We start from the raw sequence: 144,179 nt of genomic DNA, 5'->3' as shown, positions 1-144,179 counted from the left end.
GGTATTGGTGATAACGGTACCGGCACAGTATCTTCTACATCACTATCGAACAGATATCTGGAAAAAACAAGACGATTCGAAGATACCACTGGAAAACAGGGATGTCCTTCTAATTTACGTAGTAGAGAACGGTTGCAGGTAGTACACCACAAAATAGTTTTGTTCACTAATACGGCAAGCCACTCTTTCACTCTTTGTTTTAAAGCTTCAGCAATCTCATCTTCATCCTTCCTCTGAATGAATTCACACGAACATTTGTGATAGGGAAATCCTGTTCTCCCATCCGTAAACTTTTTTCTTTCCACTATCTCCTTCAACGTCTCGCAGGAATGATGGACTGCTTCTCCCGATCTATTGAACAGGTAACATTCGCACCATGGAGCTTCACGTAGTGCTACGTACATAAACGGGAAATGTTTCAACACTCGCTGTACAGCCTCACGATCGGTATCGACATCGCCGCAGGATTCTATAACTTCCCAAAACTCCTCGTACCTTATCTCGTAGAAATTCAGAGCTTTCTCCGGGAACGTTATGCAATACTCTTCCATTGTGACACACTCTTGTTCTTTTATACCGTCTACATATATGTATACCCTTCTTCCTATTACGTCATTTTCCTTAAACATGTCCAAATAAACAATTTTTGTATTCTTAAATTAATACAACGATCTTTGAATCAAATGAGTCAGCAACATTTTCCCGGCTTCTCAAAGACAGGTTGTCGACCTCTATACTGAATAAGTCATTAAGTTCGAAAACCTAAATCAACCTCTGTACCGAAAAACAAACATAATAAATAAAATAAAAAACAACAGTAAAACATTCCCCATCCATTATCTATAACCTTTTAACCTCTATCTCGAACTCCACACATTTTTGGAACCCTGCCAAATAATAACAATGTCTGCTTGTTCACTCGAAAATTAACCAGAGCCGGGAATTTCCGATCACGAGACTTTCACGTGATTTTGGCGGGAAATTCTTAGAATCGACCCGAATCAGTAATTTCCTATCACGTGATTTTCACGTGATTCACACAGCATTTTCTAAACCTCAACCTTTTATCTATAACCTTTCACCTTTCTCAGACAACACTTTATTCATCATTCAACTGACTCAGTAATTTCCTGTCGAAATCAAGTTCGGGAATTTCCCGTTACGGGGTCAAAAAACTCTTCAACCAATCAAAACACAAAACACCTATGACGTCATCATCTCCTCATCCAAACAACCAATCAAAACTCTCACCCATATCTCAAACTCCGCCCATTTCTGGCCGTCCTCCAAATCCAAACAATGCTTGCTTGTTCACTGCCCTTTATCATCAATTGATCTTTCATCGATCTTTTCCAATCAATTGATTTATCGGCCTATATCCGGGACCATAACTACTACAGTGTTGACCCTTTAAAAAACACCACATGAATTTGAAATTATCCCATTCCTGCATCCCCATTATAATAAGTAATGTAAATTATTATGACTGAAATAAAATTATACGTGTGAAAATGTACTTCTAGGTTGACATTCGTTTTCTAAGGGGGGGATGTGGCCATCCTTGACCCCCTTCCAGACGTCCATGTCCCTATATTATATTATATTATATATTATTATATTTTCACCAATAAATTTAGGATAGAGAAACCTTATCGCCGTTATTAAACGATATTATACTCTTAAAGAAAATGAAGTCTATTTAAGCCGATGAAAGTTCAAAGCAACTACGGTGAAGGGGATGATGTGGCGCAACCACAGGGGAGGGCTTGCCATGAACCTTGGACGGAAATCAATTTTAGGGGGGCAAACATGGAAGTAAAGGAAAGCAAGACCAGCAGAATCTAAGAGCAGCAGGACAAAAGGATACTCAACATGGAATTAGTTTTCACGTCTCTCTTGCAAAATTTCTTCCAGACGGCCAAGAGCACCTGCAGGGGGAGGGGGGGGCCACAGAGCTGCAATTGCCCTCTCGATTTCAAATTTTAGACAAGGAAAAATACATGTCGTAACATTTTCTTGCTCGCTTCGCTTGCAATATCTGCTCTTCTTGCAGTATTGTCAAGTTCAGTGCTGTAGCTAGGGAGCGGCGGGAGTTGGCCCTGGACGCCGAAAATTTAAATTAAAAAAAAAATGTAAAACAAAATGCCATGCAGCTCCATGAACATTTTTGCGCCATATTAAATCAATATTGTTTTCATTTTGCAAAAATTTGGATCTGAAAATTTTCTTGCTCGCTTCACTCGCAATTTCTTGTGCATCGTAAATTACCAGGGAGAGAATTACTGCTGCTAAACGGTTTTCTCTTAAATGCATGAACAATTGTTTGGAGGAAAAGGAGCGCGCACATTTGAGAGACAATTTATATGATATTTGCTGTTGGTTTGTTATGGGGTAGATCAATTGATTATGTATGTATAATAGCCTCTATATATATATATATATATATATATATATATATATATATATATATATATATATATATATATTGCCCGGGGAACCAAACTCGACCACACGGCATCCCGATTTAGTAGAGGCAAATCCTTATATATGTAAAAAAGACTAAATAAATAACACATGATTAAGTTCAGTTACTACATTTTTGTTATGAAGCCATACCGCAAATCTTGACGTTTGGCATGATGGCACGTGCGGTAATTGTGCTGCAATAGCGGTTCTAAGACGATTTGATTGATGTGTACAGTTTGAAGAAAGAAAAACGTAAAATAACTTTGTGTTGAGTCAACAGTTACTGCTGGGGCATCAAATGAACTTTTCAATTTAATTTTTCTAATATTTCTGAAACTTACTATTGTACCGTAACTTTTTTAAAGTAATACGAGTATTCTATCAATAAAAAATTAATGTGATGCAAAATGCAATAATCGTACTGTTTTGCTTCTTTTAAAACTGACAACCAATATGCTAATTAATATTTGTTTACTTAAGCGAGGAAATTTAACATTTTCAAATCTAAAAGGCCTAAAACGCAGTGTTTTTAAGTTGTTGTTTTTTTTATTTCCGGGGGAAGGCTTCCGAACCCCTTATAAATTAGGGGATATTCAATAACCCTCAGGTACACTCGAAATCTAAGGAAACGCCCCCCCTTACGGTTATGCAACCCAGGATTTTATATCATCTAGTTTCGCCAGGAAGAGCAGCTCGCGAGAAGCGTAGTGTTTCCAACTCTTGATTCTAGCCACAGATTCACGCGACCGGGTGGAGATCTTGCTTTCCTCTTGATTTGATTTCAACGGACAACAAGTTTATATTGAGAATGTCTCTGGTAATAATAGCAAGTGTTATTAACATTTATGCTTGAGTTTTTTTATTATTCTTTTACCACTTCCGAAGGAATATGTGAAGAAAGGAGGTATCACGGATATCGTTATCGCTCGGATACTTGACACCTCCCATGAGAGAGTCCTGCAGACGAAAAGATAGCATTATGACTAATTCTGTTATCTATTTCAGAAAAAAAAGTCCCTTCCGATAGCCTAAAGTCGCCTTGTAATCAAGAGGTCCTAGATACAATTCCCACTGGTGACCCACCACTCTAGATCATAAGTTCCGTTTCCATTAATGTATCTGTGCATAAATTGAAAACTAAAATTTTCTTAAAGGTTTACGTGTGCTCGGAACAACCTTTGAAAGGCAAAAGTAAAATGACGTGGAAGTTGTGATCACTGGCGATAATGCGAACCCCCGAACTCCATTGTTACAGTTATTCTTTTCGAGATTTTTCTCGTTGGTCCTGAAACCATAGGTAAGTCCAAAGAGAGGATTCTGACCCCCCATAACCACCCCCTCCCCGTTCAGTGCGCTTCTGCTTTTTCCACTGTATCCTATTTCCACCCATTACACATTTTTTTCATTTTGCAATAACGCTTTCGGCTTTTTTCTTCAGAGTTATTATTTTTGTTTTTAAATGTTTGGCGACATCTGTTTTGGAAAAAGTTCCACGAAGTTTGTTTTAAGTGTAAATGTATCTGGACATACAGTGTGGAGTGGGATTGGAACAACAAATATGAGGTTCCGTCGCGAAACGAACAAGCGCTCCTTTGATTATGATTTCTTTCCACGTTTATTAAAATTTGCTTCCTTCAGGCTACTTCCGATTGTCCTATATTTCAATTCGTATCAGTTCTTTTCCTTTTTTTTTCATTTGTATTGTTCGAGCCGTGATAACTTTCTCTCTTAATCTGGTTATTCGAACACTTTTATACTTTTTTTTCTCGATTTTCCCTTCGCACTCATTACAGATTTCGGTATCGCGCTTTTCCATATTTTCACTAATTTAATTCCCTTGTCTATAATTCCTTTGACTATTTTTAATTTGCCCTTAGTCCGAATCAAGAAAATATGTTAGGAAATGTTTCCCGTGTAAATCTTATTGTATGGTGGTGTAAAATTGATGCCAGCTTTTTCTTGCGATAAGGGTATTGAAAGTGCAAGGGTCTCATTTCGAGCAACACTGCAACAGCGAGTCGCTGTAAATGATTTCATCGTCTGTGCTGGGTGAAACCGGTTCTTGGTGCTCCTATACTTTTCCGATACATTTCTGCCAGCATTTTTAGCGAAGCGAAGTCATATGTTCCAGATTCGAACTCTGGTCAGGCATGAATGTATCGCTGAGTTTGTCCCGTCACAATTTTATAAATTGATAATTCATCCGTATTATCGCGATTAACTCAAGAGGCAGAAGAGTGATGTAAAATAACCAAAATAGAAATTGATGCATTTGTGCCTGGTGCTAGTGTAACGACGAAGTTAACTCTTTATAAATGATGAAATAGGTAGCCCCTTGCGCTCAAATACACTTATAAATTGGCAAAAATAATAATAATAATAATAATCCAACTTATCGCTGATCTCTTACTACATTTGGAATACAGCCAAGAGCGATGTAAAGCAATGCAATTACATTGTGAATGTTTCACATCCTATGGTCTTTCTTTTTCTCGTAGCGGGAGCGGGGTTCATTCATTACAAATATCTAGGAAAGGATTTAGCAGCAATCCGTGATATACTTAAATATCATAACATGTTGCGTAGCCAGGGTTCTTGTGTCCTAGCCTCTGATAATTTTGAGTTTTTCTTTTTCGTTGTTTCTTCAATCTTCATCAATTTCCCTGAAGCATCATCCATCCTCTGTCGCCATTGCCTATATATAAAAGTTGACATAAAATGAGTAAAATTTGAAAAGAAAACACAAGGATCTACTTTTCTCATAGCTCGCCAAACATGCACATTTCCGTATTTTATGCTTTCAGCGCTATCATTATTCTTGGCAGGCAATGGAATTGAAGCAACTCTCACAACTAACGTAAACTACATGTCACTCAGGCATGACAATTCTCGCGGGCAAAGTGGATTTTTTTTTTGTATTGGCACATGGTAGCACAATAACTATCTTCTGGCCTCCTAGATTTAAATTCGTACTCTTTATTCCAGTTGAGTGATTGACTCACAATTTTGCCATTGAAGGTTTGGGTTGTATTTGGGTTATATATTGTGTTTTTGGTGCGCTAGGAAAAAGCAATCCCAAAGGTTCGCACTGAACAGAAAATTGTGTGCTTTCCCTCTCTCTCTTCCAACTCCGTCCCTATCTCTCACCCCACGTCCCCACTATTTAGGTAAACTGTTGTTAGAAACATATTTTCCGAAGACTATCCACATTGAAAATAATATTCCCCAATTGTTTTGATAGGGCATTTCTATTGCTCCGAACGAATTATCTCCGTAAGAGGACTAGGGCCTCCCCGATGGCGCAGTCGTAGTGTCGTCACATTTCAATCAAGGGGTCCCGGGTTCGATACCCGGTGGAGGCACATAGTAGTTCGGAACCCACTATAAACTGTAGGTCCAGTCCCAATTAGCCTTTCTGTGCACAAGTGGACTTAAAAAACAACAATTCAATTCAATCATCTTATCAATATTTTTAAATCTGCATGCACCTGCTTAATTTAATAGATTATACATTTATATTCATTGCGGACAGAAATGTGAGAGAAAACAATGCATTTTTTTCAGGGAATGCATGAGTCAATAATAATGTATATTTTGCGGTATATACTCTTTATATTGCATTGATTCAATAGTATCCTTATTTGCTAAAAACGTGAGTTTCTTTGCACACACCACGCAGGCCCTGCTTTGACTTAAACCTCAGATGCAGTAACTTCACGGTTGCCTTTTGCCACCACGCTTTGGCTTTAATTCGAGCCCCGATGGGTGCTTCGTTCGAGATCCTGCAGCAGTTTTACTCGTATGCCTTGAGCATGTCACTTGCAACGGAACCAATAAAATGAAACTTTCTGCACCGGAATGGGCTTGAAACTCTACATGCACCAGTGATAAGATGTTTTCAAGAGGTATGTGCCACGTGCAGCATGTCCCTTCGGTCCGAATGTTCCTTTACGATATCATTTCATCATGCCTTACACCAGCGGCGTATACTCGGGGTCATCTAGGTAATCGCAGATGACCCGGCTGTATTTTTTTTTTTTTTTTTTTAAAAAAAAAAAAGTATACATTTCTTCGCAATATTCTTCCAAACCAATTTCGATGCATACATTTCTTTGCTTCCAGCGCGCGAATGCTTCCAACCGTTTGCCGCTGAATGTCCGGGAACCTTTCTCCAGCCGGTGGAATGACTTCAGGGAATCTCCCTGGCGAGGAGGGAGGAGAGAGGAAAGAGGGGGAGGAAACACTGCTTCTCAGGCGCGGTGATTCCGTGCCCAGGGTAACCTCCTTCTTGTGAGAGTCCACCGGTCGCACTCTCAACCTTCAGAGCCTTTACCGTTCCCTCCGCTGAATAGGGAAAACATACCCGGTAGAGTGCGAAGAACAGGAAAATTGAATAACATGGGCAAAACCAATTCTACGCTAATTTTCACTTTACATTTGCTTCTGTCTTGCTGATTTCTGTTACTTGAACATGAATGTATCAAAAGGAAAAAGCTTAAATATTGAAGATGAAGCAAACTAAATTAAAATTCAAAGCTTAAGCAATTAAAGCACCTATATGCTGACTCCCCCCATCCTTGTATTTACAAAAATAGTAATTGCTTCTCCTCTCTAATCTTCAAAAGCAGCGAGAATACTTCCTTCACGAAACTGAATATTTTTTAAAGGGAAAGATATCAAAAATAAATTATATATATATATATTACTTAATTTATGTTGCTATATTCCGCCTCTTTAGATTAATAGTGATGAAGATGAATGAATTAAACATAAAACGAAAAAAACACATCAGGCACGTAGCCTGGTGGAGGACTCGGGGGGCTGAAACCCCCCTCCCCGAAATCTTACAAATATCTAATTTAAAAAGTGTATAGTGGTAATTAATTTTACTTCATTAGCAGGATTAAACACCTTGCATAATACGTTGTAATAATCTGAGATTCATCTTCAGGACTTCTAACCCCACTGTTTCAACTTTATGTGGCGGCTGCTAATAAGGAATGATCCCCATCCCGAAATAAAATTCTGGCTCTGGCCTGCAATGATTCGAACTTTTAAAACCTGTCATTTCGAGCTCGGAAAGGGATATTTTTTTATCATTCATAGGGAATTTCATTCTGAGCCAGGAACACAACAACAGAAGTTTGGCGCGTGAAACTGAATGCGTGTAGTCGTTGGCTTCGTGCTGTGCTTCGTGTTTATTATTTATTTAGGTGAAAGTGTTTGTCATGATAGTGCTGTGTTAAATTGTAATGGATGTGATACAAGATTTGCTGGTGTAACCTTTTGGAACAAGATCTTTTCAGGAGAAGTTGCAAATTGTTAATACAGGTAGGCCAGTGTCATCGCTTGAACTTATTTCTACACACAGACAAAAATCGGGAATATGTGAGGCATTTTCTCAAGCAAATTATGACAAAACAATGCTATGATTATAATCATATATAATATGGTTGACAGGAAGTATAAGTGTTAATAAGCTTTGCTTTTTTATTGGCCGTGCTTACTTTTCGGGGCTGAAAAGAATGTATGGACGCGTGGTGGATACTGTAATATTTGCAACGCTTGTGCCAAACATGAAAAATCCAAAAGTCACATAACTTCCTTTGTTAAGCTGCAATCTTTCGCACAGACACGTATTGACGTGCAACTGGACAAACAGCGTGCTTTGGATGTGGTACGGCACAAGTAATCGGGTCCTGGAGTAAGCTGAATTTTGCACTTAAATTAATATTGCGGGTTTGTATTTCACTAGTGCACGTCTTTCATTTTATATTTCACTGGTTGTTTTTTATAGCTTTATAATACTGTCTTGTTTTATTATTTGAAATTCTACACGTATATTAAACTGCAATAACGAGAATTAATTGATTGTGGTCGTGGCAATAAGACAAACATTCCGACACAATATTCCTAAATCCAATATGGATCCTGACATAAATTGCACGGAAACTTTTGGAGTTTGAGGATCAAGGGTCGGAGATTACCCACTCGTTAGAACCAGCATACGCCACTGCCTTACACTTCGGAATTTCCAAGAGAGAAGATAGTCCGCATGTTCTTGTGGGGCGGATCTGCTTTCAAGAATAGATTGGCCAGCGAAGTCTCCCAATCGAAAACATTTGGGCGTTGATGGTGAGAGAGTGGGAACCTAGACAACTGAGAACAATGGAAGCTCTACTGGCTCACGTGTTTGATGTTTGGGAGAGTTTAAGGAGAAGACCAAACGTCTGCTCGTGGAATCCTTGCCTCGTCGACTAGATGCGGTGCTTGAATCCAACGGCGGGTGGACACAGTATTGAAACTCCGCACGGTTTAACCGATGTTCTTCGCTACATCCCAGAACAAAACTAATAATTACACACATCTCCATAAAAAAAAAAAAAGGTAAAGTGTTCCCCTGTGCATAGCACCACGCCATGAAGGCGTATAGGAGGTGTGGGGGTAACGCCCCACACTTTCTTCATCCGGTCGTGAGTGGGGGTGATGTGATCAGCATCACGCCCCTGACCGCCTTTACCCCCCAGGGTTTCCCCCAGGTACCCATGTTATTCGACGCTGGGTGGGCGCCGGGGCCGCTTCCACCGTTAGAAAAGTTCCCGGATTTGAACCGGCCGGGGATCGAACCCGGGACCTTGAGCATGGTAGTCAGACGCGTTACCGACTGAGCCACCGCGGCCACTACACATCTCCATATGCAACTTATATTTCCAATTCTTTCTTATTGATACCTTGGTGCTCATGGTTACTTTTTCGGACACCTGCACCATTATATTATATTCTATAATATTAATATTCACATTATTGACAGATTTGATTCACATGAAATTCAAATGCGCAGCACACATGCACCCATTCCTAACACTTAACTGTTAGTTACATTACACCTATCACGTTGTCACAGTTCTAAATCAGGGGTGCCCAGGAAATTTGACTGAGTAAACAGGGCACAAGTTGAATTACGTCATCAATTACCAATTGCTGTTATACAAATAGTCATTTGTAGATTGTCAGGGGAATTCTTACGGGTAATAAGTAATATTGGTGGGGAGGCGATATCCAACTCTTACATATTAGGCCTTAGATTGATAGGGAAATTATGGTGGGCGATTAATAAAGTTAGTGGGATTTTCAGGTAGCGAGATTGATAATTATTTTGGGGGCAGGGAATCCTAACTCTTGTGTGTTACAATTATGTCTTAGATTGCTTTTTTGGAGGGAGCAATATCAATAGAAAGTCTAAAATTGGCATGAAAATTTTGTTGGGAAGGTGGAGGGGAAGGGAATGAAGTTTTGAAAAAGTGTTATGTCTTAGATTATGAAGGGATTTCTGACGATTAAGAAATTGACAAAGATCCGGACGGGACTCGAACCCGGAACATTCGGTGTCTGGATCGTTAGTCCACCACTAACCGCGCTTGGCCGCAGAGCCGGTTCTCTTTGGTGGCCAAGCGCGTTAAGTGGTCCACTTCCGATACCACGAAATTTCCGGGTTCGAGCCACGGCTTCAGTATTGGTATCATGGTATCATGGTATAAATTTAATTCAATCGCCACTCATCCTCATTAGCCGAAAGTGACAGAAGAGCGACTTAACATAACAAAAGATACAAAAAACAACTTTAACGTTCTAGTAATTTCTGATCAATAGATGCGTATTAGCTTTGATTGTTGACTCTTTAATGATAAGCTTACGATTATTATTGTTAATATGAATTGACATCCATTAACAGAAGGACGGACCAATCGATCATTTAATTCATGTCGTTTTTTTTGGTATTTGTTGTCCCTTCGGATCAGCTTCGAAACCTAAGGAAATTATTAGATGTTTGTCTGAAGTTAGTGACAATGGTTCTTTAAATTCCTGTAGCTCTTTCAGCCGGCGCGGGAACCACCTTTATGGCAGTGATTCTCTGTTGCCGCGTTTACCTACGAATGAACTCGTGGTCAATCAACTAATTAGGCCTACCGCTTGGGCAAGAAATGATAACTTCACATAACCCTCTTCTCCGAAGCAGCCAGCGGGGAAACAGAATTTTGTCAAAATAACCCTTCTGCTCTGTGAATTAACACCGGTTCTAACAACGTTTCTACTTAATTGGACATTATCCATTGTTTTTCCTTTTGATTGACCATATATTCTATCTATATATTTCGAGACATTTCAAGAGATCACCTCTTCTCTCATCTTCAGGCGAACAATTTTTCTATGTCTGTAGTGTGATTGAAACTATGACAGTCCGTGATTTTGCTCCAAATCCGGTCCGCTAAGCAACCAGTCTTAGATGCCCATTCGAAATCGACAACTATAGAGCAAAATATGTTTGAAGTGAAGAGTCTTATTGAATGAAACATAGCTCGACTCACCCTCACATTTGAATTTTTTTAGATAACTTGCGTGCACTTCGTATAGAAGGCACCACGAGAATGAAAATTCACACTATTTGGCATGGCAAATAGACCTTATTCCAGCTTCGCTGAACGTTCGATGTATATAATAAGTGTCAGTCATTAAGTTCAACGCCCTCTGCGCGTGTGTTGTGATGGGTTACCGTGTTCCAATTTTGTTTTACTTCCATTTCATGCTCAGAAAGGCTACCCGAGGTGGGACCTACAGTTGAAAGTGGGATCCGAACCACTAGGCAGTTGTGTCTCCACCAGGAATCGAACCTGGGACGCCGTGATTATTGGGGTTTAACGCGTTCATGGCTTTACAGTTTCGTGAATTGAAGGAAGCCAAGGTGAGAAAAATGTGAAGAAATGTCTTCTACACGGAACTAACTATGTGTGTGTATGTATGTAAAACTTTCTAGCACATCCATTTTCCTACCTTCATTTTATCATCATTACGTTGAATTTTGCACCAGTGATTTTTCACTACGTTCTAGGTCACGTCACTTTGAGTCGTAAAGTATTGTCTGTAATTCAGTTTTAGTATAGTTTGTAGCCTCTCGCCCAAGAATTTTTAAGGTGGGAGAAGGGAGCTGGGGCTCAACTTCTGGAAAAAATATTGCGAGTTCAATTGAGAATACGAAAATGGAGCGGAATGATTATATTGCTACAATATCTTCAGGAAAGTAAAGCGTAAAATTGAATTCTGCCTCTGAGTGAGTCCATGATATTGTTTATGTTTGAAGGTAATATATTAAACATGACTATCAGCATAACCGAACGCATATAATGAAATTATTTATTAGTGTTACCAGGCTAAAGGTGTGGAGTGCGGCCTGTTGCCTCTTTCATTACGGAATTCCACATGTAAAAATTGATCAGCTCTTATTGCGAGTAACCATTATAGGCTTAGACCAAATTCTGGCGTTTATATTTCAATTCACTTCTGCAACAAATCCTTTCTCGATTGACTAGATTTTAAGCGGAGCGTCATTCAGTTGTCTGTGAGTGTTCTTCTTTGCAGAAGCAACAGCAGCTCGCTCGCACCCACAGTGCCCCGCCCACTCGACGAGACGCGTTGTCTGTGCAGTGCAGAACAGTGACAGTGTTGCCTCTCTATTCGATCTTTGTATTCTCCTTTGCCTGCCACTACACACACATTTCAGACAATTCTTCCCACGCAACAAATGGAAAAGCAATCAGGCAACTGTTAAATGGCTCTTTCCTGGATTTTGTATTAACACTTTCCACGGTCAAGATACGTATGTTAACTTGGTTCTGTTTCGTATTCCCACAATTTGGCTTCGTGCAGTAGGGGTTTATATTGCAAGCTTAAAAAAAACAAAAACGTAGGCAGGTATTTTAACATTCTAATTTTCATCCGTTTCATGATTGTATGAAAGAATATGGTGGAAAAATACACTACTTAAGACAATATCACTAATAATAATTGGCCGCCGCTGTGCCCGAGCGTGGTAAGCCGTCGGCTTTTGATCTCGCTGCCGAAATTCCCGGGTTCGAGTCCCGGCCTGGGTATGATTGTTTATGAGTGTTCCTTCATGAATTTTATCATACACTAATCCTCATCGTTGCGATTAACCAAAAGTAAAGTAAAAAAAAGAAAGATAATAATAGTAAAAATAATAATATGAATCTAGCCCCCATGGTTTCTTTATGACTGTCCTCTTATCAATTTCATCGAGTCACCATTCATCCTCATTGTTGCGATTAGCCAATAAATGGTAGAGAAGCTGCGAAAAATAAGATGTAAAATAATAACAGAATTTTATCCGCAGAAGGAAAAATAAATGCTCCAGAAAACATTCAATAAAGGAAAAGAGTGTCCTGTAATGTGAGTCTGTAAACCAAATGTAACTCACGAATGAAGAAGTTTACGTGAAGGTTTCGTCTTCTACGAAGCATTACAGGCTTGGATGGCGCAGTGGTAGCGTCGTCGCCTTGTAATCAAGAGGTCCCGGTGGAGGCACAAAGGGGTTCGGATCCCACTTTAAACTGTAGGTCCAGTCCCGATTAGTCATACTGTGCATTGTGGACTTAAAACACCAAATCAACAACCAACCAACCAATACAGGGTTGGAAACACTACAGTTATAGGTTTGGAAGCACTGCTCTTCTCGGGAACTACTCTACCAGGCGAAACTAGATGATATAAAGTTACGGGTTGCATAACCGTAAGGGGGGGGCGTTTCTTTCGAATTCCTGTGTACTTCATATGCTACTCCCAGAGTCTGGCCCCCCCAAAACAAATCTCTAACTCTGCCCACGTGTAATAGCCCTCGAAATGCCAAGGCCTGCCAAGGAAGCTTTTCCATTGGGTGATGCATGTTCAGCGCATCGGGTGCCATTGTTGCTTCACCGGCAGCGGCAATCGAACCTGGGACGGCTCCCACCAAATGCGAGAGTCCCTGTGCGAATTATATATATATATATATATATATATATATATATATATATGTGAAAAGTGAAAATATCTATATCGTCCGTTTTTCGTAAAATTCTACGCTAAAGCAAACATGATTATTAGTATTATGTAATATAGAAGTGCACAGACCCTCTGATTAGGGTGGGGGGAGGAGCCTGATGGAAGTTCAGTCGGGGAAGAAAAACCTCATTCGATGTCACTGTTTTATATGTGTCATATCATACCCCCAATCTTAATATATAAAAATGTATGTATGTATGTGTGTATGTATGTTTGTTCCGGCATAACTCTCGAACGCCTGGAGCGATTTCTACCAAACTTGGTACGCGTATCACTTGCAAACCTGGAAAGATATACCATGAGAGTAAGACACCTCTGGCACCCCTGGAGGTGGGGGCTGTAAGTGGGGTGAAATGCAAAAATAATCGAAAACTACCCATATTATTGTGGAATCCATAGTTTTCAGGGTCGCTAAGATCAATGGTGACAGTCCCAATGCCGTTCAACTCCGATACACCCCTGGCACCCCTGGGGGTGGGGGTGGGAAGGATTGACATGTAAAAATAATTAAAATGTAATTATGTAAATGTAAATAATGACATATTAGTGTGGAATCCATAGTTTTCGGGATCGCTAAGATGAATGGTGACACTCCCAATGCCGTTCAACTCCAAGACACCCATGGCACCCCTGGGGGTCGAGGGAAGGGGTCACATGTAAAAAATAATCGAAAACGACCGTTATTAGTGCGGAATCCATAGTTTTTGGGGACGCTAGGATAAATAGTGACACTCCCAATGCCGTTCAACTCCAAGACACCTCTGGCACCCAAAAGGGGGTAACATGTAAAAATAATCGAAAACGACCGATTTTAGTGTGGAATCCATAGTTTCCGGGGTCGCTAAGATGAATAATGACACAACCAATGCCATTCAACTCCAAGACACCCCTGTCACCCCTACGGTTGGAGTGGAAAGGGGGTGACATGCAAAAATGAAATAAAACGACCGATATTTGTGTGGAATCCATAGTTTTCGGGGTCGCTAAGATGAATAGTGACAGTCCCAATGCCGTTCAACTCGAAGACTCTCCTGGCAGCCCTAGAGGTGAGGGTGGAAAGGCGTGACATGTAAAAATAATTGAAAACAACCAATATTAGTGTGGAATCCATAGTTTTCGGGGTCGCTAAGATGAATAGTGACAGTCCCAATGCCATTCATATCCCAGACTTCTCTGGCACCCTGAGGGGTGGAGGTGGGAAAGGGGTGATATGTAAAACGACCGATATTAACCCTTAGTTTGCCGCCGTAACACATATGTTACAAAAAAAGTATGTCCCTTGTAGCCGCTGTAACACATATGTTACAAACAGCTTTAGATACAATTATCGAGGGTTTGCCACACTTATATTTGTATATTGAGGTTGAAACACTGACAGTTCGTTCGGGAACATGTTTTGCAATCATGTTTCGAAAATTCCAAATCCCCCCACCCCCTCCTTTCTCGGAATATGTCACGTGTTTGGGCTCACCCAAACACGTGTTCGCTCTTCAGTTGACAGACACAATAAATGCTTGGTATTTACGATGCTGTTTTCCTCCAAGCTTCCAACGCTGTGACTTAGTACTGATAAGGCACACATTCTTCTTTGTGTTTAGACCTGGTGATCGAGCTGAAGTAGTGGCGGGGATTAGGGGGTAGGGGAAGGAGAGAGGGGATTGGATGAGGTTTGGCATTGTCAGCTTTCTGTCGCCTCTATGTTAGAAATGCAATGAAGCTTGACGATAGCCAGAGGCCAAAAGCATGAGTCTAAAGCGTGCGTCTATCCAGAAGTATAGACAAAAGAAAGGATTGCAAAGGCTCCGTCCCTCCTCTGTTAGGACTAACAAACGCCTCACCATAAACACTTCGTATCATATAACAGCTCATCGATTTCCCTAACGCACAAACGTTTCCTTCCGGACATATTTCCACAAAGAGCCGAGTCAAAAGGGAGAAATAGATTCACAGTAGCTACACAAGATGCAAGTGCGAACGAAAAAAGCAAAAGTTCGGGTTTTCTCCCCAAAGCAGCTGGAGAAGAGGGGGCAAACTCCACATTTTTATGATTTTTTCATTGAAATTCGGGGGATGCAGCCCCCGCCCGTAACCCCCCCCCCCACGGTTGGGGCATCCAAATTTTACATGGTTGCATGCACTGATGTTCTGCCTGCAAAACAAAAGTTATCCGAAGTAGATTGGTCCCATTGTGTCAATTATAACAATTTTATGAATAATATGCAAATTGGCTAAAATTCGCTAGAGTTTTACGTTTTGCCTTATTATTCAAATTGTATTGCACCCACGAACATGAATCAAGTTTCATTCTGTTGTGGAAGGTCCATTCTTTTAAAAAAAAGCAAAAGTTCCGGTTTTCTCCCCAAAATAGCTGGAGAAGAGGGGGGCAAACTCCATATTTTTATGATTTTTTCATTGAAATTGGGGGGATGCAGCCCCCGCCCGTAACCCCTCCCCCCCACGGTTGGGGCATCCAAATTTTACATGGTTGCATGCACTGATGTTCTGCCTGCAAAACAAAAGTTATCCGAAGTAGATTGGTCCCATTGTGTCAATTATAACAATTTTATGAATAATATGCAAATCGGCTAAAATTCGCTAGAGTTTTACGTTTTGCCTTATTATTCAAATTGTATTGCACCCACGAACATAAATCAAGTTTCATTCTGTTGTGGAAGGTCCATTCTTTTAAAAAAAGCAAAAGTTCCGGTTTTGTCCCCAAAATAGCTGGAGAAGAGGGGGCAAACTCCATATTTTTATGATTTTTTCATTGAAATTGGGGGGATGCAGCCCCCGCCCGTAACCCCCCCCCCCCACGGTTGGGGCATCCAAATTTTACATGGTTGCATGCACTGATGTTCTGCCTGCAAAACAAAAGTTATCCGAAGTAGATTGGTCCCATTGTGTCAATTATAACAATTTTATGAATAATATGCAAATCGGCTAAAATTCGCTAGAGTTTTACGTTTTGCCTTATTATTCAAATTGTATTGCACCCACGAACATGAATCAAGTTTCATTCTGTTGTGGAAGGTCCATTCTTTTAAAAAAAATCAAAAGTTCCGGTTTTGTCCCCAAGATAGCTGGAGAAGAGGGGGCAAACTCCATATTTTTATGATTTTTTCATTGAAATTGGGGGGATGCAGCCCCCGCCCGTAAGCCCCCCGCGGTTGGGGCATCCAAATTTTACATGGTTGCATGCACTGATGTTCTGCCTGCAAAACAAAAGTTATCCGAAGTAGATTGGTCCCATAGTGTCAGTTATAACAATTTTATGAATAATATGCAAATTGGCTAAAATTCGCTAGAGTTTTACGTTTTGCCTTATTATTCAAATTGTATTGCACCCACGAACATGAATCAAGTTTCATTCTGTTGCGGAAGGTCCATTCTTTGAAAAAAAAGCAAAAGTTTCGGTTTTCTCCCCAAAGTAGCTGGAGAAGAGGGGGCAAACTCCAATTTTTTTTTTCATTGAAATTCGGGGGATGCAGTCCCCGCCCGTAACCCCCCCACGGTTGGGGCATCCAAATTTTACATGGTTGCATGCACCGATGTATTGCCTGCAAAACAAAAGTTATCCGAAGTAGATTGGTCCCATAGTGCCAGAGTTGTTACGATTTTTCTCCATTATGTATACGAATTCAAATTTCCCGCTCAAAGCCTCGGCGACACTGGGCTTCCTTTCGTCAGACCGTGCGGCGTACTAAGGGTTAATATGGAATCTATAGTTTTCGGTGTTCCTAAGATGAAAAGTAACAATCTCAATGCCGTCCAACTCCAATACACACCTGGCACCCCTAGTGGTGTGGGAAGGGGGTGACATGTAAAACGACCGATATTTGTGTTGAATCCATAGTTTTAGGGGTCGCAAGGATGGATAATGACACTCTAAATACCGTTCAACTCCCAAGACACTCCAGTAATCCTTAGGGGTGGGAAAGGGGTGCCATAAAATGACCGATATTAGTGTGGAATTAATAGTTTTCGGGGTCGCTAAGATGACACTCCCAATGACATTCAACTCCAAGATATCTCTGCCACCCCTAGGAGTGGGAGTGGGAAGCGGGTGGTATATTAAACAACCGATATTCGTGTAGAAACCATAGTTTTCGGGGCTGCTAAGATGAATAGCGACACACACAATGCCGTCCAACTCCAAGTTCATTTTACACTATAGTTAGTATTCATTATTTTCCTGTCTTTAATGGAAGATTGGGATAAATAAATCCCCGGGCAACTCTGGGCAATCAGTAATCAAAAACTAACCATATTAGTGTGGAATCCATAGTTTTCGGGGTCGCTAAGATGAATAGTGGCAATCCCAATGCCTTTCGACTCCAAGTTCGTCACCTATCGGCATGAGGGGTGAGAGGAGGTGAAAAATAAAATGTCAAAAATGACCTACATTAGTGTGGAATCCATAGTTTTATGAGTCGCTAAGCTAATTGGTGACATTCACGATGAAACAAAATTAAACCGCTCGTCAAGTCAACCTTGCAGCAGGTTTTCGCATATGTAGATCCAAACGTGCGCGCAAGAACATAGTTCCACTGAGACGGGTTCTATTCCGACACAAATGCATACTTGCAAGAAAACAGTTATTTAATTTGTAATATACAGACAAAATAGTACATCCATTAGCAGGTATGGACTTAATTGATTGCAATCACTGTGCAGACGAACTTAGAACCGTAGATTCGCCAACTGCAATGTGTATTGCGTTGAAGAGACACTGAAACTTTAGAGCGAGTCGAGAGAGACTGAATGCGTTGCAGAACGCGTGGAATCGGTGATACCAGTGTTGCACATCACACTATTTTAACCCTATGTTTATTGTAGAGCGGCGAGAATGGCTGAATCTACTGTTCAGCGCGCGGTTTTACCCGAATGTTATTTTGGACTTCGTCCGAAGGGAAATGCTCTTCAAAGACAAGCAAGTTGTTTTGAATGCATAATCCTCCTTGCGGCAACAAGATCAAAGTAAAACAGGGCGTGAGGTGATTTGCAGTCAATGTGCGCACGAATTGTATCACGGGTGTTGAATGATTTGCTGTTTGAGTTTAGCAAGAAGAAACGATTGTTTGTGTTTTGACGACAAAAGAATCTCCGCGGTATTAAAAGATATCGCAGCGAGAAGAAACATGTTTATTATTTGGACGAGACGTCCTTCAACTCGGTGGGTGGGGGAAGGGGGAATAAAACATGGAAGGATACCACCATGCAAAACCACCGCCAGGGCTGAAGAAACCAACGATGAGGGTAGGGGGAGGCTTATTGTTTCACCCACTGGCGGCAATGAAAGCTTTGTTGCAGGCGCATATTTACTGTTCCGCGCAAAGAAAGGGAAGGATGATTATCCGCAAGAAATGGACAGACCAAGATTTGAATCCTGGTTTAGTGAAGTGATTCATAAATTGAAACCAGAGTAATAGCGACAGACAATGCACGTGATTGTATATATCACCAATAACAAATCATGCTTTTTTGGTGGTATAACTTGAATTGCGTGTGTCTTACAGGAACGGATGTATTGCGGACGAAGCAACCACGTTTTACATAAATCTATTTCTTTCTAAACCAAAAACAATAATTTGTCATTAAATTCAAGAGGGGCCTATCGTTGTTTACTTTTATCTTTGTTTATTTTTATTTTTGCGTGCTCGAAATACACACACATGCTCTCGTGTTTAGAAGTTATTTCGCTTTTATATTAATGACACATTTATTAAATAATCTATGCACAGAAAGCACTTTAAAAATTTTATGTTTCAGGAGACAAAGAGAAGCAAAAATACATTCCACTTGACATGCATGCGGGTTTTGATGTGTTGTGCGGTTGGCAATACTGTGGATTTTCTCAGTGTCTCCGATGTAAGCAGCTCGACGGTTGAGGAAAGACTGGCACGGAAGATTCTGAGCTCAGTTCTCGCGCGGATTGATACATAAAACCTGCTGCAAACTTAGCCTGACGCGCGGCTTAGTTACATTTTACACCATAATTAGAATTCATAATTTTCCTGTCTAATAGAAGAGTGGGATAAATAAATACTCAGGCACTCATATTTATTTTATAAAGAAAAGCCCAATGTATACAAATTTAAACGTGGTCTGATGCCTTGCCTAGGTTAAGAGAATTCTCATAATGCATACACAGCACTAGGATAATTTGTATAGGCACATAATCTGCTGTCTTTTACTCATGTTTTCACACTACAATTTCAAAATTTGAATTATATTAAGATTTTCGTGATATCTCAGTGGGGAAGTGCGTCCTCCCCCCGTCACCTCTGCGGGAGTCCTTGGTGTATGAGAATATTTCTTCAATAGCTGCTATCAAATTTTTACGGAATGATTTTATCAGTGGCGATGCTACATAAAGGGCAGAGGCGAAGATATAGTACAAGCAATGCAAGCACTGCTTGCATTATTCGAATATCATTTAATGTACTTAATATTTTAGCCTTATTTCGTTTCCATCGCACTCGATTTCGCGAAAAATTACGGCCGCAAACTCCCTCAGCAGCTCTGTAGCAAGCACCAGCCTCAATGCTTGCGGCTGCTCTGCGGGAAAATAACGCACCCGAAGGAGTCACATGGCGAAGCGTGAAATTCGAGTGGAACCCGTCCACAACGCTTATACCAAAAGCTCTGCTTGCTGAGCTTGCGTGATTCCCGAAAATAGCCGAGCTCAACCGAAAGCAGAAGGATATATTACCACCAAAAACTACGAGTAAAGAATTTGTGTCTTCATGAACACGTAAACAAGATCGCGAATATAAAAATAATTCTTAGTCATAAAATAAGTAAAATAAGTTATTATCATTGTTCTAAATTCCATATATATATCATTTTATATTACAATTTACTTTAGATTTCGCGAATTGTAAAACGCGTAAAAAAATGGATATTGGGAGTTCGGGCGAGATGGTAAAGGGCGGGGGTTTGTGTTTCCAGTAAGTGAAATGTCTGCACCCCCGTGAAGAGTTTCCCCAGGGAGGGAGGGAAGATTCGACGGACCTTGGTCTGCACCCTGTGTCCAGCTCGGTCCAGCTCAAATTACGTCAAAAGTGTTGACCGCACCAGTGTTTGCAACTGCCAAGTTATTTACACCTAATTCAAGTGAGCTGTTTCACAAATTTTACAACCACATTCAATAAATTGACTGCTTTTGAATAAAACTTGGGGTGAAAATAAAGCTATTTAAAAAGAACTCTCTACTGATATTTACACAGCACAATTAAATCGTATACATTGTACATATTATGAACACAGGAACATGTTTTAAGTTTTATTATTATGACACAAGTGGTGCTCCCAGGATTTTTTGTAGTAGTCTCCTCATTTTGTCATCTTTTCCTGACTTTGACTTTCCTTTTCTTAGGAATACTGGGCCAAAGGGGGGGCAACCCTCCCCCGGCCCCGGCCCCGCCTCTGTATGACACTTTATTACTTAAATATTATGTATATACTCTTTCTGCTGTAATGATTCTGATCCCACCGCTTAATTTCTATCTCCATACTGATATATCTTTCCTTCCCATGAGGGATAAAATTAAGGAAATAGGTTGGTATCACTTTCGGTCGTTTCAGAGATTTCCAAAGTGATCTTGCGTGGATGCTTTCCAGTTGTGGAAAGAGCGTGGGAGTGTCTTCACGTTTTGAGAACCTTGAGGCCCTAAGATTTGTTGAATTGTTCGATAGCGGGAAATTTCCTATATATGCAAAGGAGTTTGGAATTTATTGTGGTGAGTACATCGTCTATGCATGTGTTTCTTTGGTTTGAAATGAAATTTTTAAAGTTTGTGTTTAACTTTTTATTTTAATGTTTGACTCCGAATGCGATTTTTAGGGTGCCCACAAATCCTAAATTACAATCATGCAGTGTAAATTAAATAAATGAGTTATTTTACCTTAATCCGTTTGTTCACCGTTTGCCCACATTAAAAAATAATGAACGAATGAAAGTACTAATAAATGATTAAGAAATTACGTACCCCTTTAGTCGTATGCGGAAAGTTTGCATATGTAAGACGTTTACTACCATACGAATAACGTTACCTGGAATTTCGAAAGTAAATGTGATGTTTGAGGATCATATGGTTTATTTTTAGAACCGTCACTTTATTATGATATTTTGACAAATACATTGACCGGGCCAATGAGGCTATAAACCTTTAATCCCCCTCTTGGCGTGCCATTGTACTACATGTTTTGTTGTACTGAAACATTGCTTGCCTTACTCGTAAGACTACGCTTCGCTACTGATAAAGGGCAACTAGGGCACTGCCCCACAACAATTTTAACATAAAAAGTTCATCTGAAGAGACGATCGGTATATACGCGTAACTAATTTTTTTGTTTTTTCCCTCAACCCCTACGTTGCTGCAACCAGACTTACAGGGTATGCACCCTGTGTGAGGTTAATATATTTCTCCGTCCTGTTGGAGAGAGTTCAATCTCAGCTCTGCCCGGAGACGTGACGTCACTGACTGATCCAAACATTTACAGCATAGGCAAGGGACCCAAGGGACGGTCCCCTCACAATGGAAAAGCTCAAAATTCGTAGCCGTTTCTGGGCAGTGAACGAGGTGCCCTGCCCATTCATGCTTGCCTCGTTCACCGTTCAGTGTTTCCAACGCTTGGCAGGCAGTTTATTCGTTCTTCCAGCCTGCAGCGATAACAGAAAAAAAAACACTCGAATGCTTTTCTTCGCGCTTGTTCCGGCGACCTGAAAAGTTAACAACACTTTTTATTGCACAAACTAGTCCCTCGTATTTTCAAAAAGATCCTCCTTTCTTCCCATTGTAATACGGATTTGGACTTGGATTTGAGTTAGTGTGTGAGTTTGCGTTGCGTTCCGTCTGTGCGTATTGGTAGCTTATGAAATAATTAGTTTTTCGCGATTTTATAGTTACTGTACGTGTTTATTTATGTGTGTAATTGTGTCTGTGTTCCAGCAACTTGACATGCAGAATATCTTCGTAAGTATAAACGAACTTTTTGGGGGTACATGGCCAATGTAAAATGTTGTAACTGAACATAACGCTGCATCATCTTCCTAGTTAGTCATTGATATTAGTGGATACTTGGTGAATATGACATTGAATCATGTAGAAACTTTAATATCTATCCTTTCAATTCATTGACAATGGAAGAGAAACTGCAGTGTAACATTTTCCTAATCATTCCAGTATCTACCTAAAGTTTAGTTACTGCAAGCGTATAGGGTTCTGACGTCAGTATTCGAGTTTTTTTATTCATGTAATTTGTTCCATATGTTGCCGATTTTTCGTATTCCTACGTAGTGAGTATTTAATGCTCTTTGGAGAGATATCTTGATCAGAATGTTAATTTTATTCCAAATTGTTCGAACAATTTACTTCCTCCATATCAAGGAACTCCCCTCAAAAACCTTAAAGAGGAATATAGAGGTTAACTGCCCTCCCTCCCCTACCCAAAAGAAAAATGTGCACTGCCTGACGAAAAAGGCACGCGCCGCCCCTGGATTTTATGACTGTCACAGCATCGGCACGGCAAGTCCATCTTGTTAAAGATATGCATGGACCTTTCGGAAGGAACAAGGGGGGGACACGGCCCCCCTTGAAAATGAAAGTCAACCAAAGATTATATATATTTCATACATATAATTTCATTTAATTTATAGTTATACGTATATTATAATTATTGCAAGGACGTTCCAGGTACATAACTTCACAGTAAAGCAACGTTATTTGAAGAGACAACATTATTAAGGGGGAAAATGTGCCTCGTTTGCCCACCGCTCCGAAAAAATACGCTGATTGCTCCTTCCTGAAAAAAAAACATGCTGGCATTCATGCTAATAGGGACTTTAAAGAAAGGAGTTTCTGTACTCTTTCTTTTGAAATTATTTCTAAGATATCATGTGCAGTTGATATTTGAAGCTATATATGTTATTATATATATATATATATATATATATATATATATATATATATATATATATATATATATATATATATGTGTGTGTGTGTGTGTGTGTGTGTGTGTGTGTGTGTGTATATATATATATATATATATATATATATATATATATATATATTGCGAAAAAAAGTGGGAAAAAATCTAAGTTGAAGTATTAGTTGAAGCAACTGCCTCTCCGTGCGCATGCCTATGTTATGTAATTCAGGACTGAAAGTGGTAAACGTTGTAAGTAACAAAAGCGAAATTGTTGGGAAATCGCATCGTTCCGCACATCAGCCCGTAAGAACGTGCACACTAGTGACCTCTTTACACGCCCTTTGAAGTACTTAGAGGGCTACCAGCCACATTTCACATTTACCACATTATAAAGCATGGCACATTTCACAATATAACGTGGAAAACGGTGTTTAAATTAATGTGGCACTTACATAGGGCTACCATACGTCCTGGTTTTCCCGGACATGTCCTCTTTTCGGACCCTGAAATTTGCGTCTGGGCGGGTTTTTACTTTGTGTTAAAATTACTTTTATCCAATCATCATAGGTAAGAGATCACGAAGTTACAACTTTTCGAATCATTAAACGTCTGAAGTTAGCAGTACTGGACGATGCGCTAAGCGTTAGTCGTTTGTTGTTACAGTTTCAAGTTCCGGTCGATGTGATTTCCGCGTCATTCGTTTGTTCGTGTTTCGAAGTGGAAGTTAGAGTTTGTGTAAGCTAAATATGCCTAACAGAAAGTGCAAGTTTATTAATGAGTTACAAGAAAAGAATATTTTATTTAATTGTGATAAATTGTGTGATTTATGTAATGTTTTCGTGTTTGTGAATAAATTGATGGTGTGCGTGGCTTTCGAAGAAAATGTCCTCTTTTTAGCATTTCAAAATATGGTAGCCCTAACTTACAGCGTTTACCAATTTTAGTCTTCAATTATTATCTATTCAGCCACAGGCTGAACTTCGGCCATGAATATAGAATTTATAATTATTATACCCACTCGCGTGATCGTAGTATCCTTTTTTACCACCAATGAAAACTAAAATTTGACATCTTGTAGAGGAAGGTGACATCAAGGCAAACAACTTTTCTTAGTGACTTTTGCTGATTGAGACCTTGATTGAGACCCTGTATGTTTGCAGCCATGTACTGCAAATTTATTCTTTAAAACCGACGGTCACTCACCTGAGTCTAGAAGCAGAAGCAGAAATAATCTATTACCTGGTGGAGAAGATGAAATCACTCGTCCTCGCAATTTGTTCCAACAATGCCACCTGGCTCACAGAAGAGCTAAATTTAAGAACACTACCGCCACTGACACTCACGGCTGCGACTGTATTACGAACAACAACACTAACACTAAACCTGGGCCTCCGCGATGGCGCAGTACTAGCGTTGTCGCCTTGTAATCAAGGGGTCTCGGGTTCGATACCCGGTGGCACACATTGGTTCAGATCCCACTTTAAACTGTATGTCCAGTCCCGATTAGCCTTACTGTGCATAAAGTGGACTTAAAACAACAAATCAATCAATCAACTAACACTAAACCCAAGGGTTTCGCCATTATTTCCGTTTATCGATTGTGGCGGAATTTGAAGCAAAAGGTAGTATTTAGAGGTAGTAACAAATCTTCCGAAGACACTCCTCTGATTTTTTTAAAAACGCGCCTCCCCTTATTTCCTCTTTAATAGCCTTTTGGAATCCTGATTCGAATTTACGAAATTTGTTCTCTTTCCTAGACATTTCATTTCTAAACACCCGCACACACTACTGTCTCAAACAAGAATGACAAACAAGGTAGAGGATGACTTTATTAATTTGAAACTTCTTGGCACAGTTGTAGAATCTGGCATAATCTGCAAACGTCCCTTCCCTGAGAGGGTTTGTGAGAAAATAAAAAGTAAAATATCTCCAGATCTTTATTTCTATTCATCTGCGGGGGAATATGCCGACCCAATGGCATTTGACCTGCTCACCGCCTGCCTTGAGAGGTCTGTTTATGAAGACCCGTTTTGGGAATGAATAGATCAGAGGGATGAAAGGTCGCCGTAGAAAACACAGGGCATGCCTGCATAGAAAGTGAAACAGGGCCGTAGCCAGGCAGGGGCCAGCGGAACTCAGTTCCCCCTCCCGGCATTGCCATCAGCCCCCTTTGAAATTTGGTAAAACTACTTTATAAGATTTGTTTGCAGCGACGAGTGAAAATGCAGACAGCAGATATAGTTTTGCTTAAAACTTGATAAAGGTTAAATTCGCAGAATACAAAGAACAGATATACATTCTTTCATCTGATTTACGAGCCGAAGTCAAAGTAGCGGGAAGCAATTAGAATATTCTCTCGGCTTCAGCTATGAGTGGGGGCAAGCGGTGTGTGCAAGATATTGAAAATAAACTGTATGTACTTGAACGATATTTCTACATTTTCTGTGTCCTATATTAACTTAATTAACGCCCCCCGCCACACACACATAATTTACCCAGTGGCGAAGCGTGGTGTCGCTGGGAGGGTAGGCACAGGCGTGTGAGTTCGTGTTGTTATAGGTGCAACTTTTTTAAAATATAAAAAATATAACCTTTAAAGTTATTTTTGAAAATGTAGCAACATATTCTTGCATCAATCAACGTACCTGAATAGTAACGCTTGATGTGTGCTAACTCGTAAATCGTATTTCTTGATTTTATTCTAAATTGATGCTTTAGATGTCATTCGAGTGGCAGTCCTCAATGTTCCGATGCCTTTTCTTTCTTCCTATGCCCGGTAATAGGCTTTTATGCTTGTTTCCAGAGAATACAGTCATTATTCCTCTTGCTCACTTCACGCTCACAACAATGAAATCCGACCCCCTGGCGGAGTGGTTAGCACATCGCGCTACGGCGTCAGGGGTCCTGGGTTCGAATCTCGGCCTGCGCATGGGTATTTCTGGTCAATTTCATCATATCAACACTCTCCCCCCCTCTTCGCAAATTAGCCAAAAGTGGCACAAAAAGCGAGGTAAAAAAATCAAAGAAAAATAAAATATAAATGAGCGAAAAGAAAAAAACAAGATAAAATATAACAAAAAAAACAACAACGCAACAGGAGAAAATCGAGAAACTTGCGAAAACGCAGAACACTGGGATAGAAACATTTTTCGCCCTCGGAACAAGTTGTCTTTGCCATTCTACCCTCACCTTCCCTTTCCCATCGTCGGACACCCCGCGCTGGACAAGAAACAGATGTGAAGTCCAGTTTGTACCGTGTCCAGCGTTGCCAACCTCCCAATCAGGATAAGTGTGCTGATTAAACTCTCAAATTTTGCTAAATGCAACTAAATTATCCTCGGATGACTTACGTCTTAAGTTCATTTTATGCATCTATTTTGGGGGCAGTTGTGATGTGAACATGCGTTGTTGATTAGTTAAACAATGTTGGTAATTTCCTCCATTAAATTAGTTACAATGGTTTAACCAATATAATTAGTTCAATATAACGCTTGAAAAAGTTTGAGAATATTCGACGACTACAAAAGGCGGCGGCTTGTTTTATCTGTGACCCCAACTTTCTAGCAATTTCCTTCAATAAAATGTTCCTCGTGAGGTAAGTAAGGAAAGATAAAGAATATATGAAAAGAAGACGGTGGACCAGATGTAGCTGGATCGGCATGCTACTTTTGTTTGAAACAAATAAGATTTGCGATTTTATTTAAATTTATTTTTTCAAAATATATTCCTCTGAATTCAATTTATCTGTCTCCCAGGGGCGCATGTTTATAGATGATGCTATATTTTACCATTATTCCAAACACAGGGTGCTAGGTGCCAATGAAGTTCAAATTGTACTACGTTTAGCATTATTATGCTAGAGTTGGCATCACTGCGTGAGGCCGGACTCCCTGTGTCCATTTCAGGCGAACGTGCCCCTGAAATTATGCTTTCCCGCATCAATCACATAGAATGTTATCAGCTGAGGCCCTCGGAGAAGTGGCTCAACATGCGACCATATAATCTCTGTCAGGGATGGAAATTTGTGGAAATTATCGTAAGGCCTAGAATTTCAGTTTTCTTGTATTAAGGCGTCGTTTAATGAAATTATAAGTAATAAAATAATCCGTAATAGCCAATTATATTAGGGTAGGCCCGGCCTCCCAGCCTCTTATGACGCTTCGCCACTGAATTTACCTTCATATAATACGGTTATACTTTTTAAAATGGGTTTGGTTTATAAAGTCCCCGCTGATGACTAGTGTTGCCCACAGGACGAGACGGGACAGGCTTTTAAAAATTCGAGACGAGACGAGATTGACCATGTGTCATAAGACAAACGAATATTTTCGAGACGAGACAGCATTTCCACGAGGCTCCACGAGACGAGACAGGCCAAACACTACTGATGACACGTGTCCCTCCCCCCTGGAGATCAATTCTGTCTACGGGCTTGAAATGAAATATGCTTGTGTATTTTTTTTTATTATGTTCGATTGTTTCTTCTGTTGAAACTGCTAAAATATAATTTTAAGAATCTCATATTTATTTTCCATGTTTCCTTTCGACAAGAGGTAGCGAAAAGTTATTGAAAAGGCAAATTTGAGGCAGCTGTAAGTATATAAAAAAACAAATGCTTGTAAATTTGCCCTTCATTTTTTCACGAGATTGCTACGAGCGCTATTTAAAAACTGAAGTGCTTGGAATATCACCCGTAATTAGGGACTAAAACACCCATCCTGTGTTGCGAACTGTTCACCTCAAAAGCCCCAATCGAAAACACAATGAAAGCATTTCTTGTAAACTGAGTACTGGAGGCACAATAGAGTCAAATGAATGATTGTGCCAGCAATACGACTGTTGTGAAACGTATGTTTATTCCTGCTTTTCTAATTTTGTGTCACTTTTCTGCCTCCTTTGGCAAATTTTAACAGGGGAAAAAATTGTGTTCTATATAATATGGGAGAGTGAGAATAATTAATTTTGGGGGAAATTTTCGTGAGATAGTTTCTAATTATAATCTAATTTAATATAATGCATGTTATGTAATAATAAGAACCTCTCTATATAATTTAAATTAAATTTGGGATTTATTAAATATATGACATATTTATTTATCAGCACGAATGATGGTTAGATGCCAGGATTTGAACCCGGAATTTTCGATGGGGTTGACCGCTCAACCACTTTGACCACTAAGGAGGGTCCATGTCTTAAAATCACAATCACTTACTTCCTTACCAGAGAGCTCAATGAAAATGTCCTACATAAACTTTCCCTTTAAACTTTGTGGGATAGAGAATTTTCATTTTTAAAAAGAGAGAGAGAAATTGAGAGGAAGTTAAGCACACAAATCACCTCATGCCACGAGCATTGTAAACAGACAAAGTCATGTATGATTTACAACCACTGTATTAACCAATTTAATGTGTAGATGATGGCCTTCTCTCTTCCTCTACTAGACAGATTATTCTAAAAAAAAGCGAGAGCATCTTTTGAGAACTCTATATTTGAAACGTAGGAATAAAAGCTTGGGTGATATTAATGATGCAAAAGCACCGTAATTTCCAAGATCTTCACATTAATGCTGCTACAAACAACTCCAGCCCTCTGAGGGCCAGGCCGTGCCAAGCAACTTTTCTTTGGGTGACCCTTGGTTTCTGGCTTCTCTTCAGGTAGCTCCTCAATTGTCCTCACGATGCTGAGTCAAGCTGAAATTTTGGGGATTCCATGGGGCCAGGACTGTTCGCTCCAAAGCTAGAGCGCTAACCACTACACTTCACGGGAGCCCTCTTCACAGTAATAGGTATGATTGAATTTAAGTTTTTTTTTTGTTTTTTTTTTTATCTAAAGTAACTTTTTCTCATTTCATCTACCGTCGTCGTCACCATCAGCCCAAAGAACAGAAAAGTGCATATTTTTATCCTTGTCGAGAGTGATAACCACTTGGATACGAGGGAGCCCAACATATGTATAATTGCATCCAGCACCCTTTACTGCAAAGCGAACGCGTTAACCACTATTCTATGGGGCAGACCCCGAGTCTTTTGTGGCATCGGATTGCATACATTGGAGAATGATGGCGATATACACGCATTGCACTGAAAAAAAAAGAAAAAAAAAGTGCCATTTTAAAATTATACCAGGGCAGAAGGTTTGTCTCTTTCTCTTTACTTGATTCTGTGTGTGTTTTCCTATATCTATTATTTATTTCATAATTGACATTTTGTTTTTCTTATGAATGAAATACTTTTAAGAAGGTTTCTCTCTTTACAAAGGAAAAAAGATATGTTCCGCATGTTAGATTCTCCATAAAAACGCTCTGGAGACTACTAATTTTAATTCATGAAAATTACTTTATTCTCAAATATTTCTATGTATTTGTTTTCTGGAGATATTTAAATATTTATACATATTTTACGTTCTTTGTCAGCAGTTTCAGATTCAGATTTTCTTTATTAAACTTAGCATATGAAAATAATCATTTGGCCTCATCAATGCATTCTCTGTTGCTAGGATGCCTGTGAATTTTTTTTATCTCTAGTGAGTAAGTTAGTTTCATTGTAAACAAGGCATTAAGAAATATGCATGCTGTGTCAAACTGATCATCCTTCCTTTCCTCTCGCTTATGTAAACCTTCACAGTGAAGTTCCTCCCAGGACTTCGAAGGAAAATATCAACATTCATATATTCCATACAGGAAGCATTTACAGGTTTTCATTAATCGTAATCTTACTGCCTGGGCATAATGTATTACAACTTTCCGAATAATTAAATAGGTGAGTTTCCTGTGACATCAGGACGTGTACAGCTGCCATGTTTGCAGCGTATTTTATTTGTCGTCTGCAAGGAAATATTCTGAAATAATGTGTGCTTCTGTTTGAAACCCCAAATACTGGATCGTAAATAAGGTTCAAATCTCCTACCTTCCAGCTTGAATCCCGTGTGTTTACAAGAACTGGCCTGCATTATGGCTGCTCAAAGCCACAATTCAGCAGTTTGTGATGTAAGTGAAACACACCTATTGTCAATTATCCCTTTAGTTTAAGATAATCAAATTTTGCCTAACTTATTAATAAAACATTAATTTTGCATTGCAATTTCGAAAACTCACCCACTCTCTTATACTGTATATGAAACATATTCTTACATGTGGTTAGAGCCAAGAAGAAAGGTGCAGAGAGGCAAGTGAGTATCCATGTGGATGTCTTGTCAAAGCTTTTGTTCATGCATGGACAGGCTCTATGAGACTGTTCCTGTAGTTGAAAGTAGGATCTAAATTACTGGAAATAGGAAATGAAGCCAGGACCTCTTGATTACAAGGTGGTAGCAACCTGTCACAAATTGTTTCCATCTGGTAATTTTATTCATCTGAAATGATGTTTCCTAATTGATATATTACTATGGATATTGCAAAAGTTTGAGACCACTAAATAGATGGAAGAACTACTTTAATGATATTTTAAATGTTCATGTAGGAGATAAATCAGAAGTAAATGAAGTCCACACAGCAGAACCTAACTTGACTGAAGAAAAAGATGCTATTAAAAGGCTAAAGAATAACAAAGCACCTGGCATTGATTTAATACCAGCTGAGTTAATTAAATATGGTGGAAATTCGTTAATATGTCAAATTCAAAAATTAATTTGTTTAATATGGAATAAAGAAGAAATCCCTCAACAGTGGAAAGAATCCATAATTGTTCCTGTGTTTAAAAAAGGTGATAAAATGAACTGCAATAATTACCGTGGAAATTATCTACTCTCAACAACATATAAAATATTATCTAACATTATTTTAACAAGACTAACCCCATCAGTGGCGCAGGAACGTTTTTCATTTGGGGGGGTACAAAATTCAGCCTCCCATATATATATGTCCAATCAAGTGTCGCAATAATAATAATTAGGATAATTATATTTAATTAAATTAATATATTAATTAATTAAATATGTACATTAATTAATATTGTATTGTTATTATTACATGAATAGGTAAAAGATAATAAAAGAATAGAAATATAACAGCAAGTATTCATTATCTAGCTTACGTGTAGTTAAGATCGCCAAGATTTGCACAAAAACAACTGCCCTGGAAAGGAATTTAATGTCAGATAGAAAAAGAATTGAATATTTATTGAATAACAAAAAAGGAGTTAGATCCAATTAACGAAAAGTAAAGTTCCTGATTAATATTTTATGGATATTATCATTAGTAGTGTGCATAAATCTTGGAATCCTTCAATTCGTATGAGCCAAATTCCTTGCCTTCCAATAATTTCAGCGGAGAAAACCATCGAGTATACAGGGTGCAGCAGAAATAACTCCCGGATTTCATTCGTGAATAACAAAGCAACGATAGATGTTATGCAAAATTTTATTTCACAGTTGGAAAGAACAAGGATTACCGTTTTGTTTCCCATATGTACCGAGACAACTCCATGAACGCCCCTACTTTTTTGAGGAAGACAGCATGCAGTTAATGTAACGTCTGACCGTTATGTATGATTGTTACGCAACTTCCTGCAGCCGCAATCGAACGAACGTGGCAAATTGGCTGTGTGGTTCCAACAGGATGGTGCCACAGCTCGCGTATCGATGAACGTGCTACGTGAAATGTTTCCAGGGCGTCTGATCTCACTTTTAAGTCACCTTCCATGGCCAACTCGTTCCCCCGAGCTCGCACCCTGCGACTTCTTTCTGTGGGAGTACCTGAAGGCTAAAGTTTACCAAGGAAGACCGAGGACAGCCAATGATCTGAAAGATGGTATCAGACAGGAAAGAGCGGCAATACCGACCAGACATGACTAGGAGGGTAATATAGAACTTCAGGGCGAGACTTCAGAAATGCGTACACCGTGCAGATCGGCATTTGGACGATATCATTTTAAAACAAAGTCAACTATGTCACCCAAAATGGCGACTTGTGGCAATTTTGTAAAAAATAATTGGAACATTTTGTTCTTTGCAAATGTGCAATAAAATGTAAACCTTGTTCTTTCCAACTGTGCAATAAAGTTTTGCATAACATCTATCGTTGCTTTGTTATTCACAAATGAAATCCGGGAGATATTTCTGCCGCACCCTAACTTTTAATTATTACGCTGTTCAAGCATGGTATTGGCATTGATGAAAATTGAGTATAACAAATGCTAAACAATTATATTTTGATTATTTACTTTTACTACTTGGTAAGTCTTTCGGGGGGAAGGGGTCCGGACCCCCTGGACCCCCACAAAAACGTCCTTGATACCTAGGTATAATGTGAAGCCATGAGAAATATTCTCTTTTAGAACAGCACACACGAATGTCCTGTCATTTAATGCAAAATATGCATAAATATTTTTCATTGTTTTTGTTAGAATTTAAGTTAAAAAACAAACAAAAAAACAGATTTTAAAATCAGATAACAATTCTGAAACATATAAGGCTAAGCTCTGGACCTCATTCTGGGCTTATTTGGATTTCACGGAACAGAAAATCAGGAGTGAGGGGGATCTTGAGCCACCCCAACCAGGAATAATCATCTCCCACCCACTGGATATAGAAACTACATTATATAGAGTTCCACTTCAGTTCCGTTCTTTCTAATTTTAAAAGTCCCATAGCTACGCATAAAAATATCTTTAAACAATTTATGGCAGGTGTGTACTATATCCAATGCCTTTTAGAAGCCATGTATTTGGTATTTTCTCAGACATCTATAGGGTGTTGTATTAAAAAAGAAAAAAATGAGTTCAGAAAGTTCTCAATCAACTCGTAAGAAGTCTAACTTTGAAATATTTGTGAAAAATATGACAAATCATTTATTTGTAATATAATTAGTTGTACCTAATGACGCTCTTCAAGTACTGAAAGTAATATCATTCGGTTCATTTACAAAACCGAAATCCTTCAGCTCTCAGAAGTAGCAAGGAAAGCCATACGCTCCAAAGTTTATTCTTTCTTTTCAATTTTTGGTGGACAATGTGAAGAACCGGCCAAGGTTTATTTTCGTATGTAGTGGTATTAAATGCAGATACATTCGAGGGTTTTAGGATGACATGTCAATTTCTCGTTTATGTGAAAATGTAAACTTTAATGTAAGCAGAAGCATGTGCGCGTCACAGTTAAAGATTTTCGCATCTACAAAGAAAATCCAAAACACATTCCCACCTCGCCGTACTCCGTGGCGGAGGGGTTAGCATAGCGCGCTATGACGCTTGAGGTCCCAGGTTTGAATCCTGGCCTGCACATGGGTGTTATTTTTGAGTGTCCATCAATTTCATCATATCATCATCACTCATCCTCATCTTCGCGATTAGCCAAAAGTGGCAGAAATGCGAAGTAAAATAAACCAAATCAATCAATCAAATATTCCCATCTTACTCCCAGAGACCTTGTAAATCCAATCCAAAATCTACCAATAGAACCTGCAGTGAGTCTCATTTATCTCGTGCATTCATCTGACTAATGTAATTTTCTTACAATTTGACTTTAGAGTTTAACATAAAATGGCGTTGTGTTTGTGTTGCATTCGATATCACAATTAGATTTTAAGCAATTTATGTCCAATTATATACATAGGTAAAAAATAGTCCCCCCTCTGATAAAATCGCAAATTGCACCCTGTTTAAATGTCTAGGAAAGATTTCATTTCACCTAGGAATGGTATCGCGATGCGATGAGTCGAGAATTGTCACAGCCTCATCTTGTATCCTGTGTGGTGAGGTCCTTCTCGTTCTTGTTTGTGCTTATTTTTCTTTCGGTTTCCACTCTGAAGTTATGAAAACTTATTCCAAATTTACCTCATTCTCAGATAGGCTAATCGGCACTCTATTTTTTTAAAAAAAATATATCTTAATATATAGGTTTAAGTATAGTTTTCCCAACACCATCTTACAAATTTATGAAAAATATGGGTGAGGTACAGGAGTGCATTGTAACCCCCCCGAAGTTGGTCTGTCGTGTCTCGTCTCGTTCGGGTAAGTTTTTCGTTTCGGAAAATTCTATTTTAAATATTGAAAAGAAAATGGGGTCAGTCATATACTCTTCAGATGAAGATTTGTATCTTATCTTCGAATCGACGCAACCACTGCTTTAGAAATGTGTACCCCCCCCCTTACGCAAAGCAGCAATCGTCTGCAGCGTGATTTTCTGAGAGTCAATCTGATTCCATCGTTCCACACACATTTTAAACAATTTTCATCTCGTTAAAGAGGTTTCCAAGAACTTAGGTCAATGAACTAACTAGTAGCAAGCACAATGTAGTATAATAAGTTTACAATTAAATGTTTTGAATTTCTGTGGTAAGGACTATAATGCTTAAAATTTATAAACAATAATACATTTTTTATTGGGCGGGCGAATTGATAATAGGTAATTTTAACAGTAGCACCTTCCGTCTGCTGTCAAATTACCAAAGGGGGGTACAGGGGGTACAACTCGATTTACGGATTTTGGGGGGTACAGTACCCCCCTTCAAAAATTTGCGGGGGTACAATGTACCCCTGTACCCCCCCGTTCCTGCGCCACTGAACCCCATATGCTAATGAAATTATAGGTGATTATCAATGTAGATTTAAACGTAACAGATCAACTACAGATGAAATTTTTCACATTAGACAGACACTTGAAAAAAAAAGTGGGAATATAATCAAAATGTCTATCAGCTATTCATTGATTTCAAAAAAGCATATGATTCGGTCAAAAAAGATAAATTATATAATATATTAGTAGAGTTTGGAATACCTAAGAAGCTTGTTAGTATGATAAAAGTATGCACCAGTGAAACAGAAAGTAAAATTTGTGTGGGTATTAATGTGTCTGACAAATTTACAATTCATGATGGGTTAAAACAAGGAGATGCATTATCTCCATTGCTCTTTAATTTTACCTTAGAATATGCTGTTAGGAAGGTGAAAGAAACTAAAGGACTAAAATTAAATGGTGTGACTCAGTTGTTAGCATATGCAGATGATGTAGACTTATTAGGGGATGATATAAATACAATTGAGAGATAGGTTTGGAAGTTAACAAAGACAAAACTAAATATATGCTTACAGGCTGAAACCAAGTGTTAGGTAATAATCAAAATCTAATTATTGATAACAACTCGTTTGAACCAGTTTCCAAATTCAAATACTTAGGTAAAAAAAAGGTAAAGTGCTCCCCTGTGCATAGCACCATGCCATGAAGGCATGTAGGGGGTGTGGGGGTCAGTGGCGAAGCGTAGAGTTGCTAGCAGGGTAGGCACAAAAGTGCGATAATATCCATTACTTGCTTAAATCTCTAAAAAGAAAGGGAGGGGGGCTATGTCATGGAGAGTGGTTCAATGTCTCTCCAGGCGCTTCTTTACTTGCCAGTGGCGTGACGTTTTCAAAAGTGTTGTTACCGACCATCAGTACGATAATTATGTCTTAGGCGTTCTCCTCCCGCCCACCAAATGCCATCGATCTAGATTTTTGTTAATTTCGTTTTTGTTTTTTTTCAACCCCTGATTTATGCACGCACCTCCATAAAGAACTACCAATCATGAGACATCGCGGAAATCCAACGAATAGTGCTCGAGCCCTGTTGTCAATTCTTCATCACTTTTTTCTAAATTTATTTGTTTATTTTGCAATGAGGTGAAAAGGGCTAGAATAACCCCATAATTTTCGGGTCAGTATGACGTTTGTTTTCACCGTGAGCAGATGACAGAATTCCACACTTTCAGCGACTGTCAGTTTGGTACATTCTACTGTTGCCAACTTAGTTATTTTTTAGCAAGACTTCCTTGCACCAAGGAAAACACCATTGTTATCTGTTGTCTAACTAAAGGAATGGTTGTAATTAATTCCAGTCTTGGCTTTCTAGATAAATGAATTTCTGACACCTGTATGTGCAAGTAAACATAATTTAAATTTTGGATATTTTCGTCTCAGTTGTTCTGCTCTATGTTAATCGTGACGATGAGAATATATGGAGAATGAAATCAAGAGGATCAGGAAACATTGACATGACCACAATTAGGTCACCTGCCTTCGTAAAGTGTTAGGATGACCACTTTCAAGAACAAACATACGTAAAGGTGACCTATCTCATTCAGTGTGAATACTTCGCATCCTAGTTTGTTCTATCCACCTTTACGTCATAATAGAACATAGTATCCTTGTTTGGGACCCTTCTATGATGGCAACACGAAAGGTTACTATGTAACATATAAACAGGTTATAATAAATGTAGTTGCTTGAGAGAATAGAATCCCAATTTTTAGGCCCAATTTAGCTCTTTTCTGCCAATCCAAAGTGACAACATTGGCCTGTTCCGCCAGACCTGAAACACACCCCGCGATAACCCCACAACACTCTTTGTCCTGAACACAAAAAAAGACTTCCCTTGCATTGTATTCTCATTCACCACCCTCTTCTCTTGTTATCCCTCCAGGGTAAACGAAACTGCCTACCTCTTCGCTTGTATCGGCTGCATAAAAAAACGTCTGCTTGTAATATCTATTCGACGACAGTGTTAACGCATTAATTAATGTTTCAACAACTTTTATTTTTTGCCACTGCTACTTGCAAAGGAAAATAGAGTTGAAAACATTTTAGAAGTTATTCTTATAAGAAGGAAACATGAAAGACCAAAAGTGGGTCCTACCTTACCGATGATTACATCTTCACTCAATTAAGAACTCGATTGTTCTTGCATTTTAGTCCACACTTCCTTGCATAAATCTGATCTCTGCACACGACACGAATCACAAACGAAGCTCTACCGCCACGAACTTCGTGTTCCGAGCCACGCTCCCTTGTAGCATCCTGAGCAGGAGGCAAGTTTTCACAGAGAGGGAAGAAGAGAGGGAATCCCCGTTCACGATAAAAATAAATTATTCTATTTCCAGTGAAAGTAAAACTACTTTGTAAATATAAGGCGTAACTAGCATTTTAATTTACATAATTTGGTATGAAGACTTACTTTACAAATATAAGTTCTTTAGACTTTCTGTTGTGTGAATCGACAAGACCATCAGCACTCTGACCAGAAAACGAAGTCAGAACTACAGTACTCCGTAATTTTCAATTTCGCTTACTCTTGTCGATGAAAGGAAGGAAAAACCTAAGTTTCGTACAAAATATGGAGAATGTACAATGAAATAGAAATCTCTCTGCACGAACACAGGCTAATGTTTATAAAAAATGCTGGTACGCCACAAATTTCCAACCCTGGCGGAAATGCAGTGTTGCTGACATTCTGTTCGTTCTAGTGGGTAACACCGCGAGGCCGGCCTCAGGAGCACGTTATAAGCATACGTACAGTACTCGTAAGATTAGGCTTCCCGCATATACGACCGTACGACAGAATGTGAAGAGAAGAGGCCCCAGCAAATGTGCCTCACTCCGTGGAAAGTTCATATACTAGACAGGGTTAGAATTTTTTTGTAATCATCATAAATGAAAATTCCAAACTTCTGCATTTCATTGCATATGTTTTGACGAAATAAGTAAATACAACTTTAAAAGAATAATGGTGTGGGTAGGCCCGGCCTCCTGGCCTCATAGGACGCTTCGCCACTGGTGGGGGTAAAGCCCCACACTTTCTTGATCCGGTCGTGAGTGGGGGTGATGTGATCAGCATCACGCCCTGACCACCTTTACCCCCCAGGGTTTCCTCCAGGTACCCATGTTATTCGGCGCTGGGTGGGCGCCGGGGCCGCTTCCATCGTTAGAAAAGTTCCCGGATTTGAACCGGCCGGGGATCGAACCCGGGACCTTTAGCATGGTAGTCAGATGCGTTACCGACTGAGCCACCGCAGCCAAATACTTAGGACTAATATTAATAAGTGAAAATTATATTAAAGAGGAAATACAAAATAGGCTTAATTCAGGAAATGCATGTTACTTCTCTCTTCATAAACTTCTGTCTTCTCGTTTCATATCTAAGAAACTAAAAGTTAAAATATACAAAACAGAAATTTTGCCTGTAGTATTATATGGGTGTGAAACTTGGTCCCTTACATTGAAAGAGGAACATAAATTGAGAGTATTTGAAAATAAGATCCTTAGGAAAATCTTTGGACCTAAAAGGGATGAGGAGACAGACGAGTGGAGAAGGTTACATAATTTAGAACTACATAATTTGTATTCATGTCCAGATATTATTAGAATAATTAAATCAAGAAGACTTAGGTGGGCAGGCCATGTGGCACGAATGGGAGAGGAAAGAGGAGTTTACAGGATTCTTGTTGGGAAACCTGATGGTACGAGACCTGCAGGAAGGCCAAGACGAAGATGAAGGGACAAGGTTGAGATAGACCTAAAGGAAATCGGTAGGGATGGGGACAGATGGAAGGCCTGTGTTGCTGTAACCATGAAACTTCAGGTTTAAGAAGGCTAGAGAGTTAGTTAGAGACCACTGAAGCAAGAGGACAACTCATTTTAAAAAAATGTCTACAAGCAGGAGTTCATGAAGGCTTTGTCAAAATGCATATATATATATATATATATATATATATATAAAAAGAAATGGTGGTTTTTATAGAATAAGAGTGAGTCAGTGGCATAGCGGCCGCCCCCGCAATGTTCTCTCTCTGTGCGCTCCTGAAATTGTACATAATCGAAAAAATTCAACACATAGTGTCGCTTATTAAAAAAAAATATTTGCGAATCAGAAATCTGGTTCCCATTAACATATCATATGATGACGTCGGCAATAGTATGCAGTGGCATATTGTCTCAGCCAGAGGGGCCCGAGCAACTTGACATATGGGTGTCATCCAAAATGCAGAATTAACTTACTTCCTCACAGATGGCAATAGATAGGAAATTCTCTCATCTCATACCGTTATAGCTACGCAGTTTGTCGTAAACATGGTGTAGTGTAGGACAGTTATGAATCCAGTAGATTGTTTGCTCAACCAGTCTATGCCTTATTGCTACACAATACGTAAACAAACAAACTTGATAATTCATGACCTTTTTTTACCAGTAATATTAGTTTTACACATGATATTTAAAACGTAACTTCCCACCAAATATTTCAAAGGGGCCCCAAGCCTCAATATGAAATTGAAATAAGATCCGAGATAAATTTCCAACATTGTCCATGCCTGTTTTACTTCCAAGGGGCCCAAAACCTCAGGAGGTGGAGCCCAGGGACAATATTATCCCTTTGCCCTTATGTCCAGTAGTCCCTACTTCACCACGCAGTGTATACACCAGATACAGTTCTCGAAGTGAAAATTCCTAGCAGCGAATTTCCTTGTTCGAGTTACGGGAAGAGGATGCTTATGAGTCATTCCATGCCAAATCAACACAGATATGTGCAATTTTTAACCTGACCATCTCCGATTTTCATGAAATTTGGGGAGTTGAAACTATGCATAGAACTTAGTAACTATGAAAATTTTTAGTCTCGTGCGTCTTGTAATTGTTAAATTATTCAAGGTCAAAGTTTGCAGAAATTGCCTTTTTTGAGCCCGCTTAGCTATGCTAAATGTGCTGTAACTCCGCCACTATTTTGCCTAGGAAGCTCAAATAAAGCTTATTGTACAGGGAATTGAATAAGGTTTCCAGTGATATATAACAAGCCTACCTTTGGATAAAAATATAATTTTGTCACGTGACCTTGACTTTTGACCTTGAATATCTCAAAACATGTCATCACCAAAAATCGTGAAAAAAATATATTTGGTCCCTCATACCATACTCTAAAACATACCAAAAAATCATCCTGGGACTGCAATGGGATCAGAAGATACAAAATAATATGTGTAACAATGTGACTGATAAAAGCCCCATTACATGAACTATGAAGAGTCAAATGTCCCTTAACACCCCCTACAAAATGTGAAGGAGTTAGCCTGGGTATAATTGGTCATAAAAGAAATAGGTAAGGCACAGGGAGATCCCTACCCGTGTGTGTCAAGCGCAGATCCGGCATATTGTTGACCGCCATATTGAATTCAACGCAAAAATTTTAAAGGAAAGGGGGTGATGTGATATATCAAATCAGGCTAGAATTTCACGAGAAATGAAGTGACAAAGGTTTATCCAATATATATTTAACCAGCAAAAATTTATTACTGCATGCTTGTAACCATTTTCTCCTTTTCGAGGTGTTAAAAACAAAGCATTGGAATGATCCTAACGTGTTAGGGACTCATCGAGTTCACGCTGACATCTTGGTAGAGAAAGAAGTATACGCACCATTGCATATTATTTTAATCAGCTACATTCACCAAATAGTTGAATAGTGAAGAATATTGGGAAAAGTATCTCAAAAAATTACGTGACACTTTCTTTGGAATGAAAAATTCTTCAGTGACAAGGCTAATTTTTATGTTCACGGTGAAGTTAATAAAAATAATATGCAATACCTGTGATTTGCTCAGTCGAATGGTTGTTGCTGGTGAGCTAATTATGTGGTATAATGTATGGCGAACGGAAATGGTTGGTCCATATTCAACAACGGAACCTTCAATGGTAAGGGCTTCTTGGATTTGTTAAGTGAACAGGTTTTTTCACCCTTGCTTACGGGATATGGCACTTTTCGAGAGTTTTGAAACAGGACAGAGTGTGACCACACTATGTGGACATTTTTGCAATTTCTTCATGGTAATTTTCTAGGTAGATTGATGGGCACACAGGGATCTATTAAAAGGCCTGCACATTCCCCAGATCTAACATCTTAGGAGAACTTTTACCTTCAGAAACACTTGAAGAGAATGGTGCATGCACTAAAAGTCCCTGATATTGACCATCTGAGAGAAGGCATAGTTGCTGCTTGCGATGTTGTTGCACATGCTACATTGCCAAATGTTCTATGCGAGTGTGAGAGACGTCAACGAGTGTGCTCACAGGAACATTGACAACATTATAATGTGCATATATCGTAAGTGAAAGATATGTGTATAACTTTTTGCTGGCGTAAGATACGTTGGAAAATCCTTCGTCACTTCATTTCTCGTGAAATTCTAGCCTCATTTGATATATCACATCACCCCCTTTCCTTTGAAATTTTTGCGTTGAATTCAATATGGCGGTCAACAATATGCCGGACCTGCGCTTGACACACACGGCTAGGGATCTCCCTGTGCCTAACCTATTTCTTTTATGACCAATTATACCCAGGATAACTCCTTCACATTTTGTAGGGAGTGTTAAGGGACATTTGACTCTTCATAGTTCATGCAATGGGGCTTTTATCAGTCACATAGTTACACATATTATTTTGTATCTTCTGATCCCATTGCAGTCCCAGAATGATTTTTTGATATGTTTTATAGTATGGAATGAGGGACCAAATATATTTTTTTCACGATTTTTGGTGATGACATGTTTTGAGATATTCAAGGTCAAAAGTCAAGGTCACGTGACAAAATTATATTTTTATTCAAAGGTAGGCTTGTTATATATCAGTGGAAAGCTTATTCAATTCCCTGTACAATAAGCTTTATTTGAGCTTCCTAGGCAAAATAGTGGCGGAGTTACAGCAGATTTAGTATAGCTAAGCGGGCTCAAAAAGGGCAATTTATGCTAACTTTGACCTTGAATAATTTAACAATTACAAGATGCACGAAACTAAAAATTTTTATACTTACTAAGTTCCATGCATAGTTTCAACTCCCCAAATTTCATGAAAATCGGAGATGGTCAGGTCAAAGGCTGTGTTGATTTCGCATGGAATGACTCCCATGCAAATTATTCACATGGGGGGATGCTTCACGAATTTTTTCTTAGCTGGGGGAATAGCACCCCTCCCCATGTCCCTTATACTCCCCCCGCCACCTCACACACTCTTCGAGCACTGATGATCTATTAACAAAATGGTTCTTGTTTCATGAAAAGTCTTTAATAAATAATATGTGTTAATTGTTTTCAAAAATTCTGGTGTGTAGAGTGTCTTTTTCAGCACTTGCTGACTGCAGAAATACCAAGGACAGTACCTAATTGAGAGGAAGATGCTGGATTGAAAATGAAGATGAAATCTTCAATCTAGTGATAGAAGAATTCATAAAAGAGAGTTAATAATAAATACAATAATAATAATAATGCTGTAAAATTCACGGACCGCCCCTGCCACACATCATATACACACCACCAAATAAAAACATGTAAATGGTCAGCATGTTCACCCACCAGTATAAACATTGATTCCCAAGATATGCTAATACTAAATTCTATTGTTGCATCACGCTACTACAACTGTTGTCCAGATGGAAGCACCAGTCCTGAAAATTCATATCTAAATAAATTCATACTTATACTTTCTGTAATTTAGAATATTTTTAAGAAAAATAATACACAGAAGTAAGTGATCAAAATTTTTGTGTAAACTAAGATTTTTAAACTATCATATTTTCGAACTTAAAGTAGTTTGATTGATTTGGTTTATTTTGCTTCACTTTTCTGCCACCTCTGGCTAATTGCGAATATGTGATATGATGAAGGGGCTCTCACAAACACCACCTGTGCCCAGGCCAGGATTTGAACCCAATAGCACTGGTGTCATAGTGCAGTGTGCAAACCACTCTGCCACATCGAACTTGAAGTCTAATTACACCAATTATAAGTGTAATTCATGTTTGATAGTTACAAAAGATTTTTAAAAAATATATTCATCTCACTGGTACAATTTTTCTTTTGCTGTACACAGTGTATAGGCATCTCAATTTTTCTACAAAAAAACCTGAAGTTATCTTGTTAATCACAGTATAATTTGAATGAAATTAAGCTATGATTTATTATGTACCTTACCATCAACGGAACTGAAGATGCCCACTATGAAGTAACACATCTATGAAATTTCACAATTTTTTCACACCCAAACACCCATGCTCAGGCTGGGATTCGAACCTGACCCCCCTGGTGTCGTAGTGTGATGTGCTAACCACTCTGCCACGGGTGCTGGCTGACGCCACAAGGAAAGTGGCATTTGTGTATGTGCAGTGTGTTTTGTCCAAACCCATCATCATAAGGTGACTCAAGTCAAATGTTTCAATCTGGTGTGCAGTTGCCCATAAATGACTACGGTAAAATCTTCCCTGACATGGTTTGCAACAAGGATGAATTGCCAAATGTGTCGTGTCAGATACTGGATACAGCTAGTCTAAGTAACCACTGAAGAAAAACTGCCGAGCAATAGATTCATTTATGCATCGAAAAAATGGAAAAATGTCCAAGATCATCTGCATATGAAAACACAAATATAACTGACAAGGAAAAAAAATGTTTTATTCCACCTTACAAAATTCCTGGTTACCGTATTTACGCATGTATAGTGAGCGTGCGTGTATAATGCGCACTCTGGTTTTGGATGGGTAAAAGTGACAAAAAATTATATCTCGTATATAATGTGCAGTACAATCCAGTTTCAAGAAATAGCTTTCTTAGTTGTAGGTTGTAAATCTTTTGCTATGCTGATTGAGAGTGAATGACGTCATACTTATTCAATTGCTCATTCCTTCTTTTTCAAAATATATACTTTCTCTTTCCGTCACTAATGTAACATTTATACGAGGCACATTCAGGACCTTCCAAATAGCAGTTAGCAATAGGGATGGCCAAACGGATCCAAAAGTTCCGGATCCCAGAGTTTCGTATCTCAATCCCATTATAATATTACCACACCTTAAAAGGTATTATGATCTTCGTTACAAAGAAATTTTTCATTAGTTAGTCCTACAATAATTTTTTTCAAGTGTTGTTCCTAAAATACTTTGCTACGCATCGGCTAACACACTCGTGCACAAAAATAACCTTACTTCTTTAACATAAAATGTCAGAGGTGATTTTGTAAATGCCATTGAAACGAATATGTATTCATTCGAAGGTACTGGAAATGGAAACACACATAAATGTGAGACATTCCATTCCAGGATGAAACCTGTAACACATATAACAAGATAGAAATTATACAATTTTTATAGATACAGTTTTACAAATTAAAATAAAACATTATAATATATGCAGTGTCATATAATTACAAAGTGTAAGACTAACAAGGGAGGTCATCTAAGTGTCCCCCTCCGATTTCCATGAAACTTGGCAGGTGTATTGTGGGGCCAAAAAGAAAAAATACGTGTTGTTTTGTTTCAGCTAAAAAACCGTTTTACCTGGCAAAACCCACTCAAATGTCAAGATGAGGACAAATCATGAAACTTGGCAGGTGTGTGTATAAACGGGCCTAAAGGAAGAAATACATGTTTTTTTTGTTTCGGCTAAAAATCTGTTCTAGGGGGCAATCCCCCTCAAATGTCAATATGAGGACAAATTTAAGTGGGCATTTGACCTCTGTCCCATCCTCCGATTTCCATGAAACTTGGTAGGTGTATAGTGGGGCCCAAAGGAAGAAATATGTTTTTTTGTTTCAGCTAAAAAACAGTTTTACGTGGCAAAACCCACTCAAATGTCAAGATGAGGACAAATTGAAGTGGGAATCTGACCCCTGTGTCCCCCTCCGATTTCCATGAAACTTGGCAGGTTTGTGTATAAACGGGCCCAAAGGAAGAAATACGTGTTTTTTTTTGTTTAAACTAAAAGACTGTTTTAGGGGGCAACCCCCCTCAAATGTCAAGATGACGACAAATTGAAGTGGGGATCTGACCCCTGTGTTCCCCTCCGATTTCCATGAAACATGGCAGGTGTATAGAGGGGCCCAAAGGAAGAAATACATGTTTTTCTGTTTCAGCTAAAAACTGTTTTAGGGGGCAAAATCCCCTCAAATGTCAAGATGAGGACAAATTGAAGTAAGGATCTGACCCCAGTGTCCCCCTCCGATTTTCATGAAACTTCGCAGGTCTATAGAGGGGCCTAAAGAAAGAAATATGTTGTTGTTTTTTTTCAGCTAAAAAACTGTTTTAGGGGGAAAAAACCTGCCTCAAATGTCAATATGAGGACAAATTGGCGTGGGGATCATCTGACCTTTGTGTCCCCCTCCGATTTCCATGAAATTTGGCAGGTGTATAGAAAGGCCCTATGCCCCATATGTACGTGGTTTCGGGGTCAGATCCCCACTTCAATTTCTCCTCATCTAAACATTTGAGGGGGGGGTGCTCCCTAAAACAGTTTTTTAACTGAAACACAAAAACACGAACTTCTTCCTTTGGGCCCCTCCATACATCTGCCAAATTTCATGGAAATCTGAGTGGCACACAGGGGCAGATCCCCGCGTCAATTTGTCTTCATCTTGACCTTTGAGGGGGGTTTTGCCCCCTAAAATAGTTTTTTTTAGCTGAAACACAAAACACATATTTCTTCCTTTGGGCCCCTCTATACACCTGCCAAATTTCATGGAAATCTGAGGGGGAGACTTAGACCTCCCTTGTAAGTGTATTAATAAATTACAAATCGCGCACGCGCGCACACACACTATATATATGTGTGTATGTATGTATATTATATATATATATGTATATTAGCAGGTAACAATATGTTATAAACCCATTCTTACTTTTCAAAGAAGCGCATGTGGGATGGCAAAACGGATCTGGATCCGAAAGTACTGGATCCGGATCCAGATCTGAAAATTCCAGATCCAAAAAATTTTAGGATCCGGAACCAACCGAATCCGGATTTTGGATCCGCCAGGATCTGGATCTGGCCATCCCTAGTTAGCAGCACAAGATTTCTTACATTAAGGAATTTACACACTCCATGTGTCAAATTATTTGGCGAGTAATACATTTTAATTTTTATTATCTTTTTCCTTGTTTTCAGAACGTTTCTTCATTTTTTGATGAACTTATTTCAACCGCATTTCACATTAGTGTCGTTTTCTTGTATGGAATACTGTTTCCATATTCAGAAACTACAGGATTCAAGCTTTACAACGATATATAACATGATAGGGTTCCGTAAACATGAAAAATCAATGCAAGTGTCACAAAATCATGGAATGACCCTGTACGGTTTCATGTTGGCTGTCTGAATTATTCCGTGCATAATACGCACCACAGTTTTTGGGGGCAAAAATTTTGGAAAAAAAGTGTGCATTATACATGAGTAAATACGGTATATCCTACAGGAACAAATGTAGATGAAGAAAGAAGAGCAAGTTCACTATACCACTTTTATAGTAGTGTCTCCATTTTAAATTGTTTCCATACTGCATTATAGTGACACAAGCTAACGCATGATCACATTGTTAGGTCTAAAAAAAATACACATACACTTTCGTTTGTGGAGGCACTATCCATCTCGTTTTCCCTGTAAATTTTCCACTGGATACCTGATATTTTAATGTATACTTCTACCCTTCTTGTTATCCATATATTGGCTAGTGTTAAAGGCCAGAAGGTTTAACCTGGCACGGTTCCCACCAAAACCTTCTGTGTCCTCTGCAGGGCGTTATTGCCACTGATTTCGGCACAAGTGAGCAAACGTGACGCCAGCCCTTGTTGCAAGCAGTCATTTGGGAGTGCAACAGATGTCTCCACCAGCAGAACATTCATGTCTATGACAATGTGCCAACAAAGGACTCAGATTCCCCACGTGAAGGAAACTGCTACCTCTGGTAGGGGGAGGACAAAGCATGTCTGGCTTCCAAGGGTTCTGCCGATGGATGAAAAGTGAATCATGTGATGCCCAGGAAAGTCAGCTAGCAGAAGGGAATCAAAGGTTTCATGCCAACGCTGCCAGGTTAAACCTTCTAGCCTAAGATGTATGCAAAACCCATGTAATTACATAGAATCTATTTCTCTAGAAAAAATATTTTTTGTGATTAATAAACCTCAACAAAGTCATAGAATTTAATAGAAAATAATTAATCACAACTGAAGGGAACTTGAGTAAGTAGCTTTAATGATATTCATCCAAAACAATAATATAACAATAATAATATTATGCAAGGATGAACTGTAAATCATGGGTTTACACCAGTCAATTTATTTTAAAAGGTAAAAGAGTTCTACTGCATTTGTTAACAATCTCCAGGATTCATTTTACATGTAATTGTATACTTGGATATACATGCACGGTCATAAATATTATGCCACAGTAACTTGACTCCTCAATTCTAGTTTGATTTGAAACTTTTTCAAGAAACATTGAAAGCTTAGCAAAGAAACTAGTGCAAAGTCTTCTTTCTAGGGAGAAAATAGAAAGAGAAAAATGGGATTAAATTGGTTTGGGAATGCATCAAACGAAGTGCACACAAAGTTCAATCCAATGAACAACATTTTTGCTCCCTGCATTTCTTCCCTAAAAATATAGTTTATGCCTAAGTTCCTTTCACATTCTTCCAGTAAATATTTGAACACTGGGGAAAAGGTTAAGTGTTATGAAAGGCAGCAAGCGGCTTCAGGAGAGTCTCATTTCAATTCCTTCACAACAATCCAAGTTTCATTTTTCATGGCATTAGAAATTATTGCATCACTTGGAAAAGAGAACAAGGCTATTTACAATTAAAAGTGCATATTTACGATGCAATATTTTTAACAGTAGAAACAGCTATGTTGTCATATTTTATAAATATTTTTTCATCACGTAAAAAAATACCATATTTAACTTAAAGTAACAACAGTTATGATAGAATGAACTGCAGTTAACTTGCACACACACATGGTAAAAAATCTACAATAGTACATCAGTCTCTTGGAAAAAAGGAACATATCTACACATGTTCTTTTTTTGTACATATTTACAGTTAGTTATATGTATTTACATATGACACACAAACACACATACATTATTATGCTGAAGCACAAAACTGGTTCGTTACAAACCTTAAATGCTATAAAAATATCACCTATACATATTAAGTGTATAGGCAACACGAAGGAGTTTGTCACAGAATATCTGCTGGAACAGTTCACTGGTTAATTATTAAATAATCACAAATAATGATTGATGCTTGTTGCTTTGTAAGGTGAGTATTAAGTTATCTTCACTATACGTCCCTCTGGAATGCGAGTGAGGCGACACTTATGCTGCACAAACACATTGTAATCACTCCCATGACAATGTACACAGATGTAATAAGCCAGAAGGAGAATAAGTACAAAGTTCTGTCACAGTAATTCACATCTGAGGGATCATAGCTAGGTTCGTATATTCTGTACACCCACACAGATCCTGAAAACAGGTTTAAGAAAGCAATTTAACAAAAAAAAAAATGCCCAAAGGTATAAGAAACTAGCATATTACTAGACAATTTCCTTAAATCAAAACTACTTCACATGAGTTTTATTCTCTGTGCATATACAATGTGTCGCCACAGAATCACATACACTTCTACAGCATGTAGAAAACATCAAGAGAAACGACAATTTGCTCAATGATGTCTCATTTCAACACTACAAGCCCTTAAAAAAACATTTTTTATCCTGCAGGTATGCAACTATGCAGTGCAGATGCATGGTTGCCATTGGCACTGGCGCTTATTTCTGTTGGAAAACAAACAAACCAGCAGCATGTTTTGGAAACAGCTGGAGATGCCTGCAAGGTAAAGCATCCCCTCAAAATCATGACAGCATCCATACATATGTCACATATCCTATGTTATCTTTGTGCCCTAAAGAAGAGTTTCTTACATGCTGTCCAGAGAGAAGTCCTGGCATCACAGTATATATCCTTAACAAACTAATGCTGTTTGTAATTAACCAATTCACACAAAGAAAGTGTCGTTGGCAACTTTGAATATGTACCACATGGCTGCATATATACAGAATAAAAAATGCTGTTTTTCAAGGGGACATCAACATTAAAATGTGCCTCAATGAGCAAAACATTGCAAAGAAAAGTTGTGTTTTAATATCCTCTGCACCCTGTGGAAGTTTGTAGGGTGTTGTGGATCTGCAAGTGTTGTCAGGGTGGCTACAATTTTATAAATACAAAATTTCCTGACTTGTCCAGTTTTCAGTCTAAGAACAAAAATTTTCCTAAGTGAAAGCTTTTAGCATGGCTTGGCTAACCCATCCTTCTTTTGTCATTAGCCTGCAGAGAGGTCCCTTGACTGGGTGGCATCTCTTGGCCTGACCTGAGCTAAGAATAGACAAAGAGGAGCCGAAATGCACGTGACAGCTGGCTGTAAAAAAGGAAAGTTCTGGAGCACAAGATGCCGGAGGGTAAAGGAAAGAAATGAAGTCTTTGTTGGTGAAATATTCTGCATGCCTTGTATGCACCAATTCCCCCCTCCTCCACCCACCCCTTTCCTTCTTTTTGCGTTGCGGGAAAGGTCAGACCTGAGTAGTGAGAGGAAGTTCGCTCTCTGTGTGCTTTTTTTGGTCGCTACGAATTCGTGTGGCTCCTCCGCGCCTGTGATTGTTTGTGTTTATCCTTGCGTGTGATTCGGTTGAGAAAGGACCATTCTTTGAAAATTCTTTGCGTTCACTTCCCAACATAGCAGGGGATTAGGAGGCAAACTCCTCTTCTTTATGATTTTTTTCATTGAAAGTTGGGGGCTGCGGCCCACCCAACCCCTCTTATTGGCTTTGGCAGTTTGATTTCTGCACGGTTGCAAGCCCTGATGTTTTAGCTGTGAAACAAAAGTTACCCAAAGTAGATTAGTCAAATAGTCTACGAGTAATAACATTTTTGTCAAATAAGTGTACGAATTTAAAATTCGCACCAAAAGGCCTCGGCAGAGTAAAGGTTAAACACAATACTTGGAATGTACTGACTTATGGTTAACAAAGAATTATTTTTCTTCTTTATATAAAAATTCATAACAATTATAGTATAAAGTGTGTCTGTGATTAGGGCGGGGGGAGGGCAGTTGCCTTCCCCCACCTATTTGCCACTTTTGCCCCTGAACTATGTTAAACCTTATCTACCAAGGGAAAGTAAGCATGACTTTTCCTAGAGTATTTGAAATATAATTTGTACTGTAACTACTGGTAATACTCAGTATATCAAACTGACGTATAGTTTGTCTACAACAAATATAATTTTAATTTCATGCTTATTCTTTTTACACTACTACTACAAAAAATGTAGATTTTGTCAGAAACCCAGTAAATTTCTCTGACATTTCCATGACTTTTGCAGGATTTCTATGTTTTCCAGACTGGTAGACACACTGGGTTTTGATCTAATTTGCAGATTTTTTTCTCATAACATTACTTCTGGCAGTTTAAATAAATAAATAAAGGAAATCACTTAAAAGATGGGTTCAACAGTAAATATTTAACAAAAGTTAAAAGAAGAAGGTGTCGTAATGAGGATTGGCTCCATACTGAAGAATGTTGTTGTAAGTGAAGATGGGTACATACATTGGAACCCAATATGACACTTCCTATTTGATTGATTGAGTTGGCATTTTAAATTCACTTTATGCACAGTAAGGCTAATCAGGACTGAACCTACTGTTTAAAGTGGGATCGGAACCACTATGTGCCTTCACTGGGAACTTCCTATTTGAAACTTTGTAAAACATTTTACTTCTTAACCCAACATCTTAGGGATTTTTTTTTAATGTTTTAAGTAACTGAAATTAATTCACAATTGAAACTAAATGTATGCACAATTTGACATGTTGTGCAGTGGTTCCCAAACTTTTTGGGTCCGTACCTTCATTCGCATGCTACATTTTCCATGAAACACCATGGACAAGTCATTACACCGAAAATGCACGTTGGATACAGTCCGGCTGCCTTAGCTGAAACCATGGACAGAAGTGCACATGCGCCAACTGGGCTTGTTCACTGTCAAAATAGGAGTGAAGGCAGAAATTACAGACTGAAAATGAAGAGCTTTTGTTTTAACCTGAGTCTATGGGGGTGGAGATGCACATTAGAGCTCGTTAAGTTTTCATTTTGTGAAGAAATTATTATTATCAGTTAATAAACAAGTTTGGCATTACTTTTGGTAAAAATAAATGCCAGCCAATCAACAAAAGTAATGTTGTTTTCTAATTCAGCATCCCAAATTTTCATGTTAGAGCTGTGTTAACTCTGCAATATTTCGGGAGAGACAATTATCTGGAGAACACATGTCTGGCTACCACAGTGCATCAAGATAGATTTTACAAAATGGTTGCTTACATGTAATGAAACAGTATATGTTGGAAAATATGCACATATCTTTATCAAAGCATCAAGAAAAATAAAAATTAAGAAATAAAATACAATGTCTTGTTAATGTTTGTACATAATAAATAGGGTTGAGTCGATACTTATGCATAGGTATTGGCTGATACCACAGGTATTGGTATTGGAAAGTATTGATTGGAATTCATTTACCGATACCAGCAGATACTTTTACAGCATTTTGATCTTTCATGGGGTCCTCAAAAATGCTAAGCAACACTTTCGCAGAGTGCAATTATCCTCGGAATTATGCAAAATTCAAACTTTATTTTTATTTTGCACCAATTTTGCACAAAAAACTGCATCTTTTGATTACATAACATGTATTTTGATATTCCGATGCAATTCTTGAATATTCTAAAGCAAATTCCTTGGTAAATTGATGCACAGAATTGGAGAAGAATATTTACACAACAATAGTGATCAATATTTTGAGCAAATTTTTATTGCAATTTTCAAGTATCGTATCAGTATCGGTGGGAATCGGTAAGAGTATCTGTATCGGTTCAAAGTGGTATTGGCTCAGCCCTAATAACAAGCTTAAGTTCAGCACAAGTTTGAAAAGAAATTCATGCACATTACCGATAATGAACCACCCAAGCATGAAACAATTGATAAGCGTTTGTGTGGGAGTCTGACGTATTCTCTCCTCTTCCTGTTCCTCTTCTCGCTGCCTCACACGCGTCGAGAGGTGAAGTAGTTGCTTCAAAACACCAAATCCTCCTAAAAAGATATCCTACATTATATTCCTGGATTATTTAAGGTTCACATAAGTCACATTTGAGAAAAAGGTACAGCAACTACATATCTGAATCTGGCAAATTAACTTTGTTGCAGTGGCTGTCCCTCCATGGAACAAAGGGAACAGACTGTTCCCTCTTACTTATCACCTTTTGGAGCTATTTAAATTATCTATATTAACATAATAAAAACACTTCTTTCTCCCCAAATCAACATTTCCAAAAGTAACGCCGAAGAAAAACTTTAACCGTGACTGGTCGTTTGTTTACTTCACCTACCATTCTTGTTCCATCCTCTGCTGCCTGACGCTGAGTATTACCGATCATGCGCAAAGGTAAACAATCCTCATGGTCCCACGGAAGCTGAACTCCTTAGCTGTTCCCTGCGAGACATACAGCAAATTTGTTTTCCTTCGAGTTTTTGCTGTATGTTGAAGTTGAATTGCATCGTAGTCATAGTTTTGAGTGTAGTAAGTCTATAATTTCCTAATCTCGTTGCAAAATTGGGTCTGACATTCATAACGAACTGGAAAAATTTTCTACAGTCTAAGCGTCTGCTAAATGCTTTAAGCTACTTTGACTAAACGCTGCAAAATAGCTTCCGAGGGAACAGCTCCCGTCCACCTGTTCCCCCAGTCCCAAGACCAAAGTTTCAACGTAAGCTGAGGCAGGACAAGAAAGCGAAATTTGTGAGTTTTTTTATGATCAACCGGCTGAAGACGAAAGCTTCTAGTTCATTAAACTTTGCAGAAAAGACAGCAAACCAACACCTATCCTAACTGAATTAAAAACTAAAACAAAATCGTACACAAGGCATTTTCAAACAAGTTACTACAACGCTGTAAAATGATTAACTGGATACTCTTCCAGTGGCAAATTATATTGTTGTCCATGTTTGTTTCTGAGAAGGGAGTATGGAACAGTTTGGGTTTTGTCACAATTTCTACAAATCTAGCGCACGTCATGAAAAAAATCGGCCATCTGTATGTCATTATTGCATTGAGGACGTTTGAATTAAAAAGTCAACTTAATCTACAAATAATGATGAAACAGGTTTAAAAAAAAACATTTCTTTTCTCTGATCACTAGACCTCGGATTTTAGGTTTCTAACCTATGTTTTCCTTTACAGGTATGTAAGAAATAATAAGTTATGTCAACGTTTCGTTAAAAAATGCAACAACTGATGAAGTTATATAGGGCCTAAAAAAACAATTTTGCTTGTTAGAACCTATTTTAGATTTATGCACCTAAATCAAGTCTTTTTTTAGGTTTTTATGTTTTTTAAAGATTTTACAGGATTTTTATATCACACAGGCATTTGCTTTGGTCATGAAAAATTCAATGATGAATGTGTTTGAAACATACTCTCTGTCGATTTCACTTCCTCCAAGTCCATGGTGATTTTTCAAAGCTATAAACAAAGCAAAATGTCTGGTGCCACTGTTACCTGCACAATCCAAAGTGGTCTGATCTGTGTGGTCTTGCTCACTTTCGCATCACTTCAGTGATTTGTGGCATTCACGCCTTGCAAACTAACATTTTAGCATTGAAGTTTGCACCACTGTTTTTGTTGAAAGATTATTTTCAGCATATAAGATGGTATTTGCAGACAAAATTGCGGAGTTTGACTGTAGAAAACATGAAAAAGATTTTTGCCTAACTATACGGCAAATTTCCAATGGTAAGTTCTGCCATCGCCGTAGGGTTAGGCAATACACAAGGTTGCAAGGTAGCACGTATTTGAGGATATATGTGTCCCATTTTCATTGCCGGTGACTATATCTAATCAGCTTTTTTAGGAATTTTGAACTATTTTTAAGTTTTCTTGAACATACTTCAGGATTTTTCGAGCCCAACAAGATTTTTAGGACCTATTTTATGATTTTTAGAACCTATTTTAGGAACCTAAGAGCACACTTTTTAGAATCTAAAAATCCGAGGTCTACTGATCACTCATAAGTTGCTTTTATTAATTTTTTCTTGTTGCGAATCAACAATTTTGTTTTTATTGTTTTCTTCATATTCTATCATATTTGCTTTAAAATTTTTATTGTCATAATTTTAACGTGCTTCATGAATGTCACTTCTGACAATTTGTAACGTATGTATTGTATACTTATTTGGTTCATTTCAATAAGGATTGAATTTTACTTGGTCTAAAGTATTATATTACGACTCGTATGGGAAGGGAGGAAGGGAGTGCAGGTGAGCTGTTCCCCTGCTTGATTTAGCACAGCATGGCACGGCTTTGTTGCTAATTCTTCTCATTACACTAAATGATCTGACTTAATCAGTTATACTGTGAATATATATCTGAACTGAACTGACAATTAGCTACAAGATTTGTTTTGGCAACGAGCAAATGCACATAATTGATTCAAAAGTGTGTTTCGTAATAGTAATTACGTAGAGAAAAATTTACTGAAAAAGAGGGGGGGAGTAAGTAAGCATGATTTTTTGATTATGAAATTCTGACATTTCCAGTTTTTCCAGTCCAAAAATGAAATTTTTCCAGACATGTTTGTTATGATTTTTGCTTTTCAATCTTGAGTTTTTCAATTAAATATACAGGTCAGTTAATTATTATGATAATTTACTTTCGCATGCACAAAAACACGACAATTCAAAGAACAAGATAAAATTACAATCAGCATCAAATGTGTTGGGTATTATAATCACTTGCATCTAGCCTGGTAACATAGGTACATTAATTCACCATAACACATCTCGGCAATCCAAAAACAAGAGAAAAAATTCCTAAACAACATAATCTTCATAAGCCTTCCAAAATTTTCACTTTCTAACAGATTTGCTATACGATTTCTAAATGCAACAAACATTTCTCCATATGCTGTACACTTAAAAATATAAACAAAAAAAGCAACACTTTCTATGACACTACATTCACTTTCTGCACTATTTATGTACTTAATACTATTATGCAGAAACAACAGATAACAATGAGGCTAACATTCATTATGTAAATGTTAACAACACCAGGAGATGTAAAATAATAGACGATAACCTCTTCTTTACCAACCATTCCAATAATTATGATCATATTGTCAACCTGCTTGAGTTATATCAGTATATCTGGACTACAACCTTTATTCTGATATTCTTTCTAAAACCTAGTGTAAAAAAGTGAAAACTAAATATATTACCTAAGAGTCTGTGTATAACCGAAAATCAAATAATCCTAATTTTGTACCAGACTGAGAATCATAAGGACGAAAGGAGAAAGTTTCTGAACTGAATCTTTTGGGGGAGTGGAATCACAAGAACCGAATCTGGAATACTTGTTCATTTTTCAACTTCTTCTCTTGCAGACTTCAAAATGCACATAAATTCCAGATAATCTGGAAAATTTCCTAACAAGTGAAATTCCTGACATTTACTTGATTTGCAGGTTTTTCGGATGGCTGTAGCCACATTTAGCTCTTAAAACGCCAAGCAAATTTTTCCTGGTATATGCGCCAGTGTATTTTCAGTGAGATGTTCAAAATTTTGTAATGTTTCAAATAAAAATAATATTGGGTTGGTGCGAATGAAATGTCCACTTTGACGTCTGGTGGGAAACTCATCTCAACAACACAACACAGGGATTGACTGAAGTCACGGGTCTAACGTCATAAACTCTGCATACGTCCAGCAAACAGGCTTTAGCACCAAGACAGTCAGGAGGCAGTGTGTTGCTGAACAGGGTCGTCTGAAAGTGCACCATGAAGAAGACACAATTGTGAGTGATTTGTCTTTACGAATTCAAACTGGGACATTCTGCTCAGCAAGCCGTCAAAAACACTAACAGTGCATTTGGACCAGTAATGGTAAATGAACGCACCATTCGCCGCTGGTTTGTCAAATTTCGTTCCGGTGACACAACATTGCAAAATGAACCCCGTGGCCATCGACCAACATCATGTTCGAATGAGATATTCAGGAACGCCGTGGAAGCAGACCCTCGGAAAAGTGTTCGTGCCATTGCAGACGAGTTAGGCATACACCATACCATTGTCGTTCGGCGGCTCCGTGCGATCGGTAAAGTGAAAAAAGTTGGGCTCATGGGTACCACATGATTTGACACCAGCCAACAATACTCGCCGTCTGGAGGTGTGCAGTTCTCTGAGTGTAAGAAATAGCCGGGATGGTTTCCTGCATTGGATTATCACTTCAAATAAAAATGGATCTGTTATGACAACCGTAAACGATCAGGATAATGGTTGGATCGTGATCAACATCCAGGGCTGTTTCCGAAACTACCTCTCCACCCACGGAAGGTGTTGTTGCTGGTATGGTGGTCTATGGTGGGTGTGATCCATCATGTCTTTCTCAGGCGAGGTGAAACCATCAATGCAGATCGTTACAGTGCTGAACTCCATGAAATGCACCGCAAACGTCTCCGCAAGCATCCAGCAATGGTCCACAGACATAGTGTCCTCATGTTGCACGACAATGCTCGGCCACATGTCGCGCAAAGGACGGTGCAGGCTCTCCATGAGTTGCAATATGAAACCCTTCCTCATCCAGCATATTCTCCTGACCTCTCTTCCACTGACTACCATCTCTTCTGGCATCTCGATCACTTCCTGACAGGAAAGACCTTCGCTGATGATCAGGCAGTGCAACATGCCATTGAGGAGTTCTATGTGTCGCAGACGCCATGGAATCCAATTGTTGGCTGAGCGATGACAAAAATGTGTGGCTGCAGACAGCGACTGTTTGGTTAACTAGTTATTGTAGTTTTGATTTTTTTTTGGCCTTTGGCAATGACGCACCTGGGCCGGACATTTTATTCGCACCAACCCAATACTATCTTGAAAGCTACAGGTGTAGTTACAAACAATATCTCATTTCATTCAGCAAAGATTAGGCTATAAGCCTATGGGGAAAAAAATCTTTATGAGTAGAAGATTTTCTTTTAAATTTCAAATATGGCTGGCCTTCACCTCCTCTTAGTTGTGAGCATTCAAAATGGTACTTGCATGTTGGCTGATATGTGTTACACTCTTGTACAAATTGCACACTTCTTGTTGATACTTTCGGAGAAAAGAAATTTTTTCCAAGAAAAGCAACATGCCAAAAACTTTGCACTGATGCAGCACAAAAAACACAAATCAAGCATGAATGTCAAATGTGTATGACCTCAATGAAAGTCAACTGCCAAGAAACTTTGTCGCAAGCACATTACATCTTTAGGTGTGTGTGGCCTTAAACAAAGGGCAAGAGTCCAACTGTACGTGGACTTCTTTGTTATCAGACAGTGCAAACTAGCACTGCTCACTCAGCACCCTGCACCCTCCCTGCTGCTCTCTTTCTATAGTGATGGCAGAAAGTGACAAAAAAGTGTGTGTTTTATGTAGGTCTCTCCCCAGCCTGAATGTAGCCAGGATCAAATTACAGTTCGCTAATTAATAATGCCATACTTCAAGGCTCACGTAAGAATCAAAAAATGCATCATTATCTGTCACAGTATATTCCAAGTCACATACTACACTTCAATGCTGCTTGATCCAAAATTGGACAGGCCATGCATAATGAAGAGAAGAGGAGAAAGTAGTTGGCGGAGCAAAGCAGTGTGTGCTGCTGCAAATGGCCGGTAGCTGAACTCACTTCCCCTCTCACAAAATCATTGGCTGAGCCCTCTCAAGTCACCACTTGTGCAGAGATTTGTTTTTGTTTGCTCTCTCCAGAGATTCCCGGGCCACAGTGTACTGGACTACATTTGTAGCAGCTCGATATTTAAGGGTTAATATATCTTTTATATTTTGTGCATGTATATGTAAATTAATTAATATGTGGGACAAAAGTTAAATTAATAATCTGTATCTTGGCTTTTTGGTGGAAAGGGTAAGGATTGGTTGACCTGAGGTTACCTGATCCCCTCATGCACTTTCATTGCTTTAAACTTTTGTAATTCAATTGCAGAGTTTGTGCATAAAGGACAACAATTACAAAATGAGTGTTCTCTAAGGTCAGTATTTCATTCAGAATCAAAGATAATAGTTGAAAAGGATAATAAATTTTCCAAAAACCCAACAGAGTACCTAATTTGCCCTTTTTCCTGGTTGTTCAACATGAAATGTCCCACATAAATTCACAGCTCTGAATCAAAAGCAAAAAGTTACTAGGAATGTGAAGAAATGTTGCTAAAAAATGAAGCAGACTTACCACCAACAACAAGATACACAGGAATGTATTCTCCTCCTCTACAATCATTAAAATACACTGATCCGATGACTATCATACACACTGGGATGACTATTGTAACACCGAGAATAACTGTACAACCAACTGGAAAAAGAATAATTACTTTTCAGTTTTTCATTTATTGTTATTCTCTTAAAAGAAAACACGGTCAGTAAAAATACATATTACATTGACAAAATTTGAACTTAAGGTAACTGCCAATCTATGATGTTCTAATAATATGAAAACATTATTTATTTCTTCAGGCAGAACAAGTGCATATTTCTATTAAATGTCTAATTTGGAAGAAATCTCTACAGTACATTGACTACCAAATTTGTAGGAGTACCACGAAGCAGTGGCAGCTCATGCTACTTATTGTTAAGAGGGCTGCATTCATATAAAAAAAATATATACCTTAACTATGTGAAGATGAACTCCATGCAGCGGTCTTTCATTGAATTATTCATTTTTACTTGTATGATCTACCATTCAGAACACCAGATTATATAACTTACTGCCAGAAAACAAATAACTCTTTGAATCAAAACAAAAACTTAAACAATCACCCACTTACTGACAAGCGAAACGGATGTGTTACATGGCCGGCCACTGTTTCTCTCGGTAATGGCATGTTTATGCACGGTGTCTGCCATCATAGTGCAAGAAGTTTCGATTTCTACCACTTGGCAGCGCCACCGTACATTGGACTGTGTTAAATGCAGCCTGCTTTTTAGCAAGGCATTACAAGGTCCAGCAGGGAGATAAGTTAACATGGGAATATACTGGCAGTCCCCGAGGGGGAAGCAGCTTCATATACCAGTTTGCCTCTTGTCGCACGCCAAGTGAATTTGAAAGCTCCACACAGTGCAACAGGATGCAGTAAGATAGCGGAAGTATAAATATTTATTTTTTGCACTAATGGCAACAAAATATAATTTGTTTGGGGAAGGGGCTGCAGTTCTGCCCCGGCTGCCATGAAGGATAACACACTTTATAAAGCATCTATTGTCTGCTACCCAATGCAGGGTCATAAATGCAAATCATATTTCTTTATTTTTGCTTTTTAAAATTTAAACAACAAAATTTAGCATTAATTACAGAGGCACAAAACTATTGTCATGAACATTTCTACAACGCACAGGTCAAAATTGGAATTTTTTCAATCATGGTGCTTACACCCATTTGTCAGATATTTACCAGGTGTATAAGCTTAAATCTGCTGTTTTGTAGTCAGAAAAACACATGGTTTGTTCATAGAAAGCAACAAGAAATTTATTCAAAGTACTTGCCCTCGCGAGCTACACATTTTGCCCACCTCTCGGGCAATTTGTGGATACCACGCCAAAAACAGTCCTCCTCTTTCGAGGCAAACCACTCATCAAGCCATGTTCGGACGTCTGCATACGAATCGAAGTGCTGCTCAGCGAGGGCGTGGCCCATCGACGAAAACAGATGGTAGTCGGAAGGGGCCAGGTCTGGTGAATAGGCGGGATGGGGTAGCACCTCCCAGTTGCGTGTCCCCAAACAGTTTTGGACCAGTCTTGACGTGTGCGATGGGGCGTTGTCGTGGAGGAAAATCAGCTTTTCATGTCTTTGTTGATAATCCGGCCTTTTGTCACACAGAGCAAGGTGCAATTTGATCAGTTGTTGGTGGTAGCTGTGGGCAGTGACAGTTTCACCAGGTTACAACAGCTCAAAGTAGACGATACCCTGTTGATCCCACCAAACACACAGCATCGTCTTCCAGCCGAAGCAATTTGGTCTCGAGGAAGATGTTGATGGTTGGCCGGTATCAACCCACGATTTCTTGCGTTTAGGATTCTCGAAATATATCCACTTTTCATCGCCAGTCACAATCCGATGCAGGAAAGACTTTCTTTTTTGTCTGGCAAGCAAGATTTCGCATGTGTTTTGGCGTCTCTCCAGCTGCCGATCGGTCAATTCATGCGGCACCCATTTTTCGATCTTTTGAACCTTTCCCATGGCACGTAGATGCATGGAAATAGCTGCTTGGGTAACACCCAATTGCTCGGCAAGCATCTTTTGCGTTTGGGTATCGTCCTCGTCCAAAAGAGCCTGCAATTGATTGTCCTCAACCTTCCTGGGCCGATTTTCACGCTTCTTGTCGCTCAGGTCAAAATTGCCGTCTTTGAACCGACGAAACCAATCGCTGCACGTTGTTTCCGATACAGCACTGTCACCGTAGGCCTCCACAAGCATTCGATGCGATTCGGCAGCCGCTTTCTTCAAATGGAAGCAGAAAAGCAGAGCTTCCCGCATATGCTCTTTTTCTGGCACAAAACTAGACATGCTTACCACAGGAACACTGTCTGTTGTTGTCTGCACGTGCTGACGATGTGCACTGATTCGTGTTGACAGATGTCCAACTCATACAAACACCAGGTATGGTGTGCCCATGGTAGCTTCATACGCTCACTAACGCCATCTATGAGCAAACAGCAGATTTAAGCTTATACACCTGGTATATCTGTAGATTTGTTATTTAGCACCATGTACATGTTCTTAATAACATACATCACTATATTTGTGATTAATGATGATAATTGTTCTAGGTGAAAGTTTAAATTTAAATACTACTAACTTGAAACTACAAGCATCCGCGAACAACCTCAATAAGTATAAATTCATCTTGTATCTTTTGAGCAAAGTGTTGATATATACATAGATAATAATAATTTCTCCTATATTTTCTGTATTATTATCATTTTTCACATGAGTAGCATCACTCGGTATAGGTGTAGTATGTCTCCACATTTTGTTCTTGATACATCATTGTGAACCACGTTGGGATAGGTTAGGTTAGATTAGGTTAGGTAAAGAAAACATACACACCTTGTTTTTATGTCTGTTTTCTTTACCTAACCTAACATGGTTAACAAGAAAGTAAAGTGAAGAAAAGATACACAAATAAAGAACTTGAAACATACATATATACATATCACACCTATATTATTCCAATGTGGAGACATACTACACCTATACCCAATCACTCACTGTGCTTGGTCATTGAGGTGACTCATTTTGCATTTAGAAACTAACATAACGAGAAAGGAAAGAAAAACAATGTACATCAATTTCTTTATATCTGTTAGAACTGATGCAGTCTTTGAAACAATCAAAAACACCTACTCTCTCCTGTTCCCAAACGGTTTACAGCACTTTCTTCCCCAAAATTAAATGAAGGTATTGCATCAACCTTTTCATTGCAAAAATGAAAAGCTTGATATTTCTCCCCATACTTCCAAGTTATAGAACTCTGTTATTGTAAATAAATATTGCACCTCAGTGGCATCAGAGATAGCTGTCAGGAAAATATACGTGGATGAACACCCCCCCCCCCCTCCCCAGCCACTAAGCAATGTTTTCTTGTTAAGCACGTCAATACTGCCTGCAGTGTCAAATGATGATGAAGCCCTGAAAAATGAATAGACTAATAAGCTTCAACTGCAGCTGTCTCTATTGTGCCATTCGTTAGAGATATGTAGATTAGCATATATTTTGGTTAAGTAATAAATGTGATTATATTTGCCCATTCTCATGAGTCTTGAACTTAACCATGTCATTTGATGGTAAAAAAAATGCCTTAAGAGTACTGCCATCGATGAGAGAGATCAGGTGGACTAGTGGAGGACTGTAGCATACTTTGGAGAGGGAAGATGGTTTCCCATATTCAGAGTTAACTGACATTTGACAGTCAAAATCAGAATAATATAAACAGTGTATATTAGCAGTTAATATATTTTCCTATACTTCAATGTAAACTCTATGCACATGTGTTGAAACAGAGATGAAATTATATAATCGACACTTGTACACTATTTATGTACTTTTATTATTATTTGCCTGTGGAATCATGAATGAGAAGACTTTTTTTCTAGTTATTATCGACTGTATGTTTCATTTTACTTTAGTTTTCTGCCACTATTGACTAATCAAGAAGATGAGGATAAATGGTGATAAGGGTGAAACTCATGAGAGGACAATCATAAACATACATGGACAGAATACAACATAAGCCCGAGAGAGGATTATACTGGCTATGAGTTTAGATGCCAGTCTCTCATTAAGTCTGCCAAATACAGTCCAGGGTATACTATGTGGAAGAGATGGTCACATTTCGGTGTCTTTACAAGGGGCCACCCTTTACAAAGAAAAATTCTCTAATATTTCGGTCCCTTATTTACACATTAAAACTGAACTCTCTTCCTTAGATTTGCTACTTGGATATTTTAGATGACAATCTATTACATTTCTAGATTTAGATTCACTTCATAAAAAATATTAATACAGTGAAAGCTCTATTTTAAGTTTTTCAAGGGATGAAGTTGAAAGAACATAAAATGCAGGATAATGTAAAATCCAGGAAAAATTTCTAGTGTTTTAACTATTGGAACTACCATTGAAGATTGAATGTATAATGTGAGAGAATGTAAACCTGGGGAACGTAAAATCGGGGTTCTAATGTACGTATGTCGACTTTTCTTCTCATACTAATTCAACTGAACATTTAAACAAAACCACTACCTTTCTATATAATTACATTAAAACACATTAATCATTGGTAATAATGTAACATGGATAAATGAGAAAAAATTTAAAGACATTTAATTAAATTAGAATTATACACACACACAGAAGGGTAATAATTATAGAAAAGCCCTCAATGACTTACTGGTTCCAAGAAATAAAATCACAACATTTTTGACAAAGTCAAACACTCCTTTCGATGCCTTGTGCGCTTCTCTAACACGTCCAAATAGAGAGTCATATGAAGGTGGAGGAGCTGAAAATCAATACATAAAAAATAAAAATAAAATATTGTAGTTTCATACCATGTTAACATACTGATAATTCATTTGCATTTTAAATAAATTTTACCATCACTTTTCTGTTTCTTTAGGCTAACTGTGAAAGAAAATGGTTGAAATTGGACAAAAGGACCAAGACAGATAAACCAAACAATCATGACTACACTGGTATGTGAACTTAGATACTGGTTACTGTGGTGGCCAAGTGATCAACAGGTGATCATACCACCAAAGTTTCTGGGTTCAACTCACAGCCTAAGGTTTGTCATCTTCATAGAGATGGAAAAGCCAGAAAAATATGATCGATATGTAGAATGTTAAATGGCAACATTGTGAGTCAAACTGCTCAAAGACACTAGATTACTGTATTTACTCATGCATAATGTGCAACTTTTTCTGAAAATTTTTGCCCCCAAAAACTGTGGTGTGTATTATGCATGGAATAATTCAGCTGGCCAACATTAAAATCACACGTGTTTATACTGTGTCACTGCATATAACACGTACATACCAATGGGCGCAAATACAAATTAACAGGTTGTTTTTTCAGTAATAAGATAAATATCTTTTAAGAAAATGAAGTTGCCATTTTCCATGATATTTCATGTTGTAATGGAATGTAATGCAACACCGAGAAAAACAAAACAGCACCATGCCATTCTGGCAACAAACCAAAAGCCATGATAATCATCCATGATATTTCTCCTTGTTTCTTACATTTCGACCATCTTCTGAACAAATGTGTTTTTCACTTCTCACTGTCTGAGCTGAATGTAATTATAGGCTCCCTTCTTGCCACAGACTCTCCATTCTGTATTACTCACCTTTTTAAGATAAAATGAGGGAGTCCTCAGCATTACATGAATAACTAAAACCTACAGATGGGCTGATACAAAATTTCTGTTAGTACCAATAAAGTAGATATAATATTTGAAGGGCTCGGGTGTAAAACATGGTAAGTGGCATTTTGGTCATTTCTGAGTTCATTAAGGAAAAAGGTTATTAGAAGATATACTGTAGATAAATTGTTTTTGTGTTGTGTTTACCAATTTCACAAGGCTTCACTGAGTACAATGCCTGCATGACATGACAATTTCACTCGAAAATTGAAGGGTGGCACATTTTACTTTGCAACTCAAAAATTAACCAAAATGTCACTTACCATGTTTTACACCCGAGCCCTTCATTTTAGCAATACTGGTAATCAATATTCTATGATCTTATTTAAAATTTAAAATTGCAAAAGTTCTATGAGGATCCGAATGCTTCATTTACTATAATAAATGATATCTATTAATTTATAGATCATGCCAAAATCACTCTGGAACAAACTTAAAATGTGGCCGTGGTGGCTCAGTCGGTAACGCGTCTGACTACTATGCTATAGGTCCCGGGTTCGATCCCCAGCCAGTTCAAATCCGGGAACTTTTCTAACGTTGGAAGCGGCCTCGGCGCCCACCCAGCGCCACATTTAATAAAGTAAAAATCCAATGCAACCGGAGCAGATGAAATTTCTATTAACATGTTCAAATTTATTGCTACCCACATCTCACCTGCAACTGCAGACATTTTCAACACATATCTGTACACTGGCACATTCCCAAGCATTTGGAAACTTGCTTACATATGCTCCTGGCTAAAATAACAAACCCAGTAAGCTCTCAAGATTTCCGACCAATTAGCATTCTACCCACTGTCAAAAGTATTTGAAAACATCGTTCACGAGCAAATTTTTAACTATGTGCAATCGAAAAAATTGTTAAACCCCTTCCAGTCCGGTTTCCACCGACAACACAATACTAGCATAGCCCTCGTTAAAGTAGTGGATGAAATTAGGTCAAGAGATATCTGACAATGCTAGTTCTCCTCGATTACAGCAAAGCCTTCCAAACCGTCGACCATGATATCCTGCTGGCAAAATTGTCATTTTATTTCAGCTTTTCCCAACCCGCTTTTGACTGGACTCGATCATTCTTAGCAGCTAGATGGCAATGCACATTCATTTCTGACAATAAGTCGTTATGGATGCCAATAAACTGTGGTGTACTCCAAGGAATCATTCTGTCTCCGCTACTGTTCTCCATGTACGTAAGTAATATATCTGGAACCTTTCAATCAACAAATTACCATCTGTACGCTGATGATGTTCAATGTTATTTGTAGTTTCCTAAACAAGCATAAAAAAAGCTCTAAAACAGCCATAAAAGCTCTAAATGATGATATTATGAACACCTGGAAGTGGTATCAGGCAAACGGTCTACGAGTAAATGCTGAGAAAACGAAATATATTTTAACTGGCTCATTGCAGCTCATTTCCACTACAGAGAAGCTCTCCATCCCTGACATTCTTGTCGATGGAAAACAAATTTCATTATCACTTTTGGATAAAGACCTGGGAACCGTTGTGGACGAAAACCTCACTTGGAGTGATCATGTAAAGGCCAGATGCAAAAAATTCTACGCAGGAATACACTCACTGTACCGCCTTAAAAACATTTTACCACAAGAGGTAAAGAAAACACTCGTGGAGTCGCTACTTCTGTCGCAAATAGACTACTGTGACTTGACGTATATTGGCCTCAACGGTGAATTAGCAAGACGTCCACAGTGAATACAAAATGTATGTATGTGCTTTATTTACAATATCAAATACTTTGACCACCTTACCTGGTTTTCAAGAACCTAGGCTGCTTTGACCTTTCCACTTGCCGTCCCTTCCATGCTCTTACAGCACTCTACAAAATAGTAAACTCACGAGAGCCCTCCTACCTACTTTTTCGAATTCCACCCCTAAGGCTCAACTGGACCTTTGACATCCATAAGGTCGAATTTTTTTAATTTTCCTCTCCATTTGAAAAAAACCTCTGATATTCCAAAATATGAAAAATTAGATACGCTTAGAATTCCTTCTAGAGCACTGACGTGAATTTTCATGTAGTTTGCTTTTGCTGTTATCTACATATTCTCAAAAGTGTCGCGATTATGTAAGTCTATTAAACTATTGATAATATCTAGGTAAATGCACGTCAATGCTCTAGAAAGAATTCTAAGCATATGTAATTTTTCATATTTTAGAATATCACAGCAGTTTTTCGAATGCAGAGGAAAATTTGAAAAACTTCACCCTGACGGTTTCCAAAGGTTTACTCGAGCCTTAAGAGGGAGGTGGAGTTTGGCGACGGTCGCCGTGGAAAGCGCTTAAATTTAACATGGGCTTTTTTGCATTTTGTTGAATATAACGTTTTAGGACAAAAATTTGCCGGAAAACACGCAGTGGATGTGAACTTAGTTTATGAAAATTTGAGTACATGACACATTTATGCAATTTCAGTTCGTTAAATGTGCACAAATTCCATTATTTTTTTTCAATTTCCCATAAGGAAATACGTAAATAAGCACAGAATGGTTATAGGATTTGTGGGTAGCACCAGCGAAAATGGTCATTATGATGCATACTAACGTAATGCTCAATCCTTTTATGACTAAGCTAGGGAGGGCTTTTCTTTCAAAAGTCACTTACACAGCCCAAAATGATTGTTTAAAAATGTCATGTATTATCGACGGCGAAAGATACGGCCGCTTCAGCCGAATTTCATTCATCATAGTTCGCCACTTGGCCACTAGATGTCTCTGTTTGAAAATTGCCCCAGGGTCGACAGGGAGGGCTAGTTCGCGCGGGTGTTTGAATTCTCTGCACAGCTGGGTTCCGTCCCCTCGTCGGCAAAGGTCCCTTAGCTGTCACAGCTTGATTCATTGCCTCTTTCCCAGGCAAGAAACCAAGAAAGCAGGAAGGCCATGAGTTTGTGTATGTTTGAGTGTAGAGAAGCAGAGCATATTTACCGTGAATTGCAACCAGTGACACAGTAACTTTATCTCGACCCCTACCGCGAAGGACGTATTTAGGGGGTCCAGGTGTCCCAACCTCCCCTCGAAAGACTTACCAAGTACAAAAATTAAATAATGAAAATAATGAGATTATAAAATAACTTCAATTAAGTAATGAAAATAAGGTTGTTGTTTAATCGCAAATTATTTATTTCCGCAAGAATATTGGAAAGCAATACGATTTTGAATGACAGTACCAAAGAAGATTTATGCAAGAATTATTACTACTTATAATAATATGCAAACAAAATATTACCAGGAATTTTACTTTCGTCAACTGGATCTAACATCATTTTTTCATACTCAATAAATATTATATTCTTTATCTATTTGACATTAATTTCCTTGCCAGGGCAGTTTCTATTTTTTATAAATTTTGCCGACCTTAACTACACATAAGCTAGATAATGAATACGTGATGTTATACTGCACTGTTGTTATACCGCCTTCTTACCTATTCATGTAATAAAAATATATTAATTAATTTAATATAATTATACTTATTTTAATTTAACATTATTAATATTATTATTTTGAGACATTACGTTAGGACGTCCCTCCGAAATATATATCTAGATACGTGCCTCGTGTTCGATTTGAATAAAATGTAGAAAAGGCGGGGAGGGTGGTAGCGCTTCCTCTTTTTACATTTCGATAGTTTTACCTCACATGTAGTACTTTGTGCAGATAGGAAATACGTGTACACACACACACACACACACACAATTGATGATTCGCGAAGGAACTTCGTTAAATTCCCATGCTTGTTCCGCTCACAAATCACATCCTCTCCAAATTACAATAACCTACTATTGTTGTTGCTTACATATATATGTGTGTGTGTGTGTGGTTCCTAGAACTTCACTACTTCCAATCATAAACTTGATGTGACTCTTACAAAATATTTGTCCGCGGGCCGCATGTAGGCCCCAGCATACGTTAATGCGGCCCGCCTTGGCCCCACTTAACACTTCATGCTTGAAATTATCTATATATCTATAATTATCCCGTTTTCTCTTTTCTCGTGATACAGACTCATCCAAACTTCAACACATTGACCAATTTTCCCTACACAGGTATACATTCCATTATACAGTAGGTGTTGTGTCAACTAAGCAAGGTGACTGACAGGTTACTTCTGAAGTACGAAAATATCTTGCCAGCTGGGGGAGGGCAGCGTGCATACTTTCTGTCGCCTATGAGTCTGTTTCTTGATTTTCAAGGATTTACCTGGAAGAAAAGCCAGTTTCTGTAAAAGTTTCAGAGAACCATATCGCTGCCCAAACTTCGTTGGAGTAAGAAAAGGACTATAGAAGAGGAATGTAGATTTTTCAAGTGAAATGCTTACTTTTGTTGCGAAGTGAATACTGAAAAGCGTAGAACTTTTGTACCCTGGTAAAATAAATCCATTCAGAAGTATTTCTTTATCACGAAATAAATTTGCCATAATCTGTGGCGGAGTGGTTATCACAACCCGTTGCGACACTAGAGGTTGCGGGTTCGAATCCTAGCCTGAGCATGGGCTTTCTTTGTATGTGTCCCTTCATCAATTTCATCATATCATTACTCATCCTCATCGTCGCCATTAGGCAAACGTGGCAGAAAAGCAACGCTAATAAAAACATCAGAAATACAGTTGAGGAGAGGATTTATGACTTAGTCAATGAACAATTGAAAGCGAAAATTGTTCGTGTTGTTGCCTTTTCCCTCACAATATGCGAAATTACGCACGTCTGTGAGCTAGCTCGGTTAGCTCCCTTCATTCGTGGATGCGATTCTTATCTCGATATGACAGTAAAACTACTTGAATGATTCCTCCCCGTGACACAAGAGTTGATATTTTGAAGGAAGTGGAGGTCATTTTGCAAAGTTACAGTCTTCCGTTATATTAAAACTTTTTAATAAAGTTATAATTTGTCCTTCCCAACTTCTCAGGAATACTAGGAATGACAGGAATATTTGTCCACAGTAAAAATAATACGTGATGAAGTTGGAAACAGGTTTCAAGACTTCAGAGGGTGCGAAGGACAATAATCTTGTTCTGCTCTGCTCCCTTTTCTTTTGATGATGCGTGTGCAAGTCCTGACTTCGAATGGAACTTATTTAATTGCAGTGCAACTCGTATAGGTGGGCTATCCTTGATTTTTCTTATATCTCCCATAGCAGTATCCTCGAATAAGCTATTTTGCTGTAGAAATTTTATTAATTTTGGTTGCACTTGCCTTGGTGAAAAGTTGTTTTCCATAATGAACATTAATGAAACAGCCGAATGATCAAGAATGACTGACAAAACATTTGTTGTCTGCATTAAGAGTTTCATGCTAACAAAAAACTTATTGCACACTTTTGAGAAGCTTGTTAAAAAAAAACAGTGAAATCTGTGCGAAACGAAACTATAATTGCAAACAAACAGTTACAATTGTAACCAATTTATACTCGAAAGTAACATGTAAAATACTATAACCATGAAAAAATATGGGGGGAGGTCTATATAATTTACATATCGATGCTGCAATAATAATCACTGGAATCCCCCCTCCCTTCGGCCCCCTTGGGTCGAACCACTTAGTTCTGGATTTTAAGGTGTTGGGGTTCTACGGTAGATGTGTGGCCCGGATAGTTTTGACATTATCGTTATGCGGCCCTACTCACGAATTGAGTTTGACATTGCTGGTCTATAGGACCTGTTGAGGATGTGTGTGTGTGTGTGTGTGTGTGTGTGTGTGTGTCATAGAACATCACTACTTCCAAACAAACATGATGTGGCTCTTACAGAAACATCTGTTTTTGGAGTGGAACGATTACAAAAAGGTTTACACTGGCCTCCCCGATGGCGCAGTGGTAGCGTCGTCGCCTTGTAATCAAGGGGTTCAAGGTTCGATACCCGGTGGAGGCACATAGTGGTTCGGATTCAACTTTAAACTGTAGGTCCAGTCCCGTTTAGCCTTACTGTGCATAAAGTGGACTTAAAACACTAAATCAATCAACCAACAAATATTTTTACGGTTTCTTTGCAAATCTTCAATTAATGTAAAATTTAAAAACATAATTTTTGCTGACTTTCTAACTTGACAAATTATTACTTCGAATTCTTCATAACACGTATAGTGCTGACCTTGAAGATCATACAATAATTAGTTGGACTGAAATTTCACTTGGGAAGCAATCAATTAACATTGGGAAAAATCACAATAGGAGAAAGCAACTAATGTGATGCAGGAACTGGTCATATGTTTCCACAGGGGATTCCCATCACCACTGAGAGTTTGTCCCCACCCTTGGCCGATTAGCCGGCCCCGTGGCGGAGTATTTATCTCATTTCGCTACGACGCCAGTGGTCCCGGGTTCGAATCCAGTCTGGGCATACGTGTCCTTCGTGAGCGTCTCTTCATCGATTACATCATATCATCATTAGCCAAGAGTGGCAGAAAGGCGAAGTAAAATAAACAAAATCAATCAATCTTGGCCGATTAAAGCTGCTGTGAACTCCAACGATGAGAACTGTGCAAAGGGACTTAATTCAGATCATAACAAAGAAAACTACTTCATCAAAGTGTATGTTCAATATTATACTATTGTTTCCTGACATCTTTGTTACTACTGTACATTTTGTTACATTGTTTTGTCCGTCTTTCTCCTTTAATTGTTACTAATTCTTGCCTTATTATTATCATTATTATTATATATCGATTTTGTATAAAAGAACACCCCCTTAAAAAAAAATACTTTCTTTCAACTGATATTCTCTACCTCCTTCTTTCCTTCTTTACTCTCAATTGATAATTCTAACCTCAACAAGAAAATTCAACATAATTATAGTAGCCACTGTAATCAACCAAATTTATTCAATCAAAACTTCAGCGATGAAGGTTCTGTCTCGGGAGCCTGCCACTCTTCTCGTTCCATGCAAGAGTCAGCCAGCAAGCAGTTTAAATGTGAATGCTTTGCCAGTGGAGAAATTTTAGCCTCCGAAACCAGAATGAAAAGAAACAGGTGGGTGTCCTTTTCCTGGAAACCTCACTGCGGGAGTCACGCGGAGGGGAGGGGGTGGTGAAGGGAGGAAGGTTCTCTTCCTAGTCCTCTGATATGTCGCTAGGTGTCTCTGTATCGCATCGGGCCAGGAAACTACTTTCATGCCAACCTCCAGGCCACTCTTAAGTGTAACACACACCTTTGCCACCCATTCGCAAGACAACTCTCTGCTGACCATTCCCTCCCACAAGACATAGTTTTATGGAAATTCCTTCATGGTTACTGCTATCAGAGCGTGGAATAACCTCCCTAATGACATAAGAAACTCCTCTTCTCTCAGCAAACACCCACTGACTTTTTCTGTAATTTGAGTATGTTTGTTGTGTGTGTTTATGTTTTACATGTATTTTTTTTAGCTTTTCTTACAGTGTAGATGTATTTTTCTTTTTTCCTTTTCTTTTTGTGTTTTTCTTTTTCTTCTTTTTTCTCTTGTGTTTTTCTTTTTTCGGTATTTTAATGTTTTTAGTTTTTATATATTTCACAAACAGTTAGCTATTATAATCAATTTATAAAATGAATATGTAAAGTAGAGATGGTTAAGTGGAAGAAAAGGTTTGTGCCTTAACTTCACCATCCAAAACAAGATATAAATATACTTAACTGGATGACTGCAATACTTTTACCTTAGAAACTCAAACTGTGTATTTAGACTTTGTGAATGGAAGGTGTATATGTACAAGGGCTGCTGGAAAAGTTTCTGCAATCAATATGAAAAAATACATGTGAAATTCTGGGAATGGCTTTATTGTTTTTCAAAGTATTCACCCTTAAGATCAATACACTTTTGCATATGCTCAAACCAATTTTGAAAGCACTTTTTCCACTCTGAAGCTGATCGTCAGAGACCGCTGTTCAGAATGCGTCAACAGCTGCTTCAGGCAACACAAATCGCTCACCACGCATCTTATTTTTCATGTGTGGGAACAAAAAGAAGTCACTAGGTGATAAATCGGAGTATGGACAATAAGTTATTAATTCGACATTTTTACTGGACAAGATATCAACAGTTTGGTGTGCTGAGTGGGAACTGGCGTTGTCGTGGTGAAGAATAATGTGATGATTTGGGTTTGTTTTACGCAATTCATTGATGACCTCTGGCAAACAAATTGTTGTAAACCACTCAGCATTTACAGTCCTTCGACCTTCTAAAGCTATTGTTGCCACATGTCCGGTATAACCGAAGAAACAAGCAATCATTTGTTTGGCAAAACTCCTCGAACGAACAACTTTTATTGGTTTCGGCTCACTTTGAAACACCCAAACAGTGGATTGCTGTTTAGTTTCGGGTTCGTATGAATAGATCCAAGTCTCATCCCCTGAAACGATATAGTACAGCAAATTTGACTTGCATCGGTTGAATTTTTTGAGCATTTCTTTACATCAATTTACACGAGCCTGTTTTTGAGCTTCGGTCAAGTTGTGTGGGATCCAACGGCTTGAAAGTTTCGTACATTCAGATGACCAAGGATGCCTGAATCTCACAGTATGTCACATGCCGATTTCTCTCAATCATTTCACGCACAGCATCAACATTACTGGCAACAACAGACAGGGACGAACGACCTTCACGAAATTCATCACTGAGAAATGTGTGACCATGCTGGAATTCTGAAAACCAATTGTACACAGTCCAATTGGATGGTGCTTCATCCCCAAAAGCCAAATAAAGTCGCTCGATGCATTGTTTCGGTGTTAAACTACATTTGAAATCATAAAAAATCATTGCCCGAAAGTGTTCACGAGAAATTTCCATTTCTCACACAGAACTACTTCTTCAAACTGTTGCGGAAAATAAACGAACAGGCTTAAACAAACAATCAAAGATAATTTAAAAATAAAAAAGGTCTATTCTTCCGATTTTTATAATAGCAGAACAGTAGTGCCACTGTTGGTGGTAGTTTGCAGAAACTTTTCCAGCAAACCTCGTATTACATCTTTATATTCACAAAAAAATAACAAAATGGCAGAATTTTGCACTAAGTTAAGGCCGAATCACATGGAGCTGGATTTCCAGTAGAAATGCCCTAATTGGTCTCCCAGGGGGCTTACTATTAGTAAGTACGTGGAGTGGTGACCACAGGACCACGAGCTAGTTCGGCTCCAAAGGCGAAGAAGATGGATGGTCATCTCAACGGCAGTGGAGGCGGAGAACACAGGGGAGTAACACCTCTCTAAAAAACCTTGGTCCATCTGGCTCCGGATGGCAGAACCTTGTAAAGGGTCCTAGCCAGGGTTATGGCAAAGACCTCAATGGCAGATGAGAAGAAGACCTTCGGTATGGCGCAGATGGCGAAAGAGGCATCTTGGGGTTAAAAATAAAGAGGGAACCCACTGCCTTGTGGTGAGGAGGGATCCTCAAAGGCTAAGGGAAGGAAAACCTTGACAGAAAACCAAGGGGAAGAGGGAACTCTAAGGCATGGTGAAGCCGATCCCTCTAAGGGAGAAAACCCTGAAAAAAAATTCCAGGTCCTCCAAGGTAATGTGAGTTGGGCACGAGGTCGGCACCCGAGCACTGTAAAAATTACAACTGCTAAAGACTCTCAAAAAATAGCCCAGTAAATATGGGGTTGCAAGCTGAAATAATTTATAAAAAGCTATTTTTTTTCAGGGTTTGCTATTTGTTACTTCCCAAATGAAATCCCAAAAGTCCCCTAAAATCCCATGTGCGCATCACCTCCAAAATGGCAGACAAAGATGGTGGCCCAGCTCGCAACACATGTTATCCTTTTTTCTTTAATAACTTTAGATAATTTAAAGCTAAGTCATTCCTGTTTTCACTATTTTACACAAGAAATGTTGGAGAATCAGATTATGTATTAAAATATCCAGAAAATACGTATTTAACAATACTAACAACAAAAATGTTACTTTAATATTTCCATACAATTTCATTTCTCCACCTTTAAATATAAATATCTATAAAATTGAGAGAATAATGGAAAATATTCGAAATGGAATCCGTAGAGATTTTATCTGACTGCAAAACGATGCTCTTGAAAATAAAATTCTGCTTACGATAAAGCACCATACATGCATACTACTTAAAAGTAACAATGTTATTCATACTGAAATATTAAAACTTACATGTAATAATCTTGAGAATGATCCACCTCCAGCTTTCCTTTGTTACAAAAAAGTTTCATCTTCAGAATCATCAGCAACTAGCATGTTGGAACAAGAATTTCATTGACAGTAGTAACAAAATTTCGAACACACCAGTCTGACCTTTCTGCATTCACATCTATCACTACAGCCTTTCTGTGTTGTGATCTTGCACTGGCATGATATCAGGTTGAGCAGGTTGTCAGGAACAGCTGGTAAGTTTGTTGTAACTGGAAACAATTTACCTTCTCTTGAGTGCCACCCCTATTCTGTTGGTTCCAAATTATTCCCTAACCATTGCTGTACTTGAAGATAAACATGGAGACTGTTGGGAAGCAGTTGCACTTCTTTGAGGTAACATTGCTAAATTGAATGATGAAGATAGTTTCCTAGCCACTGTTTTGTTGTACAAATTATATCTGAGTTCATCTAACGAAACATTGTTCTTTATTCCATATAACTTCACAATAAATCTTTCTCCTACTTCAATTGCTGTTTGAGGATCTAGATCAGAGTTGTTGAACACTGTAACTACTTTAGAGAGTACTGGGTCTTTCTGAAGAATATTGAATGCAGTCTGCTTTCATTTGTTGAATAAAGCAGATGTCGTGTCACATCCTGTGACGGCATGGAAGAACAGAAAAAAGTGACTCTAGGCTTCTCTGAATATTGCAAATGTGGAAGCATTTGCCTTTACTTTTGTTCGTTTGTGGCCTCATAAAATAAATTGTTGTGTTTGGATGTCCACGAGCAGGAAGTAGGAAGCCACCAGCTACAATATAAGTTAATTCTGATGGTGGTTGTACACAGGGTTCGATAGCCTCTACAATATCCATAACTACAGATTTTCTGGTTTTTCTCATTGAAATGTCATCAAATAAAGATGGAGGGTAAGGTGCTACTTCATATTTAAAAATTCCTGCAGTTCTTGATGTGACTGCGGCACAACAGCAATCCGACTGAATAGCTGAAGTGGGTTGATGCTAATAGCTTCATTCCGAATTTTAATTGTATTGTGTGTTGCAGATATTGGCACGACTTTCTCTTTTCTCCTCAAAACTATACTTCCCAATGTTTTACCCATCATTTGAGACAATGATTTTGACCCAATCTCCTCTGCCCTATCACAATTCACTTTGACGTCACCTACTAACCCGGTTGCAATATTGATGAGGTGCTCCTTTTGGTTGGTCTGTTCAAAGGGGTTGTGAAGACTGAACCAATCAGAAAGCTTTCTGATGTCTTCATCATCTCTAGCTTGGCGGGAAGGTCGAAGTTCTACATGCTTTTCCGATGATGACAACAGTTTTCCACAGAAGTTTTCTAAGGCTTCACTCACCTCCATGGTTATAGGAAATGACAAAACCCAGCGAACCAATGTGGAATCCGCAATACCTCGGCCATGACTCAAGCCTCATCGCCCTCATCAAACTTTGCTCAATTACCATATCTGCTGCAGTACCACTCGAAAAACAGTCTTTTCTTCGAACAGTAAAGTATCCGTGGTGAAAAAGTTTCCCAAGTTCTTCTGGTTTCATTCTATTTCCCAATTCCTCCATCTGTTGCAGATAAAATTGTACAGATTTCGCATAGTTCAGATGTCCAGCTGCGTGAAAGTATGGAAGCTTGCACTTAAGAGTATAAACGTCAAGGTTCCAGTCTCCAGTACGCTCTGCTCGAATATACAGCATTATCAGTCTTACTTGTTCTAGGTACTGCAGCCACAATTTTGCTGTTCGGCCTTTATCCTTAATTTGTGCCTTTATCTCGGCTAGATCTGCTATTAGTTTTTTCATGTCTGGATGATCCTTGAGGTCATTTAAAGTCTTAATGCCTGATATCAAGTCTTCAAAACTAGAACGTATTTTACTTTCCTTATCCTCACCATCTGGTAGACTGCTATATACGTCAAAAAATGTGCTCTCAGTGCTCTTGCGTATGCAGTTCCATTTAACATGTGAACAACAGTATTTTGCACATACAACAAAGCCCAAAGTTCTTCAAGGCCACTGCCTGACATAATGTGTCCAATGCTACCTAAATATGACATTAATAGGTGAAATCCTCCCAGTTTGACTACTACTTTAGCTAAATCACTGTCTGGGTCAGCTGGTGCGACAATTCCTACAGCCTTCCAATAAAGAGGCTGGTCAAAGGTTACAATACAGGAACCCTGTCCCATTTTTTTACTTTCTTCGCAAGCAAAGAGAAGAGAAGTATAAATCGAACTGAGGTTTGATGCTTCCATATTAAAGAAAGGGACTGCAGTTACGCTGCTCATTTGAAACTCCGGGTGGTCATATTGAGTGATAGTGTGCATGAAGCCTTTCCAAGACATATCAACATATCAAGAAAACTCAAATTGAAATAGTTGCTGTGCGAGAAACCAGATGGAGGGGAAATGGTGTAATTAACAAGAAGGACTTCACTGTATACTACAGCGCTACAAAAGATAGCACAGGACAGGCTGGTACTGGATTTGTGGTACGGAAAAGAATGCAAAAACATGTAATTGGATTTGTACCATATAATGAAAGAACATGTAAACTAAGAATTAAAAACAAATACAACAACATAACCTTAATTAATGCACATGTACCAACAGAGGATAAATCCGAAGAAATAAAAGAGCAATTTTATGAAGACATAAAATATTTAGTACATAGTGCACCAAAAAGTGACATGATTATAATACTAGGTGATTTTAATGCAAAACTAGGAAAGGAAGAAATATACAATAACACAACAGGCAAGCATACTTTACATGAAACAACAAGCAGAAATGGAGAAATCGTATGTGAATTTGAAGCTGCAAATAGTATGGTAGTTATGAGCACGCAATTCTAACATAAACAAATACATAAAGGTACATGGACATCCCCAGACCAAAGTACTGTTAATCAGATTGAGCATATACTAATTAATAGCAGAAAAACTGATCTAATTGAAGATGTAAGAACATTGAGAGGCCCTAACATTGACTCTGGCCATTTCCTTGTGAAAGCCAACCTAAAGCAAACATTACCAGCAATCTACAAGAAAAAAAATAGAACAAACGATAAAGTGGGACATAACAAATCTGGAAAATCCTAGAAAGATTAAAAAATACAGAACACTCCTCTATGAGAAATTTAAAAATCTCATGGAAAGTAGAAATATCAATGAAGAATGGACTAATATACAAACAGCAATAAATGAAAGTGCAAATGCTGTTATGCAAAAGCAAAGAAGTGCACCCAGAAATGAATGGTGGGATGAGGATTGCAGGAGGATCATAGAAGAAAAGAACAAAGCACGAAAAAAAGTAATGCAAAATAAAGACATGAATAAACCTAGAGAAATATAATAAAATGAGGAACAAAGCAAACAGATTAATAATAGTTAAAAAGAAGAAATGGCTGAATGATAAAATTAGGCAGATAGAGGCGAGTTATAAGAAAAACCAAACAAGAAAGTTTCTTAAAGAGGTAAAGAAATTTAAGGAGCATCATGCATTCTCACCCTCATTATGTAAGGATCCCAAAGGAAACAGACTTGCACAAAAAGAGCAAGTCCTAAATAGATGGTAAGAATACTTTGGCAGCATATATAACAAGAAAGAAATGGTGAATATGAAATACCAATGGACGAAAATGAAAGTGATAAACAACAGTTACAACCTCCCACCTGGAATGAAATATGCACAGTAATATAAAATCTAAAAGCAAATAAAGCTGCACGATCAGACAATATACCACCACAACTAATCAGAAATGGAGGTAGAGCATTAAAACAGAAATTGCATAAACATTATGGGAAAAAGCGCAAATACCAACAGCGGAACGAAGGAATTGTGTGTCCAATATACGTACAAAAAAAGGTGATGGACTAAACTGTGACAACTATAGATCAATAACACTGTTAAACATAGGGTACAAAATATTTGCCATATTGCTAATTAAGAGATTAACAGAGATTATTGAAAGCAAACTAGGAGAACACTAAATGGGATTCCGGCCGAATAGATAACATATTTATAGTAAGACAAATTTTTGAGAAATGCCATGAATACAACATTGACTTGCACAACATACGTATTTATTGATTACAGTCAGGCATTTGATTCGGTCTACAGAAGCGAGGCCATAAACTCCCTGAAATTATTCGAAATACCATACAAACTAATAAGACTAATAGCACTGACCCTAAATAACAACAAAGCAAGAGTCAAAATAAACCATGAACTTACTGAAGAATTTAAAGTAGAGCTAGGAGTGAAACAAGGCGACCCCCTATCGGTAACATTATTTAGTATAATCATACATTCAATTATGAAACACTTGGATCTAAGAGGCAATATATCTACGAGACTAAAACAATGCATCGCTTATGCAGATGACATAGTACTCACAACAATATCTAAAAAATCCTAATTCAAACATTTCAGCAGCTGAAACATTAATCCAAGCAAATTGGCCTTGTAATAAATGCACAAAAATAAAATACCTAAGATGTGCGAGAGGTAAAGGTGGAATGGAATACTTGACCATAGATGATGATCATATAGAACAGACAAAATCCTTCAAATACCTAGGATGAATAGTGAATGGAGATAACACAATAGAAGAAATCAAAGAGAAAATTGTATCCAGAAACAAAGCTTTTTACAGCAATTTGGAGCTATTCAAAAGTAAACAAATATCAAAGAGTGCCAAACTGAGGCTTTACTATACCATAATAAGACCTATAGTTAGTTACATATGCATGTGAAACAAGGACACTCAAAGACTCCTGCAAACAAAAATTATCAGTATTTGAAAGAAGAGTTATAAGAAAAATCTATGGCCCAATTAAAGAAGATGATGGTACTTGGAGAATCCAAAATAATAATGAAATAAACAGAATAGATTAAAATAACACCATAATAAACTTAATCAAATCTCAAAGACTAAAATGGCTTGGACATGTCCATAGAATGCCAGAGGAAAGGCTAGTTGAAGGGATATACAGAGGCAACCCAGTAGAAACAAAAGCAAAAGGCAGAAAAAAACACAGATGGATAGATGATGTTATTAAGGATCTGAAAGATATGAAGATCAACAAATGGAGGAAGTGTATCCAGGATAGAAAAAATGGAGAAAAATTGTTGAGCAGACCAAAACTTTCAGTGTATGAAGTAGTGCCTTATGAAGAAGAAGAATGCCCTAATTGGTGCTAGACTGGCTACCTGGCTGGAAATGGTAGCTGCTGGACTGGTTTTGATGAAAAGAGCAAGCTCTAATTGCAACTGGCTTTGTCTGCTAGATTCTGTGGAACAGCCAATCAGAGGGAATGTTTGATCATATGAAGATAATCTGTGAGAAGCAAGTCAATTTTTCTTTGCCTGTGGTTTCCAAATGTTGGTTGTTTTTGTTCACTGTCATGTGCATTCATGTTGATTAGGATTTTATCCAAGGTGGTGGTGAGATTTGTACACGACAAAATGTGATTGGCCAGTAATGAAAATCCTTATTATTACCAATTTGAATAAAATATTTATTACGAATGAATCATGCGAATCTCATGCATGAATTTACATATTGGAGATCATTAAAAAGTTTGTTTGAGTACACTATGACTATGAAATTTTCATTTGAGGAAATTTTTAGTCCATACTTTTATTTTAATTGATTTAATGTTTAGTAACAGCAGTAACTATTCTCCTACAACATTCTTCAAATTGCACATCAATTACTTTAGCTTGTCTGCTCTGCACAATGCCTTGTGGGAACAAAAGTATACCGACAAGTACGGTAACGAGTATCGCATGAGGCAAAAACTAGCAGCTAAGCCAGTACCACACAACTAGTCGAAGTCCAACTGGAAAATCCAGCAAGAAATCTAGCCTTGTGTGCTTCAGGGATTAGAGAGTTTTTATTGAAATATTAGAATGACAAAATTATACCAATTATACTGATATATGCTTAATATGCCTACATCAGCCATACACAAAAAAATAATTAATTTATTCATTGCATAATAAATACTCTGCTTGTTCTTTTAAAAAGTTATGAAATTAACAAGCAATGTGTGCAGCAGCTAGAAAGAATTACACATTTCTCTACTTTATTTTTCACCACTGTATAATATAATGGGGCCTCCCCGATGGCACAGTGGTAGCATCGTCACCTTGTAATCAAGGGGTCTCAGGTTCGATACCCGGTGGAGGCACATGGTGGTTCGGATCCCACTTTCATCTGTAGGTCCAGTCCAGATTAGCCTTACTGTACGTAAACACAGGAGATGCATTTAAGTCTAATATTAAATGACAAATGATGGATGGAGATCTTGAATGATTCATTCATCTTCTCCATGTGTGAGACCAATTTCAGTGGAATGGGTTTTACCTTCGGAGGGGGTCTGTGTATTTAAGAATTGACTGTACAAAACCAGGAAACTGGTATTATATTTTATGTAGATTGAAAAGTACACACTTGCAGGTTCTTTATATAAATAACAGATAGGTAAAATTATTTTCAGTTTTACAGATAAACCAATTTTTACAGATATGTAAACCAATTTGGAACGTTCTTTGAAAACTAACTTTGTAGTTCCGCAACCACGTCCACTCCATCTTCCCTCGACCAGCCCTGAAGATGACTCTGTGAAGGAGAACAAAGCTCGGAAGAACTCCTAAGTGTTTTTCATCCTGTTGTTTGTGTGTTATTTCAGTGTTTTTAACAAATATGTTGCCGGCACGTGACGTAAAAAGTTTTCTAGTCATAATACAAAGTTTTGATGAAACTAGACTGATACCTCTTGGGGGAAAAATATAACAACAATGTATAAAAATGACAGTGTTACCACCTTACAAAAAACAATTTCCGGAATTTCGGTTCTAACATCGGCCATATGGACATTGGATGGATCAAATTGAGAGACAGAAAAAGTTCTAAAGTCTTGCATGCTACTTTTCTATTTAAAATTCCCTCTTTAGGTATGCTTTAACACATTGGAAGTTGTTAAATATACAGACACTCCACAGCAGGTTTAAATGCCAATAATAAACTTGCAAACAATATTATTTGTGGAAAATATGACTATAGGCTAATATTAAATTGGTACCATTTAGAAATAATACAAATTTTACCATGAAAGAACCAGCAAATGGATTCCTTTACAAACTGTTCATGTAAGTAAATCTTAAAATGTTACGTGTTATTAATTACTAGTCTTTATCTGGTTTATTTATTCACAATTGTATTACTTACATTGTTTTAATATTTACTCTATGGCCATAGTGCTGCATTTTGGCTCATGCTGTAATCTACACTACCAATAAATAACTTATTCAAGTGAGAGGTCCTGTACCACCTAGATTACAGCTGCAATTTTGCACTACATGACTTATTTGTTCAGGCCCTCAAAGAAAGCTCTATATGGATATAGATAATGAAGTGAAGGGCACAGTTGCCAATGTTTGAATGAGCACCCAAAAGTATTTGTAATCTCCCCCGTACAACAAGAACCTTATCTTAAAGCTCATATGGACAAAGAACAAACCCAGACTTTTCGTTTCCAGATGTCAGAGTTCCCAAGTACAAAAAGCAGTGTTGCCACACAACTGATTTTTGCTCAGTCGTAAATGACACCTTCTGCTTTCAACATGTGCCCTTCACTCAGAGTTCAGGGAGAGGCAGAGTAAGGATTGGAGAGCAATTTGTTTGTGTTCTGTGGTGAACCGTTAGGCTTTGCCCTGCCTTGGCCTTGTTGGGGATGACTTCGCCACCCGTTTTGCTTTCAGGAGTAAGTTTTGATAAGCAGAATACCTCAAGACTTGAATTTTTCCCTTGCCATGGCAACTGGTTCAAGGGTTTGTGTGACTCTACCTGTCTCTCGATGGAAAAGACAAAAATTAAATTTTAGTTGGTTCTAAAAAAAAAATTGTAAATAATGTAGATGCTTTATTATTATTATTTTTTCTCAGAAAAACCAGTATCTTGTTTCTGTTTCTTCATAAGAAAATGTATAGATTGGTACAATTGGATTCAATTTCATCACATCTACTTACTAGTAAGTATATGGTTGGTGAAGCACTTACCATTTGGATCTATGGCTTCTTCATACGATGGAGGGGGTCCTCTGTCTGTGCCCGCACTGATAGGGACTGTTCCTGGAATGTCCTGGTAAGACGGAGGAGGAAAACTTGGTTCGAAAGGTTCATGTGAAGGTGTCTGTGATGGTGGATGTGATGCATCTGGGCTGTCATCCGAGTCCTACAGAGGTAACAAGAAATTTAGTAAATACTCGTCTTGCAAGTAAGGGAAACAGAAGTTTGACAGTTTGTGCAGCATTTTGTGTCCAGATCAACACTGGATCTACTGCTTTTCATGAAATCTGAAGGACCAAAATATGCTACCAAATTACACACAATACATATATGATATACACAATTTTTTTTAACCTTAGAAAACAAAACGACGAAAGTTCCTTTTGATACCACATTAAATTATCAGAAATAAAAATTATTTCCTCTTAGCATTTCTAAAGGCTGTTTTGGTAACATACAAGAAAAAAGGAAAAAAAAATATTTAAATGGAAAATCTAGAAAGAAAAAGGAAGAGTAATTCATGATTCCAGCTAATAATATATCTGGTGAGATTTTAGAACTACATCAAGTGGGTCTGCTTGCTCTGGCATGTTCTCCATGGACGTATTGTAGGAACAGAATGATCATGTGATGAAATTGATGAAGAGCAACTCACAAAGAACACTCATGCCCCACCGCGGAGGCCGCACCTTGAATATTCTTGGGTGGTTTTATGTACACCTGCACTTTACGTAACCCTGATTGGTTGTCCTCTCCATGTCTAGGGGTTTCTAGCAGCCAACTGATTCCCAAAACACTTTACGCTCCTGGTACCTAGCATGCACCTACGACCTACAGGGTTCGATTAATGACTCTTCATGGAGATATCGGTTATCTATACACTTTATTTACACACTTCCCACTTCTCCGTATATACACATCGTTCCATTACAGCTCCAGTAAAAAATGTTCCAGATTGCCTTTTGCTCCATTCCATAAGAATGCACTATTCCAGACTTTGCTCTACAAAAACACTATTTACCATAGCGTTAGCCCACCTTTTTATCACGCAGGCGTCCCCACATACAGTGATCACCCTCCATGTCTGCCTCTCTCTTGTGTCAATCCATATGTAAGTGCATCTGATTATGTGTGTGTGTGTGTGTATCTGGCTCTGCATCTCTCTCTCTCTCTCTCGAATGAGTAGGAACCCAGTATTTATACCTTTGACAAAACTGGCCCAGCCCCTTCCACTGGGGCGAAGGCCCTTTTGTTACCTTTTAAACAAGAAAGTCATTGGGGGGAAACTAACCGTTGAATACCCCAGCTATTAAGTAAAAAGTAACCTTGGGAAGAGCACTTACAAACATATAACTTGTATACAAAGCATTTTCCATTTGACAGCTGTGCTTGTTCAAAACCACACAGCAATTTGGAACACTTCAAAGTATTGTTTCCTGGAGCAGAGGCAGCAGTCTTCCCACTCAGAACAATTAGCATAAGTTTTCTGAGCCATCAAACCTTCAAAAATAGTTTCAATGTGACTCTGCCCTAGATAGATATTAGAAATGGGATATGCAGTCGTATGGTGAGGTTTGTGCTGGCCCAATGCCTTCTCACAATCAAAGAACACCCATTCCCTCTGCTCGCAAGATCTGACTCACCATTCAGATTACAAGAATACTTGTTTTGTTTGAGTTGGTGTTTTAAGTCCACTTTATGCATGGTAAGACTAATTGGGACAGGACCTACATTTTAAGGTAGGATACAATCCGTGGGTGCCTCCACCAGGCATTCAATCCGAAACCCCTTGATTGCAATGTGACGACACTCTCACTGGGCCATAGGGGAGGCCTGATTACAAGAATGCAACTGCAGAAATAAAGTAATTAGCATAGAGGTCACTGATCCCTACCATACCAGTTAAGGGTTAACTCTCACACTGACTGTGTAATGGTGTTGGTGAGTTACTGTATCCCAAGTAAAAAAAAATTAAAATTGCATGATTAATGTTGTTTTACTTGCATGGTTTCTGTGCTTCTTCTATCTTAGTCATGCATTACAGCAAAGTAATGAGCAGTTTTTTGGTGCTCTTTTTCCAAGTATTGATGCTCCTTTACACACTCGCACACATTCTCCAACCAAAATACGCTAAGACCTGTTACAGTTACTCCTGCTCATAATATTACATATGTTGGTGTGAAAAGTGATACCGTGCTTTGACAAAAATTCTGTGCTTAATCCATGGAGTGGTATGGTAAACATGGCATTTTCTCCATATAAAACTCTGTTGCAATGTTTCTGCTTCACACACAGGTGCAACTGTTCTCATCTGATGTATGTGATTTAGCATATGATAAACCATTGGGAGGGAATGCAGGTAAGGAAGATTATTGGGATGTACCAGTAATTATGAAAATATTAGAATTAACGCTAATAAATTCACGGTTAATTTTTCCATGCAGTTTTTGATTGTTGGTTGATTTTGCCACTGTCTGACATGTACATGCCTGATGAAGCTACCAGACATGTGTCAAAATCGATCGCAAATCAAAAACTGTGGAGAAAAATGAAACATGAACTTATTAGGGTGAATTACTTCTCTCCACGTAACTGCCAAACAGATATCTTTAAGTATGAGGGTCATTCGGAAAGTAAACCACTGTTGTGGCGTGGCGCTAGTAGTAGTGGGCAGAGCGGAACCGTTGTTACATCACGCAATCTGTGATTCAGTAAGCTTCCAGCTGTGCTAGTGAGAGCATCGTAGTGCCGTGCGTGTGCTGGTTATAACGTCACAAAATGTGTGCTGAAATCGAAAATCCCGCCAAATGCGAGATACGTGGAGTGATAAGATTTCTTTGGGTAAAAATTCATGGAATGTGGTACGACAATCACTTCTGAAGTTTACTGTAACACTTTGCAGAAAGTGAGAAGAGCCATCCAGAAGAAATGTCGTGGTCTGCTGACATCTGGGGTTGTGTTCGTGCATGACAGACAACGCTCGCCCTCACACTGCTCGGCGAACGCAAGACCTTTTGTGCCCATTCAAATGGGACGTTTTGGATCATTCCCCGTATATCCCGGACTTGGCTCCTTTTGATTTTCATCTGTTCACTCACATGAAGAAGTGACTTGGGGCATTAGTGAAACGCTATGACAAGTGCTAGAATTTACATGGCAACTATGTTGAAAAATAAAGGACATCTGTGCCTTTCAGATGTAAAGTAAAAATTTGTTGTATCTATGCGGGTTTTTTATTTATACCCAAACGGCAGTTACTTTCTGAATGAGCCTCGTACAATGTAAATGTTAGAATGTTCAGGAGAGAGTTTAATGTCTATTTGTGTACTGTATGTGCTTTGTGTTTGTTATGGAATTCATCTACCAGCTGACACATTTCTCCTGCAGCCACTATCAAGAACATATTTTCAAAGAAGATATGTGAAGGAGTATTCCACAAAAGTGGTCCTACTCCATGTAAATAACAAAATGAATCTATCTGGAAATTATTATTGCTTTTAATTATATTAAGGTTTAAAAGCTTGTGCATGCATGTAATTTGCCTTGTCACCAATGAAAATTATAAGCATCTGTGCAGCTTATATGATTCACAGACAAATGAAGTAAAACTTTGCTACATTTTTAAAATGACGGACATGTAACACATTATCATTAATACTTTTCACGTATTCAAGTTATGTCATAATACTAAAGTTCTTTTTTCATTAGTTAGCAGACACCACAATGTATTTCATAATTTAATGAAATCATTTTTTCTATGTTTTGATTGTAATGCATTTGTTTACGTTTTGTTCCTTTATAGTTGCTAATTATTTGGAAATCTATTTCCAAATTTTGATTCTCGCTGGGTTGCTTATGCCAAAGAGCGTAGACCTCAATTATCGAAAACCCCATATATCGAAGCATATCACGAGTGCAGTCCTGCCACCTTCGGTAAAGTGCCAAACTACTTCCCAGTAGTACGTGGGAGGCTGCTTGTGATTGGCTCTAAACTTTTAAATGTATAGGTTTCCGAAGGACATAGAGAGAATAAATACCAGGAGACATCAAAAAGTAATTGAGTAAACTTTTTATAGCCAAATGGAAATACAAGGGTAATTTTTTAAGTAAGGTCCATTTTGCAATAAAAACAAAGTAAGTAAATGTTTTTCAAGAAACCATTAATTTTCTGAATTTACATACACTTCTCTATTTTTTTTACATAATTTCCTTGCCGGTTTAAAATTTATCGTAACAAACTACGAGTTTTTGGATACACTCCTCATAGAACTCTGCCGCCTATGATGATAGCCAGTTACTCACTGTCGTTTTCACTTCTTCTCAGTGTCTAAACACTTGCTGCCCAGGAAGGTCTTCAGAAGGTGGAAGAGGTGGTAGTTGCTAGGCCTGTTTGTGAATACTATTTGAAATTGCGCGTGAGCGTGGGAATGAGTGTGCGTGCAGGCGCACGGCATTCTTCGAGCAGCATCATGACAACTGTGTTTTGGGACGAACAGGGTGTTTTGTTAGTGGACTTTTAGCCGCAAGGAACAACAATTAATTCAGCTTCCGTGAGTAACTGGCTGTCATCACAGGCGGCAGAGTTCTATGAGGAGGGTATCCAAAAAATCTTAGTTCGTTACGATAAATGTTTAAACCGGCAAGGAAATTATGTAGAAAAATAGAGAAGTGTATATAAATTCAGAAAATAAATGGTTTCTTGAAACACATTTACTTACTTCGTTTTTATTGCAAAACGGACCTTACATAAAAAATAACCCTCGTTTATTCACAAAAACTGAAATATACATTTTGAAGGTTGAACATTACTCTACTTTTCCACATAACATCTACTTACATTTATACATTTGTCCCACCATGACACCAATTTTTTGATGCCAAAGTGGTAGAAATCATTCGGCTGGACGCGTAACCAATCACGCACGACTGTCACAACTTCAGTGACGCAGCTGAAGTGTTGGCTGGCAAGGTGTTCCTTCAGTGGGCCAAGCAGGTGAAAGTCTGATAGGGTCAAGTCTGGACTGTATGATCGATGCTTGAGAATTTCCCAATGCAAGGAATTGACTTTTTGCGTCAATGATGCAGCCACGTGGGGACAAGCATTGTCACGGAGAATGATGACCTTCTCCAAAGATTTTGTTCGACGTTTACGGCGCAGAGCAGCTCGTAGATGATTCAGTGTGGCACAATATGCATCAGCATTTACAGTTGCTCCTTTTCAAATCGTTCAGTGGTGTAATGAAAAACCCACGATTCGTACCCGGTGAAAATGCGGTCAAGTAATGTGTTTCCAGCCCTATGGTACCGGAGGAAATGCTCAAGACTGAATCCCATACGGTCCTCCATATGCTGTGGTGTGAGCTGTCTGGGGCATGGCCGTAGGCAGGAAAAAAATTCGGAGGGGGGGGGGGTTCATTCATAATTGTTCCCATGGGCGTCGCCAGAAATTTGAATAATAGAAATAATAACAATAATTCTACAACAATAATTAAAATTTCATAATAAAACAATTTTATTCCATAATAATAATAATAATAATTATTATATTATTGTTATATCCTTGAGGGGGCTTACTCAATCCAGCAGATGAGTAAATATCCAGCACAAGTTTCTTTTTTTCTTTTTTTACGTTTCATACAGAGTGTACTGAAATGCACAATTATTATACTTCGTCATTAAACTTTAGATACCTTCAAGAGAAAAGCTTTAAAAGTTAGATGGAAATTTTAGTCAAAGTTTTTGTTGTTCCAAAAGTATGAAAATTCTAGCTTGATCGTTTCAACACTGTCTCCATGTATTTTTGTGATGCTTCGGGGAAAAAAAAATTGAAAATTTGTTACAGATTTTGGTTTCTGAACTTCCATTAATCCAACATGTCAGAAGTTTCGGGGGGGGGAGGTTGAACCCTAGAAACACCCCCTCTAAATACGGCCATGGTCTGGGGACCCATCTCGCTGACAAGTTCTTCATGGATGATGGTGTATGCACTGCCATATGAAATGCCCACTGTATCCACTGTTGTTTGGATTGTTGACCGCTAGTCCTCCTGCATCAATGCCGCCACAGCGTCAACATTGCTGTGTGTGGGACGTGCGAGGCCATTCAGAACGGGGTACATTGAAGACATTTACACACGCTGCGTTGAACTATGCACACCAGTTACAGACATTTGTGAATGTCCTGTACATGTCACCATCCACTGCACACAACTCACGATAGATTTCAGGTTGTTTCTGTCCCTTTGACCACAGAAACCGAATCACACTCCGCAGCTCAAATATGTTGAATGTCTAAAGCTTAGCTGCCATTTTGAAACAACTTCTTCTCGTTGTGCGCAAGGTGCACACACCTGCCATCTTGTGGAAAGTTGGCGAAATATATGTACTTCCAAATGTATATTTCAGTAGCCGCGGTGGCTTTTTTTGTGAATACATTTCCGTTTGGCTGTAAAAAAATTTACTCAATTATTTTTTGATATCCCCTTGTACATGAGAACTTGTATGTCTGCATATACCTGGCCTCTCCGATGGCACAGTGGTAGCGACGTCGCCTTGTAATCAAGAGGTCCCGGGTTCGATTCCTGGTGAAGGGACATAGTGGTTCGGATCCCACTTTAATAATAATAATAAAATCGCCTTTATTGGAGCGGGCGTGTTTCGGTCTCTAGGGCCGTTCTTAGAACAGACCCTTGTCTGGAAGATTAATACAATGGAATAAAGAGTATACATTGAGAAAAAAAAACATGAAAAGGATTACATATCAATACAAATAAGAACAATTAAATATATAGGTATGTATGCTTATATGTATAGACTCGCGTACTTTCGACGTGGCCTTTGGCCACGTCTTGTACGCTCGCATGCGTGACCTTCAGCCACGTTGTGGGCGCAATCATATTATAGATGGGGTAAAATATCTGCATGTTGTATTGGATGAAGTTTGCTAATTTGAAAAGTTTAAAAAGTAACTTTATGTGTGTATGGTCTCTAATAAGGTACAAATATTCAGAATATTATTGTATATTTTCTTAATAATAAACTGAGTAAGTAATAACCATTTCAAGATAATTAGTTGGATATCTTGCATAAACAAATTCAATAGCGACACTAAATTGGAAATGCAATATTTACGTCTTTTGTCATTTTCAAATTTTTAAACGTAATTAGAAAATATTTCTTTTTTGTCATTTCCCTAAAATTCCTACCTTGCCTCTGACGCTTGTAATTTAAAGTACGAAAAGTCCAGCATAATTTCTGGATGAAATAAACTTTCTTTAAGTTCCCTAGCAACGTCCGTTTCCATGGTGAACAACAAGAACAGCAAGCTCTAAGGAATTGCATGTCATTATACCCCATAAACATTTAGTTAAAACAACCACGATGTAGATAATATTTTCGCATTGAGTGTACCAATATATACATAATTGTATCTGGGCTGAAACTCCTTATTATGTAGATGTCACCCCTGTTTGAGCCACCTTTTCAAAGCCAGGAGTTGATTCATCTGTGTGCTAGAAATATAATGTAGCTAGACAATTAAGAATTGAAGGAAACAATGTGTGCAAAAGAAATGTCCGTGGCAACGGTTGCTAAGGACGTGAGAAAAGGGCATTTTCACCCTTAAGCCTCGGCTGGATGTTGAAAGAAATCCAAATTTCGCGGGTGTCGTTAGTTCCGTTCTAACAACAGTACCAAGGGAACACGAGGGAGGCGCTGATGTCGCTTTCAAGAAATTCTTCTTTTTCTCAGTCACAAATTTCCCATATTCTTACCATCGTTACCCAGTTTCAGCAACCCGAACTCGCTGCTTTTACAATCTGGCAGGGAGAGGGGGAGAATGAATGGTCGTTCCCACTGGCCATTGACAGATGTGCCGAAACCCTGAAGAATAACTGTTTTCCTTTCCTTAGTTGAAAAAAACCTCACACGTCGTCCTTTGAGATTACCAGCCTATGCACTGTGAAGCTGCATGTTTCTTCTTGTTTCCGTCGGTACATTCATTTTGCTACAGTAAAATGGCCAACTAACATAGATTATGTAGTAAAATACCTAAAATATAAATTCTCAGCTTTGGAATCAGGATTCTGTTGTTACTGTTCTCGTACAAGAAGCTACACACTTTGTGTTATCAGGGCCTCTCCGATGGCGTAGCAGCCACCCCCGCAATCCCCGCAACGCGAGGGGGGGGGGGCGAGGTGAAGGAGCCCCACAATGCGCTCTTGAATTTTTTATATAATCGCAGAAATTCCACATATAGTGTCGCTTATAAAAAATCGATTTACGAAACAGAAATATGGTTCCCAGTAACATCATATACGACGTCTGCGATAACAAGCAGTGACGTATTATCTCAGCCAGAGGGGCCCCAGTAACTTGTCATATGGGTCCCCCTCCGAAATGCAGAATTAACTTACTTGCTCGCAGATGTCCATCGATAGGAAAATATCCCTCATCTCATACCTTTGTATCTACGCAGTTTGTCGTAAACGTAGTGTAGCTTGTCAACTGTCTACAGTTATGAATCCAGTAGAAATATTCAGTTGCTCAACCAGTCTATCCTTATTTTACAATAAACATCAAAATTGTTAATTCGTAACCTTTTAGTTTTACACGTTATATTTAAAATGTAACTTCCCACCTAATATTTTCAAGGGGGGTCCCAATTCTTTTCATATTGAAATAAGAGCTGAAATGAATTTTCCATATTGTCTACACTTGTTACGTTTTACTTCAAAGGGGCCGAAAACCTCAGTTAAAGGTGGGACCCATAGTAAATTATCCCTTTGCTGTAAAGACCATTATCCCATCCTCTGCCACGCAGGGTATACAACGTAAGAGTTAAATGTGACCATTATTTTGTGTAATTTTGTAAGTTCATTTTTCTTACAATTTGGCATTTTGTGGACATTTCTGTCGAACTAGTTCTTATTTTCCAACGTGTTACGATTTTTTGATCTGCAGTGTTCGAAGGGAAAATTCCTCGCTGCAAATTTCCTTGTTCGCGTTGGTGATAGAAAAAAGGAAAATTCGAGCACTGATGGTCTATTAATAAAAAGGTTCTTGTTTCATGAAAAAGTATTTAAGAAAGTATGATCACTGGTCTATCGAAAAAAGAATGGCAGCATTAAAATTATGAATAATGATGTTGAGGTCTACTAACCTGTGGCAAACTTATTTTATTTTGTTGGGGGGGGGGGAGGTTTCAGTCCTTCCAAGCTGCATTTCATGGAGTGACAAATTTTCAGTGAATAGAGTTCCTTCACAGCTTTATTATCTATCACTCAAGACTAGAGTCCGCAGTTATTTCTTCGTAGCAGATTGAAATTTACCTTGCGATAGGTTACTACCGACAATCTAGATATCCGGTTCAACCCCCTTTACTGAAGGATAAGTTTGTTGCTTGAGTATATTACTCACTCAGTATTAGAAGGCTAATATGAGCGACTCTTACGTTGAATCTTGGCCTGGAGGAACCAGGAGATGGTTTAGGGGCTGAAGGCACATTCACCTCAAAGTCCAAAAGAGGAGTGTTTACTATCTTTTTACAATTCCACCAAAACAGTATTTTTTAATATCTGTGTAATATATGTAACTTCATTAAAAAAAATATTTCAAGCAAAAATACAAAGCATCAGGAACAAAATATAGGGCAGCGGGAAGCTTCACCCTCCTCCAAAAGTGATTCCTGGCTGTGTCCCTGCGTTGAATTAGAGAAAATATTTCCAGATTCTTCTTCCAGTTATTTTTCAGAGATTCAGACCATCCTGATTTAGTTTCAAGAAGGTACTACAGTGATATAAGTCGATAACAAAAAAATGGGAAGGCATAATATTTGAGGCAAAAGTTGATTTCTTGTACAACGAAGGGGGGAGGACAGATAACTAGCTAAGTATTGTACCTCCGTCCCACTCTGGCATCATAATTTTTTTTTTGACACTAAGGGGGCCCCTCAATATTTTACTTGCAGGGGAGGGGGGGCAAAGATCTGCGCTACCCCACTGAGTGGATGGGATCCCACTTTAAACTATACGTCCAGTCCCGATTTGCCTTTCTGTGCATAAATTGGTCTTAAAATAAGTTTAACAAACAAACGTTTTGCTATCAGTTCACAATCATAATTGGCTGTGCTCTAATAGTTGGAGATATTGATAGATGCACGCAAAGAGTGAGGTATTTGGAAAATTTCCGGCAACTACTCTTGAAGGATAGATATATTATAAATTGTACATATACAGGGTGTTTCTAAAGGTCGTTTACAATGCTTGGGAGGTGATTCCTCACACGAAAACAAGCAAAAAGTCTAAGTTCCATTTTTACGACTGAGGCTTCGTTTCCGAGATAGGAGCCTCGCAAAAGGTGACAAAGTGAACGTCACACCTAACTGGGACGAATACTATCACAGATAGAGAGGCGGTTCCAAGGGAATCATAAAGGAATCGTATGTGCTCAGTCCGGAAGTCACTATGAAAAGTTCACTGCACGCATGCGCAATGGAGTCCTCAAAGGAATTGGGGATTTCCAGCAACAACAATGCATGGAAAAGGTATGTAACGCAGCAAGAAGGACCGTGACAATGAGAAATGCGTTCAAGACAACACATCCCGACCTCAAACATCAAAACATGACCACCGAACACAAAATCCGAAAAGTTGAGCACGGTTGCATACCCCAGTTACACGCGAGGAATGAACGAATCATGTCATGTGGCATACGAGAGACAGGAGGAGGGAAAGAAAAACACAATATCAGATGATTGCGACAACGTGTATTTTTACACGCGACAACTACGTAATATCCCCCCCCCCCACACACACACACAACAAACAACAAATGCTACAATATCTTACGCACAGACAGTCCGTGTCACTGTACACCAACTGAAGATGTCACTTTCACCACACAAAGGGGGTGGGGAGCAATACCAAAAGTGTTCGCACGCGATCATTGTGACGTAAAAGAGACCAGTTTTGGAAGCGCTGCACAGGCAAGTCTGGCTCTCGTAGTCTACGTTTGACCTTCATGACTGCTGTTCCCGCGAGAGGAGCTCGAAGGGTTGGTTCTCTCCGGCAGTCGTCCCAATCGTGTTGCAGGTGCTGGGATATGATCAGCAGTTCGCTCTAGGTTGTCATACGCATTGAAGAGTACTAGTATGTTGCATTGAAAGAAGTTGACGTGGTGGAGTGGGCAAGTCAAGTATCACAACAATTGGTCTGTGGTGTTCGTACGGTGATACGGCCAATTTGTGCAGTGTGCCAGTGTTAAACAAAAACAATACTTTGCAGTTCCAGCTCCCTATTACACAGATGGCTGCGTATACGACCCAGCAGCTAGCAGACATGCATCTCATGTATGGGGAGGCACGTGGTAATAGCCGTGAGGCAAGGCGTCTTTATGGAGAACGCTTTCCACATAGACGTTTACCGTCTCACACCTTCTTTCAGGTAGTGGACAGTCGACTGCGTGAAACAGGGTCAGTGTTACCACCACGACAAGAAGTTGGAAGACCCCGAAGTGTACGCACACATCAGTTTGCAGAAGATGTGTTAACAGCGGTCGCAGAACATCCTGGCACCAGTACGCGAGTGCTCGCTCGGGCACGAAACACGTCTCATGTGAATGTTTGGCGAGTGTTGTCAGATGAAGGAATGCACCCTTTTAAACTGCAGAAAGTACAAGAACTGTTACCTCGTGACTTTCGCCCTCGTATGGAGTTTTGCCAATGGTTGTTGCATCAGCTGGACACAAACCCTCACTTCGGGGCAAACGTATTGTGGACAGATGAAGCCATTTTCACCAGGATGGATGTCTTCAATAGTAGAAACAGTCATGTATGGGACTTTGACAACCCACATGCACTTTTTGTGGCCCATCACCAGCACAGGTTTTCAGTGAATGTGTGGTGCGGGATAGTACATGATCATTTAATTGGACCATACATTCTCCCTGTTCGCCTGAATGGTCGCACGTATCATGCATTTCTTAGTGAGGTTCTGCCTGAACTGTTGGAGACCGTACCTTTGGCACTGCGGCAAGAAATGTGGTACCAACACGATGGTGCACCAGCTCATTTCGATCGTAATGTACGACATTTCCTGCATGACGTGTTTCGCAATAGGTTCATTGGTAGGGATGAGCCTGTGCCTTGGCCACCGAGGTCGCCAGATCTCAACCCTCTCGATTTTTTCTTCTGGGGAGAAATGAAAACCCTCGTATACGACACACCTGTCACATCAGCTGAGGACCTCGTTGCTCGCATCAACGTTGCCGCTGCGACGGTAGCAGATACACCTGGCTTGTTTGCTCGTACTCGACAATCCTTGATTCGTCGCTGTCATCTCTGCGTAGAAGTAAACGGCAGACATTTTGAAAACCGTCTGTGATTATTGCCCTCGGCAAATACCAGTGAGAACACTTTTGGTATTGCTCCCCACCCCCTTTGTGTGGTGAAAGTGACATCTTCAGTTGGTGTACAGTGACACGGACTGTCTGTGCGTAAGATATTGTAGCATTTGTTGTTTGTTGTGTGTGTGTGTGGGGGGGATATTACGCAGTTGTCGCGTGTAAAAATACACGTTGTCGCAATCATCTGATATTGTGTTTTTCTTTCCCTCCTCCTGTCTCTCGTATGCCACATGACATGATTCGTTCATTCCTCGCGTGTAACTAGGGTATGCAACCGTGCTCAACTTTTCGGATTTTGTGTTCGGTGGTCATGTTTTGATGTTTGAGGTCGGGATGTGTTGTCTTTAACGCATTTCTCATTGTCACGGTCCTTCTTGCTGCGTTACATACCTTTTCCATGCATTGTTGTTGCTGGAAATCCCCAATTCCTTTGAGGACTCCATTGCGCATGCGTGCAGTGAACTTTTCATAGTGACTTCCGGGACTGAGCACATACGATTCCTTTATGATTCCCTTGGAACCGCCTCTCTATCTGTGATAGTATTCGTCCCAGTTAGGTGTGACGTTCACTTTGTCACCTTTTGCGAGGCTCCTATCTCGGAAACGAAGCCTCAGTCGTAAAAATGGAACTTAGACTTTTTGCTTGTTTTCGTGTGAGGAATCACCTCCCAAGCGTTGTAAATGACCTTTAGAAACACCCTGTATAGTATCCCCACAATAACCAAATATTAGCAAGCAGATGGAGGACTTCCCCTTCCCTTTCAAATACCATTCTGTACATAACCGCCGAACTCGGGACCTTTATTACTCAAGATTAGTCTGTCCGATACCCGGTGGAGGCAAATGGCACAGTGGTTCAGATCCCACTTTCAACTGTAGGTCCAGTCCCGATTAGACTTCCTGTGCATAAAGTGGACTTCAAAGAACAAATCAATCAATCAATCAAGATTAGTCAAAAGCAGGCACGTATCAAGAAATATATTTCGGGGGGGAGAGTCCGAACCAAGTCTCAGAAATAATAATAATATAAATGATGAAATTAAAGTATTCACATTAGATTAATGACATTAATTAAAAATGTAAATAAATTAATAATGTATTATTATTATTAATTGAATAGGCAACAAGATGGTGGAAGAACAGGGATATAACAACACGTATTCTTTATCTAGCTTAGGTGTAGTTAATATCGCAAAAAAATGAAATGAGAAATGAATGTCAAATAGATCAAGGATCGAATATTTATTGAATATGAATATGGTCCTATTAAATACACACACATGGCATTTAGACGATTAAGAACGTGTTATTTATGGAATCATGTCAGCCAAGACACATTTTCACCTCACTCAAGGTCAAGGATTATATGAATTCAATTGAAATTGTACCAATATCTACAATTGAATGTGAATGCGGGTTCTGTGTCATGAATCTAACCTTTACTGAACAGAGGCAGATTAAATATTTGGTTGAATCATAGAATACATTGCCGTAAATCCATTTTAATCCTTCGTTTTAAAAGTAATTCAAACACAAAAATGGTTATTGGGGGTCATTTTAAGTTTTTTCGACTTTATTACTACCTTCATTTGAATTTTTTATTTTCTAAAAATTTCGGGAGGGGGCTGTAGCTCCTTTAGCACCCCCTCTGCATATGGCAATGCCCTCTGGATCTCCCTCCCCTAAATAGTCCTCGGCTCAAAAGTGACAGAAAAGCCAAGGTGAATTCCTTTTTATAATCTCTAATTCTCCGAAATTATTCTTTTTGTAATGAAAAAATAGATTAAGTTGATTTCCAAAAAAAAAAGAAGAAGAAGAAGAAGTATTGAAGGAAAATAACAGGGAAGTTTTCCCTTTGTAAAGTCGGCTGGGCGTCTCACTGGCCTGCTGGAAACTAAGATTAGGTTCCTGGGCGTGTTTTGTGAGGTCGGATTTTTTCGGCCTTCTCTCTTCATAAAGCGGCTCTGGGGTTCACCCATTCTCAAATAAACAGGTACCATTGAAGGACGACACCCGAAGGGGCGGGGGAGGCTAAAGGAGGCTGGAGCGTGATGCTTAAAAACCAAAGGATAGAGAATGAAAGTGAAAATAAAGATTGATTGATTGATTGATTTGTGGTTTTAAGTCCACTTTATGCACAGAAAGGCTCATCGGGAGTGGACCTACAGTTTAAAGTGGGATCCGAACCACTGTGCCATATGCCTCCAGTGGGAATAAAGAGGCAAAACAGACTAAAAGAGAGGAAAAGGAAGAGGAAAACCAACCAAAACAGACTATAATAACAGAGGAAGGGGTCGACTGAGAGAAATGAAGATAAACATTTCTCACGGTGGAGTGAGAAAAGGAACAAAGAAAAGAAACAGTACAGAACGATAAAGAGATAAAGGAAGGAAGAGAAACAAAAAGATAGGCATACAGAAAAAACTATAGAAAGAGAGAATGAGAAACAGAAGCAAAAGGTAGAAAGCGAAATAGAGAACGAGCAAGTGGAGGGAGAGAGAGAAGGAGAAGGGCAAGAAATGAAGGAAGCTCTATATCTGAAGATACCTAATCGTGAAAAAGATACTATGGTTTTTACACACACAGAGATAAAAGAGTTATAAATAAAAGTTAGTTTTCTGTATTACAAGTTCTAGACTCTCCCAAGTATCATTCCAGCTCAAATGAGGGGAAAAAAATGTCGCTCTAGTTTCGAGTGTAAGTGAAATTTTAAAATTTTACTCGCTAAACTGCTGGAAAAAGAACACAATTCAATTGTATTCAAATATTATGCATTACTAAGGAGGGCTTCCCAGGTAGCTTAAAAGTAACACCTTGTAATCAGAAGGCCCCGGGTTCAATAGCCGGTGAAGACACGTCTCTTCCGAAGGAGTAGTTTGGATCCCACTTGTAACTAAAATTAAGATTTCACCAGATTTCTGACTGTGATGCACCACAAGGTCATAAGTCCTATAGGCTCGAATGTCAGTTAATGAATGAATGCTTCCTTAGTTAATGTTACCAATGTCAAGTCACCAGGGACGGCGCCAGAAATTTTCGACCGGGTGGGCAGAAGCTCCTTATTGATAGATTAGGGTGGGCAGTATAAATGTAAGACCATGTATGTGTACGTATGTATCCCCCTCTCTCTTACACTCCCGATTTTCCTCTTACTTCTTTTTCCTTTCCTTGTTTTCCTCTTTATTCTTTTCTAATCTATTCTCGCATCTTGTTCCATTTCCTTTCGTTTTGTCTCTGATGGACACAAGGAAGTGTTTACACATACGCAGCCATACCCCAGCCATACATTCTAATGTATGCATGTTAATACAGTGAAATAAATTTGAATTAGATTTAAGCTTGTGTTGCAAATACAAGGCACATACTTGATTTTATGTATTCGGCGACAATGATAGAAAGTGCGATGGTAGACAATCGTGAAGTTTCTCGTAATTTAAATGCATGTTCCTGAGCATAGTATTTTCATCGTATGAGTTTTTGACTGAAAGAGTTTTCTTACTCCTTGGGGGTCACTTTTCTTAGCTTACAAGGTTTGTACAACTGACAAATCTATCTGAATGTTTGTAGTAGCGGCGATTGGGTGCCAACATTTGAGGGGCAAGGACAATATACTTTTTCTTGGTAGAAAAGGCTTAGCATAAAAAGGCCATAGTGCAGGGGCAAAAAGTGGCAAAATTTGGCGAGGGAACCGCATCCCCCACATCCCGGTTCTCAAAATCGCCGCCACTAAATGTTTGGATTAAAATGAACGTCTTATTAGGAATGATTTAAAACACACACGGAAATCAAATTCTTTGTTCATTGTCCATGAAGTATTCCTAGGCTAATGAAAGGCTATTTTGACAGAATATCACTCACAAACAAGTAAGATCGAAAAATCTGTTCAGAATTGAAGAGATTATTAGCTAAGTTGTTATTCATTTTCTGAACTGTCATGTTACTAATGCGGGAGAAGCAATACACGTATGGTTGGTTACATGAACATATTTTTTGAGGTAACAAAATGATTTAGGACACAAGGAATTCATCGAAGTTGATCACCGTGCCAGTAATAATTCATCTATTTTTCATAATGACTTGGGTTGCATGGCCATTTCGGACACACTAGTGTCAACCTCTATTCTGTGCAGCACACCCTGGAAACTTGATTTTTCAGGCAACCACTGTCAAAGTAATAATTTATGAGGGTTTGTATTTTGAGTGTCAGCTTGTGTTTGTTTTCGCCCCTTCGTAACTTTAATCTAATCACCATTGAACCTTATCGTCGTCATTATCAAAATTAGCAGAAAAATGACTTAACCTTTAAACAGCCAATGGGTCATATATGACCCATGGTGCGGATTACAACATTCACGTGCTTTTAGGACCTTCATACTTGTATGTGAGGTTGTAAACGCTGACAGATGTTGAGACAAGACATTGAAATGTCATGTGGAAGAAAACCCACCCCCTCCCCCTTTCTCTAATATGCAAATTAGCTATTTTTAGCCAAAATGCAAATTGTACATATTGCTTCATATTTCAGCTTGTATGAGAACTAGAACTTGAAACAAGTTTCGCTTTGTTGCAAAAGGTCTACTCTTTAAAAACAATGCAAATGTTTGCGCCCTTTTTCCAAAATAACGGGAGAAGAGGGTGCGAACGCCAGATTTTTTTTTCATTGAAATTTTTGGGACTTGGCCCCTCAAAACCCCGTTTTTCTCACTTGGGCTTTCTGAATTGTACACGGTCGCGTGCTCTGATGTTTTTGCTTTCAAACAAAAGTTATCCGAAGTAGATTGCTCAAATAGTATCCGAGATATAACGTTTTTCTGAAATAAGTGTAAAAATTTAAAAATCACGCGCAAAGGCCGCTGCGAGAGAGGGGTTACTTTCGAAAACCGGCTCGGCTGTTTAAAGGTTAAATATAACAAATCAACCACAACTTACTGTTCCAAAAATGGAGTTGCATTAGTTCATACCTCTTAGAAAGTTGAGATGGTAGTTTCAATTGCACAGCGTTTCATTAGTGGATCAAGGCAAGGCAGCTAATTCCGTGAACAATGATGTTGTTTTCCCAAAGTCTCAAATATTTGCTTCAGGCAATCACCCTCCTAAAATGGACGCACCTTCTGTGGTGATAAAATGACACGTTTGGTGCGAGTTCCTTCTGTATATTTTTCCCCAAAGGCATAACGCTGTCGCATTATAATGAAGACGTCCTGTGTTCAACTCCCCCCTCCTCTGGTGGAAGCACAATGCACACTGGTTCCACGTTAAACTGTAGGTTTAGTCCCGATTAGCCTATCTGAGCATAAAAGTGGATTTAAAAACAAACTAATAAAATCGTCTTCTGGATACTTCGTGACATAACTTTTTTTCTTTACTTCAGCTGCATCTACAGATTCTGTTGACATTTTCGGCTGATTCATGTGGCAAAATTTATGTATGGAACGAGGATTTCTAAATAGGATAAGCCACTCATTAGCAATTGAATAATTCTGTAGCTTTTTCCATACATTACTGGTTTATTAAAATTTATTCACTGCAGTATTGTAGTGATTATTGTGATTCCTTCTTATTAGTAAAATGAATATAAAGTTGATATTTCGCATACCATATTGATATTTGAAGATAAGAAGTATATACAAATTTTAATGAAATAAAAAAAGGGACACTTCTGGAATTTTAATGCAGAGCTAATTAAAACTATATTATACTCTCTAGGTTTATGGCTTCAGCAACAGAAGCTTTCCATCTGTCCCTATTCGGGGCAAGATCAGTCCAATCTTTTCGATCCTTGCCGATTTCTTTTAGGTCCATCTCAACGTTATCCCTCCATCCTCGTCTTGGCCTTCCTACTGGTCTCTTACCATCAGGTTTCCCAACAAGAATCCTGTAAACTATTTTTTTCCTCTGCCATTCGTGTCACATGGCCTGCCCATCTAAGTCTTCTTGATTAAATTATTCTAATAATAATAATTAAAAAGTCAAAATAATGTATTGTGTTGCCGGTGGAAGTAAAGCTAAGAGGATGATTTTATTTGTTTATTTGGAGATTATTATAACCATACCCAGGGCGGGATTTATATAAATATGTGGAGGCCCGTAGCTGCAGTCCTCAAGTTCGACCTAAATTCTGATATAATCTTGATCATACCCTGCATAATTTTCAGCCTCCTAAGCCTACTAACTGCTTTTAATCATGGAAGTATTCATTTGATCACAGTTTTTGTTTCAATAGCTCTAGTATTTACTTTCACTTTCTAATGACAAAATTGGCTTTTTATGGGTTGATAATATGTGAATATTTCTAGCATAGATAATATTCACAAGTAAAATATACATGTTATGAACACCAGAATACACTTATTTATCGAATTATTCATATATCTCCAAGTATATGTACTTATTGAATTTGATTGGGTGGGCAATCGGGTGGGCACAGGAATTTTTGGGTGGGCGCTTGCCCACCCGTGCCCACCCCTGGCGCCGTCCCTGCAAGTCACTGTTCAAATTAAAGGGGATTCCAGGTAAGTGTCTCCTGTCTCATTTTCCCCAGCCTCTACATCTTCCAACCAGTAACATAAATTTTCCCCTTCGTAAATTTTCTGTTATTTTTGTGTAATTTGTCTTTTAATTTTTAGGTTCATTTAACGCCGACACGTCAGTCAAAATTGTCAATTTTTACATAATCTTACATTAATTTTTGTATTAAGTCCTATGTTATGCACAGATAGGCTAATTGGGATTGGACCTACAGTTTAAAGTGGGACCCTAACCCGGGTTCCCTTGATTACAAGGTGATAACGTTGCCACTATGCGATCAGGGAGATCATTAATTTCAGATGAAATTCATGGTTTGGAAATAAATTTATTAAAATTTTGTTACTCCACACCAAACTCACACAGAGCATTGTCATCCTATTAAATTTTGCGCTTTACGTTTTATAATAATAATAATATGATGATGAACGTTAATTTAAATGTTTATTTTATTATTTACTTCGAGCCTCAATAAATTAAAATAAGTCAGTTCTTGGGTCTCAGCGCGGCGCAAATGATTTAGTATAAGTATAATTATTGTATTAGGTAAAAAGAAAAGTCCAAATGCGAAAATGGGAATCTCTGAACCACCCTCTTCCATCCTACATTTTCTTCAATTCCCATAATGATGCATATAACCTAGATATGTAAAAAAAATCGGAGAGCATCACAGAGTAAGTCAACGAAGTAACTGGCTTTCTTGTTTCGGATCAGACTTGTACGAACCGACGTAATTTGTGTAAACTAAGTGAAGGCGATTCACTTCCTCGACTTCCAAGACTGTCTGTCTTGTATTTTGAAAGTAGCTACCCACTGAAGGAATGAATGCACTTCCCTGACCTTTCCAAGGTCTTTGCGCGGACAAAACATAAACCAGATGTCAAAGCAAGATAAGTTTACAAATTGCGGTGTGAAACCATCCCCCTCCCCCTCCACCGCTCCGAGCGGCACATGACCGGTGCTGCAGATGGGAGAATACACATTCAGAGGGTTGCTTGCCCAGAAGCGACAGCAGCGCCATAAGCGGAAAATCCTCGAACTTGCAGAAGGCGTGGGAACTAAATACTTGTCTTTTTTTTAATAAAATTATGTAATTTCTGTTGAAGATATTGTGCAAACGCTTGGAATTATCTATATAAATTCACGACACTAAGATGCACAATATTGAACTTAAATGCTAAAATGGTTTAAAACTCTTCAAACGCCCCATTTAAAGCTGCTTTCAGATCCAATTAATGCTGAATTTCCAATTTTTTGTACGCCAAACTAGAATCCCAAATTGATTTTTTTATCATTACATCACTCCGTGTATCCTTCTAGAAAAGCCTTGCAGAGTATCATCGAAATTGGAAGCATATGTTAGGAGATTTTGTCAATAGAAGGAGAAGCAGTTTTCAGCTGTTGAGAGAAACATCCAGCCGAGGCTTAAGGAAGGGCCGATTGAGCGATTTTTGAATTTTCTCGGCCTTTTGGGACGATTTCATGGGGGGTCGTAATCGGGCATTTTTTGCTTCCGGGGCTTCCTTCATGGAGAACATTTATGTCAGTGAGTGGTGGGATTGGGGCTATATATATATTGGATAATGAAAAAGAAAAACAGATTTACCTATAAATTGTTGAACATAGGTATCTAATGTTTGTTGCTTTTGTTTTAGTACATATTCATATATATTCAGTAATCTGGAACAATGAAAAATATAATAATAATAATGAAGTGAAATAAAATAATGAAATTATAAGATTTATATGCACACAGTTGCCAAATGTTACAGTGCGTATTTTTATGAATGAAAAGTTGCTCATGATTAAGTATTTCGCTGCCTTGCCAGTAGATACTGTTTAAGATTCTTTTTAAATAGCTTATGGCTGTTGATGGATGTTAGGGAGGTTGGGAGGGAATTCCATTCTTTAGTGGCAGTTACGGTAAATGATTTTCCATAGGTGGTTGTATTATGTACTTGGACTGACAATAATTTTTTTCGTCGTGTTACATGTTAATGTCTGCTCGAATTTGGGTTCAGTTTTTCAAAGAGATATGCAGGCTGTTTGTTGCCTAGTACTTTATGTCTTAAAGTTAATAATTGGTATCTCGCGAGACTCTTGGTGTTAAGTCAATTCAATTCAAATTGAAAAACTGTAGGTCCAGTCCCGATTAGCCTTACTGCAATCCAATGTCTGCATATACCTGAACATATAACTCTACAACATACCTTTAAATATTAATTGATGAAATCTATGAGCACCGTCTCACAAAACAAATACATGTGGTTTAGTCTTAATTAAATCACCATTTTATTGTAAAGCAAACATAACAACGAATTATTAGATTTAGTTTGTAGCCTACGTCTGTAAGATCAAGCGTGAGAGATTATGTAAGGTTGTAGAAAACATTGATGTGTAATTAGACTATAATTAGTGCTGCCATCTACCCTTGTGTTTGAAAATGTACAATGCAAGTGGAACTATCGTTGAACACTTTAAACTATCACAGTACTTTTGTTACTTTTAAAGAAGAAACTTTTTTTTTTAATAATGTGCACTGCAGTTGCTCATACAAAGGGTTCAACAAATTCACTCCTTCATGGTAAAACTTGAACAAACACTTTTCTTGACTCTCATCAGTCTGTGGCTCTATCGTTACACAACTGATGAAAACAAATGCTCATTGCATAATTCATATACTTGTGAACTGTAGTGCAAACAATGGGGATTGACCTATACCAGAAGTTCCAGGGGAACCAATGTTTATGTTTAAATTTTTAACACTGGCTATAGATCACTCTCAGTAAGCCTATCTGTGCATAAAGCAGGATTAAAAACAAACTTTTTTTTAACAAGCTAATAACATGTTGCATGAACCCTACAGTTGGAAAAGGAAGCAACAACAAAATGCCAAACTAAAAAAATAATATGTTACTGCCACTTCATTCTGACAACAGTGCCACATGCAGAACATCAGACACATACAAGTTTATCTGTAACTACTGCATCTAGAAATTAACTGTATGTCAAACCTATTTACTTTACCTCTTGTTTTATAACCTGGGGTGGAAAGTTAATTATAAGAATGAGTTTATATTTTTACATATAGCCAGATACTGATAAAAATGTTGAGAATGTAAAAGAATGTACTGCATGGTGATTTGATTGTATTATGGGGCATTGTAAATATAAATTATGTGAACATTATCCTATAATGTCGAATTATGGTAACTTAAGTGGTTCCGAAGGTACTAGTTTACTATCCTTCAGACAGATTTCTTCATTTCTACAGAAGAAACTACGGTAAATGTTTACTATCCTTCGGACACCTATAACTTCTGAGTTTCGTCAATTTTTGACATTTGTACTTACCTATCTGCTTCGCGGATCATTTTTTAACGTGTATTCACGTTTTTTTGATCAATTTTGTTTTTTTAAAAAAGTGTTTTTGTAACTGAAGAACGTACGTTTCCGCAAATGCTTTGTGGGGCTATGTGTCAATGGTTTATGGAGCTATGCGAGAATGGTTGAATTTCCGCTATGAAACATTCCCACATCACACAAAACACCTTCCAGATGTTAGACAATACTACAGGAACTTATTACGGTAAGTAGTTTCGGTACCAGTTTCATACATCGGAGACACATTAAAATCAGATATTGTGTGTTTCGCATGGTTCATACTTACCAATTCTGTATTGCGGAACATAGTTAAAGGTGCCATTATGCTTTTAACATGAAAACAAACAATATTTTACATAGAGTAATTTTTTTCTTTCTATTTTCATTTCTGTAACACACAATATGGCAGCCACAACTTGCCTACCGTTGTGGGTATGCAGTGTTTCCAACCTTCTTCACCGAAAAATACCTACTATCGTGTTCGTCACATGTCCAAATTGTACATTATGCACGGGTAGCTGTCGGATAACCCCACAAACAATTTCCGATAAGGTTACGTTAGGTTTGGTTAGGTAAGCATAGTTAAAAAAAGGGGGGTTGGAAACACTGACAGGAAGTTACGTCATCTAACATATGCAGCATCCGTTTCACATGGGGGAAGTAAATGAAAGCAATGGCAATTGTGCGTCAGTGAGATATTTCTCATGAAAAATACACGGTTTCGCGGTCAAATACATTCCACGATGAAAGAAAATACATCGACAAATGTTGGAAACCTTAGAGAAACTCATTTCTGTAAGTAGTTTCTTCTGTAAAAATGAAGAAATGTGTCTCCGATATACGAAACTGTTACCAAAATTAATTCTCCGATGCACAATAGCCTTTGCTGCGTACACCTTCGTAGATAATGGCACGTTGTGATTGTGTTTTGTCGATGTTCATTGGGTATGCAGTGTTTCCAACCACAAATACATAGTTAAAATCCATTGAACCATTCATGATAGCCCCAAGAAACATTACGTAAGGTTAGGTTAGGCAAACATAGTTAAACGAATTTTAACTGTTTGCCTAACCTAACCTTACGTATTGTATCTTGGGGCAATTGTCAATGGTTCAACGCATTTTAACTATGTTTGTATTTTTTTTGGTTAAGAAGGTTGGAAACACTGCATACCCAATGAAAATCGACAAAACACAAGCACGATGCGTGATGATCTACGTAGGTGTATGTGCCATATTGTGTCTTATGGAAGCGCAAAAACGAAAAGAAAGAAGTACTCGTAATATGCAAAATTGAAATTACTTTGATCAAAAAAATGTGAATACACCTTAAAGAATGTTCAGCAAAGCAGATACGTAAGTACGAATGTCAAAAGTGACGAAACCAAGAAGTTACACGTGTTTGTGGATAGTAAACTTTGGTAATTATGCGATATCGCCCGAACACTTCTCACTCGTTTATTTCATTAATTTTAGCATTGATACGTACCTATTCTGCATTGCGGAAGATTCTTTAAGATGAAGTTATGCCTTTTTCCATAAAAATAGTGTCAACTTTTTATATTAAGAGTCATTATTTGTCTTCATTGTTCCGCCTGGGCAACAGAAAATATGGCGTGCACTCATCATGGATCATCGCGCGTCGTGCTTGTGTTTGGTCGATTTGGAGTGGGTGTGCAGTGTTTCAACCTTCTTAACCGAAAAATACCTACTTTCGTGTTCATTATGTCATCACAAAACATTGACGGATAGCCCCAAAAAACCATTCACGATAGCCCCAAAAACCATTCACGATAGCCCCAAAAACCATTGACGGATAGCCCCAAAAACCATTGACGGATAGCCCCAAAAACCATTGACGGATAGCCCCACGGACTATTTCCGTCAATGTTAGGTTAGGTAAGCATAGTTAAAAAAAAATCGTAAAAAAAAAGGCGTTTGGAAACACTGGCGAGACCGCGTGACTTTCGACGCTCGCGCCATCTGCAGGTACATAATGGAAACAACGGTATAATGTTGTCGCTTTACAGAAAATGCAAGTTCCTTACATAAAAAGTGATTATTTCTTGTTCTGCAGCATTCTATGGTGAAGTTTTCAGTTTCCGCGAACGAAAATACCTCGAAGAACTTCGACAATGCTACAGAAACTGATTTCAGTAAGTAGTTTCTAATGTATATTTGAAGAAATCCGTTCGGGCGATATCGCATATTTACTTAAACTTTTACCAACGTCCGATATGAATACAAAAATATGTCATGGCAAGAATATACATGAAGGCCAATCACATATTCTTCTTGGTTAGTTATATCTTTAGCTGCGCATGGCAGATAATACACACACTCGAAACTACAGTAGTTCTTGAACTGCTTTACGTTACAGAGGAAAGCCCTCACCGTCAACTTATCAGAAATGCTTAGTACCACCCAATGCCATTTCATTCTTTACAAAGAAATGAAGTTTAATTGAAAAATGGGCGTAACTTATTCTTGCTTTAGGTGTATTTATAAGAACATACATAAACGTTGATTTCTTCTAAACCTCTTGACATGCTCCACACTTGCCATTACAAAGATTCTTACAAAATAATTATTCATAGGAAAACAAGAATTGCGATATCAGTACCATAATTTCAATACAAAAACCAATATAACACACCTGTTGGCTGTACAAGTTCTCATAAGCTGTTTCCTCCGCAGCCATTTTTTGACTATGCCTGTTGTAAACATGAAATTTTGTGCTAGAGGACTCTGTAATCGGGAAAAAAACAGTAGTGATTCTATATGCGAAATGGGTCTGGTCAAAGCAAACAAGGGTCTTCCTTGTAGCACAACAGTTTTGCTACCTTGTGTTCTGACGTCAGACGAGTAACGCCTACGAGTTTAGGTTAGGCATGTTAGGTTAGGTTCCATTAGCATAAATACAATGTAAAAATATTATTTAGTCTAAGAAAACTAAATACAGCTAGCCTAACCTAACAACGTAGGCATTTAGCCTGAAATTAAAAAGCTTTATCCCGTGAAATCAGAACACAAGGTTGCTCAGTTGTTGTGCGATAAGTGGGACAAATGTAGTCAACCCTACATCCTCTGTTGTTTTTAGGAATCAAACTGTGTTGGTTCGAAGCAGGCATTGCCCTCTGCTTATTGACGTCTTTATTTCAATTCATTGTCATCACATTTTGTAATACAGACCGAATGAAAATGGTGATGGACAATCCGCCTACTGTCTCTTTCGCCAATGGGGAACGAAGGTGGCCGCGCCCCTGGTACAGTGCCTTGTACCCCTGTTGTGTTCCCACGCTTTTGATGAGCAATATACAGTATGTAACATTGTTATTCGTACACATAGAATTTCCGAGGAAAAAATGTCATATCTACTATAGCTCTTTTCAGTTCTTACGTCGTGCGCTCTAGAAGCTGGCAGGGGAAGTGGGGAGCGGGGAACATGCCGCTGACCAACCAGAGAACAGACCACCTAGCGGTGGAGCCGAGAGTTACGCAGTTGCGGCAGGAAGCTGCAGCGCTAACTTTGATCTGCACGTTGCTGTGTTGCCAATTTACCGCGTTGCTGATGGTGTTTTGCCCCAGTGTTGATTCCTCTTTGTTATGAGCGGAATGTAGGAATAACATACGTGGGAGTAATTGTTGTCGCGTCGTGTATTGCCTAACTGCATTGTTTCTTCGATAAACGTGTACGTGGCATGTGATGTGACGTTTATTTGTAGTCTCGTTGTTCCATAGGGAGCTTTGTGCTTATTAACGCAGTAAGTATCGTACGATGGCGAACAGGAAAGAGGTAGTTTGTAGCCAAGGCAGGAAAATAATTAGTAGGGTTCTTGGATATTTTCAAAAGGAAGCAGAAAACAGTGGTCCCTTAGTAAGTGTGCACAAAGTGCAACAGAGAGTGTTGGAAACTTGTGGAGTGAGTACGCGAACTGTACAGCGTATTGTTAGGGAAGGTAAAGACAGTCGTGAGGCGTCGGGTTCCACGTCATTTGAATCACCGCGCAAACGAATCAAAAGGAACAGTATCACAAAGGAAATCGACGGTTGCGATAAAGATATAATAAGAAGAATTATCCTCGGGTATTATGTAAAGGGTGAATATCCAACACTGAACAAGTTTTCGTCGATTTGCATACACAAATAAGCTTTCAGTGGGGAGTTTCGTCGTTGTGGAGGATACTGAAGTATAGGCTATGTGGTTCAAGTACAAAAAGAGCAATGACGGTAGGCGATTTCTGATGGAGAGAGCCGATATAGTTATAGCCAGAGTAACGTTTTTGCGAAAAATGGATCTTCTAAAAAAAATAAGGAACCTTTGCCCTATATAGGTATTTCATTTAGATGAAACGTACATACATCAGAATTACGGTCCAACGAAAAATTGGCAAAATAAAGAGGGTACATGGGGTTTAAAAGTGCCCGTGGGTAAAGGTGGGCGCATTATTGTTTGTCGCGTAGGTTCCAGTCACACTGGTTTTCTACAGGAATGTAAATTAGTTTTCATTAGTTTTGCAGTTTTTAGATACGCTTGACGAAAAGAACATCAAAGACGCAGTGATTGTAATGGACATACCATACCATTCGGTACAGTTCGAAAGAATTCCTACAACGTATCCACTTGATATCATACATTTATGGGTATTCTACTGACCACAAGATGGGGATAATATGCATTCTCAGGCCATACGCGAACAATGGGACGTCTGTATTTCATGGTTCTTTCGATTTCAACTCCCTTTTCCCGCTACTCTGGCAACGCTGCAGTCTCTCTCTCTAACCGGCCTGTCTCGTAGCGCTGGATAAGTCGTTCCCCCGCTCTCCACTTCCCCTGCCAGCTTCTAGAGCGCACGCCGTAACAACTGAAAAGAGCTATAGTAAATATAATAATTTTCATATGTACCTGGAAATGAATGTTAATGAAGGTTTCAGCAACAAATGTCAATAAAATTGTATGTTCAAAATGTATAAAAAGAGCATATAATTTGAGTGAAAAGAGAAAAACACGCTGTTTCATGCAACATTGTTATTCGTACAGGCAAGAGTTGCAATCTTCCTCGCATACAGCACCACCGCTATTCGGGCGATTGCTTGCAGTTTACAACTTCGTAACAAGTTTGAACATGCAGGCGCGCTCCCCGTCAAGCGGAATGCTGGCATAAGTATTGTTGTAGGCCTATCGTCTATCTATCGGAGTGTTCGAAATGGGCAAGGTGAAGGAATTTAGTTCCGATCTGAAGGATGTTATTATAATTTGGCCCTTAGAGGTTATTCGTTAAGAAAAATTGCACAAACAGTCAATAAATCACACTCCACAGTTCAATACATAGTAAATAAATTTAAAGAGGATGGTTCAGCACAGAATGTGCCGAGAAAACCAAAAGAGAGACGGTTGAATAAACGTAATGAACGCTTTATTTTAAAAAGAATGCGAGAAAACCCCCGACTAAGTGTTTCTAAGTTACGACCGTTAGTAGAAAATGTTGCTGGCAAGATGATGTCCGATCAAACTGTCCGACGTGCCTTGTGGAAGCATGGATAACATGGCAGAATACCACAAAAAAGGCCGTATGTAAGTAAGGTGAATCGCAGGAATAGACTTTCATTCGCGAAAGAGCAAATCCACAAGGACCAGGAATTTTGGGATAGTGTCATATGGTCAGACGAGTCCAAGATTAATATATACGGGTCAGATGGGATAAATAGGGTCTGGAGAAAATCAAATATAGACAATGATCTCATTAATACAGTTCCAAAAGTTAAACACGGTGGTGGGTCATTAATGAATTGGGGCTGTATGTCGTCCAAAGGTGTTAGTACCATCCAGTGTATTGATGGTATCATGGATGCATATGTCAGGCACAAATAATTGGTGAATCATGTGTTCCAGGGTGCATTATATCACATATTTGAACATATTGAAGAACAATGTAAAGCAGAGTGTCCAAAAAATGGACATGTCGCCTATCTACAGATTCCAACAAGACAATGACAGTAAGCATAAGGCGCGAGTTAACATGAATTGGCAGTAGTATAAAAGTTAATACTACTGGGACGAGAAAGTATGAGCCCCCCTCAGGCAGATTTGGCTACACTTAAACCTAGCTCAAGATGTGCATATGAGCTTTTTGCTCAAGTGTGGCACCCTGTCTAATCCAAGATTTTTGTAAAAATGCCCTCGGGAATTTCCCGTGAAAGTATGACCCCCCTCAGATTGATTTGCCTACACTTACAAAAGCTGCATCTGTGAGATTGTTGTCCATAAGCTTGTTAAAAATATGCCCCTCTTGATATTGTTTTGGATACACTTAAAACTAAGCCAAAAAGCCACCCACACCCACCCACACCCACACATATTTACTTCTGGTTTAAGTTCAATTGAACACCAGCCTCAACTTGCATATCTAGTACTAAGACAATGTAATATGCAGAGACCCTCTAGAATTGCTCTGTGACTCTCTCATTTCTTACATCATAAATATATGATTTTTCAACTATAAGAATAACACTACATATGGTGTCATCAGGAAGTGTATCATGGAATTCACAGATAATTTTAATGTTTGTCCTGTCATTAACCACAACTTGTTTCCTTTTTGAAGTGTTGATGACAAACATGGGTCTCTGTGCTTTGAATTCATCTGGTGTGTAATACATGTCAGTATTGCCAGTAGTGACCCTTTCGTATGCTGTAAATGCTTCATATAATTTGAGGAAATCATCCTTGGACATGTTTAAATTATAATTTTCTCTAGGGAACACCTCATTTCTGCCATTTTTAAGATAAATGTTCTTGATGTTGCAGTTATCAAATCTACTTGAATTTTTTTCCTGATTATTGTGTCTTCCAGTCTGAAACAGTACCACCACAAAATCTGGCATGTCATTTTGTATACTGGAGAATGAGTTGGTAGCATCAAATTCATAATAGGCACCAGTGGCAGACTTCTGTACACAATGATATGTATAAAATTGTAAAGGCACCTGTGGATTTTTTAGGATATCAGCTTTGTATTTAGGAGCATAACTGGCTTCATATTCAACAACTGGCATTCTTAGCTCCATAGCCTGAATAAGGCACTTGCCCTCATCAGGTAGGGTATTAGGCAGCGCTTCCCCGGTAGAGTTTAATGTACTGTACCTCATCAAAGCATTATTATCATTGGCAGCTCTTCTAAATGTAATTCTTAAACCACCCTTCCACATAATATCTTTGTAATCTGAGAAGAATCCTGGCAACAGGCGCATGGGAAATAGTACAGTGTGGCTTTTAGATAATATTTTATCACCAGCCTCAAATCCACCTATTTTGTAGTAAGAAGCCTCGGTCTTGGATAATTTTAGTGTGGCCAAAGCTGTAGAGGTAATTCCGGGGTAATCTACTCTGTTTATAACAACACCATGTTTTCTGATCTCAATTTCAGAGAACAGATGTGGCACAAAATTATCTACCAATCTTATATTTGAATTTACCGGATAATCTGTTCCATCGAGCTTTACAACATCAAATTTGATGTATAGATCTGCTCTGTGGGGGTGTATAAAGCCATCCCCTACATCAAGATCAACCTCAATCTCTGTGTTGGGTTGATTTAAATTTGCAAATGTCCTCCTCTTTGGGGGGAATGATTGTAGCTCATAACTCTCAATATTTTCCATTTTTTGTATGTATTTTTATTTAAATATTAATCTCTATGATAGCAGTTGTTGTGGCTCCAGCAAAATCAACTAATTCTTCTTTTTCATTAGTGACCATCAACTCAATGTAATCTATTCTGTTATGGCACACAGGAAAATATAATGTTGGTGATGGAGTGTAGATGATGGGCTCCATAAATTCAGAGTTAGGCTTGAATGTTGCAATGATGCCAGTTTGTTTGTGAGTGCCTATGCCATTTGATTTGGTGATCATACCCTCGGCCACATTACAGTGAATATTTAGAGTCTGTATGGCTAAGAATTTAGGTATATTAATAGCAGTGTGTTTCATGGCTGGTTCAAGTTTTGTGTTGTTCTCAAATCCTAACAGCTCTCCTATAGTACCCAGATCCACTGTTTCTGTAGCAGATACAATCTCTACTCTGTGAGTGACAGAATTTTGAGTTAACACTACACCTCTAGGTAACTGAGCATTTAGAGTAATAGATTATATTGCCCTGGAGTGATGACAATATTTTGATCCCCAACTGCAATTGTGTTGTTGTGGTGTGTAATATTAGGGATCAAGTACATGCCATAAAATGCTCTCAGAGCTATTGTTTTGGGATACACTATATCATCATGTAATCTAAGTTTCAATATTGAATTTTGGGTGGTGAGATGGAATACCCCCATGATGTTTTAAATACCACAGGGCTTTTTGAAAATCTTCAATTGATGGTTTATTTATTTGAGACAGATATCTAAGAACAGATAAACACAGATGTCCACAATTAACATCTTTGAAATTTTGAACATGGGCATTATTGTAATAAAGATTAGTTGATTTTAGATATTTTACTAAATTTTCAGGTGGAACACCTCCAAATGTATCAAACACAAATGCCTCATCTTTTAAATATTTAAGATAACAGATCCAGTGAGTACCCTGATTTTTGTACTTATCCAAATTAACTATGCCACACTCTTTGTTGAGTGCTTGTTCTGGTAAAGAATCGGACATGTACACACCTCTAAAATTTTTGATGCCCAGTGGCTTGATTAAAGCTTCAATATCTTGGTTTGTAAGCGGCTCTTGTTTTTTTAAACTTATTCATGGCTCTCTTAACACCTTTGCCTTGTCTCTCCATAGCCAGATTACGGCGCTTCAATTCATCTAATTCTGCCTTATTCTTCTTGGCATCTATTACTGTTTTTGCTATGGCAGCTGATCCCCCAGCCAAGCTCCCCACAGCCCCAAGTGCTGCTAAGATGGCCGGGATAGTAAATATAAATCCACCCACATGTAATTTTTTTCTAGATTGCTGTAATTTTTTTAATTGGGGGGTACTAAGCAACAATTTCATACCATGGCCCTTGGCAAGACAAGAATTTTTTTTTCTTCCGCTGCTTTTTGGTTAAAAGACTATCAATAGTTTTAAGAGATTTAAGACCTGCATAAGGTATCTGATACATAACACCCTTGGCCTTCATCCTAGGTTTATTATATACATATTCACAGCCCCACCCCAGTTTTTGTTTGTTGTTCATAGCTATGGTGGTCCCCAATGCTGCTATTCTCTCACTTAAACAAGCATCTTTGCTTACAAATCTACCAAATGCAGCCTCTTCTAATTTCTTGTCTGCAACATGTCTCTTGTCAAGATCAGAATGTGTGTTGTATGCTATGTCATGGTCTCTACAAGCAGCATCTAGGGGATTAACACCAGGATCACCTCTGTTTAATCTATGATCTAGTTTTGTACCGGGACCACAATACTGATAGCCTGGAATGTGTAGTTCAAATGGCAGCTTGTTTATAATGTCATTAACCAGCCCCCGACCCTCAGAGATATTCCAAAATTTAGGTGGTAGAGTATTAATAATTTTTATAAGATATCCAATCCCCTTAGTGTCATTCACTATAAAATTAGACAATTTGGTGCTTATCATGTCCATAATTCCAACCTTTTCATTGTAAAAATTGTGGTTGCCAGCATTTTCTTCCCCAGCTATGACCAGCAACCTATCTACAAGTTTCCTGACATCATCAACCCACACAAATTCTTTAGGCAGGGTGTTGTATTGTTTGATTCCACTACCTGTCTTGATCTGTGACCATATGGGCTTGATTAAGTTGTTGTATTTTGCTCCACTGCTAGACTTGACTCTTTTTTGTGTGGGATCATTGTTCTGGTATAGAGCATCTGATTTTATTAATATTTCTTTGTAATGCTCATAATCTTGATCTGTATAGCTGCCAGGCCTCTTCCTAGTCATCAGTTCCCACAATCCAGGTGTTCCGAGATACTTAACAAAACCCCCTCTTTCTCCAAGATGAGATTCTGAATATACAATTATATCATCTCCCATAAATGTTACTCTAAAATTGCCAATTCTATGTATGATGGTACCATCACGCTCTGAGTCAGCATATAAGCCAAAGACCTCATCTTTGTTGTCTTTAGGTGTGCTTAAATATTTTTGAGCAAGAAGACCCAATTCAATAGGATCCTGAGTAGCTTCAATTCTTCGAGGAGCAACAGGACTAGGTGTATGAATACTAGAAAGTGGGGTGATTGGATAATCTAATATGTTCCTAGCAGCTACAGGTACAAGCTCTGTGATTAAATTTTGATTTTGTCCTGGAACAGTTTTGATATTTTTACCTAATTCACTAATAGCATCAATAATAGGTTGTTCTGTTTGCTTGTGTTTTTCATAGATTCCTCGGTTCTCTGATTTCCATCTCTTAAATCTTTTTACAAGATAATCTCTTAATTTAAGATCATCAATGATTGGCCTTTTCATGGTTATTTATATATGTTTCAATGTCTAGAAAATTGTTGATTTTATTTCTGTATTTGCCACTATTGGGTTTCCTTGTCATATCAATTGTGACAAACCCATAACTGTCCTGATTCCAGCACCTACTGCAAAACTTGGAAAAATCATTGTAGCTCAAGTCACCACCTACATATTCATCATGTATGTGTTTGAGGTTGGTATGATCTTGATGAAACACACATATAAAATTGCTGTTGTCTCGGATCAGCTGCTTCGGTATTTTAGAAAAAGTCTGTGCCAGGTAGAAGCAATCAATTTTTTTGTGCCGCCCCTGTGTAAAAAAAATTTCTAACCTTGTTTTGATTATCCAGTATAATGTCATCAAACACAACAACAGAGTTATCAAGACATTCATGGAGTGGCTTAACATCTGATTCAAAAGTGGCAATATCCAATCCATCATATAGCTTCATCAACTGCTGATATTTTAATTGTTCCAAGCTCTTAGAGAAGACATACAAGTGCCTGTTTTTCCAGTCTAACCAGTTGGGTGCCAAAAAAAATTATCAATCATTAGTGTAGTTTTACCACAAGCCGATGGCCCAACAATAAGACATCTAATATTATCAGGCAGCAGCATTCCATTTCTCTTATTCTGCTGTTCAGGCTCTGGCAGCCTCTTTATAACATCCCAGGTGCTCATAGTATCACTTTGTCTGCATCGATCCAGCTGTGTTCTGGGAGTCCTAGCCATTTGACAAGTATCCTGTTGCCTTTTCTGCGGATGATTTTTTCTATGAGATATGTGTCAGGCTGCTTAGTTTTGCTGAGTTCTTCTTCATAGAATCTGCCTTTGAGAATTTCTCCTCGGTGATCTTTTATTATATATGTGTTAAGGGTCCCAGGTTTAACTTGAACCACTGTAAATAATTCAGTGCTCCAGTTTCTTGTAAAGCCTCTTTTGAATAAGTGCTTATATTTGCTGATTCTTACTTGATCACCCACCTTGTATTTGGCTTTTCTTGTTGTTGGCTGTTATCTAGGATAATAAACAGTCCTGATCAATTTTTGCTCATCAGATGAAGTTACTTCAGAGGGTTTCATGTTGATTGTGGAATGGACCGAGTTGTTATATTTATGTAGAAGTTCCGGAAGAATATTAAGCCATTTATAATTACCTTGAAGTGTGAATTGTTTATACATATGATTTTTTAGGGTTTTGTTGAATCTCTCTACAATAGAGGCCTTGAGATCACTGTAACTCGAGTAATGTTGTATTGACTGGCTTTTAATAAATTGTTGGAACACAGAATTATAGAATTCTTTGCCATTATCTGTTTGCAAATAGCGCGGTGATCTTCCACTCTGATTGATGATTGTCCTGAAGGCTTCTGTAACACATTTTCCAGTCTTGGATTTGAGTGGCACAACCCAGGCAAATTTTGAAAATGTATCTATGACAGTGAGTAGATACTTGTAGCCCTTGTTGATCTTGTCTAAGTTTTTCAACTGTCCACTTGCCATTTCAACCAAGTCACACTGCCATAAATCATCTATGCCTTTTGTGACCACTGGCAGTCTCTTATAATTATGTCTGGCTTGTCTGTGTAATTCATCAACAATAATTTGTCTAGACATAGTATGTAAACAATAATATTGCAACTATAGGGTGTTCAGCAGCTGATACTACAGGATTTTCTAAATACAGTTTGTCTCCTATTTGTATATTAAATTCCAGAGAGCCATCATCTTCAGCATAAGATGTTTCTAATGTATTGGGGTCTGTAAAATCCTCTAACTCTACACTGGTGATTTTTGCTTTGTTATCAGCATTTGTTATTGATAAGGTAGGGTAGTGGTGTGCCTGTGGTTGAAGCCAATATTTGATCTTGATTGGTCTAAGTGTGCCCCCAACAAAAAACTAGTAATAAAATTGTTCAGGGGACAGCATATACATTTTGCCACCTGGTGTAAATGGTGAATCATATTCTTTGTTGGGGATACTGTACAATTCAAGAATTACTGTATGTTTAGGATTCTCAATTATGCCAGTTATTTCTTTTTCTGCTGTAAGCAATCTACTTGTTACAGATTCAAGGTGCTCATTAATAGTCCTAACAACATCATCATGGCCTGGCTTGATCTTTATGTCCACAACAAGTTTCTTGTATTGTTGCACAATCTCTTGTAGCTGGGTGGCAAAAACAGACAGAGCATTTGCTTGATTGGATTCCATGGTCCCTAGCTGTTGCTTGATATTAGCTACAATTTGCTGTAAATTTTCAACAACTGCCAATTTTGAATTTTGAGCAGTAAGATCATGGACCTGTCTTCTGATATCCTCAAACAGGGCATGCAGTTCATTAATATGTTGATTAGTTGGTAGAGTGGCCACTGTCTGAGTAAGTTGTTTGATCTCTGTCTGGATATTCTTGATATCTTCTGATTTCAATATGCGATTCAGAGCTCTCTTAATATTTTTAAGTTCCTGTGATGTAGGCAGATTTGATACAGTATTCTGCAAAGATTCAAGTGCCAATTTCACATCATTTAATTCAGAAGCATCAACCACACCACGCATAGCATCTTGGAGCAGGGCTATATCTGCCTGAGTAGGTGTTGATTGTTGTAAAATTTCAAGTTTTGTTTGGATATCATCGATCAAGTGATGAAAATGAGATAGCTCAGATTCAGTGTTGAGGTTTTCAAGTTTTGTGATCTGTTGCTGGACACTGACAAGGGTATCTACAATACCAGGCAAGCGGGATTCTAGAGATTCTTGTACATTTGTCAGATCACTTTGCACTGCTGCTATTGTACCCTCAAGATGGGTTATGGTACTTTGAATTTTTCCAAAATCTTCATATGTTTCAAGTTGCAGCTTGATGTTGGCAACACTCCGAGTTATTGCACTCAAAGCATCAGAAGATGGCAAGTTGTTCATAAAATTTTCAAGTGTCTCAATTTTTGCTTTAACCTCGGCTATGGCATTGTTCAGAGGGTCCAGATTAGGTATCTGGAGTGATTGAATCTGTTACTTTAGAGTGGAAATCACTAGATCAAAATCTTCTTGTGATTTTATGCTTTTGACAATTGTTTGGAGCTGTGTCTGGACATTATTTATCTGTTCTTCTAATTGTTGTTTCAATTGCTCAGAGTTGTTGGCCTGAGTCTTAAATTTGGCTTGAAGAGCTGCTACAGCCTCCTCTAAACTTTGAAAATTATCCAATGTAGCCAAATCAGTATATTTCTGAAGCAGCACTTTGAGTTCTGAGTCAATTTTAAGAAGAGGGTCCATGCATTGTGATTGTAAATTTGTAATTTCTAGTTGAAGACTGGCATTGAGTGTGGTTTGTAAAGCTTGTAAATCACATCTTAATTTCTTGACTCTGACATCAAGCATCAGAATCTCATCACTGTGATCTTCATGTCTTGTATGGCCAAGTGTATCATTTGGCATTTTGATTTAGTGGTTATTTATTATTGAATATCTAATTCTTAATTCTATAAAAAAATTTATAAGCTTGTCATAGGATCCCGGGACCTCAATATATAAGCAGTCACCAGCAGAAACAGTATAAACAGTGCCAGAAATAATGTTTGAGTGCTTTATCCTGTAAATATTTCCCCCTATTGAAATCTTGACATTACCCTCGGGAGTTGTAATATATTGTAATTGACCAGCTACAGGTAATTGGTAATGATTTAAATTATTGTTAAATATGTACAATGTTTTACCTGTTTTATCATCAACATCTGTAAGTATGCTGTTCAGATGAATAATTAACAAAGCACTTAGTTTAGATATTATATCAGAAGAGGGTGCTGGTGTTGGCAGGTCCATAATAGCCTGTTTTTTGAACCCAAATAAGTTCATAGGCATGTTTATTTATTTCAAATCATGCTCTGTAATTGGGCATTGATTGCCATTTTTCAAATCACAATGACCCCATGGTAGAGTATGTATGCCACATGACAAAATACATCTCTTATCATCATGTGGGTCCAGAGCCACTTTTCTTACAACATTTGTAGTCAACAAGTGATCCACACTCTGAATTCTGCATTCTGATGTTCTGATTGTGCTACATGATTTGAGACAATTTTTGTAATCTTCAAATTCAAGCTCTTTGTCAACAGTTACTCTGCCAATGCTCTTGGCCTTTTTGGCAACAACACCACTACATGTTTCAAAGCTGTACATCTTGGCCCTTAACCCAGCAAATGCCACAATAACATCACCAAGTGTCTCATCTTTTAACTTGGCAGGCACCTTTTTGTTGTGGGGTTGAATCTTTGTATGTTCACTGGTATCAAAATATTCAAGCAATTCAGGCTGTGACATATCTTGATAAACATCTTCTGTCTGAATATCAAGAATAAAACTATCTGTGTCCATGTACATCAGTTTTACACGATCCTTATAAAAAGGCTTGAGCACATCATAATACAATTTTAACATGTGTAATTTGGCCAATTCCAATATCACAGCCCCTACATAAATAGGCTTATCAAACTTAATCTTTGTTTTTTTCATGTTGAAGAGTGCCATATTTTCATCATAAATTCTTCTATAATTGAAATTAGGCTTTGCAATCAATTTTTTGCTCCGGCTGAAGTCAGTAATTATTTTAACATCAGTATGTTTTCTGACATTTTCTATGGTTTTGCCATACACTGAATTGACCATGAATTTAAACAAAGTTTTATCAAATTGGCTCATTGCAGATGTTCGAAGCTCTGTGTTTGTATCAATATATGGCTTCAACCATCTTGAGTGCCTGAACCTCAAAACTTTGCCAACTTTGGTCACTTGAACACCATGATTCATCAGGAACTGGAGGTTTTTATAATATATGACATAACCCTGTTTTGGCTCTAGAGTCATCATGAGCTTCTTCTGTTTAGAGCCAGGTGAACACTTAACCTCAGGAATTGGAGGCAGATCAGAAAATGTGTTGTGTCAATCATCAGGAATTGTCAGATCAACCTCTAAGAACAGGCCATAGTTACTGTCATCAAAATCCTTAAGATCTTTAATATTGAAATCTTCAACCCACTCAAGCCCTGCATATGGCAGTTTATCCATCATGGCATAACCATAGAGGCTGTTGGCATCTACATACAGTATATAATTTGATGGCAGTGCTGGATCATAATCAGGAATATATTTGTTGTTAGCTCTGGCATATCTCTGAGAGCATTGCACCATCCCTCCTCTTATACATTGCTCCATAAACAGATACATATCTTGATCTTGGATTAGATCCAATTGCATTTTAGTGTTTAAAAACATTGCAGACCATGCTAGGCCTGGCGCACTGTAAAAATACATTGGATCCAGCTTATAATTTTCCATGGAACATTTTCTGAATGCCTGAAGTATATCAGCTAAGAGAGTGACATCAAGTTTTAAATATGCCTTGTGATAATCACCAAATGTCTGGCATTTTAAGTTGCTCCACATCAACTGGGCATGGTGATAATCATCATCAGTAATTCCAGATCCTCTGAGTTTGCTGTACAACTGTTGTTGTGGTGGCAGAGAACACTCATCAAATTTAGAAAAATCTGTAATATAATCATATGGGTATACACCCTTCCGCCTAATTAATTTCAGGTCCTGATTTGAAAACAAAGCACATGTGATTTTGAATTGATCATCAGATAATTGACTGGCCAGTGTAGCCAGGCTAGCAGACAGAATTCTGTAGGAATCAAGAAATCTTAAGTGAATGGGAACACCATTAACTTTAATTATCTTGCTAATGGCAATATATTTCTCATTATTTTCTGCTAAAATATTTAAATTCTGCTTGTCAAACCCCTCGTACGTGATCAGATGATGGAAATCATAATTGGATGCACCATGGCAAAATATAGGGACAAATTTTGGTCTCTGGATCTTAATATTACAGCTATTACACAGGGCCATTTTGAATTTACCATCTGTATGAGAATGGTGTTTCACCTTGATATTTATATCTGAAAATTCAGAATCACATACCGGGCATTTTTCTGCATTGTTGAAATCTTCAATCTGTTTCATCATAGGTTTTGATTGTAATAAGATATTAGATGCTATGTCATGGCACTCATTTTCTATTCTATGTGCAAATTTTTTGATGGCATCTGGTCCCATGTATATATATTCTTCACTAACAACACCATCCTGTACAACAACATAATAAAAACTAAAAGGTTCATGTAGCTGGTATGATGTAATTGAAGATTCATCAGGATCTGGGCTGCAGAATGCAAGGGGTTTGAGGTTTGATTCAAAATCACAGACTATATATGCTGGGTGTTCCAACAAGGCTTCAAATTTTTTGAATTTGGCATTTTCACTTGGACTGGGCATCACCATATGAACAGGTTTATGGTTGCCACAATATTTTAAATGTTCAACTAACTTATTTTTAGCAATTTCTGCATTCACTTCACTAATCCCATTTATTATTTTTTTACCATCAAATACAGTTAAACATCTTCTACATAACTTGAATATTGTATTAGATTTGTCTAGTTGTTTTCTGACTAAAGCTTCAAGACTGTGTATCAAAGTGTAATGATATGTGCCATCCTTTTCAATTAAGAGCAGATCAATCGGAACAGCAGAATCATCATCAAGTGTACTGATTCTGAGAGGATCTATCAAACAATTGCCACGGCCAGTAGAACAAATAAATACATTAATAGATAATTGTTTACCATTGATATCCCTGGCCTTTTTTTTCAAATTTATCAATATTCTGAACTGACATTGGATATTCTAAGCCCTCCATTGCATCATCAAAATTGTGTTCATATTGTTTATAATAACTTATTCTCTCTGGATGATCTAAAACTGGAAACAAAGCAGCTAAAATACACCACAGAAAGCATTTCTCATCATTATTTTTTATGTTAACCACAGCTTTTTTGTTTTTGATATTGTCAGGTAAAGACACATATGTAGATCCTTGTAGTGGGCTGAATTCAGAAATATTAATATATAACTTGTGTGGAGATCCGCATAGGCTCCATCCTGATTCTTTTGCTGCAAATTCAGAGTGTTTAATATTCAATTGCTCTATCAAACTGCTTATTATTTTGTCTGAATTTGCATTTGAATATATAGCTACAGTTTCTGTTATGTGGGGCTGTGTAAATTTTGTGCCATTTGATTTCTTATATTGTGTAAACAATTTGAGGGACAGCTTATAAGAGCCATTTTGTGCATTTAGAATTGCCTGCACATCAGAATTTATACTGTTCAAAAAATTCTTAATGTCACATCTTGGCTCTGGTATAAACCGGTGATCCCTAAGTTGGCCATTAAAACTGCTATGGATGGGTTCATAGCGTGGCTGCTTTGCTGCTCTAGCATTAACAGGTGTTTCATGCTTCCTTTTCAGACCAGATGTAGATGGTTGTGGGGGCAATGTTGATGACTGTGCAGAACAAGTACCTTTATGTTTATAAGTGAAGTATTCCATGCTATACTTTCTATGGCATTTTGGACATATTTTTGTGGGAGTTCTATATTTGTCTGGATCACAATTTTTTTAGTGCTTGGCCCAATTTGGACTGGATATATTCTTATTGCATTGATTACAATGTTTTTGATTTGGCATTTTTGTTGTTGGTTTATTATATAAAATTTCTTGGGATTCAAATCAAAATTCTATGCTTAATAAAAAATATCAGTTGGGTTCAGCAGTGTGCTTTGTATACCTACTGTATATACTTAGTGTGTAAATATGTTTGGCTTTGGTATTTTTGTTGTTGGTTTATTATATAAAATTTCTTGGGATTCAAATCAAAATTCTATTCTTAATAAAAAATATCAGTTGGGTTCAGTGCAGACAAAAAAACTGCATAGCTCTATGTCAATTAGTTCTTGAGATATTAATTATTTTGTATTTAGGAACCACTTTGGCCCATCTTTGGCCCCCCTGCCAAAAATTGGCTTTCACTGCACCAGTGTATACTGTCCCTATGATCTTACTTGGGTTATTCTACCAGACTGTATGCTTCAAGTTTCCTACAATCTGGTAGAGCCCGTTCAGATTCTGCCCCCCCACTTGTGGGTTCCAGTGGCCGCGGTGGCTCAGTCGGTAACGCGTCTGACTACCATGCTCAAAGTCCCGGGTTCGATCCCCGGCCGGTTCAAATCCGGGAACTTTTCTAACGGTGGAAGCGGCCCCGGCGCCCACCCAGCGTCGAATAACATGGGTACCTGGGGGAAACCCTGGGGGGTAAAGGCGGTCAGGGGCGTGATGCTGATCACATCACCCCCACTCACGACCGGATCAAGAAAGTGTGGGGCGTTACCCCCACACCCCCTATACGCCTTCATGGCGTGGTGCTATGCACAGGGTAACACTTTACTTTTTACTTTACTTTTACTTGTGGGTTCCACTGCCGATCCAGCAATGGTAACAAACAGCACTGTGCTCTGGCTTATATAGTTTTGTCGGACCAATCAAAACCTTGCTTGCTTTAGCCAATCAGAAAACACCACATCATCACATTATGTCATAACGAACTAATCAGAAATCAACACATGCCTAATAATTTAATGCATAATATTGCACAACATGATGCAATAGAAGTGGACCGGAAGTAAATATGTATGGATGTGGGTGGGTGTGGGTGGGTGAGCATCTTGGCTTAGTTTTAAGTGCTGTGTTCAAAATAAAAATATAGTGGCTGGTAGCTGTATACAAGCCAGCAGAATGCCCTTCTTGTTGTATCCAAGCCCTATTATAATTTTTGTTTCTACATTCTGTCACTAGTTTTGATCCTAGGACAGTTATATTTATGGGGGTGACTCTGCATGGCCCCCAGAGCAACATACTGAAATTTTAAAAAATCGATAATTTTATTTCTGAATTTTTCACTAGTTTTGATCCTAGGCCAGTTATATTTCTGGGGGTGACTCTGCATGCCCCCCAGAGCAACATACTCAAATTTTGAAAAAATCGATAATTTTTTGAATTTTGATTATCTCTGGAACCATGAATGCTAGAGACATGGGGCTTGGTGATTTCTCATGGGCATTTCAAGATGCAACTTTTTGATCTCTATAAATTTTTCAAAATATCTTGTTGTTCTCTAAATCTTGAATAACTTGCCTATTTTTCAAGATAGGAGCATGGGGGTTGCATATTTGAAATCTAGAGGCTGTTTAGAAGTTTTGTTAAAAAATCGATATTTTTTTGAATTTGTGATTTTTTCAAAAACTATCAGTGCTGGAGACTTACAATTTTGTAGGCATATTCTAGGCATGATTCTCTACATTTTTTGTCTCTATAATTTTCCTGATATATGCAATATTTAAGCTGTAAATCTCTGATTTATGTCTGTTCTATAAATAGAATTTTCTGAAAAGTGCAATATTAACAAAATTGTTAATATTTTGAAATCTATGCATGCTCAGACACTCTAGCAGTCAGGTATAGGCTTGTTAGGTCCCACTGAGCAACATACTGAAATTTTGAAAAAAAAACAACAATAATTTTGATTATCTCTGGAACCATGAATGCTAGAGACATGGGGCTTGTTGCTTTAACATGGGCATGCCGAGATGCAACTTTTTGATCTCTATAATTTTTCAAAAATCTCTTGCTGTTCTCTAGATCTTGAATAACTTGCCTATTTTTGAAGATAGGAGCATGGGGGTTACATATTTGAAATCTAGAGGCTGTTTAGAAGTTTTGTTAAAAAAATCGATATTTTTTTGAATTTGTGATTTGTTCAAAAACTATCAGTGCTGGAGACTTAAAATTTTGTAGGCATATTCTAGGCATGATTCTCTACATTTTTTGTCTCTATAATTTTCCTGATATATGCAATATTTAAGCTGTAAATCTCTGATTTTTATAAATAGAATTTTTTGAGAAGTGCAATATTAACAGAATTGTTAATATTTTGAAATCTATACATGCTAGGGCACTATAGCAGTCACTATACTTAAGATATCATAAGATATCATACAATATCAAGAGGGGCATATTTTTGACAAGCTTATGGACAACAATCTCACAGATGTAGCTTTTGTAAGTGTAGGCAAATGAATCTGAGGGGGGTCATACTTTCACGGGAAATTCCCGAAGGCATATTTACAAAAATCTTGGATTAGACAGGGTGCCACACTTGAGCAAAAAGCTCATATGGGCATGTTGAGCTAGTTTTAAGTGTAGCCAAATCTGCCTGAGGGGGGCTCATACTTTCTCGTCCCAGTCCTATATACTTTTACACTACTATTGGCTAATATGAAATGTTCCCAAACTACTACAAACACCAGCTCAAAGTCCAGACTTAAATCCCAGCGAGCATTTATGGGCAATTTTGAACAGGCGAGTCCATAAAGCAGGCGTCAAGTCCAAACAAGAGTTGAAAACTGTTGTGCAAGCCGAGTGGAATAAAATAAGCTCTGAAACATGTCAGAAACTGGTTAATTCTATGAAGAACAGGCGTCAAGCAGTAATTAAAGCCAAAGGATACGCATCAAAGTATTAGAACTGTGAGTCAGTTTGCTCTGAATATACTTTTTTCTTTTATATTATTAAGTGTACGAATAGAAAAGTTGTACAAAAAATGGTATGTTTCTCTTTCAGTTTCATTTAATTTATTATTGTCATTGGTTATACAGAATTTGGGTAAGATTTTATGTTCCTAATGATATTAGTTATTGAATTGTAAAGAAACAATTTCAAAAGAGCGTATTTCCTTCCAGATATTAAAGTATTTTCTTTGAAAATCCGTGTGTACGAATAAGAATGTTACATACTGTATCTCCCATTTAAATACATGGGGAATGGGACTGTTCATTGCCAGACTTTTCTGCTACAGGCGCCACCCCTGTTGTGTCCCTAAAGAATTTTGTTCGTCATATGGTTGGCCTAACTTTACATTGAAGAGCGATAAGATGGCTATTAAAACGTTATTTCAACGAAGGTAAGAATTTCTCGTGTTAATCGATAGCAAAAATGTGTTTAGCAAATCTTTACGATTATGTAGCAATTCATAAGTTACCGAAAATTACATTCTCCTGAATCTAAGAATTAATTAATTAAAGCGCAACGACGGGTTAAATACAGGGTTGGCAAAATTTGTTTTTTTTTTAAAAAAAAGAACAAAACAAACTGTTTTTTTTTGTTTAAAACAATTTTTGGTTTTAAACATAGTTTTAGACATGAGTTAAAAAAAACATGTTTTAAACATGTTTTAAATATGTTTTAAACAAAAGAAAGTCAACCTTTTCCAAGTAAATTATAGTTAAAGTCGTTATAGAAAAAATACTCATTTTTATAAGTACAGTGACGGCAAGGACAGTTTATTTACCTTTGGAGATAAGGTTTACCATACTGCAGGGTAGCGATGTGCGGGACAGAATTTTTTGGGTCGGGACGGGAAATTCTTTAAATCCCGACATTCGGGACCAATTTCCCGAAAAGGTCGAGAAATTTTCGGGACGGGATATGTTCGAAATTTCCAAAAGCTCTTGAAATCTCGAATTTCCATCTTAAGTGCTTGTTTTTGCACTTCTGGTACAAAAACTAACAATTTCCGATAAGTTCTAGACATTTAAATGCAGAAAACGTCGAGAATTGACGACTTTTTAAAATGACCATTCGGTATTTCCCGACTGCTTGGGATCCCGAAAAGTCGGGAAGTCATTTTCCGAAGTCGGGATCGGGACGGGAATCCCCCCCCCCCCCGACTTTTTGGGATCCCGCACACCTCTACTGCAGGGACAAAAGTTGGGGGTAATAGCCCCCTTTTTTCCCCCACTGCTGAAGTAGGTTAGGATTCATATTCATCTAAATTTCAAGAAACTAAATATTATAGAATTACTATCCTCGTCCTGGAAAAATCAGGGTGAAATATTTCCTGCTGCCTGAACAGTTTATAAAGCAGAAAACAACCGGCAGTGTCATAGTAGATTCTCCTGATCAATTTATCTTTCCAAGTAAAAAATTAGGTAGTGTCTGCTGCCACGCTCTTTTTGTGCTGGAACCTCAAAAAAGATGCGCGTGGCAGCAGACTCGGTCTTTGTCGTATTGTGATTTCATCATGCTATGTATGCTATTACGTCTGTAACGCATACTGTGAAGTTGTAGCGATTACTTTCACAAAAATGTTTTATGATTATGTCCCTTAGCATTCTTCTAATAATAAACAGAACCGAACCTAACTACGAGAGCATTTATGTTTATTATTAGAATAATACTAAATTCCCGTCCTGCCAAAAAAATTTGTCTCGCACACCCCAAATTTTAGGTAGTGTCTGCTGCCACGTTCTTTTATGCTGTAACCCAAAAGAGACATGAGCGTGGCAGCAGACTCGGTCTTTGTTTTATCGTGATTTCATCATGCTATGTATGCAATTACGTCTGTAACACATACTGTGAAGTTTTAGCGATTACTTACACAAAAATTTTTAAGATTAGGTCCCCTAGCATTTTTCTAATAATAAACCTAAATGCTCTCGTAGTTAGGTTAGGTTCTGTTAGCTTTTCTGCTGTAACACAAAAGAGACATGCGCGTGGCAGTAGACTCGGTCTTTGTTTTATCGTAATTTCATCATGCTATGTATGCAATTACGTCTGTAACACATACTGTGAAGTTTTAGCGATTACTTACACAAAAATGTTTTAAGATTGGGTCCCCTAGCATTCTTCCAATAATAAAACTAAATGCTCTGGTAGTTAGGTTAGGTTCTGTTAGCATTAAAATAATATCGCTAAATGTTTTCTAAAAAAAAGAGTTTCTAAATTACCTGTACATTCATTACCACTAGTCATAGACTTGCATTTTTCTCGTCTTCGTATGTTCTTAAGATTTGTAACATACTCTTAGCAGCAGGAGCAAATTTGACGCTTATTCTTACTGCTGACACGCGCGTGACAGCAGACTCGGCCGTGATTTTACATCTTTTGTGTTCTCCATGCTATCACCTTTCCTACTTTAGGAGTGTGCGGTTCCCGAAAAGTCGGTACCGGGATCTGAAAGAAAGAAAAAAAACCTTCCCCATCCCGACTTTGGGGAAAAAAAAACTTCCCCACTTTTCGGAATCCCGAATAGTCTGGAAATTCAAAATGGTTATTTTAAATAGTGATTAATTCTCGATATTTCCTCCTCCATAAGTGTCTGGAAAGTCTAGGAAATTGTTCGTTTTTATCCCAGAAATGTAAAAACAATCACTTGAAGTGAAAATGTGTTGAATTCGAGATTTTCAGAGCGTCGGGAAATTTCAAACATTTCCCGTACAGATATCCAGTTCCGTGTAATGCGGCCTTTAGTCGGGAAGTTGCGAATTTTTCCTGTCCGAAAACATCGGGTTTTAAAAAAATTCCCGTTCCAATCCCTTCTCGACAAAAAATATCCTTGTTCCGCACACTCCTACTGCTTATGAATATGATGCCAACTTCACTCACAAAAAATATTTAGTTTTAGTATATATGCGTGAATCTCTCTTTCAAGATTCCAGCGGCGACCTTGACAGCATAGAAGGTTTTTATTTCAGTAATCGTCTCAACTAACCTAATTTTTAACCAGTTTTCAAATATGAAAGAAAAAAAGGATGGATGAAATTTTGAGGACCACAAACATCATCTGTAGCACTGGCAAATTTTTCTAATAGTGGATCGTTCCTAATTAGTGAAGAACATTCAAGAGTGGTTCAAGAAAACCAGTAGAATAGGAATTAGATGAGAGCAATTAATCATCTTTTTAATTGACATTAATGGGTTTTTAATTCATTTTTGAGGGGTGACGCTATTGTTAATTAATCTAGCGCCACGTGTCGGGGGTGGAGGAGGAGATGAGTCATCGATGACTCATGCACACGTGTGAGTTTGAAATTAATGGTTTTCCATTAGTGCACAAAAGATACTACTATGTATTCCGTTTTTACCCTAACCTAACCCTATTGTTGTACTTTATATATGCGTTTCTGTCGGATATGAGTCACAGATGATTTATACAGATGTGGGAACTTGGAATTAATGGTTTTTCCATTAATGTACAAAAGACACTATTATGGAGTTCGTTTTCGGACTATTCTAACACTATTGTTGTACTTTATATATGTGTTTCATCCGGATATGAGTCACGGATGATTTATACAGTCGGGGTACTTGAAGTTAATGGTTTTTCCATTAATGTACAAGCCATTTGATGGCGTCAGGCAAGGTTTCCAGGCGTCGATGATGTCATGTGGCGACGGAGGAGGATTATATTAGCTATAATGAAGGATCTGGATTTACCCGAATTCAACCGGTGCCGATGCGATCGATCGGAGGTAGAAGATATTATAACACAATATATGGCGTTATTCTATGTTCGCTTTAAAGCCGAAGAAATTGAACGATGTAGCCTATATGAAAACGAAGTATGCGGGCAGAATGCGTGTTATTAATAATAATTGCTCTTTAATAAAAAGGGAACAATACCGCAAGAACCTGTTACGAGCTTGCATTCATCGTCTCCCCAAACCGCGAGCGATCATTCACGCACGAGGGGAGAAACGACTCTATTGTTATGTCCCCCATCGGTCTTCTTCCGGAGTTGAACGGTAGGCAGGTGCCGTCAATTTTTTCTACACGCGTGTATTGATTTTCTTTGAGGCTCCAATTTTATTTTATGGAAGTAATTTACGCGTTCTTTTTTCTTCCGCCTTTCGTAACATTGAAGACTATTTGGCCTAAGGCGTAAGGAATTTGGCTGAACTAGGAACAATCAGTTCCAGTATCTACAGGTTAAAGTGGATGCGATCCACTATTTGCCCTTATTTCTAGGTTGCGAACCACGGACCCTTTGATTATTGACTTATAAACATCAGGATTCACGTAAATTGACCAGATGTTTTTACTGTTAGGGCTAATATTTCGCATTTTTTGTGTATTTTTACTCAGAAAACGCTATTTGAACAATTCAAGCAAGAGTTTTTATGGCAATTTAGACACTCAAACTGTGTTTCTTCAACTTTAGCTGAAGTTTAGGTTTATTTTTTACTCTAATATCACAATTTCATCTATTCAGACAACATTTTTTATTAAATTTTGGACTCACAAAGACATTTTTCAACTTTTAACTTGCTATTTTAAAAGTTTATTTCCATTTTTACTCTAATATCACAATTTCATCTATTCTGGCAGGAGTGTTTATTGCAGTTTAGACTTGCAAAGATAATTTTTTCAACTTCTTGAGTTGATTAATTTTTCTATTTATTGCCTTTTGTATCTTATATTTTTTAATTCTTAACTTTGAGTTTTGTTCTTTATTTAAAAAAATTATCTAATCACTAAGGAAGAAGTACTTTTAAGTAAAACTGTACCCTCAAACTTTATTATTACTATTATTATTATTGTTGTTTTTGTTTTGATGTAGTTGTTGAATCTTGTTGTTGTTGTTAGGGTTTATTGTCTTCCACTACGCTATTTTTGGTTTGCTTCGTAGGAAAGTTTGTTTATTTTAGAGTTTCCTCGGTATTTTCTTACTGTTAGGGTAGGTAAATTTTCCTAAATATATGAGTAGGGTTCCATATATTCTTGTTCTTGCATGTTTTTCATATGATGTGATCACCACAACTCTCCAAGTGCTTTTACTGCATGTTTCCATTTTATTGAGGCTTAGTGATTCCTAGAGCCACTTTATGCATGAGAGAAAGCTTGAAAATTTCGATCTCAGATAACCGTCAACCTTATGTCAGAGTATTTTCGAATATATTTTAGACTTATTATGGGTCACTAGAATATCACGGCTTGCTTAATTTTTAAGTATGTTGCGCAGTTATTGTATTTTTGCTTTTGCTTAGTAGATAAACTGTATGAAATGTTTAATATTTGTACTTTTTTGCACTTATAAGAGGCCAAACTTTTACTGTAACTAAAATTATTATGTCTCTAAGCACTGAAACCCCTTTACCAAGAGTACTATAACTGAATGTTTATTAATATTGTTTCTTTCATCCCTTAAATATAACAATTTAACAATATAATGACAAATCACAGGACAAGTCGATGTTAGCAGATGACTACGTGGCTCTTAAGTCCACCTGCCAAACTTTTCTTACCATGCTATTTACCCTTATAGTCTTTTATTCGGGGTACGTTTCAAGTACTATTGACTTTTTTGAGTGTTTGATTAATACCAGGGGTTATTTGTATCTGTTATGCTGTATTATTCGAGGCTTCTATTTTTTTATTCTACAATCACTATATGTCCCTGAGAACTAAATCCCACTGACTGAAGCTTAAAGCTTAGGCTCTACAGCATGTTGAATGGTTAATCACTGGTCAATATGAATTTTACAGAGGCTAGTAGGAGGCATAGGAACACACGCCAGAGCCTTATTAGCGTGCAAGAAGCACTTTCAGGGAGTACTACGAGGAAACGAAGTTGGTTTTTTTGAGTGCTTTACCAGTTACACAGCCAATATTTGCTATTTCAAGTAACTACCACAAGATTTCGCTTTTTTGCTTTTGTTACTAATTGTGACGCTGAGGATGAATGGATGGCCATAAATCTTGAGGACTGGATGTATTTTACCACTACAGACGCCTATGTAGAAACACTAGAGTACTGTTAGCTTTCAAAATTGAGGTTATACTGTACTGTTTCTTAAATATTTTGTATTTGGCACGCTTAACACTTATATCCATTTCAGGACAAATATTGCTAAAACTCTCAAATTTACTGTGTACAACTTTATATTTCTGCTATCAGAGGAATTAACAACTCTATTTTACAAACAAATGGTATTGTTTACACTTTATTTACTTCAATCTGAGACTAATATTTTACAGTAATTGAATCATTCAGCCCTAGTCAATACTTTACTGCATCAGAAAGTTTGCTATTAATCTAATAAATATGCTATTTTGTGCTATTCTAAGGCCAACTTTGTATAATTTATTGCTTATAATGCAAACTTTTGCATAAATTCGATATATTCACTACCTTCAAACCAAACAATTGTACTTATTTAGCGCAGTTCATTTATATTTCTTGTAATTAACTTATGTTTCTTATAATTAACAAACTAAACTAATTACTTTGGCATGTTAAAAATCTTATTTTTTACTATTTCCTATTCTATCAGGTTCTATATTGCTGTTTTTATCAATTTATGTAAGACCACACTCTGGTAAATACACATATATTCTCTTTTATACACACGCACGCCACACACACACACACACACATTTACACACTTATACGAATATACATCTGACGTTTTTTCAATATTTTGCTATGACGTTTGCATCCACGCTATTCAAACAAGGGCAGGCAATGTAGTATTTATGAGTATTAGTAATCCCAAAGTTCTGTTTTTTGGTGTCCAAGTTCAGATGAGAGTCTGCTATGTGCCTTTTGCAGGGGATTGCATGTGAAGTGTATGCATATTGAGCATTATTGAGTGTGTATGCTTCCAAGTTTTGCTGCTATTTTCCTATAATTCTGCGAGACTGTAGAGAGTTCTCTCTTTTCAAGCAGTTTTCTTTCATTGATTGGATACTTTTTGGGAACTTAGCAGTTTTTTATGTTATGAAGCAGATTGTTGTAGAATATTTTGCATGGTCTTTTGTGATATTGAGTGGCTGCTGTAATGGTAGTAAGTATCTTTCCTTCTTGTGTTCATGTTCTTGTGTAGGTTTCCTATTTTCGGTCAAGTTGCAGTACTTAGAATAATCGCTATTGTCTTATTGATCTACGAAGCTCCTTTGAATAATCATTTGCATGTGACCCTATACTCCACGCTGTACTTTGTTCGGGGAGCTATCTTTTAAAGCCTTAGCATTCTGCTAGTACAGTATTATTAACGTAGAGGTAAATTAGTTCGTGAAAATATGTATTTTTCTGATTAACTATAGTCGCTTAGTTGTTCTAGTAGGTATAAGTAGTTACTGCTGATGTTGTTAATTTCCTATTAACAGGGCCTATGTATGATGTAGCTTATTTGGGTAATTATAATTCTGTACTGTAAATAGCCTTGGCTGTCCCTTTTATTCTTATGTTGTTGAGTTTCTCCATAAGCATGCCCTGTTTTACTCTATTCTATGCCTTGTTGCTGCTAGATATCTGAGGTATGTTGCTGGTTCATATCTGAGTTAGCTTGTTTGACTACCTATTATTTTTGCTATGGCTGTGGCTATTGATGTCCCTTTCCGAATTCCATGTTGGTTTCTGTTTATCCTTGTTGCTGCTTGTTATCTGAGTTAGGTTGTTTCACTTCAGTGCTATCGTTTTTTAACTTTATTGTTGAATGCTTTTTTTTTGTTTATTTCCTTATTTGTTTTTATTTGTTTACTGAATCTATTTGTTTTGTGTCTTGTAATATTATTTACTATATTTTATTTACCACCTAATAAAGTATAAATTGAAGTCTAGTTAGTGTTGGGCTGTAAAATATTCTGGTACATGTAGTTACTTGAAATAGCAAATATTGGCTGTGTAACTGGTAAAGCACTCAAAAAAACCAACTTCGTTTCCTCGTAGTACTCCCTGAAAGTGCTTCTTGCACGCTAATAAGGCTCTGGCGTGTGTTCCTATGCCTCCTACTAGCCTCTGTAAAATTCATATTGACCAGTGATTAACCATTCAACATGCTGTAGAGCCTAAGCTTTAAGCTTCAGTCAGTGGAATTTAGTTCTCAGGGACATATAGTGATTGTAGAATAAAAAAATAGAAGCCTCGAATAATACAGCATAACAGATACAAATAACCCCTGGTATTAATCAAACACTCAAAAAAGTCAATAGTACTTGAAACGTACCCCGAATAAAAGACTATAAGGGTAAATAGCATGGTAAGAAAAGTTTGGCAGGTGGACTTAAGAGCCACGTAGTCATCTGCTAACATCGACTTGTCCTGTGATTTGTCATTATATTGTTAAATTGTTATATTTAAGGGATGAAAGAAACAATATTAATAAACATTCAGTTATAGTACTCTTGGTAAAGGGGTTTCAGTGCTTAGAGACATAATAATTTTAGTTACAGTAAAAGTTTGGCCTCTTATAAGTGCAAAAAAGTACAAATATTAAACATTTCATACAGTTTATCTACTAAGCAAAAGCAAAAATACAATAACTGCGCAACATACTTAAAAATTAAGCAAGCCGTGATATTCTAGTGACCCATAATAAGTCTAAAATATATTCGAAAATACTCTGACATAAGGTTGACGGTTATCTGAGATCGAAATTTTCAAGCTTTCTCTCATGCATAAAGTGGCTCTAGGAATCACTAAGCCTCAATAAAATGGAAACATGCAGTAAAAGCACTTGGAGAGTTGTGGTGATCACATCATATGAAAAACATGCAAGAACAAGAATATATGGAACCCTACTCATATATTTAGGAAAATTTACCTACCCTAACAGTAAGAAAATACCGAGGAAACTCTAAAATAAACAAACTTTCCTACGAAGCAAACCAAAAATAGCGTAGTGGAAGACAATAAACCCTAACAACAACAACAAGATTCAACAACTACATCAAAACAAAAACAACAATAATAATAATAGTAATAATAAAGTTTGAGGGTACAGTTTTACTTAAAAGTACTTCTTCCTTAGTGATTAGATAATTTTTTTAAATAAAGAACAAAACTCAAAGTTAAGAATTAAAAAATATAAGATACAAAAGGCAATAAATAGAAAAATTAATCAACTCAAGAAGTTGAAAAAATTATCTTTGCAAGTCTAAACTGCAATAAACACTCCTGCCAGAATAGATGAAATTGTGATATTAGAGTAAAAATGGAAATAAACTTTTAAAATAGCAAGTTAAAAGTTGAAAAATGTCTTTGTGAGTCCAAAATTTAATAAAAAATGTTGTCTGAATAGATGAAATTGTGATATTAGAGTAAAAAATAAACCTAAACTTCAGCTAAAGTTGAAGAAACACAGTTTGAGTGTCTAAATTGCCATAAAAACTCTTGCTTGAATTGTTCAAATAGCGTTTTCTGAGTAAAAATACACAAAAAATGCGAAATATTAGCCCTAACAGTAAAAACATCTGGTCAATTTTACGTGAATCCTGATGTTTATAAGTCAATAATCAAAGGGTCCGTGGTTCGCAACCTAGAAATAAGGGCAAATAGTGGATCGCATCCACTTTAACCTGTAGATACTGGAACTGATTGTTCCTAGTTCAGCCAAATTCCTTACGCCTTAGGCCAAATAGTCTTCAATGTTACGAAAGGCGGAAGAAAAAAGAACGCGTAAATTACTTCCATAAAATAAAATTGGAGCCTCAAAGAAAATCAATACACGCGTGTAGAAAAAATTGACGGCACCTGCCTACCGTTCAACTCCGGAAGAAGACCGATGGGGGACATAACAATAGAGTCGTTTCTCCCCTCGTGCGTGAATGATCGCTCGCGGTTTGGGGAGACGATGAATGCAAGCTCGTAACAGGTTCTTGCGGTATTGTTCCCTTTTTATTAAAGAGCAATTATTATTAATAACACGCATTCTGCCCGCATACTTCGTTTTCATATAGGCTACATCGTTCAATTTCTTCGGCTTTAAAGCGAACATAGAATAACGCCATATATTGTGTTATAATATCTTCTACCTCCGATCGATCGCATCGGCACCGGTTGAATTCGGGTAAATCCAGATCCTTCATTATAGCTAATATAATCCTCCTCCGTCGCCACATGACATCATCGACGCCTGGAAACCTTGCCTGACGCCATCAAATGGCTTGTACATTAATGGAAAAACCATTAACTTCAAGTACCCCGACTGTATAAATCATCCGTGACTCATATCCGGATGAAACACATATATAAAGTACAACAATAGTGTTAGAATAGTCCGAAAACGAACTCCATAATAGTGTCTTTTGTACATTAATGGAAAAACCATTAATTCCAAGTTCCCACATCTGTATAAATCATCTGTGACTCATATCCGACAGAAACGAGTAGTGGGGTTTATGCTACGGACAGTGCCGGAAAGGAAGAGCATCCCCTCAAGCAGCTTTGCTACACTTAAAACTTGCTTAACATGAGCATATGAGTTTTTTGAGCAAGTGTGGAATCTTGTCTAATTCAAGATTTTTGTAAAAATGCCCTCGGGAATTTTTCAGAAACGAAGAGCTTCCTCAGATTGATTTGCACATACTTATAAAAGTTGCATCAGCCAGATTTTTGTTCATAAATTTGCCAATTTTTGGCTACACCAGAAATTAAGCTTATAGTATGTTTTTCTGTCAAAATCCCAGGAATCTTGAATTGATATCTATTGGGTTCTGAGACCGAGTGGAGCGTTGTGCATGGTTTTTATTGCCTTGTAATCAGGAGGTTTTTGGGTTTGAGTCCTCATAAAATCTGATGGCAAAATGTTAATATTGTTGTTTTGTAAACAAGGGGCTTTGGGTTCGAGTCCTGATAGATGTGGTACTCCATACGTGAGATTTTGAGAATAATTTTGCTCTGTTGATAGCTCCCAGATCTTAAATTTGGTAAAAAATGTTATACAACAGAGCAAAATTATTCTCTATTAAGAATCACCAGAGTTTTGTTATCTGGGTAACAACAATATGGGGCAAAACTGCATAATCAATACAATAGAATGGAGGTCAAGTAAACATTGCATGTTCTTTCCAATCTTTTGATCAGTCCCATGTTTCAGCCAACAATAAATTATTGCATGCCCCGGGAGTTGTATGCCAACAGATATAATCTATACTGCGTCTTTTCAGAGAGTTATTTATTATTAAAGAGTAATTGCCTTCTTTCTGTATGCCTGAGTGATTATATCTGTTGATATTACCTGTATTGTGCCTTTTCCGAGGAAAATTACATGTCATTTGTCATGGAACTCAAAGAGAAATTCTTATCTATACTATGCACCCTTTCAGGGACCATCCATCATATTGAGGAATTGCCTTCTCGGATATTGTCATGCAAAGGTTTGATCTTGTCGCAACAGAATAATTGCAATGGCAAATGTGCTGTGTTAGTAGGTAAAAGCTTTTCTGCTCGTAAGCAGGTAATATAGGTAATATATTTTCTGACGGTAAAGTATTGTTTTATATCCAAAGGGTTTCTGTGTTTGAATCGTGTTTCTAGTTCGAGTTGCTGTTTTAAGTCCATTTTATGCACAGTAAGGCTAATCGGGACTGGCCCTACAGTTTTAAAGTGGGATCCGAACTACTTGTGCCTCCACCGGGTATCGAACCCGGGACCCCTTGATTACAAGGCAATGACGCTACCACTGCGCCATGGGGGAAGCCCTGAATCGTGCTTCTAGAATTGCTCTGTGACTCGCTCATTTCTTACATCATAAATATATGATTTTTCACCTATGAGAATGACACTGCATATGGTGTCATCTGGTAAAGCCTCGTGAAATTCACAGATAATTTTAATGTTTGTTCTGTCATTAACCACAACTTGTTTTCTTTTTGAAGTGTTAATTACAAACATGGGTCTCCGTGCTTTGAATTCATCTGGTGTGTAATACAGGTCAGTACTGCCAGTAGTGACTCTTTTGAAGGAAGAAAAAGCCTCATATAATTTAAGAAAATCATCCTTGGACATGTCTAAATTGTAATTTTCTCTAGGAAAAACCTCATTTCTGCCATTTTTAAGATATATATTTTTGATGTTGCAGTTATCAAATCTACTTGAATTTTTTTCCTGATTGTTGTGTCTTCCAGTCTGAAACAGTACTACCACAAAATCGGGCATGTCAAATTGAATACTTGAGAATGAATTTGTAGCATCAAATTCATAATATGTGCCAGATGCAGGCTTCTGTACGCATTGATATGTGTAAAATTGAAGAGGAATTTGTGGATTTTTTATTATATCTGCTTTGTATTTAAGAGCGTAACTGGCCTCATATTCAACAACTGGAATTCTTAGCTCCATAGTCTGAATAATGCATTTGCCTTCATCAGGTAAGGTATTGGGCAGAGCTTCTCCTGTAGAGTTTAATGTGCTGTACCTCATCAAAGCATTGCTATCATTTGCAGCTCTTCTAAATGTAATTCTTAAACCACCCTTCCACATAATTTCTTTGTAATCCGAGAAGAATCCTGGCAACAGGCGCATGGGGAACAGCACTGTGTGATTTTTAGATAATATTTTATCACCAGCCTCAAATCCACCTATTTGGTAGTATGAAGCCTCGGTTTTGGATAATTTTAGAGTAGCCAAAGCTGTGGAGGTAATGCCGGGATAATCTATTCTGTTTATAACAACGCCATGCTTTCTGATCTCAATTTCAGAGAACAGATGCGGCACAAAATTGTCTACCAATCTTATATTTGAATTTGCCGGATAATCTGTTCCATCCAGCTTTACAACATCAAATTTGATGTATAGATCTGCTCTGTGGGGGTGTATAAAGCCGTCCCCTACATCAAGATCAACCTCGATTTCCGTGTTGGGTTGATTTAAATTTGCAAATGTCCTCCTGTTTGGGGAGAATGATTGTAGCTCATAACTCTCAATATTTTCCATTGTATGTATTTTTATTTAAATGTTAATCTCTACGATAGCAGTTGTTGTGGCTCCAGCAAAATCAACTAATTCTTCTTTTTCATTAGTGACCATCAATTCAATGTAATCTATTCTATTATGGCACACAGGAAAATATAATGTTGGGGATGGATTGTAGATGATGGGCTCCATGAATTCAGAGTTAGGTTTAAATGTTGCAATGATGCCAGTTTGTTTGTGAGTGCCTATGCCATTTGATTTGGTGATCATACCCTCGGCCACATTACAGTGAATATTCAGAGTCTCTATGGCTAAGAATTTGGGTATATTCATAGCAGTGTGTTTGATGGCCGGTTCAAGTTTTGTGTTGTTCTCAAAGCCTAACAGCTCTCCTATAGTACCCAGATGCACTGTTTCTGTAGCAGATACAATCTCTACTCTGTGAGTGACAGAATTTTGACTTAACACCACACCTCTGGGTAATTGAGCATTTAGAGTGGATAGATTATATTGCCCTGGAGTGATGACAATTTTTTGATCCCCTACTGCAATTGTATTGTTGTGGTGTGTAATATTAGGGATTAAGTACATGCCGTAAAATGCTCTGAGAGCTATTGTTTTGGGATACACTATATCATCATGCAATTTGAGTTTCAATATTGAATTTTGGGTGGTGAGATGGAATACCCCCATGATGTTTTAAATACCACAAGGCTTTTTGAAAATCTTCAATTGATGGTTTATTTATTTGAGACATATATCTAAGAACAGATAAACACAAATGTCCGCAATTAACATCTTTGAAGTTTTGAACACGGGCATTATTGTAATAAAGATTAGCTGATTTTAGATATTTTATTAAATTTTCAGGTGGAATACCTCCAAATGAATCAAACACAAATGCCTCATTTTTTAAATATTTAAGATAACAAATCCAGTGAGTGCCCTGATTTTTGTACTTATCCAAATTAACAATGCCACACTCTTTGTTGAGTGGTTGCTCTGGTAAAGAATCAGACATGTAAACACCCCTAAAATGTTTGATGCCCAGTGGCTTGATCAAAGCTTCAATATCTTGGTTTGTAAGCGGCTCTTGTTTTTTTTAAACTTATTCATGGATCTCTTAACACCTTTGCCTTTTTTCTCCATGGCCAGGTTATGGCGCCTCTGTTCATCTAATTCTGCTCTATTTTTCTTGGCATCTATTACTGTTTTTGCTATGGCGGCTGACCCCCCAGCCAAGCTCCCAACAGCCCCGAGAGCAGCTAAGATGGCAGGGATGGTAAATATGAATCCCCCTGTATGTGATTTTTTCCTGGATTGCTGTAATTTTTTTAATTGGGGGGTGCTAAGCAACAATTTCATACCATGTCCTTTTGCAATACAAGAGCTTTTTTTCTTCCGCTGCTTTTTGGTCAAGAGACTGTCAATAGTTTTAAGAGATTTGAGACCTGCATAAGGTATTTGATACATAACACCCTTGGCCTTCATTGTAGGTTTATTATATACATGTTCACAACCCCCACCCCAGTTTTTGTTTGGTGCTCATAGCTATGGTGGTTCCCAATGCTGCTATTCTCTCACTCAAAGAAGCATCTTTGCTTACAAATCTACCAAATGCAGCCTCTTCTAATTTCTTGTCTGCAACATGTCTCTTGTCAAGATCAGAATGTGTGTTGTATGCTATGTCATGGTCTCTACAAGCAGCATCTAGGGGATTTACACCAGGATCACCTCTGTTTAATCTATGATCCAATTTTGTGCCTGGACCACAATACTGATAGCCTGGAATATGTAGTTCAAATGGCAGCTTGTTTATGATGTCATTAACCAGGCCCCGACCCTCAGAAATATTCCAAAATTTAGGTGGTAAAGTATTAATAATTTTTATGAGATATCCAATCCCCTTAGGGTCATTCACTATAAAATTAGACAATTTGGTGCTTATCATGTCCATAATTCCAACCTTTTCATTGTAAAAATTGTGGTTCCCAGCATTTTCCTCCCCAGCTATCACCAGCAACCTATCTACAAGTTTCCTGACATCATCAACCCACACAAATTCTTTAGGCAGGGTGTTGTATTGTTTGATTCCACTGCCAGTCTTGATCTGTGACCATATGGGCTTGATTAAATTGTTGTATTTTGCCCCACTGCTAGACTTGACTCTTTTTTGTGTGGGATCATTGTTCTGGTATAGAGCATCTGATTTTATTAATATTTCTTTGTAATCCTCATAATCTTGATCTGTATAGCTGCCAGGCCTTTTCCGAGTTATCAGTTCCCACAACCCAGGTGTGCCGGTGTACTTAACAAAACCACCTTTTTCTCCGAGACGAGATTCTGAATAAACAATTATATCATCCCCCATAAATGTTACTCTGAAATTGCCAATTCTATGAATGATGCTCCCGTCAAGCTCTGTGTCAGCATATAAGCCAAACACCTCATCTTTGTTGTCTTTAGGTGTGGTTAAATATTTTTGAGCAAGAAGACCCAATTCAATAGGATCCTGAGTAGCTTCAATTCTTCTAGGAGCAACAGGACTAGGTGTATGAATACTGGAAAGTGGGGTGAATGGATAATCTAATATGTTCCTTGCAGCTACAGGTACAAGCTCCGTGATCAAATCTTGATTTTGCTCTGTAACAGTTTTGATATTCTTCCCTAAATTATTAATAGCATCAATTACAGGCTGTTCTGTTTGTTTGTGTTTTTCATAAATTCCCCGGTTCTCTGATTTCCATCCCTTAAATCTTTTTACAAGATAATCTCTTAACTTAAGATCATCAATGACTGGTCGTTTCATGGTTATTTATATATGTTTCAACGTCTAGAAAATCGTTGATTTTGTTTCTGTATTTGCCACTATTGGGTGTTCTTGTCATATCAATTGTGACAAACCCATAATTGTCCTGGCTCCAGCACCTGCTGCAAAACTTGGAAAAATCATTGTAGCTCAAGTCCCCACCTACATATTCATCATGTATGTGTTTGAGGTTGGTATGATCTTGATGAAACACACATATAAAATTGCTGTTGTCTCGGATCAGCTGCTTCGGTATTTTAGAAAAAGTCTGTGCCAGGTAGAAGCAATCAATATTTTTGTGCCGCCCCTGTGTAAAAAAATTTCTAACCTTGTTCTGATTATCCAGTATAATGTCATCAAACACAACAACAGAATTATCGAGACATTCATCAAGTGGCTTAACATCTGGTTCAAAAGTGGCAATATCCAATCCATCATATAGCTTCATCAGCTGCTGATATTTTAATTGTTCCAAGCTCTTAGAGAAGACATACAAGTGCCTGTTTTTCCAGTCTAACCAGTTGGGTGCCAATAAAAAATTATCAACCATTAGTGTGGTTTTACCACAAGCAGATGGCCCGACAATAAGACACCTAATATTATCAGGCAGCAAGTTGCCATTTCTCTTATTCTGTTGTTCAGGTTCTGGCAGCCTTTTTATAACATCCCAGGTGCTCATATTATGATTTTGTCTGCATCGATCCAGCTGTTTTCCGGATGACCCAGCCATTTGACAAATAACTTGTTGCCTTTTCTGCGGATTATTTTTTCTATGAGATATGTGTCAGGCTGTTTAGTTTTGCTGAGTTCTTGTTCATAGAACCGGCCTTTGAGAATTTCTCCTCGGTGATCTTTTATTATATATGTGTTAAGGGTCCCAGGTTTAACTCGAACCACTGTAAATAATTCAGTACTCCAGTTTCTTGTAAAGCCTCTTTTGAATAAGTGCTTATATTTGCTGATTCTTACTTGATCACCCACCCTGTATTTGGCCCTTCTTGTTGTTGGCTGGTATCTAGGATAATAAACAGTCCTGATCAATTTTTGCTCATCAGATGAAGTTACTTCAGAGGGTTTCATGTTGATTGTGGAATGGACCGAGTTGTTATATTTATGTAGAAGTTCTGGAAGAATATTAATCCATTTATAATTACCTTGCAGTGTGAATTGTTTATACATAAGATTTTTTAAGGTTCTGTTGAATCTCTCTACAATTGAGGCCTTGAGATCACTGTAACTCGAGTAATGTTTTATTGCCTGGCTTTTAATAAATTGTTGAAACACTGAATTATAAAATTCTTTGCCATTATATGTTTGCAAATAGCGCGGTGATCTTCCACTCTGATTGATGATTGTCCTGATGGCTTCTGTAACACATTTTCCAGTATTGGATTTGAGTGGCACAGCCCAGGCAAATTTTGAAAATGTATCTATCACAGTGAGTAGATACTTGTAGCCCTTGTTGATTTTGTCTAAGTTTTTCAACTGTCCACTTGACAACTCAATCAAGTCGCTCTGCCATAAATCATCTATGCTCTTTGTGACTACTGGGAGTCTCTTAAAATGATGTCTGGCTTGTCTGTGTAATTCATCGACGATAATTTGTCTAGACATAATATGTAAACAAGAATATTGCAACTATGGGGTGTTCAGCAGCTGAGACTGCAGGATTTTCTAAATATAATTTGTCCCCTATTTGTATTTTAAATTCCAGAGATCCATCATCTTCAGCATAGGCTGTTTCTAATGTATTGGGGTCTGTAAAATCCTCTAACTCTACACTGGTGATTTTCACTTTGTTCTCAGCATTTGTTATTGATAAGGTAGGGTAGTGGTATGCCTGTGGTTGATGCCAATATTTGATCTTGATTGGTCTCAATGTGCCCCCAACAAAAAACTGGTAATAAAATTGTGCAGGGGACAGCATATATATTTTGCCACCTGGTGTAAATGGAGAATCATATTCTTTGTTGGGGATGCTGTACAATTCAAGAATTACTGTATGTTTTGGATTCTCGATTATGCCTGTTATTTCCTTTTCTGCTGTAAGCAATCTGCTTGTTACAGATTCAAGGTGCTCATTGATGGTCCTAACAACATCATCATGGCCTGGCTTGATTTTTATGTCCACAATAAGTTTCTTGTATTGTTGCACAATCTCTTGAAGCTGGGTGGCAAAAACAGACAGAGCATTTGCTTGATTGGATTCCATGGTTCCTAGCTGTTGCTTGATATTGGCTACAATTTGTTGCAAATTTTCAACAACTGCCAATTTTGAATTTTGAGCAGTAAGATCATGGACTTGTCTTCTGATATCCTCAAACAAGGCATGCAATTCATTAATATGTTGATTGGTTGGTAGAGTGGCCACTGTCTGAGTGAGATGTTTGATCTCTGTCTGGATATTCTTGATATCTTCTGATTTCAATATCCTATTCACTGCCCTCTTAATATTTTTAAGTTCCTGTGATGTAGGAAGATTTGATACTGTATTTTGCAAAGATTCAAGTGCCAATTTCACATTGTTTAATTCAGAAACATCAGCCACATTTTGCATAGCATTTTGGAGCAGGGCTATATCTGCCTGAGAGGGTGTTGATCGTTGTAAAATTTCAAGTTTTGTTTGGATATCATCGATCAAGTGATGAAAATGAGATAGCTCAGATTCAGTGTTGAGGTTTTCAAGCTTTGTGATTTGTTGCTGGACACTGACAAGAGTATCTACAATTCCGGGCAATCGGGATTCTTGTACATTTGTCAAATCACTTTGCACTGCTGCTATGGTGCCTTCAAGGTGGGTTATGGTACTTTGAATTTTTCCAAAATCTTCATATGTTTCAAGTTGCAGCTTAATATTTGCTACACTCCGAGTTATTGCATTCAAAGCATCAGAAGATGGCAAGTTGTTCATAAAATTTTCAAGTGTCTCAATTTTTTCTTTAACCTCGGCTATGGCATTGTGCAGAGGATCCAGATTAGGTATTTGGAGTGATTGAATCTGTTCTTTTAGAGTGGAAATGACTAGATCAAAATCTTCTTGTGATTTTATGCTTTTGACAATTGTTTG

At 38.0% G+C, this 144,179-nt stretch overlaps 1 protein-coding gene across 1 annotated transcript; it reads right to left on the bottom strand.

Moving 5' to 3' along the window:
• Nucleotides 1-46,896: 46,896 nt before the first annotated feature.
• On the bottom strand, nt 46,897-107,162 carry LOC145997225 (transmembrane protein 272-like). The gene is made up of 6 exons (XM_083134008.1): nt 107,075-107,162; nt 82,100-82,274; nt 62,886-62,996; nt 58,172-58,294; nt 51,845-51,985; nt 46,897-48,308 (listed from the first exon to the last, which is right to left on the bottom strand). Exons 1-6 carry the CDS (start codon nt 107,117-107,119, stop codon nt 48,124-48,126), a joined length of 780 nt encoding a protein of 259 aa, XP_082990134.1. The 5' UTR covers nt 107,120-107,162; the 3' UTR covers nt 46,897-48,123.
• Nucleotides 107,163-144,179: the final 37,017 nt, after the last annotated feature.

The sequence above is a fragment of the Lepisma saccharinum genome, chromosome 13 (genome assembly GCF_977018435.1).
Source record: "Lepisma saccharinum chromosome 13, izLepSacc3.1, whole genome shotgun sequence".
NCBI classification, from domain to species: Eukaryota; Metazoa; Arthropoda; class Insecta; order Zygentoma; family Lepismatidae; genus Lepisma; species Lepisma saccharinum.
This window is presented reverse-complemented; position numbering and strand designations above follow the sequence as displayed.

Excerpts from the sequence above, each read along its gene's own strand:
- LOC145997225 (XM_083134008.1), bottom strand. The coding sequence starts at position 107,119 with ATGGCTGCGGAGGAAACAGCTTATGAGAACTTGTACAGCCAACAG. Across the intron at positions 82,275-107,074 it reads AGAACTTGTACAGCCAACAG|GACTCGGATGACAGCCCAGA; the intron begins GTGTGTTATATT and ends TTACCTCTGTAG. Across the intron at positions 62,997-82,099 it reads AGAAGCCATAGATCCAAATG|CTCCTCCACCTTCATATGAC; the intron begins GTAAGTGCTTCA and ends ATTGATTTTCAG.